This window comes from Syzygium oleosum, unplaced genomic scaffold, assembly GCF_021117445.2.
Source record: "Syzygium oleosum isolate NSW1041296 unplaced genomic scaffold, Sole_v2.1 Sole_v2.03, whole genome shotgun sequence".
Taxonomy (NCBI): Eukaryota; Viridiplantae; Streptophyta; class Magnoliopsida; order Myrtales; family Myrtaceae; genus Syzygium; species Syzygium oleosum.
Window position 1 is genome coordinate 16,711,047 of NW_026607487.1, and position 135,414 is coordinate 16,846,460.

The window sequence follows — 135,414 nt, forward strand, 5'->3', positions numbered from 1 at the left end:
TAGTTCTTAGAGAAATACTAGATATGGTATTCTCATTTAGAGACTTTATTGTATTCCAAATGATTTTTGCCAATAATCATTAGCAACTTTGTGGAGCAAACAATTTCTTAAAGACAGTATATTAACGCCTTGTTTCCAATTATTTTCCAATCACGTACATGTATCCATATATATACTAGCCTATTATCGGATTAAGGGGGGGAGTGGCAGCACAGCAGTGGTCGCCATGGCAATAGCACAAAAGTTCAATAGATTTAGTATTTTTTTTGGTAATTTTCCCGATAAAAACAAAAGACTTGAACATCGATGAGGATGACCTCGCCGGTGATTAGGCAATAGCACCGTCGCACCGCATCACACATCACACAGATAGATGCAAAGACATCACAGATATGTAGGGGCTGAGACACCACGGATGTGATAGAAAGACATCAGACAATTCCTCTCCATGAGTAGGCAAACCTTGTCAAAAGGATTTCTAAAAGAGTGACATCGAGTACCAAAATATAAAAGACTAAGGGCCGTTTGGTAACATGCCAAACAGTGAAAATTTCTGTTCTTTTATTCCCAAAAATGGTTTGGGAATAGAAATGCGTTTGGTAAACTTTTTATTCCCGGGCACATTTTTGCAAAAATTTGTGCCCAGAAACAGTTTTGGAAGAGAAACAATAAGTAAAAAAAAGTTGCTTCTTGTTTCTTGGCACAATTTTGAGAATCGGTTTTTTTTCTTCTTTTTCTTTTCTTCTTTGTGTTGCTCTTTCCTGGGTTGTGGCCGGTCGCCGGCGACCAGCCACAGCCCAGGGCCGGCGGAGGCGAGGGTCCCCCTTGCCGGCGAGGGCGAGGGCGAGGGCTGGACCCTCGCCGCCTGGGCGAGGCGGCTCGCCGTCGGTCATGGCGAGTTTGGCCTCGCCCGATCCGGGCGAGGCCGAACTCGCCATGACCGACGGCAGCCGCTCGCCCGCGGCGAGGGTCCGCCTCGCTCGCCCTCGCGGCAAGGGGGACCCTCGCTCCGCCGGCGGCGGCGAGGGCCGTGACGCCCTCGCCGGCCTCGGGCCGTGGCCGATCGCCGCAATCGGCCATGGCCAAAGAAGAAAATGGGTAGAAAGAAAAAAAAAATTAAACAATTCAAAATATTATTAAAATATTATTAATAAAAGAAATTTTGTGTAGTTACCAAACGCATTTCTATTCTTTTCTACTCTAGGAATAGAAATTTTGGACAGTTTATCAAACGCCTTCAAATGCTCAGAAATTGTTTCTGGGCACAGAATAAAAAAAAATCATTTCTGTTCAGAAATAGTTCCCGGGCACAGAATGGTATTCATGCGCACCCTAAGTTGCCAAGTATTACAAAACCCAAAATGAGTTTCACGAGAATAAGAAAAGTTTTATGACTTTGTCTTCGTCTTTACTTAGTATATTAAATCAATGCAATTACAATCGAGAAATTTTAGAAGTCATATTAGGATTAGGATCCACGAAGAACACATGGTCTCATACAAACTTTCTACCAAAATGAATTCTTATTTACCACATCATCCACGTAACAAGAAACCGGACCAATCAATGATGAAATTCGACTATGAAGAAAGTCAGTCAAATTATATTTTTTTTCTCTTAGGCTGAAAAACAATGGTTGAATTCCTTGTGGTATAACTAGCAAAAAAGACTTGTACATGTACACAATGTGCTAAAGATTGAAGAAGAATAGTCAGTCTTGGTACGTGGAAAATGTCAATAGAAGTGTTCAAAAAAAGCTAGTTATCGTACCTGGTACTGGTAGAAATTGTCTCATATGATCAAATATATACATGTTCTTAAAGTAGAAAAGAGATTGAGAAAACAAGAAACAGTAGAGTGAAAAGAAAGAAAAGCTAACTCCAACTGCTAACTAACTCCCCTTCTCTTCTACTCCACCTTATTGAGTGCATCTTGTCCGTTTGGCTTCAGGCATCATATGAGGACGATCGATCCTTGTTCATCACACGAGAATTAATGTCTTGTTTCATCAGGTTCATTGTCCCCGAACTCCATCACACGAGGACTATGGACCTGATGAACAAGACATTGACTCTCAGGATCGTTCTTGAAGTGGGGCTTGTTCTTTATCTCAGTGGCACGAATCTTGAATATTTGGTCGTTCACACTCGCGATCTCTCACTCTCTATGCGAATTGAGGGTATGGGAATGGATATGTGAAGGTAAAGAGTGAAGGGGGGAACAAGAAATTTATAAGGAAAAGCTGGATTGATTTTTTCAATTGGCGCCAAATCAACTCCGGCAACGAATGACGGAAAATCAAGCATATCAAATGGTGAATCCGGATGCCATCAGTCCAAATAAAACTGGACGACACTACTTTCTTGCAGACTCCGTCTCTACTTGGAGTAGTTTCAATCAGTATAGACGGTTGTTTCATTTGTTCTTCTTCTCCTCACAACAAAAAAGTTCAGACACAGAATCCAGAGAAACAACTGCAGTCACCGCACTGATATAGAAGTAAAACCAGCCATCTTTCTGAGAATCAAAATTTGAGATGGGAAGTTACTATAAGAATAAATGATTGTCTTGATGCATGAAGGTATTTTGATGTATATGCAAGTCTCCATCAACTTGAAGCATATGATATCAATCTACCTCAAGGAGCACAATCCTGCAGCAGATCCCGGGTTCAATATGTACAGGTAAGTTCCGGAAAGGAAAAAGGAAGCAAACCCATCATGTAGCCTCAGAGATTCGATCAAAATTTTATTTCCACAGCAAATACTGTATTGATCCTCATCGCACGCAACGTCGAAAGAATAAAAGATCGAGACGAAAATTGTAACATTCCGACATTAACCAAATAAAAATACGGATTTCAAATCCATGAAGATAGAGATACGTCTCTTGCATCTAGTTCCGCACATAACTCAGGGAGATAGGACACCAAATATCAAGCTTCAAAGTCAATGAGAAGCCACTCCGGCACAACCTCGATACATCACGTGAGTTCTGCAACAAATGAAACAAAAGAACATTTAGTCAGATGCGCCAAAGCAGAAATATACTACAGAAGATGTAAGCGCCTCTCAGCTCCAAAATGATGTATAACGGATGAGAATAGCAAATAATCGGCCAGAGAATGTTCTTACATATTTTGTTGAAAGCAACAATGTCGCAGCTCTGGACATATTCGTTCACCGGTTCAACCGTAAGATGGTCCTCAATGAGAGTATCGACCGAAACCAAATCATCCACAATGGTCATCATAATTTGCAATTTCTTTATTCCATAGCCCACAGGTACGAGCTTGGCTGTGTGACATTAAATATTTATATCAGAGAGACTTCTCATCTAGCAGGTTCTTCAAGGTAGCAGAACCAAACATTCAATAATAAGAGGAAAACATATTTTTTTCACATCCCTAAAATACCTGTGCATTTGAAAGTAACAAGGACATACCAAAATTGTAAATGATGTTTCATAACCATGCAAGAAAAACTCGTGCTATAATGGGCAAAAGGAAAGCTAAGACCTAGTGCAATTAATTAAAGCCGAGACAAACAAAGGGAACAGAACGTACATGCTCCCCAAAGCAACCCTTCCATTTGGACGCTTCTTACTGCTTCCTCAAGCAATTTCATGTCAGTCTCATCATCCCATGGCTTCACATCCAACAGCACAGACGACTTGCCAGCTGAAAATAAGTATTGAACATTAAGATCTCTCTTTATTGTCATTGACTCAATTTTCTAAAGCATAGTAGATTAAGTGAACAGTCCTTAGTGCTTCCGTCAAAAATAGACGATGAATAAGCTTTGGACAGCCTCCATCCAGACAATCGGAAGTATTTCCCGCATAACATGATTTTCTACCGTAACTTAACATCAAAAACAGGTTTTTTCCTGATATTCTACAATGCCATAGCAACTTGACCAATCTAGATGTCAAAGGAAATAAATTATGAGAGAGGGAACTACGAACAAACACTGAGCTTTGAATCATTATCTCCCATGTGTATATAAAAAACTCACATTCTTTCTTCTTTCCAGATGCCTTGACGGCAGCTGCACGTTCCTCAGCAGCCTTCTTCTCCTCTTCAGTCTCTTCACCAAACAAATCTACATCATCATCATCATCCTCTGCAGCTGCAGCCTGCGATAAGCAAAGTTTATATTATGGTAATGTTCTGTGTTTGAGTTTCACAATCACGGTTTAAAGAACATAACCCCATCGAACTTCTGTTTTAAAAGTAAATCTTTCAACAGAAGCACAAAAACAGTAATAAAAAATCTATCAAACCACCCCCCTAAAAAAAAAACAAAAAAGAGAAGCTTGCCTTTGTGTCGGCAACAGGGGGAGTTGCCAGTGCCTCCTCAGTGATTGGAGCAAAACCCTCAACAATAACACCACACCCTTCCGCATCAACACCACTGACATGGGTAAAGTGTTAACTTTAGAAAGGAAGGAAAAAAAAAAAGCCAACTCGTTACTAACAAGTAGATGCTCAATCGTATGCCTTGAGTGCTGAAGCCAAGATGAATAAAACACTTAGGTTGTCACAAGAACTTACGAAATCCTCAACAGAGCCTCAATGTGGTTATACCACCTAGATACATTGACAAATTCAGACGACGGGGGCTTTGGAAGCGCTGCATGCACGGTGATGTCGTCCTTTGAAGCTTGGTACCTAACATAGCAAAGACAGAGGATAAACATCTGCACTCGAACTCATCCATCGTTTTCTTATGCGAAAATAAGACAGGGAAGATCGGACACCAACCCAGTTATGTAGCTACGCGTGAGGAGGTATTCATCGAGCTTCTTCAGCCCCGATGCCGAGCCAAGGTCATAGAACGCAACCGCCATTGCTTTTCCAGGGAAGTAGTGATTCTTTATACAATCTGCAGAGGCAACAAGAGAAGATCATAAGCCGCTAGCCCTGAACGTGAACAAGCTACTTCTTTAAATTCACCACTCCAATGCCCAAATCGTATAAACAAGTGGGACCGAATCATCAACACAGATTTCTCTCTCCCAATAACAATTGCCATGCCACACAAATCGACTCTGCCGACCCAATCCCTTCGAGAACAATAGCACCATCAATCAAGCAGAAGAAAGATGCCCTTTTTCAAATCCAATCCATGCAGACAAAGCCGGCAATCAGATATCGTCTCTCCTGAATGCGCATCAGTCGGCCATCAATCGATTCATATACTCGATAAAGCAACGACCTTTACCGCCGAACAAGACTCGCATCACTGACTTCTGGATATACAGAGCAAGATCGAGAAATCCCAGAAAGAGGAGAAACATCAAGAAAGCAACCTGCGCTTGCAGCGAGATGATTACCTGGGAAAAACAGAGGAGGCTGCTGGGACTTGGTGCGCGGGGTGAGGAAGAAGTGAAGTTCTGTATTAGGGTTTTATATCTAGAGGAACGAGGTAAGGGCAGTATGGTAATTTTCCCTATCCTCACCGAAATTGTTATGGTAATCTTGGTTGGAGATTTGAGCTCCTAATCTGGTCGGATTAGCTGTTTTAGGTTTCCTCTATCTGCAAGAGCACCGGATAATAATGATTTTTTTTATTAGATTTACCATAAATAACTCACACATTCACCGTTAAATATCGGGAAAATTCTAATTGCGAAACTAATTCCAAGCACACGTGTCGCTCGTCTAAAAGTGGATGTGTGGACTCTCTTATTACAACGATGGTCGTAATCATTTTATTTATTAGGATTTTGAAAATTCACCGTTAAGTGTCGGGAAAATTCTAATTGTGAAACTAATTCCAAACACACGTGTCGCTCGTCTAAAAGTGGACGTGTGGACCCTCTTATTACAACGGTGGTCGTAATCATTTTATTTATTAGGATTTTGAAAATTCGCCAATATGGTCCCGAACCTTTTAACGAATTCCCACGTCAGCGGTTTCCAGCAAAAATTGATCAGAATGACTACATTGGCAATCGTTGAAATGTTTAAGACTATATAACAAATCGTCAAAAGGTTTAGGACTAAATCGACACAATTAAAAGGTTTTAAAATTGTATTGGTAAGTTGTCATAAGGTTTGGGACTGAATTAGCAAAAATGTAAAGGCTAAGGATTAAATTAGCCGCCATACAATAGGTTCGAGACATTTTAGACAATTTTCCACATTTCCATGTTCTTTACAACTCTGTTTCTCTCTTCTTGTCCCCAGCTCGGTTGTTTTCCCTTCCTATCTCGAGCTCTTCGCGGATTCTCTCTAAAAATTCTTGGTTAGATGATCCCCCGCCTTCAATTGCCGTGGTCAAAAACGTCCGAATTGATCCTTGCCGTGTCAGAAAACATCCGAATTGATCCTCTTCTACCGTGGTCAAAAACTCCCATCTTGAGATTCAACCGAAGATAGACCTCAAACTCCGCCATTTTATCCTCAAACTTTGGATTATGACCAACCCCCAGGACCCATCAAAATTTCGGTCAAACTTCCTGAATCCTTGGAATTGTAATCTATTTTGTCCCAATTTGGCAATCTTGGAGTCCGGTCCACTTCCAACAATGTTGTTAGATATAATCGGGATATTTTCTATATATTTTGTGATCGTGTGTATATCTGGAAAATTCTACGTATCCTTGATTGCGCTTACTTTAATTGATCGTACTTTATTTGATTGCGCATATATATTTTCTTATCTAATTTGAAACTCCCACAATCTTGGAGCTGTGTCCGATCCCACAATGTCGGAGCTGCAACCGAAATTATATTCGGATGACTTGCAATCTTTGGCCGATGTAAAGGGAAAGGAAAGAATAGCAGACATTTCCATAGAGGCCAGGCCTATGAATTCTAGCTGTCTCGTGTCAGGCCGTCTATCGGATTAATCTAGATGAAATTCGTAGCAGGACCTACGTTTCATTTGGTGCGAACATGCTATTCCTAGATTTAAATGTACAATATCTAAATGTAGTAAGAAATGCGTACGCGGGACTAAGGATTCAAATTCTATCAATATCTATGAGTTCGATCCTAGTTTTCCTATGAAATGAATGTAAAAATTTTCGAGGGAAAATTTAGATGGCAACGGGATATTTATGGCATATGTTATGTGGTGATTTTTTTATTCGCTAAAAGCTTGAATAAGAAGAGCAAAACTATATTGGAAGTCCTGATGTAGAACTTATATAAGGATTAGAAAACGATAACTTCAGATCTTGTTATTCCATTTAGTCGTTGATCTCTCTTTTAACGAAATTGTGTGGAATCGGAATGGATTATATTAAGAAAAAGCTATTTTCGTGGCTCATTTAACTTCGGGCACGGATTTTTTATCTTTTAATATTTTGTACTTTTTTATTATTATTAATTTTTTTTTTTCCTTTCTTATTCCTTTTGCCAATGATCGGCCACTGGTCATAGACGAGGGTCGTTGTCACTTGCCACGGGCAAGGGTGAGCCTCGACCGGGCGAAGGCGACGCCCGGCGAGGTCGACCTCGCCAAATATGGCTTAAGCAAGGCCAAGCCCCGACAAGGGCTCCCCTCCTCAAGGCTGGCCCTCACCTGGGCAAGCCTCGCCTGTGGCTAGCGACGGCAACCTTCACCTGGGCGACGCCAGCTAACCCGGCCATGGTCGGTAGCCAGTCACGGCAAAAGGAAGAAGAAAGGAAGAAGAAAGGAAAAAAATAAAAAAAAATTATTGAAAATTGCTCATGTCAGCGTCAGTAATATCACGTAGGTCAGCCGGCATCCACGTCAGCAATATCCTATCAAAATGAGCCGGAATGATAGAATTGGCACTAGATCAAAATGTTTATGACTGGATTGACAAAATTAGAAAGTTTATGACTAAATCGACATCATTGCAATAAGTTTATGATTTTTTCTTACTCTTTTCTTTGGCTTCAGGCACGGGTTTTTTTCCTCTTTTTAAGTGATAAAAGTGACCTTGAACCTTAAGTTAAGAGATTGCTTCAACTCTTCTGTCCTCCTCCTCTCACTACAGTGCTTTCCTTCACGATTCCTAGCACCATCTTCATCATATTCCCACTTGACGTCGTGTGCCTCATTGTCATTGATGGCGAGAAATGGTATCAACCCCATTAAAACTTCGAACCAAATTAGCCATGGATTAACAAATAAAGCGAAAGAAAAAACAAGTTAAAGCAACTGACCATTACATAAGGAAAATTGCAGTTGGTTATTCTCATAAATTAGTCTGGTGATCCCAACAAGAAAGTCACAAGACTCTTTAAAGTTACAATAAAGTACCCGGGAAATCGCATTCCCAAGCAGTTTTATTCCGAATTAAAATCCTAGAAGATACATTGTCAAGAAACAAATCAGGCATATGAACAGTGAAGAAGTACAAAGCCTCTGATGAGATCGTCGAGTTGGCTAGAGTTTTCAATACGAAGGAGGAGGAAAGAGCAGAGAAGCGAAGTTGCCATGTCGTCCGACCATCTGCAACTGTAGGGGCTCGACAGACCTGGTACATCAGCGATGGAAGTGGTTGACTTGACGGTCGCCATTGGACTCTCGTTGAACGTGGGGGAGTAGGAAACTACACAAGATGCAGGGAGCTGGCAAGAGGGTCGTTGCAAAATATTGTTTTTTTTTTAAAGGGAATTAGACCCCTTTATTGGTATTGAATCCCCTGCTATACCTACTATTAGCGACGCGGTAAAAGGAAACGACTGCTTGCACACACAGACATGGATGCAACCCCGCATCAAAAGATCAGGAAGGAGGAGGAAAGAACGGAGCATTGAAGTAACGGCGGGGGCCTGGCAAAACCTCGTACATCACCGCCGGGGGCACAATACGGGGGAGCATGACAGATTTAGGCTGCGAATGATAACCATTCTATTTCAGAAATCAATTTCTGGCCATAAATTGATTTTTCTATTTCTGTTTCTGGACGAGTTTCTGAGCAAAAAAGCACGTATGATAATTATACAAAATTTTATGTTCTTGAAATAAAAATAAGTTCGACAAAGGCACAAAATTTCTCCCTCTCGAGTGGCCGATAAGTGGACGGTAGATAGATGGTTGCGGCGGACAGTGGTGGCGAACAGCGGGTGGCGGACAGTGAGGGGAGGCGATGGAGCACGGCGACGCGGCCAGTGCGGAGGACAACGGGCAACAGGAGGAGGGCGGCTAGCGGCGGGAGACGGTGGCCGGTGGATGGCGGTGGGAGGAGGGCGCGAGACGGCAAATGGTGGGAGGCGACGGGAGGAAGGAGGCCGGCGACGAGAGACGATGGCCGGTGGCGGGAGGAGGGCGATCGGTGGTGGGAGACGGTGGCCGGCGGCGGGAGGTGGACGGTGGCAAAAGACAATGGCCAGCGGCGGGGGCGGCAAGAGATGGTGGCTAGTGGCAGGCAGTGGCGGGAGGAGGGCGGCCGGCGGCGGAAGGAGGGCGGCCGATGGTGGGAGACGGCGAATGGCAGAAGGCGGCGATGGGCGGCAGGTGGGCGACCGACTAGTAGCGAGGGCGAGCGATGAGAAGAATTTTAACTTCTCATTTCTGTTCCAGAAATAGAAAAATACAAAATTGTAAACTTCTGATTTCTGTTCCAACCTATTTTTGGAACAAAAATTTGATTTAGAAATAGAAAATGAAGTTGCGTTACCAAACGAATTTTTGTTCAAAAACCTATTTCTGGAATAGAAATAGAGAAACAGAATGGTTATTATTCGCAGCTTCACTGGGAGTGCGCAGGAGATCGCCAAAAGGGAGGCTAAGGGTGCGCATGAATACCATTCTGTGCCCGGGAGCTATTTCTGAACAGAAATGATTTTTTTTTGATTCTGTGCCCGGAAACAATTTCTGAGTATTTGAAGGCGTTTGATAAAGCTGTCCAAAATTTCTATTCCTATAATAGAAAAGAAGAGAATGCGTTTAGTAACTACACAAAATTTCTGTTCCCAAATAATATTTTAATAATATTTTGAATTGTTTAAATTTTTTTTTTACCCATTTTCTTCTTTGGCCATGGCCGGTCGCCGGCGACCGGCCACAGCCCAGGGCCGGCGAGGGCGTCACGGCCCTCGCCGCCTGGGCGAGGCGGCCTCTCCCGAGACGGCGAGGCTCGGCCTCGCCGTCGCGACCCACTGGCGAGGTCGGCCGCCGTGGGTCGCGACGGCGAGGCTCGGCCTCGCCGGATCCGGGCGAGGCCGACCTCGCCGTCGCGACCACGGCGAGGCTCGGCCTCGCTCGATCTGGGCGAGGCCGCCTCGCCCGGGCGGTGAGGTCCGGCCCTCGCCCTCGCCGGCGAGGGCCGTGACGCCTCGCCGGCCACAGGGCGTGGTCGGTCGCTGGCCGCCGGCGACCGGCGGCCGGCTCAGCCAGGGAAGAACAACACAAAAATAAGAAACGAAAAAAAAAAAAAAAGCGATTCTCAAAATTGTCTTAGAAACAAGAAGCAACTTTTTACTTCTTGTTTCTCTTCCAAAACTGTTTCTCGGCACAAATTTTTGTAAAAATGTGCCCAGGAACAAACAGTTTACCAAACGCATTTCTGTTCCCAAACTATTTCTGGGAACAAAAGAACAGAAATTTTCACTATTTGGCACGTTACCAAACGGGCCCTAAGTCCACTCGCCAAGAGAGAAATTAAGTCCGAGCAGGCGAGCCTAAGTCCGAGCCTGTTAACATATCTAATTCAACCTACCTTCACTCAAAAGCACAAATTAGTGAGTTATGGGCCAACTGAGATATATTAATTGCTCTACACCATATTAATTTTTCGATGCGGGATTTTCTTAACACAACCCACACGTACATCATAACACTTATAGAGGACAATGGAGAGGCTTGATGATAAGAAGAGCATCGTTACTCGTTACCCCAGTCGCGATCGGTGTGGCAAAGGCCGGGTGAGGGCCTCCTTGGTGAGGGGAGTGAAACGCTTTTTTAAAGCGCACAATTTGAAGATAGCCGTAGTAGCACGATACGACGACGACGGAAGGATTCGATCGTGGAAATCCGAAAAGTTCGAGATAAAAAGGTCGGACGATTTTGGATTTTGGATTTTGGATTTCTCTGTTTTTCCTTTTTCACTTTTTCGGCGACGAGAACGAGTTTGTTGGGAGGAAGACCGAAAAAGAAAAAGGAAAAAGTAAAAAAAAAGCGGAAAAAATAGAAGAAAGAACAGAAGTGTCGATAGCGACCCCAACGCGGGGGAGCGCGGCCAGAAACGACCCCCAGGAGAGAGCGAAGCGGTCAAAGGAACACAAAAAAAAAGAAAAAAACACGCCAGAGGCGCGCACGCCGTGACGCGAGGTGACGGCGAGCGCGAAAGGACGGAAACACCCCTTCCCCCCTTCCCCCCCCCCCCCCGCGTCGAAATTCAATTGGAGCCGTTGGAGTTGGACGGAGCTGGACGGACGTCACCGAACGCGTAACGCTTTTCTGTAAATTTTTTGACGGAGGGGACTCCCCTCCGTCTCCTTCCCAAAAAAGCTCCGTCTCTCTCTCTCTCTCATCCTCTAAATTTCCGCAGCAATTCAACCTCTCTCTCTCTCTCTAAGAAGAAGAAAAGCGCGTCCCATTCACCACCACCTGCTCCTCGGGGGCAAGAAAAAATCTACTTTTTCTTCTGCGGCCGGAGCGAAGCAAACCACCGCCACCGTCCATCCATCCGTCCGCCCACCGATCTCCGCGCGGTAAGGGGGCTTCCGATCCTCTCTCTCTCTCCCTCCTTTTTCCGTTTTCGTACCGTACGGAATCCCGGAGGCTAGATCGATCGCCTGCTCTTCCCCCCGGCGATCTCCTGGTTTTCGATCCGCCTCCCTTTTTGGCCTCGGTTAGAGTTTTCCTTTAATTAGGTTTTCAGTTTTTTTTGCCACTCTTCTTCTTCTTCTTCCTTTCGGTGTAGTTTGATTTTATTTTTTTTTGGGGCGGGGGGGGAGGAAGATGAGCGATCACGTGGTGCTGTCCGTGGACCGGCTGGTGCGGCTGGCGCCGGCGAGGGACGAGGCCGAGGCTTCGGCTGCCTCCTCCTCCTCGCCGCCGCCGCCGCCGACGAGCGGCGGGGGCGGCGGCGAGGCGGCGGCGGAGGTGGAGGGGAATGAGGAGGAGGAGGAGCCTCTGATTCAGATGGCCGAGTGTCGCATTTGCCAGGACGAGGACGGCGTGAGCAACCTGGAGTCCCCCTGCGCCTGCAGCGGCAGCCTCAAGGTACGGTTGCTCGTGGTGGTTTACGATTGCTCGTTGTTGTTGTTGTTCCGGAGGTCTCTTTGTTTGGGAGGCGTGTATGTTGTTGGTTTTCCGTCATTCCGCGGGAGGCGTGCATCGTGCTGCTTTTCTCTTTGCTCTCTCTACGGTTCACTTGCGAGTTTGTGGAGTTTTTCTCCGCCGTTTCCTATCGCTTTTTAAAAACTGAAACGAAAAGGATTGCAGCATTTTTTGGCCCTCAAAGGGAATGGGGTTGTCTCAATTTTCCGCCTTGATTTGAGCAGGGAAAGTTGGAGGTGATCAGCTGATGTGGAAAGCTTGGGCTGTGTTGGGCTGTGTTTGGTTTGCACAAGTTTTTCATCTTCTTTTTCTCTGTACTCATTCTCATTTTTGAGAATGAAAAATAGCTTCCTATTGCAATCCTGCATAGTTCTCAAATTCTGTCAGTTAATTTTTAAAAGCAAAAGTTATGAGCTGAAAACCACCTTGCGATGTTCTCATTCTATTCATGTCGATGGGAATAGGGAGGTTTGGAATGTCGAAAGAAAAACATCTTTTGCAAATTGTGCTGGATCTCAAACATTATTTTTATTATTAAAGGATGTGATTTCACTTATGTAAAGTCATTTGTGTCGTGTAATATTTTTTAGTAACAGTGTATGTGCTTTCCAGTATGCTCATAGGAAGTGTGTCCAGCACTGGTGCAATGAGAAAGGCGACATAACATGTGAGATTTGTCATCAGGTACGCATCTGGTCCACACTGCTTTTTGTCTTGCTATGAATTTTGCGAAATTTATGCTATTATCTGCACAGCTAATGTCCCACCAAAGGACGTCATACATCAGTTTGTGGTGCATTCAACTGGAAGGTTTTATTTCTACAAATTGGGCAGTGTAAGCTGTCATCTTGTTATTCAGGAAGATCGGATAGAACAGATTCACCTGCCGTCCCATGATTTTCTGTGTTCAAAGAACTTGTTAATAATATTTATTATCCCAACCTAGAGATAAGATAAAAACTGCTCAAGTTTTGCTTTTGTCTGTCAATGTCATCATAGATGGAACATAATCCCTTTTTTATATCTGTTAAACAGCAATTTCAGCCTAATTATACTGCCCCACCTCGTCCACCTGAAGACACCACAATCGATATTGGGTAAGCTAGAGTTATTTTGTATTTTTCTTCGCAAACGCAATTGGAGCTAGATTCCTATTCTTTAAACTTGTGAAAAAGCAACAAACAAAATGTTTATCTTCAAAACTTAAAAAATGAAATTATTTAGCGCAACGAAGGATTTTTTTAAGCTAATGCAGACCATTCTCTTAGAAATTTACTTCTTTCACTTCTGCCAGTCCTCTTTTTATTTGACTATCTGTTCTTTTCAGTCAAAGCTGGACAATATCTGGAACTCCACTGGACCTGCGAGATCCTCGTCTCCTAGCACTTGCAGAGGCAGAGCGTCACTTTTTGGAAGCTGATTATGATGAGTATGCTGCCTCAAATGCCAGTGGAGCTGCATTCTGTCGCTCAGCTGCTTTAATTGTAAGAACTTAAATTTTTGAACCATGTAGTCTATATTTTTGCCTCTTCAGTTTTTTGTCCTGTACAACTGTATTACTGATATTTTGGGAAGAACATAAGCCTTATTATTGTGCTTACTCAAAAATCTGTCATAATTTTGTGACTCTGTGGTTCTTGGCAGTTAATGGCCCTTCTGCTTCTGCGGCATGCATTGACCATTCCTGATGATGATGGTGGAGATGACGATGCATCTACTTATTTCTCCGTAAGCTAATCTTAAACACTCTTATACCTTCTTGAATATCTTGTGGTTATAGCCACAATTTGATTTCTGGTTCAACCAATTCATCCTTTTCAGCTCTTCTTGCTCCGGGCTGCTGGGTTTCTTTTGCCCTGCTACATAATGGCTTGGGCTATCAGTATCTTGCAGCGCCGCAGGCAGAGACAGGCAAGTCTCTTCTTTATCCTCTTGTTTTGTTGGTATTTTCTCTAGGATTTACCTCTCCTTAACTAATAAATACGTTGTCACCTGGGTGTATAGTTAAACAGAAAAAATGATCCAGTAAATACTTAAAATGATGGTTATTGCGGGGTAGACATGGCAGACTGTAGTAAAACTTGGCAATGTCCAAAGATGCAACTAGTTCGTGTTGAGCTAGTTTTTTATAGTGCATTGTTGTATTCTGTTGTGAAGCAGGAGGCGGCAGCATTGGCAGCAAGGCAAGTTGCTTTTGTACTCCAATCCGGTCAACACGGGGGACTGCAGTTCACAATAGCACCAGTAACCCCTGTAGCTGCTCACGATGAACCCGTATGATCTGTAATGTGAATTGTGGTACTATTCGCTACCAATTTACGTGCAGTGAAGAATGTAAAAGAGCTTATCCGGCCAACCAAATATGTATGCATGTGTTTGTCCCTAATTTCTGGAAGTGATTATATACTGGGAAAGCCCTATTAGATACGATGCCTCTCTTGGTTTTGCCGCCTTGTAATTATAGTTTCTCATTTTGCATTATTTGGCATCAGCCTTTAATGGCTTATGGAAAACTTCTCAGGTTGTGTACCAAAATCTGATTTTCCTATTACGAGCTATTCCTTTCTTTAGGAAGTTATGTTGGCAGATTTGATTGTGGCTCATTTCTATTTTAAGTGGTTTCTTTGAAAGTTTGGGGGCCTATTTCTGGATTGACGAAAGTCTTGGTTCTTGATCCGACTCTAAATCTGATACTGGAAGAAAGAATTGGAGTTTTTGGAGTTACTTTTTCGTTATATTTTCTGCTCTAAACTAGCCCTCTATCTTAAAGAAGGGGCTTCTGAATAATTTTGGTTCGTAGAGAGCCAAGGCTCAGGTTTTTTTTTTGGTCGAAAGCAAAATCTGGTGACGAGACTCGGTCACACGTCCTACTACGTGCGAACGTCAGCTAGACGTGGGCGGGGCGTCTTACGAAGAGCAACTATAAGTACTTCGTCGAATCAATCGGAGAAAGGCTCTGAGGCAGGAATTGTGCACGGCTTCCCTCAGAGAGATTTGAGGGGGAGAAGGGATTTTGCCGTGAAGATCTTCATGTTGTGTCTCCCTTTGCATTTGTAGGTTATCTAGACCAATGTGTTTGAAGTTATAAGACGAAAAAACTTGAACTAAGCCTCGGATGAACAAACTGGAAATGTGATTTATTAAGGAAATAGTACAAAAAAAGTATCAAACCTATTGAATTGATATCGATTCATTTATAAACCTTTTAAGTTGATCAATTTAATCCTCAATCTTTTGGCGATTTGCCAATGTAATCTGTCCGGCCAAAATTGGTCGGAAATTGTTAATATGGACGTCGGCCGTTCTATGTGGCATAGCCGGCGCTGACATTAGTAATTTTTAAGAACTTTTTTCTGATTTTTTTTTTTAAACTTTTTTTGTTTTTTCCTTTTTCTTTTCTTTCCTTCCCTTTTTTTCTCAACTCTTGGGCCGGCGAGGTCGTCAACCGACCATCACTGGTCACTAGCGAGGGCCAGCGACCCTTGCCGGCAAGGGCTGTGACGCCCTCGCTTGGTCTGGGCAAGGGCTCGATGCCCTTGCCAGCCAGAGTTGTAAAAGGAAAGATAAAATAAAAGAAAAGAATAGAAAAAAATGGTTAATACCACAAAAAATCCCAAACTGGTACACTTACAATAAATTTACCTCAAATTAATTTTTTGACCACCAAAAACCCCAAATTGATACACATATGACAAATTTACCAAAAACTAATTTTTTGACCACAAAAAACCCAAAACTGATACTTTGCGACAAATTTACCCATTGTTAAATTGGATTAATACAAAAAAAATCACAAACTAGTACACCTATGACAAACGAATGGTGAAACCCCAAACTAGTACATTCGTCAACTGTCACGTGTTATTTCACTCAGCAATTTGACAGTAAAATTTAACGGAAACTAATAGAGGGTAAATTTGTCACAGGTGTATCAGTTTGGGGTTTTTCATGGTATTAACCCTAGAAAAAAATTAAAAAATTGCAACATTTGTCCACGTCAGCGCTAGTTAGTCATGGCCACGGTTCAGGAACCGCCGGTTTCGGTTCACGGCCATGTATGAACCGGAACCGCAAGGGGGCGGTTCCGGGCCAGTTCCGGTTCCGGTTCCTGTTCCGGCCGGTTCCGGTTCGTAATTTAAAAATTAATAAAATAAATTATAAAATAAAAATTGCAGGCCTGGTCCTCCGTCGGTCATCGCTCGGGCTTCACGGCCTTAGCCACGGTGGCGGAGGTGGGGTTCAAGGCGACGAGGAGATGAAGTGGGAGACGGGGGCGGCGACGAGGGGGAGTAGGAAGGGGCCGGGAGGGGGACGGGGACGGGGACAGGGACGAGGAGCGGGGGGTCCTCCTCCTCCGGGGTCGGGAGGAGGGGAGGAGGAGGGGGTGTCGGCGTCGGTAGCTGCGGCAATGGGCGGCGGCGGCGGGGGTCAGATCTGGGGAGACGGGGGGTGGGCGGATCCGGCGGAGGAGAAAAGGGGAAGAGGTGCAGGGTAGCTAGGGGGAAGGAGGAGGGGGCGTCAGCATCGGCGGTTGCGGCCATGGGCTGGGGCGACGGCGGCGGGGGTCAGATCTGGGAAGACAGGGGGCGGGCGGAGGAGAAGAAGAAGATGCAGAGCGCGTGAGAGAGAGAGATATATATATATATCAATGTACCAGCAGTTTTTTTTTTTTTTTGGAACCGGGCCCGGAACCGCCGGTTCCAAAATTATTGGAACCGGAACCGGGCCCGTAGGCCACGGGCCGGTTCCGGTTCCGAACCGCGGGCCCGGTCAAAGGGCCGGTCCCGGGTTTGACCCGGGCCGGTTCCGGGCCAAAATCGGCCCATGGCCATGTCTAGCGCCAGTCATGTCTTATAGGATGCCCGTTATACATGTCAACAAAATTTTTGGCAAAATTGGTCGGATGGACTACATTGGCAAATCGTCAAAATGTTTATGGCTCAATTGGTCCAATTGAAAAGTTTATGACTAAATTGGTACCAATGCAATAGGTTTAAGACTTTTTCGGTACTTTTCCCGACCTATTAACATGAGCACGTGAATTATCAACATTCTGACCCAAAGAAAAAAAACCATGACTATCAACATGCGAACATGACTTGTCATCCTCACCTTTTAACCCAACGAGCGCACCAAGTTTGAACTCCATCAGCATTCGGACTTCGAAAGAGGGCGTTCAAGGATGGGGATGCGACAACCGACTCAGATCGACTCTCTGTTTATTTTTATAGCTTTGTGACACTTCCCATCGTTTTCCTCTTTCCGCAAATTCGGTCATTGGCATTGCAGGTAAAGACTGTCTTGGGCGGACCAACTCAAATCAATAAGCTCTAGAAAAGGCCCCTTCTTTAGGACCAACCTCGAGAATCTACAAATGCTACAGCATTCCCCCTTTTCGTTTCTCATTTTGGCATTCCTGTAGAGCCGATCAAAATAAATCGAAATACCCAGATAGAACCAGACGGGTACTCTCAAATTCTGACTGTGAGTGGCCTTCAACGGAAGACGAGAGGAGTATTGGACAGTGTAGCTTGTTCCGACTTGACAAGGTTTAGTAAGGACATCTTGTTCCATGGATTAGTTGGGGCGCGATAATTCGCAGGTTGTAGCAGGTTAAGAGTCGCATGAAGTCCATTTCAACTTCTTGGATTACATTTGTCGGCGGCATTTGCTTCTAGTTGAACTAGCGGTAGCACGAGGAGGTGAAGTTTAAGTCTCGTTAGACTTCTATGAGTTGATATTCTAGTACCATTCGAAAAATAAAAAATAAAAAAATTCAAACCACACAAGGGTGCAACGGTGGAACCTAGCTGCAGGATAGTTAGCCGGCCCTCGTCCTACCATCATATGCATTGCGGAAAGATCTAAAAAATTTTCCCCTAATCAAGTTAGCGACGTGCAGTTCATTGGGCATTGCTAGTTTATGGAACTCTTAGGGCTGAATGACTTCAGGCCCCAAACAAAAGAGAATCACAAGATATGAGTCGAACAGAAAAAATTCTTATTCCCCAATTTGGAGAGATCACCACAGCCACTTAAAACACTAACATGTTGAGATTTGTGATGGGATTTTGATACATAAACTATTGAAAAGGAGAAAAGGGAACCTTGTGAAAGAGGTGACATATTGGAGAGAAACAAGTCACTTGGACTCTTTCTGTGTCAATTGGTGAAGAAAAAGCAAAGAGAATCAGAACAAAAGAGACCCATTTAAGAAGTGCTCGTGTTGCTTGGACCAGAACTACTCACCTTTCACCTTCGCCTTGCATGAACTCCTGCAACCCACATTCAGGAAAAGTGGGCTACTTATGCTTTCGAATGTTCCCGATTGCATGTGAGACAGCATATTATATTCAAAGTATTGCCCACAGTACAGAAAGAACATTAAAAGAGACTGTATCCATCATTAAAGTGTAAACAAGAAGAGAACCAGGGGAAACAGGGTTGGAATTTTGGCCTGCTATATATCCAAGCAGTCCAGAAACGAAAGCATAAAGAATTTTTTGCTTCTTTTCACTGCTGTTCAGTCTCCCTACACCATCTCATTTGATTCTCAATAATGTGTCTTACTTGACACTGTAGCACGACCCCACTTCATCAAAGGTAAACATAACACACTACCCTTCCTTGATAATAAGATATTTCAATCACCAGAATACATTCACAGTAACCTATGAAAACTGATCCAAGGTATGACTCTATGTCGGCTAATATCAACCTCAGTGTTAACAACACACATGCTCTTGATCCTAAGAAAAACATCCAAGATGTAAGTCTGTCAGCAAATATCAACCCGAGTGTTCGTTAAGACATCCTTTTTTTAAAAGGGAAAAGGAACCTTTAGATACAGATTTTAAGCAGATTTGAGTTCCCTCTTTATAAAAATCCCCTGCGCACCTACCTATGTGGCAAGGTGAGTGTTGTCCAAGAGGCATTTGGCCCCTGCCAAAAGATCAAATCAGAAAAATGACAGATAGATTAGGATATATTGAAGAAAGATGCTTGGCTTCTCAACGGTAATGTTCCAAGAACTTTATTCATACTTACCGGATTCCCCATATAGCACCGTTAATATGCTTATTTGCTTCGATTGCAGGCAGGCTAAAGATTTTTAAGTGATCTGAATTCCCTCTAGCTGTTAGGGGCCCCTCCGTACTTTATGCTATTAAGTGCAATAACAAATCCACTACTGATAGATCAAAGGCTTATATTTGCGGGAGTTGGAACAGAAAGAAGAGGACGAAGGTCTCCAAATCACCTACACTCCTGATATTACAGTAAACAGAGGGAGTTTTCGTGCTGCTCTTTCTTGTCCTTCCGCAAACCACAGTCATGGGCTTCATCTTAAACAGAGCCCTTATACTGCTCGTATGCATCTTCTTCTTAGCGTCGGACCTCGATAACATCCGCGGTGTAATAAGTGTAGAGCTCGTTTTCAGGAGGGAGCAAGAAGATCAGGGAAAAGCACCCCAGAGTCGACGCAGTTTGAAGACTATTGGCACAGTGGGCATGAACACAAAGATGTCTTCAAGTGTGACAAAGACATTCGATCCTAACACATCGAGCAAAAGACAAGTCCAAAGAGGAGCGGATCCCATCCACAACAGGTCCTAAATCTATTCAAGTGTGGTTCCTTCGACTAAAAGAAAAGGTCGAGCAAGCTAATTAGACAGACTGGAAGGAGGAGTTTCCTCGGAGATGTGAAGGCTAGCATTTAAAGTTATCCCGCCTTCAACGGGAGGCTGTGTGAAGGTTGATTTGTTTCTCTGAGTATTGTGTTTTGTCAGCTATTGTCATAAAGCAACTTGTACAGGCAAAGCTAAGCTATTGTAGGATTTGTATTGAGAGTAAGACCATCACATCTCAGTTCTTGCAAGCAAGCATCATAGACCCGAGAGAGGGTCCAGCTTAGATGACGGCGCAAATTCTTCTTCCTACTTCTTCTCTAAGCATGGGACGGTGCGAGATAGACAAAGGGATTATTGCAAACTCGGTTCCTTTATATGTTTCGAGCCTGGGGAGTAAAAAACTTTCTGCCGAATTAGCAGTTCCTCTCAACAGGAGTCCCTTCAAGAGCCTAGCTGAGCTTTAATTTTAACTTGGGTTGTATGTCATCCGAGAGGAGTACATCTAGGCAATTATACAGCATAAAATTTGAACTTCCTCTTTTCATCTCAGTCAACGATCTGAGTCCCTTCAAAATTAACTGTCCCAGGCTCATGCGACGGGTAAACATATTCTAAAATTTACAACTGTTCAAGTTTACTCCTTCACCTCATAAACTTGGTAATTTGGCTTCGCTCTTCGCTTTTGTTCGATTATAAGAAATAACCACTTTGCTGGCGATTTATTGCGTCACTCAAATAAATACGGAATGAGATCGTCGAAACATGAGCTTGTGAAGGTGAAAATCACAAGACGAGGTCAATGAGAAAAGACCAGGGCGTCTGCTAAAACAGCTCATATCATCAATAAGTAAACCATCTCTCCACCAATCGAAGTCACATGTTACAAGGTAGTATACTTTTCCCCCTTGCATCATGCTTGTTATTTGCAGTTTATCAGCAATGTGCAAAAAAAGAAACAGGAAATGCCGCAGCTAATATTTTTAGCCAGATATAGTATAAAATTGGATTTGCCTACTTTCTTTCGGCCACTTGCTGTGCGTTTGGTAACTTGTTAAATATTGACTGATTTTATTCTTTTGTTCCAGAGAACAAAAAAAGAATAAAAATCCGTTTGGTAGATTTTTTGTTTCCGGGCATAAATTCGCATAAATTTATTCCCTGAATCAGTTTTTAAACAGAATCAAGAAGTAAAAAAAAGTTACTTCTTGATTCTAGGAACAAAAATAAAAAATGAAAAAGAAATTTTTTTTCTTCTTCTTCTTCTTGGTTTTCTTCTTTGTTTTCTTCCTAGCCTGTGGCCGGTCGCTGGCGCTAGAGACTTGGCCATGGGCCAAGGAAGAGGAAGAAGAAGAAAAAAAAAAGGAAAAAAAAAAGAGAAAGAAATATTAAAATATTTAAAATATTATTAATAAAAAAAATTTGTGCAGTTACCAAACACATTTCTGTTCTTTTTCTATTTCAAGAATAGAAATTTTGGGCAATTACCAAACGTCTTCAAATGCTTAGAAATTGTTTTCGGGAATGGAATGAAGAAGAATCATTTCTAAACAGAATTGTTTTCGGAAACAGAATGGTTACCAAATGCACCCTTGTTAATACCACAAGTTCTTGGTCCAGCTTAAACCAGGCCTTTTGCACTTCACACTACATTCATCTTATGGAAGATTGGAAAGGAGCAGAACGCCTGAGAGCTCGTGGTACAAAACCTACGCACAAAATGTCCCATAAACAGTATACTATTCACTTTGTAAACAGAGTAGCCAGGCTGCAATCAACTCTTGAGACATATGAGACAGCAAATTTTATATATCTTATATATTCAGACTAGAAAGGTTAATCACATCGTCCGCATCATCTTCTTGAGTCTCATCACTACAGAACTCGCAAGATAATTTAGGAGGGGTTAAATGCAGGCAGTGTTCTATTCTATTTTCCATCCAGGCTAATCTCCTCTCAAAATTCATAACACCCATGTGCATACATCTAATCTCAACCTGAGCTACTCTAGCACAAGCATGAAGCAATATGTAATAATCAGCATGGGCAACATAAGCTAATGCACCGTGATCCCTCTTCCTAACATAATGAAGATAATCAAGTCTCTTGACCTTTACCCTTGGAGGAATGTAGAAGAACCTATTCTCTTCCATGTCTAATTTCAGCTGTCTAATGGCTCTGTCTTGGTAACTTTCTGAAGATGGGCGATTGCTAGGTTTCATGTTATCATCTGCTAATGAACCCTGCGAAGAAGCATCATCATCTGTGCTGTCCAAAAGGCTTCCATTTGCATCAGGAGTTCCACTATTAAGCCTTTTGTTGCCTATAAATGAATTCTTCGAACATCCATTAACATTATCTCTAGCCCTCTTTTGATTAAAAGCACCATCAAAGTGAAGCCCCAGCCTTTCCGTTTGTTCACCATCCTGACATCAATCACAAATCCCGTTGGATAAGAATAAAGGTAAGAGCATCAAATACCAGGACAGGCTTCTATCAAAGATCTGTAAAAATTAACTTCACAGTCCAAGTAAGAATTGATGATGGAATTATATCATATGTTACCTTGTGCTTCTGATAAAAATCCCATAGCCGATCTATAGCTCTTTCTTCCTCAAAGTCCTCCAAAGATGGTTCTATACCAGCAAAAACAACATCTTTGCAATACTGGAGATAGGTGGGCAAGTCTTTGCAGTACTCTGTCCACACAAAAAGATGTAACACAAAACTACACTGATTATTCATTCATCACATCAAGCCCAAAAAACCTTTCAAAGCATGTTGTGATAGATAAAACATTTTAAACAATTATGTTAAATTATCAAATGCAATTAGGTACCATATGAGTCATGGAAGTCATTGTCTCTAGCATTGAGGTTTCGTAGAAGCTCCTTAGCATCAAAGTCAGACTTATCACCATCTGAGGCTTCTGCTTCCAATCTTGTATCTAAATCATCCCCAGCACCAGAATAAAAACCAGAACCATTTTCAACATCTTCCCTCATTCTGGAACCCCCTGTATTTTCAGATCCAACTTGATCACTTGATGTTGAAGACATATCTTGGTGATCAGTCAAGCTCTTCTCCCATGCTCCGAAACCATGTATATTATAAAGAATTCTTATTGCTACCATGAGTATTGACATAACACAGACACGAGTTGGAAGCCTCAACTCATTTGCTGACAACCATAAATCAGGAGGCATTGACCATTCCTGTAATCGGCATGCATGTGGAAAAATTTTCTCCGCTGGTAGGCATAACTGATTGAGATAGCGGCAACAAATTGCATAGAAGTTCACAGGCGGCACATCCAAACCTATGGACAGAGCAATGGAAGCTGCCATAGCTTCTAACTTCTGTGATGGAACTTCTTGAGAAGGCCTAAACATAAGATTGGAACTCAAAGGACAAGCAGCTGATGGTGGACCAATGCTCTTTTCGATGTCACGGAAAGCAGCAAAATATGGAAGCTTCCCTTCAACTGACCACTTGATTATGTCAGTCGGGAGGATCGGTTCCCTAGCAACATGACAAGCCAGGAAACAAATAGCTAAAGAACAAGATAATGGTATCTTTTTTCTCAAGGTCCTATACCATATCATCACTGCTCGTTTACCATGCATATTGTGTGGTTCTGCTCTGAACTTAGCACGAGGCCTAAAATCTTTTGGTTCTCCTGCGACCAAATACACAGAGATTACAATGCAGAATCAATTTAAGAAAACAGGGTGATTGAAACATGAGAAGCGAAAGGTTGGTTAAGCATGCACACATATCATCTGTAGACAAACAGCAGAAAACAAAACTTATACAAACATCTTCTAACTCAAATGCACACATATCATCTGTAGACACTCTCTCTCTCTCTCTCTCTCTCTCTCTCTCTCTCTCTCTCTCTCTCTCTCTCTCTCTCTCTCTCACACACACACACACACACACAATTAAGAATGCCCTGAATAGCTGCAGATGAAGGTGTTTCCTCCAAACTTTTCATGCTAAAATTACAGAGCCACGAAAGATTACAATGCAATGTTAAAGCTACAAGTCATTGATCACAGCTTGGAAGGCACAAGTTCTTCAGAGCATGGTTAAATTACAGAGACATGGAATCAGCGCACCTTGTGTCTGCATCTCGGACTCGTGAAAGGTCTCATCCGCCCACTCGTCCGAGAAAACCCGAGTGCCCGCGACGAACCTCAGCCAAATCGGCCCGGCAATCCCACAAATCAGCGGCGTTGCGCCGAACTCCCTCACGAGAGCCTCGCACTGGAGCTGCACCATCGTCTGCAGCCCCATCACATACCTGATCCTCACCTCATTGTAGTAATCCTCGTAGCCAATCGCCCTCCGCCTGGCCGAGCCCGGATTCCCAAAGTCCTCGGGCTCCGTCGGCCCGATTCCATCATGATCGACGCCTTCCTCCTTTTTGGGCGTCTTGAGCTGCGGAGTTAGGGTTAGCTGGTCCCACATCTGGGGTTGGGAGTGGTATGGCTCGGGCTTGGCGGCGGGGAGGTGGTGGCGGCGGCGGCGGTGGCTGGCCAGGTAGAGGGCGCCGCGGCCGTCGTGGTCGTCGCCGCCGCCCTTGTCGACGAAGTCCTCGTCGGCGACGCCGGTGTCGACGATGTCATCGGCCTGGGTGCCGCAGTGGACGCAGTAGAAGAAGCCGTCGGAGCCGTCGGCGAAGCCGATGCCGCCGCAACGGGGGCACATGAAGTCGAGCGCCTCGCCTTCTTCATCGTCTTCCATGGGAAGAGGACTCCGGCGCGACCGCCCGGCGACCGAGCGCGGGAAGGAGTCGAGAATTTCTTCCAACCGCGGCGGGGCGAGGGCGGCGGGGGCGAAGGCGGCGGGAACCAACGAGAAAAGAAGGGACGAAGGAGGCATGGCTGACTTTTTTAGGTTTTTATTAAGGTTAATTGCACGAAAAATCCAAACTGATATAAATTCATCTCAAATTAATTTTTTTAATTATCAAAAATTTTAAATTAGTACATTTGTCGAGAAATTTATCCTCCGTTAATTTCTGTTAAATTAAATTAATACTACGAAAAAGTACACCTGTGACAAAGGGAGAGTAAAACTCCAAATTGGTACGCCCATCAACTACCACGGGTGATCTAACTCAACAATTTAATGGTAAAATTTAATGGAAATTAACGTAAGGTAAGTTTGTCGCAAATATACCATTTTGGGATTTTTCATGATATTAACCATTTTGGGTCTTTGCATAATGTGCTTTTATTTTTTAGAGTTAATATAACTATAAAAGGTTAATACCACGAAAAACTTCAAACTGTTGTGACAAATATACCCTGAACTAATTTTTTGATCACCAAAAACTCCAAATTGATACATTTTTGACAAATTTACTCTCCGTTAAATTGAATTAATACAAAAAAAAAATCGCAAGCTAATACACCTAGGATAAACGGAGGGTAAAACCCCAAACTGGTATATTTGTCAACAGCCACGTGTCAGTAAACTAAATAATTTGACAGTAAAATTTAACGGAAACTAACAGAAAGTAAATTTATACCATTTTGAGGTTTTTGAAGTAAATTTATGATGAGATTTTTCATGATAATAACCCTAAATATAAATACTAACATGGCATTCTTTTTTTCTTTTTTTTAAACATGGCATTGGGTTGTCCTTTTTGGGCTCAGATAATACAAGCCGGAAATAGAGCTCAGAACCTGAACAAGCCCGACCTAAAAATTTCGGACTTGTTTGGTTTGGACCAGGCTGAGCTCGGAATCTTAAATTTTTTTTAAAAATATTTAATAAGTAATTTTTTTCACTTGAAAAGTTCCCTGCTTTCAAGAATAACATAATATCAATTCAATAGTATAACAAAACAAATAATTCACTCGTGAGTTCTTCCTTTTTTTCACTTAGGATAAAAAGTATTAATGAGATATAATTATAAGTATTAGAAATTGTACGAAAACCCGCAGGGTTTGGGCCGGGCCAGACTTATGAATTTTCATCTTAATCCCTCCCCGCATTTTGAAAAGTTACATATTACTTCCCCAAGACTTTGACATCGTTGTACATTAATCCCGAACTTTTAAAAAGTTACCGATTGCCCTCCTGAACTTTAAATTTTTGTATACCCAAGCGATTTCACCCCTTTGATCTCTTTCCACCAAATCAACGAGAGTCCCACAGCACTCAAATATAGAAAGCGGGCCCCCAAAGATATAAAAGCTAATCAAACCAAGAAAAGAATTCTCTATATCATGGGTGTGAAAGCCGAACCGGAAAACCGAACCGAAATCGAAACCGAGCCGAACCGAAATTTCGTGAATTTTCGGTTCGGTTTTCAGTTCGGATAATGGAAAAAATAACCATTCTTTTTTTTTTTTTCTAATTTGGGTAGTTTGGTTCGGTTCGAACCAAAATTCTCAACAAAAATTAAACGCCCAACTTGAAAATCTCTTTTCTTAGTTCGGTTCATGCTCAGTTCATGCTCAATTCGGGGCGTGAAGGAAAACCAAAAACCCAACCGATTCGATCCAGGTTTTTGATTTGGTTCATACTCAGTTCGGGGTGCGGTTCAGTTCAGTTTAGCTGCTCACCCTATCGGTTCGGTTCGGTTCGGTACGGAAAATCCGAACCGGACCAAGCCGTTGACACCCCTACTAGTCTATAGCTTCCGCCAATTGACTTTGCCAAAATTAAAGTGGCGACTTCCTTATTACTGTAGTACTCGGGAAATTCCTAATTAACATCCGGATTCCGTAGTGGGCTCAAACTCGAGACATAACATTAACAATTTTCGATTAAACAAACATTCCAATCTATTTCAAATTAAGTGGGACCTTGGAGCAAATTCGAGATGGAAAAAGTCAGAATAGATCGAGACGGAGTTCGAGCGTTGTCGAGCTCCGCGGAAACTACACAGGCCGAACGGCGTCCAGATCGATTGGGCGAAACGGTTCCGATCGACACGACCCGATCAGACCACGACAAGAGACACCACGCTTTCCTCGCACGTTGAGGAAGAAGAATCGGGACACGAGCTAAAGTCGATCCTTCCAATCCGAACCGCATCCCGCGCACTCGCACGATCCCCCAAGTGTGGACCGCGAGGCCGACCCCAAGTTTTGGTTCCCTCAAAAACGTGTGAGCCCAGAAAAGGCAACGCGCGGGGTGGGGGTGTTGAAGTTGACCAGCCCGTCGTCGACGTAAACCCGAGGGAATCGTCCTTTCCGTCCAGGAAATCGAAGCGCCCGCAACGTGTTTGTCATTATGCCTCACTCAAGCTTCCAAAAAACAAAAGAGGGAGGACATCGTCAACGGGGGAATATGTCCTACCTATCTTTCCGTCATTTATTTTACTCACGTCACGCCACGAAGCCCGTCGAAAAAGCCTTGCCTTCCTCTTAGACATAGTCCCGGTCGTCGTCTCTCCCTTCTTCTTCCCCCCCCCCCACCCGCCGCTCGTCACGGCACGATCCTGGCCGACCGCGAGAGCGATGCGCTTGGGACATCTAATCAGATTCTTGGCTAAAGGAGAAAGCTTGACGTATCGATGCGATGCTGCGTAGTCAATCAAAAAGATCGCATAAATCCAAACGGCTTCTGACATCGGTTCTCGTCTGGTTTCGTAGCGCGGTTCCATTTCGAAGCCCTTACGTTAAGGTGAATTGTGCGATTCTGCGAAAGACAAATTGACACGAAAGGCTCGTGCCTTTGCCCGTCGCGAGGTCGAAAAGGAGAAGATCGAAGTCGGAAGAAATATCTGGGGGTTCTTCGGACGACGAATCGTAGAACTGAGATCGCCAACTAACATAGAAACTCGGTGTCATCGATCAAGTCGAAGTCCATTGTGCTCCTGAACTTGAACTCGATCTCCATCGCGGAAGCACAAGAAAGGAAAAGAGCTCAAGAGCTGCTCGAGATCATGAAGATTCGTGCGATCGAAGAACCGATAGTGAAGAAATGAATAAAATTTCCAGATAGGTCTCGACACATAAAAGACATAAGAGAAAATGGGATAGATTTACCGCGGGTGTCTTTATTTGAGATTTTTCGTACACGAAATTAGTTTATGATAAATAGGGCACGGCTGCTCTAGATTGAAATATTTTGCGATACGAAAATTAGTTCGAGATAAATACACCACGAATACATCGGTTCAGAATTTCTGGCCATATTAATCCATTGGACCTAGCCATTTCATGTCCTTATGCAGCGTGAACGATCCATTACAAGGAAGATCATAGCGGGACAAGCGAAATCTAGCGATGGATTAGGTGTTTTTCCATTTTGTGGTGGAAACATATGCTAAATGTCATTACTATCATCGCTTTCAATTTTTTCCATCATTAATTAGGGACAATTCACAGCCGCCCAATCTTTCAATCTCAATGTGATGGCATATCACATCTGGGTTTTTAGCACGCACCATGATTTCTTGATCTTGATTTCAGAGCCCTTCTTGGTGGCCTTAAAAATGACTTGCGCCAACAAATATAGACATAAGAGCCGATCCTTTCGAGGCTGAATCATGACCCTTAATAAAGAATGGTCCGTACCACGAAAAATCCTAAATCGATACATCTGTGATAAATTTACTTTAAATTAATTTTTTGATCACTAAAAACTCCAAACTGATTCACTTGTTACAAATTCATCTTCCGTTAAATTGAATTAATATCGTGAAAAATCACAACTAGATAAATCTGTGATAAACGGAGGGGTAAAATCCCAAACTTGTACACCCATCAAATGCCACGTGCCATCCAACTCGGCAATTTGACTGTAAAATTTAACGAAAACTAACAGGGGGTAAATTTGTCACAAGTATACCAGTTTGAAGTTTTTTGTGGTCAAAAAATTAATTTATGGTAAATTTGTCACAAATATATCAGTTTGAGATTTTTCGTGGTATTAACTTAATAAAGAAAAAAAAAATTTGAACAGATGAGCCTGAACAACCCCATTGTTTTTCTTGATGCTCCAAATCAGACCATTAGGTGGAGGCTCTCTCGCATGATCCATGACGTGTGTTCAATCATGAATAAAGGGGACTAAAGAACCCCTTCACACATGCAAGTGCACAGAGTCTTCTTCTAAACAATATGAGTTGGCCATTACAAATTAATTTTAAGTACACGAGCAAGTACGTATGTTGGTTTAAGTATGGTTAGGTGGGTGAAGGGCACATAGGCTACCATTGCCAAAAGGACGATGGTCCAAGCGATTCAGTGGGGATATGGACGGGAGAGTCCCATAAACAATGTCAACTCCATTTGCATCAAGCTCTTCTTTCCAGCTCGCGATTCGTATCGAATCTAAACGAATCGGATATTTCGTCTAATCAATTTTCCCAAGTCAGACTAAGTCTATCCCTTTGATCCAGTCAAAGACAGATCGTCCACATTTGAAAAAGAGATTCAGAGAGAGCTACTTCATATAGCGACACAACCTTAATGAGATTGAGCCGAGCACGAACAGAATTCGAGATCTCAAGATGACAAAGGTACGAGGTCCCGATCGTTTTCTTGCTCGGCTAAATTCCATCTACGATAACTCACTTCTTAGAAGTTTTGTCCGCATTATGCATTCACACAGGTAACATTTACTCACTTTTGGACCCTAAAAATCTACTATGTAAAGATCTTGAACAGTCTACCTCTCGTCACTAGTGGGGTTCAACCGTCATTTTGCCCGCCAAAAAAAAAACCTAAACCAACAACGGGGGGTTGACCCTTTCCATCAAGACCAGAAGACTCGGTGGTTCTGCCACTAATTTAGTTTGGTCTGTGACGGCATCGCACACTCTCCGTCTGTAGAGATAAACATACATCATAGACACAATTCAATCGGTACATTAAAAAGCACGAAGAAAAAACCTGCAACTAGGGTACTCTTTGAATCCTTGGCGGTCACAGGTTTCCTCGCCAAAGAGCAGAAGCCGAAGCTTTGACTGAAGCCGCCTCGCCTGTCCAGGTATATGTATCTGGCGAGTTAACAGTATTGCCTGCACACCCAGTTCCTCTAATTCCTCATGAATCTTTTTTTTTTCCAAGGAAAAGGGGATACCGTCCTTGTGTTTAACGTCCGAGAGATGTCTAAATCCAAACATGGCCTCAGACGAAGCAGCTTAACCTCTTAATAGAGGAAGAGACGCAATTCAATCAGTAATTTAAAAAGGACGAAGAACAAACACCGACCAGGTCACGAGGAAAGGGCACACTGCCTTAACTCTCAACCAAACACAGTGCAACTTCAGCTGATATTTTCTTCTGACGCTCCATCGTCCCCGTCACCGAAACGTGTCGCTTCCAATCGAGTCTTTCCAACCCACAAAATCCCATATTCTTTCTTCTTTTAACTCCGACAGGAACGTTAAAAGAAAAAGGAAAAACGAGAAATTGGAACTTGAGGTAAGATCGTCTCTTGGAAATGCAAAGCGACCCGAAGGAGAAAGAGAAAGGCGCAGGGAGGGAGTCCGCGTTTATTTAATCTTGTTCCTGTGAACGGGTTGGGAGCCGAAAGTTCTCCTCTTCCTCTCGCACAGTCTCTCGTGGCGGCCTGAAATTCTCTCCATAAATTTCGCTGTCTGCAAGTGGAGAGTCCACTTCGTTCCGGGGAATAAGTAAATGAATTGTAATGGAGAAAGAAACAAGGGGCTTGCGAGTCACTCTTAACTTTGCTTGCGATCGAGAAAAAAATGAGAAAAAGAACAGACGCAGAGGTTGATTGAATTGATGGGTACCCGAGAGTTGTCTTTCTTGAAAGCCCATCTGAATTTGGCTGGCAGAGGATTGCCGAACCGGTTCCTGCACGGAAACATGTCCGGGTTCGTGGCCTCGTTCTGGATTTTGCTCTGCAACTTCTTGTTCTTCGTCTTTGGATCAGTGGGCAGATACATCTCCAGGTTTGCTATGAAAAGAAGTCGGTTCGTTTTTTTGGTGAATTCTTGAAGTAAGTAATGGTTGAGATAATTTGTGTTAAATTTTGGCCCTTTTTTTTTTGTAGATTTCAAGCAGCTGAAAAATTTGAGAAGAACGAAGAAAGTTCCTGTTTTGCTGGTTCACATGAAGACGATGGGATGTATTCGGAGGGCAGAGAGATTGAAAACAGAGAACAAAACGAAGATGTTGCTGGAAGTGATGGAGACGAAGAGGGCTCTGTTTTTGTGGAAACTGCGTCGAGCAAGTATGAGTTCTGCACTGGGAGAGACATCAGCGGATTTGTGGAGCAACCAAAAATCATGAGCTTCACTGTCCAAGAGGTGTTTCTGGGTTCAAGCGATGATTACACGATCCATAGTAAAGATCTTGATGTTGGGCATTATGTCGGCAAAGAGTTCGGTGAAGAGGAGACTGAAGCACAAGAGCAAATAGAGGAGGATTCTCACGAGAAAGATGGCTCTGTTCAAAGCATCGCAATGGATGAAGTCCTTGATAACAAGGTAAGGGAGCAATTGATGGATCAGCAGCTTAGTGAAAAGGCAGAGGTTCTGGAATCAGAAGATGAATTTTTGGATGATGATGCTTTTCTTGATGAAGAGGAAATGATTTTGGATGATCTCTTGTCTCAAGCTGATCAAGTTGATCCAGAGTTAGAATCGGTTTGCTCAGATGATGGAATTGTTTTTGGGTCTGATTCAGCCAATACTTTCGATGCCCATAAACAACAGCACCTGGAAAATTGCACAGTCGACGCTGCCGTAGATTTGAACGGCGACGAAAGAATTCCAAGTTCTGAAGAAGATGAAATGCTCAGTGAAACTACGTTAGACCCAGAAGCAGCCTTCTCTGCACATCAATTTAGTGATAGTGAATCGGAATCTGACGAGGACTACATAGAAGTTGAATTGCAGAAAACGAATTTCTCCACTTCAAATTGGTCGTCCTGCAAAAATTCAGTCGAGGACGATGGGGAAGGGGAAAATCCGTCATCCAACGACATGGAACCGATGACGGCTAATTCAGAAAATTCCCCGGAACTCGTGCATTTTCAAGATAATTCACCAGCATCGGATTCTGATGATAATTGGGACTGGGAGCATGATGACATAATAGAGCAGCTAAAGATGGAGCTTAAAAATGTGAGAACCGGAGGACTTCCCACGATCTTAGAAGAATCCGAAACAGACTCTCCAATGATGGTGGGCGACGCCGATCTCAAGTTGAAGCCGCTGAAGCTCGACCAGAAGCTCGAGCACAAAGATCTGCTTCAGGAGATTCAGAAAGTGTACAAGAGCTATGCAGAGAAAATGCGGAAATTGGACATCTTGAACTACCAGACTCTACATGCTATCGGTAAGTTTTACTCGCCAAAATCTTGATCCTTTCACTTTCGTTTTGCTACAATTCTCATTCACATAGCAAACAGAACGGGACAGAGCAAATCTTAGCAGAAGTCACTTTGATTAACCGGTGAATAATTTGGAAGAATGTTGATCCTTTCACTCTGATTTTATTACAATTTGTCATTGACGCAGTAGATACATACACAGCAGAAGTAAATTTGATCGACCAGTGCATTATAGGATTGAATTTGATTCCTATGTTTGCAGTTCCCGATTTTCTATTCTTGGGAATCTGTCTGACAATAATGAGGAGCTAATAATGGAACGCTTTTGTCCCTGGTGGGATCTGATAGACTTCTTTTGACTCCGCAATGATCGCCCTTTTTTTTTAATTTGAAGCGTATAAATGGCGACTCTCTTAGCATAAACAAATTCAATTTTGATAAAGTAGGAGCCGCACAGACCAAAGATGTGCAATTCCTGTGAGGAAGATCTTTTAAAAGAAGCATGATGGACGGTGGGTCTCCATCCCCTGTTTTGAAATCTTTATTCCATTTTCGAGTTCTTTCAAATCAACTGGTGCTCGTGTAAAGCAGCCCAATTTGCTGTCCACTCCTTGTACCACAAAAGCCACCAATTTCTTTAAAAGTCCTTGTCACTCTGTTTCAAAAATTTATGTTCTCTTCTTTCTCCTCCATTAATTTTTCATGTGAATAGGACAGGTAACTGGTGCACCTAAAATTTTGCGACAGTTTCTCTACCTACCCACTCGATGCACTTGAGTTTCTCTGCATAATGATGCACCAAACTCGTATGGTGACTTTAATTTTATTGACAGACATCTCGCTCCTAATTGGTATTTGCTTGGCTGCAAACTTGACAAAAGGTTTCTGGATTTAGCTAGACTGTGTCATGATCATCTGCAGGGCTGCTCCAACTGAGAGAACCGCTTAACTCGAATAGGAACCGTAAAGTTCTCCTCTCGCAGAGCTGGACAAACAGATTGAGGAGGCCCAAGATTGACTCCATGGCGGAGTCCATGGTCGCGCTACATGGTGACCTCGAAATGGTTTATGTAGGACATGCTTGCCTCTCGTGGGAGATTCTTCAGTGGCAGTACGGGAAAGCCCGGGAGATGAGAGAGTTTGATCATGGAGGGTTTCGCCGTTACAATCAAGTAGCTGGCGAGTTCCAACTGCTCCGAGTGCTTCTCCAGAGATTTATAGAGGACGAGCCATTTCAAGGGCCGAGGATCGAGTATTACGTCAAGAACAGATGCGTCCTGCGTGGCCTCCTCCAGGTGCCGGCCATAAGAGGTAAATTAGAGGATGCATTCCAAACATGACCGAGCTATTGAATTCGATGTGTGAATGCTGAGCTGAAATCCTATCGTGGGCTTGGTTAGATTTGTCGAATTGAGAGGACAACAAATTGGAGCAAAATCAAGTTCAAAAACTGACTAAAACCAATTAGATCTCATTCCATTTGGTTCAGAAGGGGTCTCAGTTTCAATGCCGACATGTTACAGACCGAAATAAGTTCAAAAGCCCATTCGAGTAATACGCAAAAAACGAAAATTGCATGTAAATCAACAGATTGCTAGATAAGTAACTATCAAACTATTGCAATATGCAGACGACAGCTCCAGGAATAACAAGGGAAAAGCGGCCGAGGAGGATGCTATCTCAATCGAGACTTTGGTAGAGATCATAGAGGAATCAATGCGAGTTTTTTGGGATTTTATCCGTGCTGATAGACACGAACCCGACGGAGGTTTAAAGCAAAGTCAGCTCAACGAACAAGACTCGGCAGATTTGGTACTTCTGACAGCTCTCAGGGCTCAACTTCAAAAGGTTTGTTGTGTTCTGCACACATGGGCATTCCATATTATACTTCACTTACTTTTCAAAATATCAGCTCAGCTAATCGAATCCCTCTTGCTTGCAGAAGGAAAGAAGGCTCAAGGACATAGTGAGGAGCGGAAACTGCATAGTGAAGAGGTTCCAAAAGCCTCGTGACCGGCTGGATCCCGCGATTCTGTTCGCTCAGGTCGAGCTGAGATTGGTCTCGAGAGTTCTGAGCATGCGGAAGGTCGCGAGAGATCAGTTAGCATGGTGTCGCGATAAGTTGGACCGGATCAACATCGTTAGTAGGAAGATCTGCGTGGAACCGTCTTTCTTGCTCATCCCCTGTTGAGATCGGAGGGCGAGGCTTTTGCCGCGGAGTTTTTGCTCGCCGACGGCAACATTTTACAGAAAAACAGGATTAGGAATATAGGGTGAGACTGGATTGCTGTGGCGCTGGTAGCGATATTGTTTACCGTCAGGATGTGTACTTTGCATGGTCCCTGCGGTGCACACATGCATCTTTCTCACGGTCTCTGTAATAGTTGTGATGTATATAGACATAAAAAATAAGATGCCAAATCCTTGTGCAAAGCTGGAAGAGAGAGGGTGCTGCTGTTATGAGACACTTTCCTTTTCTCCTCTGCATTTTCGCGTCGTGGTCGAGTCGTCTTCTCGTGCCGTGTTTAGAATTGTCATCCGTTGCCGTGCCTCGGGAAGAAAAAGATGAAATGAGAATGGAAGAAGCAGTAGTAGCAAGCAACTCTTTTCTCCTCGCAACTCACACTCTTGGTGAGAAGGGATTCAGTCAAGAGGGAATTTCTCAGGATGAGCTAATTAAGGTTTATTTACTAGTAAAACCAGTTTCGACCTATTCCCGAGAGATTGCTTGAGTGGTCAAACGTTTGTTTCGGATGCGACAGATTCCATGTTCAAATCACATTTTCTTCATTCAGAGTAATCTTAGGATTGCGTGGGCTGGCCTGAATTCCATGTGCATTCTAGGCGAGTCGAACATTTCATTGACCCGAGATTTACCTATTCCGGTCGAGCGCTTAGCATAAACCTGTGAACATTGTTATGCATGTTAAAAATAGCTCACAATTTAGTATAATAATGAACGCAATGAACTGTACGTTCCTGAATAAGTGTATGTCGACGCTGATTCCAAAATGGGTTGGAATCTAAGTCGAACATTCTTGAAAGGATTTTCTCCTTCCGGTCGATAATAAGGGCGATTTCGTCATCCGATACAGTTCTACCCTTTTGACCTAGTCAATGTATAATAAGTCTATTTCTTAATAGTTCTTTGACATAATCGAGATCAGGTTCCGAAGAGATATCCTCGACCGAAAAGGGGTTTTGATCGGGAACCAGCGGCGGGGCCTCTTGCGAGGGCAGTGGATTTGGAACCTGCGGTAACACCTCTTGTACAGTGTTCAAAAAAGGCGCAACGACCTCCAATTTAGTATAATAATTAACGCAATGAACTGTACATGAATGTCGAACATGGCAATTCTCTAGAAGCTCTGACATTTGATACATAGAAGTCATCACACATGTATCGTTGCATCAAATGGGTCTCTCTCACCCAAAAAAACTAGCTCGAAAACTTACCTAAGTCCTTCTACAACCAATGTCGAATAAGGCTCAACAATCTTCCCCTCACACATTGGGCCCTTGGTCGGAGCAACAACAACCCATATCTCCTGTATGAATATTGGATCCAGATTTGTTGGTAAACTGAGTTATGATATCAATGTTGAGTGATGTTGGACCTCATTTACCCTAAAAGGTATTTTTTTTTTTGGATAATAACACAAGTAGTCCCTAAACTTTGGCCCAACATGTAATTTGGTCCATGAATTTTTAATTTATTCAATGTGGTCCTTGAACTTTAGCATAATGTGCAATATGGTCCCTAAACTTTTAATTTGTTCAATTTGGTCCCTGGACTTTTGGTACATGTTCAATTTAGTCACTGAACTATATGAAAATCTTCAATGTAGTCCCTAAACCCCAACCGTAGGAGCCACCTCATTCAATGCTATATGTGATCCGGATGTAGCTAAGGCTTCTTTTTCTTGTTTCGGGCTATGGCCAATCGGGATTTCCCCAATGGCATGCCGACACGTGGGCGGGTGAAGGCTACAAGTGAGAAAAGTAGGTAGAAAGCAGGCTGTGCGGGCTGTGAGAATAGGGACCATCCATGCTTTGCCCACACATGATTTTATCGTTTATTTGTTGTTTAATCCGTAATCTTTTTCGGCATTTTGACAACCACCTATAAATTTTGATTGAAATTAGCGAAAGAAAATAAGCTGATTCAATGTAAGTGCATTTTACTAATACCACTGGCCTTTATTGTGCAACTTCATATTTTTTTTCTTTTTTTTTTTGCAAATTAAGGCACGACCAACAAACAATTTAAGCTCGATACGGGTTGGAATTTTGTAAAGAGATTTTTTTTTATAAATCAATGTTCCATTTTTATAAAAAAAATTTTTAGTGGATTGACCCAACACATGGTTTACTTACATTTCCAATTCAATTTATGTGCTTTTACATTAATTAGGAATTTTAAGATTCGTTTATTAATCTCATTCCTAATTTAATTTGAACACATTTTCTTTTTCATTTTAAATGATTTAACAGCGCATAAGCGATATAGGATGCATAGAAGTCCATGAAATGGGCCGGGCTCAGCTCAGGCCCATGTCATCTCCCCAACGCATTGCCGTCGGATCGAAAGACGAAGAGCTCGTTCGCAGCCGTCGGATCTAGGGCGTCCATCCGTCGTCGCCAAGCGAGAGGCTCCCCCTCCTATATCTGCAAACCCTAGCGCACACCGCGACTCCCCCCTTCTCTGCTGCGACTGGAAGCCGAGCTCTCTGCAAAAAAAGACCCTAGAGGCAATAAAGGAGGGAGGAAAAAGAAGTAGAAAAAAAAGAAATGGTGCAGCGTCTCACGTATCGGAAGCGGCACAGCTACGCCACCAAGTCGAACCAGCACCGGGTCGTCAAAACCCCGGGTAATCTCCTTCGTTTCCTCCTTCCTTCCTTCCTTCCTTGTTGCTTCGTTCTTGCGTGTCGAATGTTCTTGGGCGCTGAGAGGTCTGATTCGTTCTGGGGGCTGCGAGTTTGAATCGAGCTGCGCTTGTGGGTTTTTTTTTGGGGGAATGCAGGCGGGAAGCTAGTGTACCAGACCACCAAGAAGAGAGCCAGTGGCCCCAAATGTCCCGTCACTGGCAAGAGGATTCAAGGGGTACGCTCTCTCTCCCCCCGCCCTGTTCTCCATTTTTTGCCCGATGACCCGATTGGTTGATTGTTGAAATTAGCCGCGAAACGGCGTGTGCGTGTGTGTGTGTGTGGAGAGAGATCTCGTGTTTTGGTGCTATGATGTGGATGGTTGTTCCGGATGATTGCGGTGCGCTTGCTGTCACTGTTGGATCGAATCGATGCTCTCGCGGAGGTGTTTCTTCTCGCACGTATTGGGTCTCGACTTTGGGACACTGTTATTGCTGTTCGGGAGTATTTGTGATGTCTAGAAGTTTGTTTCGACGTTGGGTTTTTCTCGGTTTGGTGCTGGGATTATCGAGACTGTGTAGACAATGAGAGAAATGCACGCTGTTGCCTTCTCTCCAAGCTGGTATTGCCGGGCAAGAGCTTTATGCTCTGGAAATGATTGGCGATGTTATACCCGATACCATTGTTCGTGGGTTGTGCTTGATCTAGATTCTTGTTCGATGAGAGTGCAGCCGATGCTCTTAGAAATTCATTCCTTCGATTCGCATCTGTCGTAGTCTAATTTCTTGCTTGCTTTTCATGTGTTGGGGTCCCTTGTGTCGCATTCATGATAGGCCTTGATCATATGTGCAGATTCCTCATTTGAGACCAGCTGAATACAAGAGGTCGAGATTATCGAGAAATCGCCGTACTGTGAACCGTGCCTACGGTGGTGTATTGTCAGGAGGAGCTGTTCGTGAGAGGTCTTTATTCTAACCCTATATCTGCGGATCTTTTTTTTTTTTTGAAATTATCTTCCATGCTATGCTTAGGAATGCTCATCCTGAAATTGAGCGGTTTTTTCAGGATTATCCGGGCCTTTCTGGTGGAGGAGCAAAAGATTGTGAAGAAGGTGTTGAAGATTCAGAAGGCTAAGGAAAAGCTAGCCTCCAAGAGCTGAGATTTGTAAAACCACAGTGAGTTTGGCGCTTTGAGAGTAATTTTGGCTTTGAATTCTTGGTAGTAATATGAGTTGCTGGGTTCGAATTTGCTTCTTGGGCTTCTTGGAACATCATATGTAGCGCTCCTTTCATCACTTTGTCGACAAGTCAACTACTTAAATTTTGTCTTTTCCATTGGAATGCTTGCTGATGGTACTGAAAACATCATTTATGATATTCATGATGTAATATTAGATCCACGATTTGACATATTGGCTCCGTTTGAGCTTGGATGTCTTGGATGTCGCTGAGGGCATCTTTCAGGTCACTTGTGCAACCAGTTCATAGTCTATTGTCAGCTAAGGAGAATCCATAGCCTTATTCTAAAGTCTGTTAAAACTTGGGTTATTTTCACCGTTATACAGAATCTTTTTATTAGTTCAGCTTTCTGTTCTTAGACTCAATTTGTACTTGAGAGAACCCTCAATCATATAGCAAAGTAAAACTATGTTGCATGATTTATGTTCTTTGAAGTAATGGAGTGCTTTACATCAGAGGAAAGCTGATTGTTATGCATTTCCTGGCCGAAAGAAAGAAGATCTTCACTAGTTTCATGTTTCAACACAATGTCATTTGGTTGTATGGATTAGTGAAAGAGCGGCAATCATGTGATAGATTTCGCGCGAACAATTTGTGGAAATTTAGAAACTGTCTTAGGAAAATAATCCACATGCCTGAAGCATAAAAGAAAGAGGAAGGTTTGTGATGATCTGGAAATCTTACTGCTAGGAAATGGTTGCATTTGCAGAAGATGCAGAGGTAGATCTCACGAAAGAAGGTGCAATCGTACGAGTGATGTGTGTATTATTCAACTATTTTACAATATATAGCACAATGCCCGGCTAATTGCGATGGCCACGATGTATCATTACTACCTGTGAGAAACAATACAAATCATACGGCGACCTTTGGAGTTTGGAAGAACTTGGCCTTCATTTTGGCTACCAGCTTGTCATGAGGTGGGAGATTCTCTCTCATCAAAGGGTGTGCCTTCAATTCATCCACCCATGAGAAGAACAATTCATTCCTCTGTGGGTCTGTGATCTTACCAATGGCCTCTTCAAAGGCTTGGTAGTGGCAAGCATTTGTACCGATCACTACGCCCAAAAAGCTCAGGTTCTCACCATTGAAGAATGGAGATTTTGTAGGAAAGTCCCTCTGAATGCCCTCCTCAAACACCCTCAGCACCTCAGCGAGGTCTTCTCGAGCCTTATCTTGATCCTTCCCTTTGGTCTTGAGGACGAGGTAGGACGCTAGCCTGACCTTTGACACCAAAGCATCGAACTGTTAGGACTCAAGCTAAAAGTGATCGCTTGCCTGTTCCTACTTCTCACATAAATCATGGTTATTGTGCTCGTGAGTCGTGATGAGAGAGTGAAATTTCCAGTACTTGTAAGTTAGAATCATTAGAGCTTGTGTTTTCTGCTGGCAATTGCACGAGACTCTGGTCAGTACCTTCTGATCGTAAAAGTCCGCCCAAAAGCGGATTTGCGACCTAGTGTAAGGATCCTCGGGGAGGAGTTTGGGGGCATGGCTCCAGTACTCATCGATGTATTCGAGGATGAGAAGCGACTCGCAGATCGGATGGCCATTGTGCAGGAGAACTGGCACTTTCCGGTGGACAGGGTTGGAGCGGAGCAGCAAGTCGCTCTTGTTTGTCAAGTCTTCCTCCACGTACGCGTAAGGAATGCCCTTAAGTTTAAGGGCGAGCTCGACCCTCTTGCAGTAGGAACTACCAAACGTACCCAGCAATACAACCTCACTACTCTCACCCATCTCTCTCTCTCTCTGTTATGCCCAATGGCTAATGCAAATGCAGCAATTTATAGTCTGCGCGAACTCTTACTTTCCAACACCAGGTGATCCAGATTTGATTCGGTCAAAAGCTCAATAGTGATGGTGCGATATGATAAAGACTGTTCAGTTAAAAAAATGTGAATGGTTAGATCTTGAACAGAGTTTCTCAAGTCAGAAGACTTTTTATATTCGATTGGTAAAGGATTTGATTGAAGATAATAATATATATTGTGGCTTGGAGAGCACGTTTGAGGACCAAAGACTTTGCTGGTCATGGTCAGGTGATTGGACTGAAGGAGATTGCCTCACAAAGAAAACTTACACCTACCCCCTGGCTCCTTAAATAATGAAGGGAGGGTTGGCGAGCTTTCGTATGCTCTGTGTTCACCTGCACGTGGGACTTAGTCTTAAACGAGTACAGAGACGCAACACAAAATCTCCAAACTTGCTGGGGATCTGTCAGTGACAGAAAAAACCACGGATGGATGCCGCAGCATCATGGTTGCAGCCGACCGCGGCAATCCGACTGCAGCGCAACCTTTCCCTTAACGATCGCATAGGTGATGTGGAATGCAACATACCCTTGAAGAAAGTACAATAAGTGAATGACGCTATTGAGAGATCACGTGGTTGACTAACAACTACAAAGCTACCTTTGCAGAATCAGTTTGCAACTTGGTTTTCCATCGTCAGTTCGATAAATAAAAATAAATAAAAATCAGCCATGGTTTTGATGCGGATTTTGGACTCCTAACACTATGTGCTGTCGAGAAACCTCTCAGGCGCACCTACTAAAGAAATTACTCCAAGCCGACGTGAAGCAACGTTCCATCAGAAGCGAGCTCGACGACGCCCGCCAACTGTCGACACTTGAGCTCTTCTGCACTGCCATCTCTCCTCCATTCGCTCCGACCCTTTGCGCAGGCTCTGATTGTAGATTGACAAACGAGAAGGCACAATCTCCGAACACCGACGAAGGGACGTTGAACATGGTGGAAGCGAGGTCAAGTGTTCCTTCCCCGGGTGCCGATGGTGATGCTGACGAATGCGTTTCGCTGGAAGAACACGTCAACTTGTCTTTCAGAGATGGGCTGGGAATGTGGTGATCGTGATGATGGTCTGTGGGTGGTGTCGTTGCTGTCATCGGAGAGAGGCAGAGTGAATGAGAGAGGGCTTTTTGAGTAGTGGACTTGGGTTTCTTGAATATCCTGCATATGGCCCATGAATCCTGCAAAGGTCCAAAACAAATTTAATTAACGAAAACTGCGATTATGGCCCTAATTCTTTGGCCACTAATGAAAACTGACCTGAGTTTGCCAACTTCATCTGCTAATATATAGAACGCTCGCGTTGGATTGGATTTTTTTTGGCCACCTTACTTCTTTCTTCGAAAACTTGAATTAATAAAAAAAAAACTATTCCATAGTGTTGATTTTTTTTTTAATTCGAAATTTACTCTTTTGAATAATTTCAAGTCTTATGGTCAAAGTGCATGAAACGGCAAGATTTGAAAGTAATAAAAGTCACTGTGAAAATAAATCGCGACAAGGTACTCGAAAACATGCTCAAACTTGAGATTGATACAAGAGTAGAGTGTATCACATTATCCGTTTTTTCCTTTTTCGATTTCTAAGAGCGAATCCCATTATTCATTGGGTTATGTATTATTGGTTTTTTTTCTCGTTTAATCATTTTCCGATGTGCATGTGAAACTGTGTACATTTATCTATCAAAGATGATACTAATACATATGAAAAAGTTCTCAGAAATAATCATGACAATACTGTACCACATTCTTGCATGTGGGGGAAAAAATAAAAAATAAAATAAAATAGTTTCCATGAAAATTTCTCAGAAAAGGAGAGAAGACAATGAACACCACAATAAAACCTCAAAGGTAAAGAATACTTACATGGGTGGGGAGGCTCTTCTTTGATGGAAGTGGGGATGCAACTAAATCAGAGAGAGAAGGCAGCCGAAACTCATGCATCATCCAGTCAGTCTTCACCCCTTTCCCAGCTCTGCCTCTGTAGAACACGAGAGATTTCTTCAACCCTATTATGTTATTGCCACACTTGATGCTGTTGATGCTGACATCGTTATTGAGTTGATGAGATGGGGAATAGATGGGTCGATCAGTGCCTGTGGCTTTCCAAAAGCCACCTCTGGTCACTCTGTTGGGCCTCGCACTGTTTCTGTATTTCCTGTCCCTCGGGCAGTAGAAGTACCACTCCCTTTCCCCAAGAGTCGTCGCCAACTCTATATGAATCACATGAAAAGTGCAAAAAGAATCAGTTTCCAATCTAGTCATATCAAAGTGAAGAATGGCATCGAGTCTTGAGATGCAAACAGTGACTCCTCAACAAGTTCAGGAAAGAGTAAACGAAAATTTCTTCAAAGTAGAAACTAGAGATTATGAGCATATGAACCAAACAAAAGCACCCCCATGTCTTTTTATCATATCTTCTCTATTGAATCCAAGCATTCGCACATGCATGCAAATGATCAAATTCGTCTTACTTGGGAGATCCCATGGATCATATTTGTAAATATCAAGTTGCTTGATGACCTCCACACAGATGGCTTGCTTCTGAATCTTCCTCTTCAAGTAAAACCCCACAAGCTCCTCATCTGTGGGATGGAACCTGAACCCTGGCAATATCAACTCCTCCATTGTGTCAGCTCCATCTCTCTCCTCCATCTCTCTCTCTCTCTCTCTCTCTCTCTCTCTCTCTCTCTCTCTCTCTCTCTCTCTCTCTCTCTCTCTCTCTCTCTCTCTCTCTCTCTCTCTCTCTCTCTCTCTCTCTAACTAGCTCTTAAGAAGATATAAAAGCAGATGCAAGGACTTCAAGCTGCTGTTTTCGGAAACCCTAGAAGTTATGTGCACAAAATGCTGAACACTAACCAGTAGGTCAAGTTTTAAGGAGTGAAGCTTCACCAATATAAAGTACAAAATCTGGACAAGTAAGTTTAACCCCCATTATTTTGTTCAATGACCGAGGACCGAAGGATGAGCCGCCAATCATGGTGGGGTGTGTGACTTTGAGAAGCAACTTGTTTTTGCGAGGAACGTGGTGGATCCTCCGATTCCGTGAAGCTCTCAAGCAAAGCAAGTGAACAGGGAACTACTACCAAGAAAATTACTGTCTTGTAAAACAATCTGAATTTTCCTTTTTTTTTCCTCTTTGGTGAGTAATTGATGCATCAATAAACATTTAATCTTCTCATAGTTTGATTGAAGACCATCTCATATGGCTATTTTCTAGATGCACATTTCTCAGAAGCCCTGTCCTTGAAAAGGAAAATATGTCTTTATAAACTCTTAAGGCATGTTAGCTTAACAAGTCTTTCGAGGGTGTAACCTTGTTGATTTTGTCCCTTCAAAAGAAAATAAATAATTGGTTATAGCATCACCTGACATTGAGGTTTTGAGGAGAACACAAATTCAATGTCGTTTTTGAATTTGAACTTGACCAAGTAAATTGGATTGGCAATTTTCGGCCCAAAAAGACTAGAAAAACATTTTCATCTTGCAATATGAAATTGTGACTTCTCTTATAATAAATTTACTAGGAGCTGATACGATTCTACATTTTAAATTAAATGGGGGCTAGGAAATGAAGAAGACCATTAATTGTTGCCTTCCTCTTAATTAATTCATCAGGCAAGGGCTTGTCTGGTCTGGTCCAAATTGAGGAATCTCAAGAACTTCAACATCAATGTGTTACGGGGATAAGGAAACAAAAGCTTGGAAAAAAAAGCATGGCGTTCGAGACCAGTACTACTCATTGATTATTTTAAGGTTTTCGGGTCGTGGGAATCAGGAAACGCAGTTTCTATTCCATTCCTCCAAGCTTCTATTCCACTGAACTTGTCAGGTTTGAAAATGCATTTAAAATTGTCGGAAGATACCCTCAAATTGAGAGACCGTGCATGATAGCTTGCTTGTGTTGGACTTTACTGCAAAGATTCGTTGACCTTAATGAATAGCATTAATAATTGCAACGAAGCTCATCTTGGGTTTCTCAAAGAGAGCAAAACCAGTCGGGCTGCATCATTTAAATTTGTCGTTTTTCCGTTTCTTTTTTCACGAGGAACATAAAAAAATGATAATTTATGCAGAAGAGTAGGTTCCAAATGTGCAGATAGTCAATGCCATTACATGGTAGTCGAGAAGAAGAGCCCGTGTAATAAAGTTGCCAAACAGGCCAAGCGAGGATAAAGTGACATTGAGTTTACATCCATATTCCGTTGCCACTCTCAAATCTTTGGGAAATTTGAGGAAAGAATCCAAGGCTGCATTTTGGCTTTAGCTACGGATAAATTTCCCAACTTTCGACGGTTTGTTATTGTGCAAGTCGATTTTGTAAATCGATGTGAGCATTCCCGGCATTTCTGAATTCACGTTAGATGCTTTTACTTGAAGAGTGAGAACCATACTCTAACTTGGTTGTCACCCTCAACTTGGCCAAGAGATGAAGTTCAAAAGAGAAGGTATGAAGGAAATTTCAAGAAAGGCTAGTACATTTTCTACATAATTCGGGTTGCTAAGTTGAGTTATGCCAAGTAAATCTAATAGAATTAAGTACGTATGTTATGCACTTGCCGGTTGCCACCAGTATGAACAGGCAAAAGATCCATAGGGATTTGTTTCATGTATGATAAAATCATTATAATCCGACCATGTTTTCTAAATTTTTGCCACAGAATTAGGCAAATGCTCTCCCTTGTAATCGTAAAATGCAGTTTTAGTTTTGCTAAATTGAATCCGAGCTTCTAATTCACTGAATTCACCTTCTGAATTTCCTCATTTACTTCGAGTTTTAGACGTCTTGATAAAAAGGACTCGTTATTTGCATCAAAATAACGTCACATGTGAATGTTACTTGACATATATTTACCAAAAAGGGATGGGAAGATAACATGTAAGAGACCATGCATTATATCTCGCTTGTGTTCAACTTGATTGCAAAGAGTACATGTACTGTCCCGGTGAGAAATAGTAGTGATAGACATGGTTTTCGTCTTTGTTGCCCGCGAGTATCGCCGGCAAGTAGAGCACATATAATCACGTCATGATCTCACTGGCTGTTACAGGGCACATAAATCAGCTCAATTATACAACACCAGATATGATATCTACCTAAAACACCTGAATGGCCTAAGCGCTTTCCTGCCGAGGAAACATCAAAACATACTTTTTAGCTCTTTGCATAAACTGCCAAGTCCTTTTTTCACGGCTAACCTGCTCTGCATTAGTTGGCTACAACATCGCCTTGTTCCACACATCCACTTAGTTTTTTCACAGAAAGAAGAAAAGAACAGAAGTTACCGATGGTGCACTTGGAGGAAATGAAGAAAAGAAATTTTATGGCTTCACGGTCTAACGAAGAAAACTCTATCAACTCGACTGCAACAATTCCTTTATATCGTATCCTTGCAGCTATAGAAGAAGAATGAGCCAGGAAAACAGTTTTAGCATGTTGAAGAAGATGGAACAAGCCAGTTAGAACATCAGAGCCACAGCAAGCATATATGTGCAGTACAAACATAAATGTGCTACCTGAAGGAAGGTAAGAAGTATAATGACTCCTGAATTCCAGAGAGAATGGATCGTGATGGGTGTGATGAGGTTTCGAGTCTGAGCATAGGAAAATCCTAAAGCCGCCCCTGCCACACCATGAAGTACATAACTTAAGAGAGCAAGATAAGGAAACAGAGAAAAGTGATACTGATCATATTTGAGCACCCATGGTATCATTTCTTGACAATAGCATAGAATATCGAATCACTACCTAGAACAAAGAGTTGAGGAAACTCTCCAGGAGTGAGGTGTGCAAGCGCAAACACAGCAGCACTTATAAGGACAGCAACTGGAGTAGGAACCCTGTGGAAAGCGAGGGCAGCCCCAAAGTTAAAATTACTTCCACAACAAAAAGAATGAATATTTAGTTTGATTAATGTTGCACCTGAAAAAACAAGCATAAGAAACGATCGTGAACTAGTAAGTAATCAAGCATCTTTATATAAAACCAGCAGAAGACATGGCCTTTTCCACTTTTGACACATGAGCAAGCATTATTGAGATTTTAATCACGTGAATGATGAGAAGTTTTAGAGATGACAGGACCGTAAAAAAAGGCAAGCTCTATATTCTATAATCTAACAAATTACATGCAAACGGTATACATACTTTTGCATGGGTACATACCTAACAGAAAACTAATAAGATATGGCCCAACAAACTTTCCAAGGTACTTCACCAGCCACAGTAAAACTTGTTAGGACCATAATGCATATGGCATTACTGTTAGCCAAATACGACACGCGTCTCTCCACTAGACTGGGAAAAACCCACCTCAATCTTTTTTGGAATGTGTTAATGAGCATCTTTAGCTGCAGATCTCACACTCATTCTGCCTTTGCTGTTATAGACGGTTAAGTTCCCACAATAGCAGTATGAAGCTTTACAAATGATTTTCTGCATGGCCCTCTACAATGATATATAAAGTGGCGTCTTTCAATTTATAGGAGTTCTTTGCGCTGAACCTTTTTTTCAAGGGAAATAAAATTGAAATATGATGATGACAGGGAAACACACAAAAAATCCAACAATCCAAGTCCAACACCTTAAGTAAATAAAAAAAGAAATAGGTTGTATATTTCTCCTTCTCTGCTTCATGATGGTCTCACAACACATGATCTCTCATGAAACTCAAAGAGAATTGAGAAATGAATCCAGAACATAGAACAATTTATGGAATTGCAAAACCAAATACAGCGCTTTTGAAAAAATTGAGAAGCCGTACCATTTTGTTAGGGACACCATAAAAAATCCTCGGAATATAGTCTCTTCAAGAAATGGAGCAAGGACGCCCGTGATGCCCAACAGGCAAGCGGTGCTACACAATGGAATGAAATAAGCAAATTCCCAAAGAGCATTGAGGAATCTACCAGTTCATTCTGAAAGTACCTGACACTTGATGAACCAATCAATGGAAGCAAGCGAACCAGAGCATCTGTCTGAAACCAAGTAAACATGGTTGCACCAACTATCAAATTTAAGAGGAACGTGACTGGAAGGAGAGACAAAGAACTTATGAAGAAGGTCAACCAACTTTTTTCATATTAATGATCCTTAAGATAACAGGATTCTTTCGATTAAGTTATCTAATGAAGGAAATGAAGCTAATTTATCCACATTCTAGCATGGTATACTTAAACTTGATCTGCGAGTATATTGTCCTCTGCATCTTGATACAAAATAGTTTCACAAAAGAAAAAAAGCTTTATTCAGATTCTAACCTCTCTTTGAGGGGTCTCTCCACTAAAAAAGGACATAGCATAACCTGTCACTGCTATAGCTAGTAGGGCACCAATAAGACCAATTCCAGCCCACAAGAGCCAACCTCTCTGTAAATTAAAAGGCTCCTTCAAATCTGAAGCAGCAACATAAAATCCCAGTCAGTATTCACCTCCAAGGACATATATTAGAGACTCAGAAAAAGTACTAAAGCTCCAAAAAATATATCCACTGTACAGGCGGTCAGGCATTTCTGTTTGTTTAATCGGTGTATTTAAGCTTCGTAACATAAGATAATAGCTTATCATGATGGATGCCAGTAGTGTATCTTGGAACAATACCATAGCGGAAAAGATCTTCAGGAACTGGTTGAAAGGTCCGAGTGATGCCATAAAGAACTGCAAGTACTGCTGCAGTTGTAATACTGCCAAACAACAATATTCAAAAGTAAACCTCTAAACCACATTTATAAACAGCAATTATTTTTCGCTCATGTTTGTCTCGCCCCTCTTATGCAACAGAAGAGCATGGAACGGATACATTGACAAGCAAGACTAAACGAAAGTAACTTTCTCTCGTGTTTTTGGAAATAGAATGGTGGCTCATGCGAATATATCAGTCAGTGGGCTCGATTATTTCCATGAATTCTTCTCCCCCTTTATCATACAGACAATCGCGAGCATGATCGCCAGAGCGCCACAAACATGCAGAGATCGTGAATATTCACCCCAAGATTTGTTTTTTCCTTATACCCTTTAATCATCTCAGCAACAGTTAGCAGAAACAAGAGGATCGCAAAGAACGAATCAGTACCCTTGATCAAGAAAGAGGAGTTCTGCTTTCTCATCTAAGCTCAGCTCCTCGAGTCGAAGTCCGAGGTATGGTATCGCCGCGGTCTCCACCAATCCTGTCAAAACAAAACTGCCTGGGGAAAAAGATCAAATTCATTTTCCTTACCAGCTCCTGCAACATTTTATCAACTGTATCATAGAACAGAAAATGTTTGCTCTCTAGAGCAAATTTCTATTGACCACATGAACCAGTGAAAAATAGAGTTTTGTTATTAATGATACCTCTACCAGAATCACAAAAAGAAAGAAAACAGAGCAGACACCTTACTCCACAGGCGAGCGAGGTGAGAGAAACAGTCTGCCATTGCCACGGCACGTCCCACCGCTTAAGTATTGGCCAGCCCGAACCACTTCCCTGCGGCACAAACCCAAAAACATGAGAATTTTCGCCGGCTGTCGCCGCAAATCGGAACGCAACCGGAGAGTTTCAACTCCGCGGTCTCGTCACCTCTTCACCAAAACCGCCTCCGGATTCGTCTCTGGCGTCCTGGGAGCGAACCGGAGAGACCCTCTTGCGGTCCGAGAGTCCGCTCCGGCGGCGGCGGGGAGAGAGGGAGAGGCGAGAGCTGGCGAGGAACGAGCGGGTCCGGCTGAGCGGAGGTAGCTCCGGAGAGTTGGAGAAGAAACGGAGCGGAGATCGAGCCACTGGGTAGAGGATAACCATCGAGGCCATTGCGAGATGGAGCTCTTCCTGGGCGCGTCGCGGGACGCGGAGACTTGAGGATAAGGCTTTGAGTTGCAGAAGAAGCAGAAGAGGAAGAAGAAGAAGAAGATGAAGACGAAGATGAAGAAGAAGAAGCAGGGGGCGTCGGTTTCGGGCCTCCGTTTATCATGGGCCGGGCCGGACCCAAAGTTGGGGCCCGATTAGATTACCATTAAACTTCAATTTTATTTGCGTTAATATCACGAAAAATTCCAAACTGGTATACTTGTGACAAATTTACCCAAAATAATTTTTTGACCGCAAAAATTCCCAAACTGGTAACTCTGTGACAAATATACCCAAAACTAATTTTTTGACCACCTAAAACTCCAAACCGGTACATTTGTGACAAATTTACCCTCCGTTAGTTTCCGTTAAACTGGATTAATACCTCAAAAAATCACAAACCGGTATATCTGTGATAAATGGAGGAGAAAACCCAAAATTGGTATATCCATCAATTGCCGCGTGTCATTTAACAAAGCAATTTAACAGTAAAATTTAATATAAACTAACAGAGGGTAAATTTGTCGCAGGTGTACCGATTTGGAGTTTTTTTGGGTCAAAAAATTAGTTTTTGGTAAATTTATCATAGGTATACCAATTTGAGATTTTTTGTGGTATTAACCCATTTTCTTTTGCTCTCGAATTTCGTCTTTTAAACTAATGGATCTATGCAATCAAGTCCTTCTTGTGCCATAATTTTGGAGGGAGAGGGAAAGTAGAGATGAAGGCGATCGGAGTAGCAGTTGCACACAACGTAAGCGTCGAAGGCCACCCTTGTCGATGGTGGATTCAACCGCCGCCTTGCGGAGTGGAATTCTTTCATCTATCAACCTTTCATTTCATTACAATTAGAAACTATGTCGAGGCTTATTGAATTTTCTATGAGAAATGTAGACTACTCGATTCACTGCCTTGTTTACCAACAAGTGCAAGAGAGTAATTATTATCGGAATCCTTACAACTATTATAACTGTCTCGAGAGAAGTTTTCATCGGTCACAACTTCGCTCAATTTGGATAAGGGCATTTTCCAAAACAAGAAAACCTCTCTCATTGTTATTATTCAGTTTCATGAGCAGACTCGATCGCGGATCTAGCTAGATGCGAACTTTCGCGGATTAGAAAGAGCTCGAAAGTCGACTTTTCTATAGATGGGAGAAAGTGCTATCAATGATAAAGTCGTGAAAGCCCGACGAGAACCAACTGGGCACAAACCAAGTTCGCTCGACCAAAAGAAAGTTGCTTATGACATTAATGGACGGACCCTGACAAATTAGGCTCGACACAATGCAGGCTTGGCTCGAGCCCCGTCAACGACCCTCTTGGTTCATTGGACATTCAATTACCAAACGACCCATGATGACCATGATTTAGCTCTAGAAAATGTCATCTTTGTCCGCGGATTTCTAGGCTTTGGGAGCGATGCTGCAAGCCCAAGAAAACAACGTGCCGCCATTGGGAAAGCAAGAACCCAGCCGCGCCAACCCTCGCCCGTCTTTTCAAATCAAGCACCTCTCTTTCGCTAACTGGCTTTGACTGTCGATTCATCTCTCTAAATATAAAATGAATTTTAATTTGTTTTCGGGGAAATTAAGGACGCTAATTAAAAGAATTTGTCATTTTTAGGTTCCATTTAATTCGCGAGAAAACGAATAATTGGAAGAATTAGGCTATTAAAGCTGCGAATGATAACCATTTTTTTTTTATTTTTCTGTTCCAGAAACAGGTTTGAAACAGAAATCCGTTTGGTAACGCAATTTCATAATCAAAATAAGTTTGGAATAGAAATAAGAAGTTAAAATTTTCTACTTTTCTATTTTTGGAACATAAATGAGAAGTTAAAATTCTTCTCATCATTCGCCCTTGCTACTAACCGGTCGCCTACCCGCCACGTATCGCCGCCCACATGTCGACCGCCACCTCCCGCCATTCGCGGTCTCCTGCTGTGAGCCGCCGTCCGCTGTCCACCGGCCACCGTCTCCCACCGCCGATGACACTCCTCCCGCCTCCGGCCGCTGCCGCCCGCCGTCCACTGCTCCCACCTTCGGCCGCCCTCCTCCAGCCATCGCCCGCCTCCCTCCGCCGCCCGCCGTCCATTGTCTCCCGCCACCGGTTACCCTCCTCCCGTCACCGACCGCCGTCCTCTGCGCTAGCCGCGTCGCCGTCCGCCACTGCCTCCCCCCGCCACCCGCCGTTTGCTGCCACTATTCATCGCCTGCCATCCACCGCCACCATCTGCCCGCCATCCACTCGCCGGCCACCCGAGAAGGAAAAATTTTATGCCGTTATCAAATAAATTTTTATTTCAAGAACGAAAATTTCATGTCGTTATCAAATGTGTTTTTTGGCTCAGAAATTCGTCCAGGAATAGAAATAGAAATATCAATTTCTGGTTAGAAATTAATTTCTAAAATAAAATGATTGTCATTCGTAGCCTAAGTTTTTATCGTGGAAAACACTTTCTAATAAATACCAGTTAAGCATATGGTTATAAAAAGGGTTGAAAAAGATTTGTCCGTCCTCCAAAGCTACAGTCTGTACCGCTCTGCATTGCACTGCGGACACTCTCCTCTTCAAAACCCAAAACCTCATTTGTCCCGAAAAGCCTACGTTCTCCGCCGCCGCCGGAGACCTGTCCTAACGTCGAAGCAAAACCCAACTCCCCAAGCTCATTTCCCTTTATATCCTCTCCCCTCTCAAGTAAAAAAGAGACCTTGAAAGATCTCCGGAAGCTATACTCGGACACACATTCACAATGGCGGCGCTCACTCGCATCGCCCACAAAACCCACCTCCCGTTCCCCGCCGCCGCGCCCAACGGCGGCGGCAGGCCGCACGCCGCCAGAGTCCGCATGTCCCTCCAGGAGAACGGCCCCTCCCTCGCCGTCGTCGGCGTCACCGGCGCCGTCGGCCAGGAGTTCCTCTCCGTCCTCTCTGACCGCGACTTCCCCTACTGCTCCATCAAGATGCTCGCCTCCAAGCGCTCCGCCGGCAGGCGCATGACCTTCGAGGGCCGGCACTACGTCGTCGAGGAGCTCAAAGCCGATAGCTTTGAGGGCGTCGACATCGCTCTGTTCAGTGCGGGCGGGTCGATAAGCAAGGAGTTCGGGCCCATCGCCGTCGAGAAGGGGACGGTCGTGGTGGACAACAGCTCGGCCTTCAGGATGGTCGAGGGCGTGCCTTTGGTCATACCCGAGGTGAATCCTGAAGCCATGGAGGGTGTTAGGCTCGGGACGGGAAAGGGGGCTCTCATTGCGAACCCCAATTGCTCGACCATCATCTGCTTGATGGCTACCACACCGCTGCATCGGCACGCCAAGGTGAGGCAAAAGTCTTTTTGAATGTGATTGTGGCGTGTGTTTGTGTATTTGATGGGACGTGTCACCTGAAAGTTTTGATCTTCTGCATTGTTTTTGAGTTCTGGGTGTCAAGGAAGTTGTGGTATGCATTGTGAGGGTACTACATTGGGTGTCTTGATACATTTTTTTTAGCCGTAAGGCAGAGTACATGTGTGAGAATGCCCTTGTGTCTTCATAGACAGGAATGGAGGAGCTTTGAGTGAGGAAATCAATAGCTTTCTGAAAGCTGTATTTGATGTGACCGAGTTGTTTTTAGTCTTGTTAGAATCGAAAATTTTAAATGGCTGTTTAATAGTTAAGTCGAAGCATTGATAAAATCTGGTCTTCGTGTGCTAATGTCCTCTTTACAAATTGAAGGGTACATGGCATAAGTACTATATTTCTGCTCATACCTTAAGTTTTGTATAGCAGTATTTCCCTACATATCAGGTTATGCCTAGAAGTGGAATAAGACTTGACACTGTTTGTGGCCTGTTTCAGGTGCTTCGCATGGTTGTTAGTACGTACCAAGCAGCTAGTGGTGCTGGAGCTGCTGCAATGGAAGAGCTTGAGCTTCAGACTCGTGAGGTCGTCTGTTTTTATTGGAACCGCTCTCTTTTGTTGCAGTGCATTAAATTTACCCATGTCCTCTGGGAATTTAGCTTCTCTTGTTCTGTCATCAGGTTCTTGAAGGGAAGCCACCAACTTGTAAAATCTTTAGCCAACAGGTTTATTTATAACGTGTTTTCTATTATTGGAATTTCTTTGTGCTCTATTGGGTTGCTGGGATCATTTCGTTAAGAGCTGTTTCTCAATTTTGTAGTATGCCTTCAATTTGTTCTCTCACAATGCTCCTGTTCTCTCGAATGGGTACAATGAAGAGGAAATGAAACTAGTGAAGGAAACTAGGAAAATCTGGGTAAGTGCTTGACCCAATGCTTTCGTAGTTATTTCATTTGATAAAAATAATTATGTTACTCTTCATTGTAGTCCACATTAGAAAATGCCATCGAGTATGGCATTCACTTGATTCTAACATAAATTTTCTTCCCACCAATTACCTTGTAGAATGACACAAATGTCAAAGTGACTGCTACTTGCATACGAGTTCCTGTCATGCGTGCTCACGCTGAGAGCGTTAATCTCCAGTTTGAGAATCCACTAGATGAGGTAAGTTTCATATTCAGAGTAGTGCTGTGGCGTTCTGTTTAACCACTGAGTCCCATGTATAGTGTCCATATTAGGAACAATGCAGAATGAGATTGGCTTTACAAGGCTGGACTTGTTATATTGGTAATCTCTATATTATGATTAAAAGTTCTTGTCACCTATTCTATTGATAGAAGCTATTAAAGAAAATTAACTGTTGGACAGTTAACTTCTTATGAAGCACCTTGTCTGCGTGTACAAACTTTGGCATGGAGTTATGTGTGTGTGCATTATTTAGATTATTTGAAGTGAAGAAGAGGAGGTGATAACTCCTAATAAGTTAACATACATGTGCATTTGTCTTCTTCTTTTACTCTACATGACAGTGTCTTGCTTTTTTACATTTGATATTGGGGCCAGAGATTTGATTCAAGATGTCTGATTAAGCCGAATAAACAAAATTACTTCTATCTTCACTCCCATTTTTACGTCATCTAGAAGTTACGAAAATCTGGTCGTTAAGAATATGCAGTTTGTGACCTGAGGAATTTCTACTCAAGCGGAATATATTAGTATTAACAAAAACCCCCATAAGTTAGCATATTAATATTTCTAGATTGCAGGGCTTTCAATACTAGTTATGTATATTCTTCAAAATATGCTACTTTTAGATTTTTCTTTCCAATTGAGAGGTTTCCTTACATATTTATGTATAATACTTTCAAGTCAGGATTTTGCTACCTTAGTTAATCTACATACATTTGCTGTACTTGAGAACGTTTTGGGTGAGTTTTGTCACACATGGCAGTAATTCAGCATTTTCTACTCTGACAGATACACACTAAGATTTAAAATACTCTTTGTAACAATGTTGGACTTGTAATACAAAGCAATTTTTGTAACGGCTTGGTAACTAAGACCAATTTGCAATTTCAATTGTCTCCTTGAGTCTCCTAAAGCTGAACTCTGCACATTCTCTTCGTCCTTTGGTCATAAACATATCAGATAAGCATATATCGTGTGTTAATGGCTTCTCCCTGTGAAAAGGGGAGCTAGATTTCAAGCTTGAATCAGGAGTTTCTATGACATTGAAACTCATTCTAGCAAACTAGGTATGCAGAAATAGGACAAGAACCTCTTCCATAGTTTGTGGGGAGTTTCTTGAGTTGACTTAGCCTTTCATGGTTCATACTCTCGTCTATTTCTTACACAGGAGACTGCGAAGGATATACTCAAGAATGCTCCTGGTGTTGTGGTTATCGATGATCGGACAGCCAATCACTTCCCTACACCATTGGAGGTGTCGAATAAAGATGATGTCGCGGTTGGGAGGATACGTCGTGATGTTTCACAAGATGGGAATTATGGGTGAGTTTTGCATCAGTCACTCTTTTGCACATTCATCTCATTTTTGTTGTTATCACGACTTTCTTAGAGTTGATTCAACTGTGGAACTGTGTACAGGTTGGATATCTTTGTCTGCGGTGATCAAATACGCAAGGGAGCAGCACTCAATGCTGTTCAGATTGCTGAGATGCTCTTATAATTTGGAATTTCTTCATGATAGTGAGGCTTTAGATCTTCTACTATTTCTAGTACTCAGGTGGAGATTTTTCCCTGTGATATGTCACCGTTGTGAGAGTGCTGTTCATTCTTAGTGTGGAGTAGAATAAGCTGGAGAAGGAGTTTGAGGCTCATTAGATCATATTTAAAAGCTCCCTTTGGGAATTTTTGCTATGACTGGCCTGATTGTTTGTTTGGGATTCTTGTTAACCTTGAGTTCTAAATGCTATATTGTGCCATTCACATGTCGGCTGCGTATTCTCAACAAAGCAGCCTCCTTCTTAACAATCAACGTCCTTCTTGTTCCTCGTTTTGTCCTCTTTTAGCCCCTAGCTAGTTGTCATCTGGAGTGTTCATACATTGACAAGCATTCGTGGGTACGTCTTGCCCTGGTATTACGAATCTTTGTACTTTTCAGGCAATTTATGCTACTGTATGGATTTCAAGGTTACTTATTTGCCATCAGTGACAATGATACAGTCACAAGAGACCTGAAGAACTTACGAGGAGTCCCCCCAAGTGAGATAATTTTCCCTCATCAGCTGATTCGTGGATAGGGTTGACTATTTAGGACTCAAGGTTAAACATGATCGCATACGATTCAATGGTTTCGGACACAACGTAAAAAACAATCATATGTGATTCAAGCACAAGACAATTTACCGAGATAAATATGATTCCAGCGAGATAGGAATAGGTGATGAATCTTCTACGGAGAAATGCCATAAGTATTTTAATTTACCTGCATAATGACACGATCACAGCTAAACCAAACGACCTCTTCCACTCAAAACAGCAAGATATGGGTACGATCTGCATCTTCATCACCTGTCATTTGATCTGTGAAGCTAAATACCTCGGTAGATAAAAGGACGTTCCGGATCTCGATTTCTTGGAGAGGTTGCCAGTTTTGCAAGAAAGCTTCGAATGGGAGAGATACAGGCTCTGGTGTGCAGAGTCCCACGTGCTCCTTCTATCCCTTGAAATGGAAATCGCTAGTTATATACCTTCCCCTTAGACATGTCTCCAATGTCCATTCTTCTTTCGGCACAAGAGTAGGTTAAGAGAAGATTAGAGAAATAGATACAAATTGAGAGAGAGAGAGAGAGAGAGAGAGAGAGGGAGGGAGGGAGGGAGGGAGTCATAATGGTACCAATTGGGCAGCCCATTCTTTTTACTTAACCCACGTAGAACTTAGGACAACCAAGGCAAGGGATCTCAAGGTTTCCAGAATATTTCCATTATCCAAAAAAAAATCATACAGCAGTAGAACAGTGAGACCGAAGATACAGCTCACAACAGTATATATACACCAACTATATCAGAAAAGTGGCACCAAAGGGGAAAACATGAAACAACTCGTTACAAAACAAAGCGCTCAGATAAGGAAAATTCAATCGTCCTTGTACTCCTTAGTCGGCCGTGCCTCAAAGCCGCCACCTTTCCTCTTCTCTAATGAGTATGGCATATAGGTGCCGAGAATTCTATCCCACATGACGAAAAATGGCTGCGAGAAGTTGTACTTGCTACCGTACAGTTGGTGGTGGACATCATGATAAGCTGTGTTGTTCTTGAAGAAAACATGAAATAGATTCCCAGGAAGCCACAAACCACAGTGGTCGTCAACAGTTTTTATGGTGGCGAAAGAGAAGAAGAAAATGGATGCTCGAGGGGTCATCCCAGAAAAGAGGAAAGACAACGCACCCCCGACTGTGTCCAGAAGAAGCCCCTCCAGGGGATGGTTGTAGAGAGCTCCAAAGGCATAGGGCACCACGAGCCGGTGATGTTGAGAATGGATGTGCTTATAGAGAAACTTGTTGTGGTGCATATATCTATGCATGAAGTATTGCCAAGTATCCAATACCACCATTGCAGTGACAAATTGCCTTGCTAATACAATCACGGAATTGTTCGAACCTTCAGAAGCCCCAGCATCATCTCCAGTAACCTACACCGTCTCCAAACGACAAGACAATCAAAAACTATCCAAATACGGACATGGTTTTGCAAAGAGGTAAACATCTTATAAACCATAAACAGATCAAATAAACCGAGCACAGAACTGGGAGAACAAACTACACAACTCGTGTCGGAACTAACATGTTTCCATTCCATCTTAGAATCAGAATTCAATTCACACGGGAAATTGAGAATAGCCAATTAAGTGATATCTCTGCAGAAAGGGGATATAGTCCCTTTTCCACGCAACATGTTATACTCCAATAACCAGAAACAACCTATTAAATGGCATGAGCCCTGCCATTCAGGGCAATGACAAGGGCATGAGATTTGCACTACACTAGTCAGGCATAAATGCATGATTAATCTGTTATCTGCAGCAACAAGCCGTACTTTTTACAGCTTTCTTGTTGATGGAAATCTGACGGCCATTTATACAAGTAAGTTTCTTTCTCGATCACGTTAAAAGAAACAAAGTCTCAGACCATTCTTTATGTTCACATGCACGGAGGTCAAGAGGAAGTAGAAAGAACAAGACAATTCGCCGTGGATTCTTATTATCGGTATCAAGCACGATCTAAACAAATTACCGCAGAAACAAGAGCCGTCGTTTCCCATCATCTTGAGTTCGTTAAAGCTACCAGATTTTTCTTATAGGCGACGAAGCATACGGCAACCATTCACAACCCAATAAGGCGAATGAAGAACGTATGATTATCAGCTCGCAGAGGAAAGGACAATCTCCAAGTAAAAATATAATCCACCAGATTTGAGCAAAACCAATACTTCCCAAGCCTGACAAGCCTCTGGCAGATTACTAAATAAAGAGATTCACAAGGTGACAGGCAAAACATATGCACATGCCGACAGGAAATCAAGAAGGGAACAAGCAGGGGACACGACCAGAATCATCCACGACAATTCTCTAGCAAGACACCCCGAGCTGAATAAAAACTCACGATCCATCAAATTAACCAATCGCAGGCGACAAGCAACGAATTCACCGAATGACAAGAATCTCTTCTTGCTCTTAATTTCCTCGCAAAAAACAACACATACCGTGAACAGGAGGATGGCAACGACAGCCTGAACCGCCTGCTGGAGGAGAACCCCCTTGACCACCGTCCCCTTGGACACCAAGTTCTTGTCGTCCTCGTCCTTCTTCGAGTGCAGCCGGTAATTCTCGAACGATCCCAGCAGGATGTACACCCCGGAGTACACCCAATACACTATGATCGGAACAAACGTCCCCAGCATCTCATCCGACATCCCCAAGCCCATGTTTATGTTTTTTTTCTCCTTAACACCCCCCGAGAAGACAAATCGCGAGCTAAACGCGGAATCACGGAGATCGCATGAGACACGAAACCCGGCCCTTCGAAAACAACAACGGACGACGACGGCGGCCTCCTCCTCCTCCTCCTCCTCCTCCTCCCCGTCGAATCTCCTCCGACCTAATAATTAAATCGAACGCAGCAGAGAGGGAGAAAGAGAGGGAGAGAGAGAGAGAGAAACGATTAGGTCAAACAGAGGAAATTAGGGTTCGCGAGGACGAAGATTCGTCGCAATCGCAGAGAGAGAGAGAGATGGAGAGGGATTGGGGTAGGGACGTGGTTGACGAAAGGGACGCAGAAATATCAAACTACCCCCTCTTTCGCCCGAGCTCGGAGAAGGCCGGAACCCCCTGCGGGCGAGTCCACGCTCCCTCTCACGTGTTCTCGCCACGTGGGCTCCTCCGATCGGCTCGATCCGCGGGGGCAGTTCTCAGCGGACGGCCGGAGATTTCGCGAGGGGGGAGGGGGGGGGAGGGGGAGCGCCGGCTCGGGTTGACCTGTCGTTGGGTGGGGGTCGTCGGCGGGGCTCGCGCTGGGGGGCGATGGGGCGCTCGCAGGAAATATCGCCAGTCGCGTCGCGGTTTTGCGCCGCGCTGTCGTGTGGTTTGTCCGCTTGGACGGGGTCAAAAACGACGCCCGGCCCCGCGCGTGGGGGCGGGGCGGGGCGGGGGGTGGCGGGGCCTGGAGATTCTTGACACGCCGAGGAAAGGCGCTGTCGTTAGCCAAGTCGTCGAGCGTGCGTGGAGGCGCTTTCACCGTTTCACGGCGCCGGAGGATTTCCCCCCTTCTCTCTCTCTCTCTCTCTCTCTCTCTCTCTCCTCTGACGACCCGCGAAGAATTATCGAGCCACGTTGACGGATCAAAATTTAGCCACCCCCGCATTGAACTCGTGGCGTTTTCTTTATTTTTGCACTGAAAAATCATTTACTTTCAGTATTTTCTATGCCAGAATTACAGTGTTTGATAAGAACGTGTGTAATTGATCTCACTCTCCTCGATTAGAGATTCTTCATTCTGTGATTAATCTGTGTTGTTGTGGTAATTTCACTTATGAGCAGTTTGCCTATTTCCCATGGATGACGATATGAGGTAACTAGTCTCATAAATCCAAAACGATTGCACTACCCGGTGTTTTCCCATCCCTCAATCCCTTCATGACATGCCATGAGAAGCATTGTGGATTCAAGAAACCCGGGGGAGATGTAGGAGTCAGATCGAGGCGAGCAGTTCTAATCATAGTAGACGGGGTGGTCGGACGCCTCCTTTTCCGGGGTGCCTGTAGAAAGATCTTCTGGACAGAATGTTTTAACATGCTAGAGGATAGATGTCCCGTAGAGAAAGGAATAAATAAGCTTAATGAATTTAATTAACAAAGAAAAAGGAAGTGCTGAAATTTTTCTATCTTTATACAACACTTTATAATTCATCGAGCAAACTATGATTTTTCTGTATGATGAACCACTTTTGAATTGAGAACCTTCCGTTTGCCAGAGTTTCATAGGCGGTCGTTCCAGCTCACGCAACTGATAATTTTAGCATTACTGGCAGAGTCGTTGACAAAAGTCCAGAAAGTGCTTGTACGAACCTCATGACGCCTCCAGCTCTTGGGCTTCAGGGACCTTTTTGACGAAGTTGATTTGCGCTTGCTTGGTCCGCTTGCATGAAACTAGGAAGAAAATTAGGGATGATCAGATAAGACAGCCTAACGGTTTCTGGGGTTTAGGGGAAGGGGAAGCTCAAAGATAATTCGTTAAACCTTTGCTCTTTTCGTTAGATGTAAGGACAGAGGATTTCCACTGCTCGTAGTCCCGCTTCTCCATCTTCTTGCGCTTCTTGTAGCATGAAGACTGAACATAAGGCGTACATAAAGTCAGCAAACTCGAGTATGAGCTCAGCTTCATATATGCATTTTGGAATGCACCGATTAGCTTAATTCCAGAGTAAGACATCAAGCATTGAACTCTGAAATGCGTATTGGAAGATTTCGCTTCAGCCACTTTCTTCCTATGGAAGTAGGGATTTCTGTAAACCAACACCCACAGGGTACTTAGAAGTTCCACTTTTTTATTGCAACAGTTGATTCACTTTCGTTTGAATCAAAACCAGATGAGCACAATATGTGAACAACGGCAAGTATTAGCAAATAACGGAGGTTCATCTCATGTAAAATCGGTGGTTTCGACGTGGCTCAGCAAATGTCAGACAGGTGTAAAGCTGGTTGTGGATGTTTCATGTCCCTAAGATACATAAACGAGTCCTACGTGCCAAAGCTTCAATATAAACATGAAAATGGCCTGGTAAGCCATAATCCTAAAAACATAGTTCACGCAACTCCTCTAAATTTAACATGACAGACATGGATTAATAAAAAGTGACTCCATCATTTGAAGTCCATAGGCCGAAATATACTGACTGGAAAGCCGCATGCGCTGACAGATTTTAAGAACTGGTAGTTGCTATGGTGAACCTCTCTCCTCGCACATATTAGCTTTGCATGTGGACAATACTAGTGCATAATTTTGTGCAAGCGAAATAAACAACCCTCGAGTGACATGACTTTTCTATGCAGCCTTGAGATTGAAATGATATAGAAGTCAGTCCATCAAACAAATAAACGATTGTTTTGGATGAGGTATTTCTTTTGGCCTGAATAAGATGAGGTTAACTACCGACGCAACAAAGAGTAGATCAGATTGAGCATAAAGGAGCAATGGCTGAAACAGTCATAATCCATGCACACTCATCTGAACTCTAAAACTGTAAAGAAATCTTCCAGGAAACAAATAGAAAAGGTATGCCAATATCGTACCTCCGGTCCCTCATCAGATAGATACCCACCATCCTCCACTTGCCTCTTTTCAGGTACTACGTCAAGCAGATCTAGATGCCAAATGATAGTTGATCAGGAAAAGCTCCCGAATTATGATACAGTGAAAAACTAATCATCAAGAACATTGTGGTTCTTCAGACCAAGTAGTTAATATAGGAAGAACTGGAGATGGGTACAAAAAAATGGAGTGTTCTAAGAATGTTGAGCCATCATATTATTCACCTCGGTTCCCTTTGACCTCTCGTGGATCTTTCTTTTCCTTTGAGACACCAAAAGTGTCGTGGCATAGATCCTTCATTGAATTGGCCACCTGAAAGAGCAGTTGAGCGTCACCATATATCATAACAGCATAACACAGGTTTCATTAGATTGCTCTAAAGGGCAAGGCATAGCAAGATGCGGCTATCTTACAGAAGCAAACTCAGTTTCGGATGTCCCGCAAAGTTCAATTAACTTGATCTTGTCTACCTTGAGCTGCAAAATCAATTTAATGTTTCACTGGAATGTGTAAGATGTACTTAGCCCATTGCACAACAAAAGGTAGTAGGTATATATAGAAGAACATGAACACAAATACCTTTTGTTTCTTCGCACATAAGTAGAATGCCACAGCAAGAAATACAGGTCGAGTGAAATCAGCAGTTGCCCTTCGCGAAGCAGGCAATGATGTGAGGAACCTGTCCTTGTAGCTGGTAAAGACGGACATCATGATTACATCTCAAGTCGCAAAACATCATTCGAGGCCAAAGAAATTGACAACCCTACTAAAGCAAAGTTGAGGCTCATTAAAAAACGACAACTCGTGATTGTTGAGCACTGGAGAAATCGCACAGTGAATCTTTCTACATCATCTGTAATCAGCGTAATGCCGAGTGCAAAATGAACAAGGATGGCTATTGTGCGGCAATGCGTGCATAAACCTCTCACGGGCAATCGAGCAGACATTTGGCTATGAAAAATTCAACCAATCTCCAAATCCAATCATAAGCAATGACAAGACGACCGAGCCTTACAGAGATAGGCCCTTCTTCACGAACGGAATCAGCCTGACGCAACCGAACTGAATCGCGAGCTCTCTTATATCCAGCGTATTCCTACAACACCGCGCATCGTGCTCGTTAAAATATCGAACAAATCACGCTAGGCAAAATCAGCTCCTAAAGAGAAGGAAGCGCATAACCCACTTGAGGCCCATTCCGTTCTGCATCGAAATGAACGATCTATTGTACGCTTTCTCCGACATTCCGCTCATCTTCACCGCGGCCTGCCTATCGAATATGACCTGCAATCTACAGAATTCCACAACACCCGATCAACACCGCCGATAAGCTCCCCACAATCGAAGATTGACCAAACAAGGGATAGTCCGACCAACCTGTTCGCCGCGATCTCCAAGCAGATTACGGCCTTGCAGACCTCTCCCTGCGAGAAACGAAGCATCGAGCCTCAGAAAATCGACCGCGAAAACGAACGCCCTCCAAACTCCAGCAGCCGCGCGAAAAAAGGAAGGGGGGAAGAAAAGAAAAGAGGAGGAGGGGAAGGGAAGATACCACGCCGATGATGGAGGAATCGAACTGGACGTCGCAGAGGCGGCGGAGCTCCGCCGCCTTGCGGAGGAGGTGCTTGGGTTCCGACAGGCCGAGCTTCCTGGCGATCTCGGAGAGGTCCATTCCGGCGACGGCGGTTTCGTCCGAGCGAGAGGGAGAGGGAGAGAGGCTGCGTCGAGAAGTCGCGATTTGGAGAGGCGGAGCGAGATTAAGTTGCCCGTGAAAATGGCGGGAACGAAAGTCGGTAAATTTTGAGTTCGCGCTGTTCCTGCTCTCTCTCTCTCTCTCTCTTCTTTTTTTTCCCTTTTTTTAATTTTTAATTTTTTTTTTTTAACGATTGGCGCGTTGAAGAACTTTTTTTTCCCGGGGGAACTAAAACTGGAGTGGCGCCAGGGAAATGAAATTTGTGACGGCCCAAAAAGGGGAGGAGGGAAAAAAAGGAAATTATTTTATTGAAATTCTTCCTTTTTCTGTATTTTCCGGTAAACAATGACCGTTCACGAAAATTATTGGGATAATGACAAGGAGCGACCGGTGAAAGCTTGGGGTTCGTATTTGATTAACGAAAAATCACGATTTTTTGAATTCTTAAATTGTATAGCTATTGGAATAGGGAAAGATAATGGTACGCCCGTTCAAATCGGATGAGTTATGTCATTCGCAAACTTTGACTTTTTCTCATAAGAAAAAACTTTCGAAACTCTCAAGCCAATCAAATATGGGCACGTAGTATCACTTATAGTTACTTTTGTAATTTTTGAAATTCGAATGCTATTTTTAAGTTTTGACTAGAAAGTATAAAAAAGTACTTTCTTACATTTTCCGTGATTTGAACAAATGTGTCCATTATGAGAAAAATTTCATGATAAAAGAAAATGTTTTTCCATTTTTTCAGGTCATGGGATTTATTTTACTGACTTTAAGCGTGCATGTTTTCTTTGATAGTAAATAGTTCTTCGTTGACTGATCGTTTCCAACAAACCAAACGCGTGAAAATCTAGAAAACTAATTCTCGGAAAATTCTTTCGCTCAAATAAGCATGTCCTGAGTGTCCATTCGAAAAAGATGTCGAAAGAGTATTGAATATAGGTGGAGAAGTGGGAGCGACAAATTTGTTCGGGGTAGATGTGGCTGTGTTGTGCTTTGATGTGGTATTGCCATAAGATGTCGTAGCTTGTATGTGTTCGGCGGTGCATGTTTTAAAGTTCCAGCACCTAGAAATGTGAAACGAGGCGATATTCCGAGAAATTCTATGGGTTATTGCAACTTTGGAGGCACTGTAGCCGCAGCGAGTTCATCAAACACGTTACAAAAGTCACCACCTCTTTTTCAAAGCTATGGTCGTTCGTTACAACAAAACCGTACCAAACAAAGCTTTTAATTGCTGTGAAAGCTACTGCTGCTATCTTACAGCTCTGGTTTCAACGTGGCCGCAAAGGTCATCTAACCATTTTTGGAGCTGAATTGTTGGGCTATGTATTGGTGGTTTGCAATTATGCTTAGGCGATATGTTTTACACGTCCCCTCGAACTGAAGTTGGTTTGCAAAGCTCATCGGATAGATGGGTGCCACGACACCTTGGAAAGCCAGTACTGTTTGAAATTAGCTTTGTGAGTAGGTGACATCGAGATGCAATGACACTGTCACAGAAAAGCAAACGAGGCTCGCTTCCGATCATCTCTCCCTGTATTGATAAGATAAAAGGTAGATACAGCATGCGGCAAGGCCCTTTGTGAAGGACCTTATCGGCGTTTAGGGGAAGAAAGCGATTCCACGACAGTAAATGTATGTGTGTGAACGGGCGTGTGCACCTGGTGCACCAGAGGACAATTCTATTTGGAAACACCTTGCTTCGATACCAGTTAAAAATATGGAGATAAAGATAAAATATCTCGATTGCTTAACTTCGATATTACAATCCATGGCCTAAAGATGGCCGTGTCATTACTCATATTTCATGTAGGATTTGGGGAGTGACATTTGTTGGTATTAGAGCGGAACCCCTCCAGTTGGTGCGTGATTCGGAGACAAACCATATGAAAGCTTGTGGGCCTATAACGACCAGATCTGACGAGAGCGAGGGGTGATCATTGGGGCCAGGGGTTCAAACAGTAAGCGGATCGTAACAAGTTTCTAGGATGGTAAGAGAGCAAGAATGAATTGAGTTGCACGCCAAACATAAGGAGAGCGTGCCTGGGATATATGTATGTACTGAGACACCTTTTGACATAATGGCAAGCTTTAAGCATGCTTAGACTAAAATACTACTAGATGGGTGACCTCTTGAAAAAGTATCTATCTGCACATCAAAGGACAAACCGTAAAACTCAATATGAGATGGGCCAAAGTAAACAATACCTCGAGGGAGTCAATCGAAGGATGTCACAATATTCTCTATCTCCGTATTTTTAACTACGATATTACAATCCATGGCCTATTTATAGGTCTCAAATCTAACATACCGTAAGGGATTTTTTGTTTCTCTTTAGGGTTCAAATCACATTTATGCCAAAGTACATTACCACATTTGCGAAAGAGGAAAAATCTGTACATAGCTAGATGCTCGCCCTTTTTCATTATCATCTACTTGAAACCTCTTCTAGCAAGACTCGTGAGTCAGGATTCGAGCATCTTCTTGAACTACCAATCATATTACGATGGAATACAAGTTGCAGAACTTCAGGCACCACAAGAGCAGCCCTAGTAAGAGTTTCAAGTCCGAGTTCAGCAGCCGGTGTAAATCGGCCTCTCACCTCTCATTTTTAGGAGGTAAGCAAACAAAGACAGAAACATCATCGCAAGGCTCATTTTGAGTTGTGGGCCATAGGCTTGCGCAGCTTAGGCAGAAGGTGAGGAAGGCCTCCTTTTGGGGCTAAAGCCAAGGAGCGAGTGACCGCAAACTCCGCTTAAGCGCTTGACGCACAATTAACTTAAAACATGTTCATCATCTGGCCGAGCCAAACACACCCGTGCGAAGCAGCCTAATGTCGCAGACCAAATTCTCTCATGCCCTTGTGAGCTAAGACTGGAGTTTTGTGGTATCAGAGTGAAGAAAGACCGATGTAGACGGGATGATACAACTGGTTTATAGGAGTGGCGTCGGGATATTTGTGTTAAGAGCCCTTGAGTAGAATGAATATCATTTTAGAGGATCTTTGAAGGCGAGGTTAGCCTCTGTTCACAAACTAGTTATGAGCTGATGCTGCTTTCCTAATGAGATCGTAGCATGACGAGACAAGTAATTGTACTAAAGTGTTATGTATGTCTTGCTCGAGGGACTGCATGCCCGAGCTAAACGGGGCATAGTAAAATTCGATACAAGAATGCTATTAATAATCTTTAGAAGGAAGGTCGGCTTGGTATACTTGGTTCATCAACTGCCGCATGGGCTATTCCGCAGCCAATGCCCGTGATAAGTGGTATTAGAATAGGACTCCTCTTATAGGTGGGTGATTAGGGGAAAGCCTGTGTACCTGGACCAACGAGGGCAGGAGTGATCGCCGGGCTAAAAGGGTTCGGACATCACCGAATATGAAAAACATTCTTGGATCAATGGGTGAATCTCACGAGGATGTCCGTTACCACGTTTCCAACAAGGAAAGAAACCTCAATCTGCTGAGATTGCGAGAAGCCTTCTAGGCGAAAGAAGGTGCTGCCAAGAAAGTGCGGTTGGTTTAGGACGCCACACTTGTCAGGGAGAGCACAAGTGATTGGAGATTCACGAACATATTTGATCAAGGGAAGCTAGCGATGGAGCATGCTGGCTTGTTATGTTGGGAGAGCGTTTGCCATTCACGCAAGTCTTGAGGGAGTGGAATTGGTGGTTGCGGAAGGCAAGGAAGCAATAGAGCAGTCCGTAACGAGAGCATTGTGAAATTGAATAGGGGAGAATATCACGGACCAAATTCTCACGTACCCCTGTGAGCTAAAAAGTTGAGCTTTGTGACATCGGGGTGTAAATTAACTGATGCAACAGAGATGATACAACTGGTATGTAGGAGTGGCGTTAGAGGATCTCTAAAGAAGAGATAGGCATCCCGCACACAAACTGGTCTAGAGTTAATGTCGCTCTGCTTATAAGGTCATGGCAGATCGAAATCAGTGATTGTACCGAAGTATTTTGTATGTCCCGCTTGAAATACTAGATGCCCAAACTAAACTGAGAGTGGTACGATTTGCCCGAATTAAATTAGAAGTGATAAGATTTGATATAATGGTGCGATTTGTGATATTATTTTTGGGAGTAATTTTTAGAAGGAAGGCTGGCCTGACGTGTCAGCTTATCATGCGCCACGCGGCCTATTTCGCGGTCAAGGAGTTGTCGATCCGTAAGATCACTTTAGATGGGGAGCGCAATGGAAGACTCACGATCGTGCATGACCCACGCGTCCTTGGGAAGGTGGAAGGAAAGGGTGCTCGCTAGGAACGCTTTTCATGTTGCGGAACGCTAAAAAGGTTGCTCAGATTTGAACACTTCCCCACATCAGTTGCCAGAAACGGCAAAGGAGGAAACCCACCGAGAGAAGAACGAAATCCATAAGCAAAAGAGGAAAAGGAAATCGAACCATTTCGGATCCAAATCGCTTTTCCCGCCCCGGAACGCCCGGCTCGCGAGATCTATCGAGCTCCGGCGATCCTCGTCGCCGGCGACCGGGAATCGCACGATCGGCTCGGATGCTGTCGATTTCGCGCTCGTCATCTGCATTTGCGCGAGTCGGCCGGGCAAAAGAAGCTCGACTCCCACGCGCTCGGCGATTTGAGCTAAGAATCGAGGTGCGCGGAGGCCGGAAACGGTGAATCCCAAGGGCTGACGCCCGTTGCTGAATTCTGATGGGGGACGCGACGGCTTGCGAGCGGGATTCGGCAGGTTAGGGACAATGGCTGCGAACGGAGACGGCGATGAGCTAGCCGTTAGCCGAACGGAGGAGGAGTTGCGATTTGCTGAAACCGCGAGGGAGAAAGAGATAGGTTCGGTGTCGTGATTGGGGGAGAGGGTTTGCGAAAATGGGTCTGGATAAGCACGGTGATGAGATGTTTATCGAGAGAAGGGGCGTGATTGGGGCGTTCCTGCGTTCGTTGAGGCGAGGCAGGGATGGGCTTCGAGCCGCCCGTCGAGGGAGGAGGACTTACAAGCAGAGATTCTCGCGCTTGGCGTTCCTGCTGGCCGCTATCTTCCTGTTTTGCTTGGTGGCTTTCGGCCTGAACATGTTCCTGCACGGTGAGACATTTGCACCGGAGTTTCTGATGATGTAACTCTGTTTCATTCGTTGAATCTATGTTGGCGACAGATTGGTTTGATTGTAGTTGGTTTAGCTTCAAGCTTTGTTATTTTGCGAGCACCAATCTACGCATAAGAACGCTTGTGCTCATGGCATTTGTCAGTGCATAGAACACCTAGCATGCTCGTTCTTTCTTTTTGTTCCTTTTGATGTTGGGTTTTCCTTTTTCTCTTGGGGGAGGAGTGGATTTAGTAATCGGCAACAAGGGGTTCATGCACATTGTAATTCATATATTCTCGTTTTCCAACTCATGTGCTTTCCATCGTATTCATACCGAAGTGCCAATGTTTCTTCTCCAATCAGTGGGCTAACCTTGCGATTTACCTTGGAGAGACTTTTCATGGTTGATGTGTTTCGAAAAGTAGTTTCATGAGGCAGCTTTGTCTGTAACTATGAAACTCCTCTTGTAGTTACTGTAGGTACTTTAAAATTGTCTTCCATAGTCGCTATTGTTCCCATTGCTATGCTTGTAGAGTTTGCAAGAGAACTCATCTTTATCAACTTCATTCTTCACTATTGCTGAATAAGATCCTCTCTCCCCTATAGTCATAATCCGCCAGCATTTGATTAGACAACGTATACACTTCCTGGTCAAAGAGGGGGGTGGGTGATAGGTGTTGCTTTTCTTGTTTTCTTGTCCATATTACTTCCTTGACTTTAGTACGGCACGCAATGCAGGAAAGATGGAAGGCAGAACTTCATCTGCTTATGAAGTAAAAGTAGCAGACGCAGTAAAAGAAGCAGACGCGGTAAAAGAAGCAGACGCAGTAAAAGAAGCAAACATAGGGTCTGATGTTGGAAAAAAACCAACAACCAAGCATCGCAAGCGGCGTAAGTAAATTGCTCGCATTGCTTAATCCTCTATTTCAGGCCTTACTTCGGCCTTTACATGATTAGGTAACGGACGCGATGCGTCGTCTTGTGTTAGCAGACATATTAAACTAAACTGTGCCCTTGCTTGTTCTAAGTAAAGCAGAAGATACTCAAACAAATACCTTTTGATATCTATGGATTCACTCTCAGCAGCTTTGGAAGTTTTGCACTTTTATTGACATCATGGATTGAGTCTTGTAAACTTTTCAAGCTTAAGTTTGATTTGATGCTTGTTAGCTGCCTTCATTTAAATGTTGCACTGTATTTGAACCTGTGCAAAGACGAACATTGCTTCTTCATTTTCCTGTCACATGCTTATTCTGTGTACTTTGTTTTTATACCTTCATCTTTTCTATGTTGATATTTCAGATCTTCCTTGTGAAATAACTTTATCAGACTCAGTCGACAATATAGTTGAACCCAGCAGTTTCATGAATTTCACGCAGTTTTCACTGCATTACATTGAAAAGGAGGAAAATAGTTTTTCCATCCCTAGATTTGGCGGACATCAGACCCTTGGTGAAAGAGAGACATCCTTTCATGCAAGAAGCCAAAAACTTCATTGTGGTTTTGTCAAGGGGCCAGCAAGATTCCCGAGCACTGGATTTGATTTGGATGAAAAGGACAAGATATATATGAATACATGTAAAGTTGTAGTGTCTTCTTGCATTTTTGGAAGTTCTGATTTTCTGAGGCGGCCAACAAGCAAGCGGGTACATATACTTGATCGATTCTCTATTGCCACATACTAGAAAGCAAAACTTATTTACGACTTTAGTTAAGACATTCTGTTGTAATTAGTGGTTCTTTAAGTTTGGAGTTAATATCTAAATCTGCAAAATTTAAATGATCAGTGGTGTTCTTTCAAGTTTACCTTTAAGTAAATGTCAACATTGATTGAATGAGGCATAGGCAGGATTCCTCATCCAATATTTTCAGTTTATGTAATGTCCTACCTGATGTGGAAGTTCTTGCGTTTCAGACAAATTTGACAATATTACTTGGGATCTTTTCCCATGAAACATTTGCATTCTAGTTGCTATCTCCTGTTCTGGCAAATTCAGTCATAGCACAATGTTGAGGTCTCAATCTACGAATGGAAGCTGTTCGCCAGAAATTGTGAAATATATTCAGGTCTAGGGCCTGAGTTGTGCAAACTTTGGATCTCTAAGGCAAATAGATACTTGCACGCTTAACAATAATTCCATTTGGCATCGCCAATATATTTTAACTATCTGAGATTTTTAAAGAAAGTATCTAGGCAAATCTAAGATGCTTGCTATCTACCGAGTGATCTTATGTACCGCACACATATACTGCAGATCACTGAGTATTCCAAGAAAAATGTCTGCTTTGTTATGTTTGTGGATAAGGAGACACTATCAACTCTGTCATCAGAAGGTAATATTCCTGATGATAGAGGTCATATTGGGCTATGGAAAATAATTGTCGTCAAGAACTTACCATACAAAGACATGCGTCGAACTGGAAAAGTGCCCAAACTCCTTCCTCATCGGCTTTTCCCTTCTTCCAGGTAATATAGTTTATATATTCAAGCGCTCTCAGCTGGAGGCATCTATGGGTTCTTCTAAATCGCGACCTTGTAATTTCTTCTTTCTTTTCACTAGGTATTCGATATGGCTTGACAGCAAAATGCGTCTGAATACTGATCCAATGCTTATCATCGAGTACTTTTTGTGGCGGACAAAGTCAGAGTATGCCATTTCAAACCACTATGATCGTCACTGTGTCTGGGAGGAGGTATTCCAAAACAAACGCCTAAACAAGTACAATCACACAGCCATTGATGAGCAGTTTCTGTTTTACCAGTCTGATGGCCTCACCAAGTTTGATCCCACTGACCCAAATACTCCTCTTCCTAGTTGTGCGTGCAATTGCAGTTTTCCCTTTTGGACATTTGCATCCACCATTTCCCTTGATTCTAACGATAATTACATCTTTGTTTTACAGATGTGCCTGAAGGCTCCTTCATTGTGCGGGCCCATACACCAATGTCAAACTTATTTTCATGTCTTTGGTTCAATGAGGTCGATCGATTCACGTCACGTGATCAACTAAGCTTTGCATACACTTACCTCAAATTGAGAAGATTAAATCCCGACAGACAGTTCTATTTACGTATGTTCAAGGTGATGCATGTCTTCTCTTATTCCTGTGCACTTATCTGAGTTGCCATTATGTACTTGGAAGTAGTATATGGCTAGCAATTCGAGATTATACCTTTCTCTTCTTTTTTTCAAGCATATATTTTGATACGATTGTTTCAGTGCATCCTCTCCCCTAACACTAGTGATTGGAGCTTAAAATCCCTTCTTTATCAGATGAATGGTGTCTTGTGATACACATGATTAACAGCAATGCTTCTGTTCATTACTGTTGGAAAACATTGCAAGCTGAAATGAGGCTACTTCCGAGATCTCCCACTGACTTGAGGAAATAATAAGTCATGGCTCTATTGTCCTTAAATGACACTTATATCCAGAATTGTAGATACGCAGCTTCTTGACCCTCTGTGGGAGCTGTAGAGCACCTTGGTATTTCCTGGGGCTGTGAAACTTTTTGAGCCTGGCAATTTGGTAGAGACTAAATTCATTTTAATGCCGATAGTGACTTCCTAAATCCGTCTTAATCCTACTAGGGCACCCTCATACAACATTGAGTTGATGTAACCAGTACACTGGTTCCAGCGACTGTTCTTGGTTCTGCTTCACACATGAAGTGACAAAAAGCTATATGGCGATATACAGCGTGTCTGTGTGTAGGGCTTCCTTTTCTCTTGATTTTTTTTTTTGGTGGAATTTCTCTTGATCTATAATTGCATCAATGAGCAGACAGTGTTTAGGGGTCAATGGTAGGTACAGGATGGTGAGGAATTTTGTGGAACATAGTTGTCCTGTTTAATGGCATAATCAGCCCAAAGTTCCACCACATGTCGACTATTGTATCAATTGGAACTCATGCACATAATAAATTGGACTAGTTTAATATTATTACTAAATATCTTTTCTACAGGATTGTGAGCGCAGAGCGATAGTAAAGCTATTCCATCACAGGGAGCTTCCTGTTCCAGCATCACCTTGAGTTTCCCTGGTGTTTCTACCTGGTAAGGTAGATCTGACTAATGCAAACCTGATATTGTTGTCCTTCCACCTTCAGAGTATATGACTTTGTTAAGGTCCCAGAATTTCATTGAAATTAAAATGTTCATGGATCTATGCATGCACCCTAGCACTCTGTTGGAATTGCAATAGAAAATTAGTTGTCAAATTTGCGTTAATAAACATTGGAGTCGGACCAATGTTAGTATACTTTCTTATAATAGAGCTGTTCTGGGTTTTAAAAGTAAATCTGTCTGGTTTGTAATGGCAGGTTCCACCAAATGATATCCGGCTCATCGCCCTATTTTGAATTTGTGGTTGGATGAAGATAAACTCATCATTCTAGAGTGAATCATCAATTGGGAATGGATTTCAAAGTCAATATGTTGGTTCACCAAGGGATCTCCAAATTCTTGTCTGGTGAGTTGAGTATATGATTTTATGGTAATTGTTCATTAAGTTCCTGGATCTGCATTAGCTTTGGCTTTTTTTAGCCCCTGGTCGATTTGCTGCCTAGTCAATTGTGTAATTCAGAAATCATCTTTCTTTCACCAATCAAATGCTAAAACTGGTTCATTTCCTGTATAGCTGGCAATTCTTTCAAACAATTAATCTCTGTCAACTTTGTAAAAAAGTAGCAAGGACATCCAATGAAATGACAGAAATTGAAGGAGTTAAAAAAAGGGTAGAATGGGGTTGCGGAAGCAAAGATTCCTAGCAAAGTTTACTTGATCTGTTCTTGCCTGCAGGTGGTGATGCTTGAACAGTTTCTGCAGGAAATTAGATCCTTGTAGTCAGATCTACGTGAAGTGCTCTCGGTTGATCTTCAGACAGGAGGAAATAAGTGGACCTCGTTCACTTGCTCAGCTCAAATGTATTGATTGCTGTATGTAAGCTGTTGAGAGTGAGCAAGGCTAGGTGACTCGAGAGTGAATCTCCCGTTCAAGGAGGGTTTAGTTATGAACCATCATAAGACTCGGTTCGCTGATTAGATGAAATGCCTGCACTTTGAAGTGAACAGGATGACTTTTTACTTTTTCTTCTATTTACTGGAGAGGGAAAGCTCATTTTAATTCAGCTTCTTGTCTCTCCCTCGGCAAGTAGAAGACTAAACTGTCTCGATAAGGTTGCCTTTCTATTGTCGAATTTTGTCATTCTTTTTTGGTGTTAAGGCAGAGAGACAAGGTTTGTGCCTATATTCTGTGGAGCAGTGAACTTCAGCCGGCATATGAAATTTTATCCTTTAGTTTTGATCCCTGGCTCTTGATTCGCAGTTCTTTCGACCTTATGAGTAAGAAGGATCTTCCTTTGGTTTAGCCACTTTTATACCATACAATTAGAAGCATATTTTTTTTTGGCCCAAACGGCTAGAAGAAATTGCTATAGAAAGAAAAGATGTCGTCATATTGGAAGAGGAAAATCTCGATGAAAATAGGGAGAACTGCTCGATCCAGGTGAAAAATCATGGTCAAAGAGTCGAGAGAAGAGGCTTAAGAAAGTGTAATGCGGATCGGCTATCAAATGGTTTGATCACTTGGGGCAAGCGGAATTCGGAAATTCACTTTTGTTTTTCACACCTGACGACAAATTTGCACCAGAGTCGTCACCAAGGGTGCGCCGGCAAAGCAGATGAGCATGCTTCTCAAAGGCCTCTGCCGGGTACATGCATTTGTTTTCAAATTCTAGATCTTCAATAGGATCTAGATTGATCTACTTCCGACAGAAATAGAATGAATGGAACAAGATGTAACGAGTAACATCCAGTTGACTGACAAAAAAAAGTCAACGTGGATATATACCAAGGAGATGCTACAATGAAATTGTCAAAAATGATCATACATGAGAGATGAAGGTAATTACGCGCGCTTTTCTGATCCGATTTCTCTTGATCCGGCTTCCACGCTTTCATCCAAGTGGAAAATTTCTTTTCAGAACCATAACAGGATTATTACGTGCGCCAGTGGCAAGAATGTTTCCACAGTGCTCTTACAAAATATCCATGAGAGAGTCGTGCATGCAAAACAGGGGTGAGCATGATTCTAGGTTCTACCTTGGAATCTGAAAATCTAATCAGTGGGAACTTGTAGGTTCCAGATTCTAAGGTATACAGAGTATGTTGCAAGTTTCAAAAATTGGAGAACATGTTTTGACGAGTAGATTCTAAGTAAGTGAAATTTGGAACCTCGAACTTGTAACCTGAAACATAAATAAGTTTTTTGTGTTTTTTTTTTTTGTCTATATCTTTGCGTGATCCTATTGTGTTTCATGGTGTTAGATGATGAATATATAATCTAAAACCACTAGTCTGAGCTCTTATTTTATGACTTGTTAATATTTCATATTCTTCGTGTGTCTAAATATAAGTTGTGGTTAGTTAATCATAGCAATAAGTGATGATCATTAAAGGTGATTATCCATTACAATTGTTCAATTAATAATACAGGTGAAACCTGAATAGAGCCAGTTAATCATAACAATAAGTGATGGTCATTAAAAGTGATTATCCATTACAATTATTCAATTAATAATACAGGTGGAACCTGAGTAGACTCTGAAATCGACCCTCTAACCTTGATAGGATAGGTTTCAAATTCCAAAAAATGAGGAACCTATACGGAACATGAAATTGCTCACCCCTAGTATTGATTTACGTAATGACTTCTCATTTTAGCTATATTTATTTGAACTGTAATGTTATAAATACTAGTCTTTTTTGTATTCTCTTTGATGAATGACAAATTTATTCAATATTGTTGCGTTCATTTTCGATTTGATGAAATAAAAAAAATAAAAAACTTATTATACCCTAAAACCTACTTTGGAACCTGTGACAGGATAGGTTTCAGGTTCCAGCTTCTGACAGGTAGGTTCCAGGTTTCAAAAAATGAGGAACCTATACCCGATGATAGGTTCCAAGTTTCATATGGAACCTGTAAGGAACCTAAAACTGCTCACCCCTAATGCAAAACATCGATATTGAATCTTTGCTTTAACTAAATCTTTAGAGATTGCTTCCTCTAATATCGAAGATTCAGCATGCTCACCCAACTTCTACTGCATTTTGGGACGTTTGTCATCCGATATTAGTGTAGACGACGAACAGAATAGCCCCAGAGATACCTTCGCAACATCCAAACTCGAACACTACAAACATGTCGCAGGCTGACCTGATATTACATGCCAAACAAGGAAAATGATGTTCTCACTACCATCAGCAACCATTTAAATGGAAACACAAAATTGTCAAGACTTGTTGAAAAAGTGATGAAAGGAGCGGTAGATATATGTTTCAACCAGCCTAAGAAAAGGCAAATTCAAGTCCAACAACTCATTACTGTCACGAATTCAAACGCCAAAATTACTCTCAAAGTGCCAAAAGCACTGTGGTATAACAATCTCAGCTCTTAGAGGCTAGCTTTTCCTTCGCCTTCTGAATCTTCAAAACCTTCTTCACGATCTTTTGCTCTTCCACCAAAAAGGCACGAATGATCCTACGTAACAAATTATAATCAGTATGTGCTTACCTAAGCATAGCATGGAAAAAAAATCGACCATAATATCCACTAGACATGGTGAAAAAGACAGACCTCTCACGCACAGCTCCTCCAGACAATACTCCACCATATGCACGGTTCACAGTTCGGCGATTTCTTGAGAGTCTTGACCTCTTGTATTCAGCAGGTCTCAAATGAGGAATCTGCACATAAAACAGGATGTATCATGCTGATGCACTTCATAATGTACTTCACAAGTAAATGAAGACTACTGCACAACCATCTACATCATTTACCAACATAAGACTTTAAAGTTCAAAGCGAGCGAGCGAGAAGTTAAGACTCTGACAGATGCGAGTAAAGTGAAGAGAATTGAATATCTTGGATATCATCCTTCACACTCCCTCAATTTGTACCACCCCTTCAGCTGAGGGTAAAAAAAACAAAAAATCCTCCAACAACTTAAAAGAAGCCTTCGTGAGGCCAGCTAGATGACAACAGCACACATTTCAAGTGGTCAGGAAGTTAACAAATGACATCTAGACCACATTACTAATATGACAAATAGGACTGTCTCAGAAAACCTATTTACTGTTCTCCCTCGAACCAACCCTATTTATTACTGGCAATCCGACATAGGAAACCGGTCAATGGACCTACAAGAGAGATCAAAATTTAGGTTCACTTAACAGTAGATCACTTCCAACTCCCAAGAGTTTGGTCAGACATGCAAGTCATCCTTAACTAGCAATTCGATTAAAGTTGGACTTGGCCATTTAAGTGAGAAAGGAAAAGCAATACTATTGTAACAAACCGATGGATACTACAATCAGCAAAAACACAAAATACTCGTGGCTGCAAATTATTTCCAGCAATGTTACTTTCCCTAAAGGTACCAAATTGATATATATTGCACCAGAATTCTTAGCTGGGGGATCAGAAAACACTTCGCATATCGGCACTGAAATCTTCTCAAATCGTTCTAGCTCAACTTATTTAATCACCCACGGAACTCACGATCGATCGGTAAACAATCACCAGACAACATGCCACAGCGAGCAATGTCGAGTGCGTATAATCAGCACGCTTGACGCTTCATCCCATTACATACAATTCTCTCAATATCAAACCCCATTAGCAATCAAATACAGCTTCAAGAAGAAATTTCTCCCATTCGCCATCAATCAATGGCCTCAAGCAGCAACGATATCGTCGCCGTAACTCTTGCGCGCCTCGGCAAAAGTAGAGAAAGAAACACCTCGCGAAAGCACGAACTCGATTCAACAGTGACTGCAGGCGGACCCAATTATCCAATAGCATCATGCACGTAAAAGCACAACAACACCACATCTCCACATCACATAGATGCCCGCTAATCTCAACAAAACCCGAATCAATCAGAAAGCGTACCCCTTGAATCCTCTTGCCAGTGACGGGACATTTGGGGCCGCTGGCTCTCTTCTTGGTGGTCTGGTACACTAGCTTCCCGCCTGCAGCACCAGAAACCAAAACCCACACAAACTCAAACTCAAACCCACGCTCCGAACACCAAAAATCCTCCACTAACGAATCAAATCTCAGCACGACAACAAGAAGAAGAAGAAGAAGAAAGAAGGGATGGAGGAAGAAATACCGGGGGTTTTGACGACCCGGTGCTGGTTGGACTTGGTGGCGTAGCTGTGCCGCTTCCTGTACGTGAGACGCTGCACCATTGCTCCCCGCTTCTCTCTCTCTCTCTCTCTCCCCCTTGTCTCTCTAGGGTTTTCCTCTCGTTCGCCGAGCTCGGCTTCCTCCTTTTAGCGCAGAGAGAGAGAGAAGAGGATAGCCTCCTAGGGTTTGGGTTTTTGGGTTTGGAGAGAGACGGGGCGGACGGGGGGCGTTTCGCGGCGATTTAGATCCGACGGCTGAAAAATGAGTTCGAGATCGAATGGGTCGGGCCCGTGTCACGAGCTTTGTAACAGGGTAACGATATGGGCCGAAGCCCACCGCCATTGGCCCGTACTGGACGGGCCTCCTCACATTTGCGATTTAACCCAACCCCGATCTCACTATCAAGTGAGGGTGATCAATTCCTGGGCGGTCCGGTTCCCACCTTGGAAATAGGAACTGGATAAGGAGGACCGGTTCCCTATTTTTTGGAACTGAGAATCGGACCACCTAGTCTTGGGACTGGTCCGGTCAGATTCTCGATTGGTCTAATGAAACCGGTGGATTCATAACTAATTACCAGCCCTTGTCGTCGCCGATTGAGGATCCGTGCCATGAGTCCATCCAAGGACAACAGCGACAACAAGCTACTCCATTCTATGCACCGATGTGATTCGTAGCCCCTCGATGATGTCGCTGTTGTTACTTGAGCCTTGCATCGACACCTCCAGCTCTGCTCCTACAAGCCCCAATAGTGGCAATTGAATTTTTTTCGATCTGTCTTGTAGGCTGACTAGCATATCAACGCATACTCGAGTTGCTGTCCGGGCGCATCTAGCAAATCCGAGAGTCCCATTGGCAAAACCATGCCATCACCCAGAAGCTCGAGGAGCCGCTGAGAGCTTATCGGCCACTCGAGTCGCTCCGACCGACTCATCACCGCGTCGCGCCATTGTGATTAGGGTTTTAGGATTATCATTCCGCGATTAGGGTTTGTGATTTGCTAAAGAGGTGCAAAGAGTCGAGAGGGAAAGAGCGAGCGTGAGAGAGGGAACAGCCGAATAAGGGAAGAGGGCAAGCGAGCTTTTAAGGTTTATGTTAAGATTTTTAAGGAAAAAAAAAAAAAATCTTTCCCGTAAAAATCTTAACATGAACTACGAGAGAGAGAGAGAGAGAGAGAGAGAAGCATGGAAGCTCGCTTGGCGAAGTTCACCGGATCCAACCTCCTCCACTTCACCGCTCGGCGCAGCCTCGCTCTCCGTCGCTCCGGGCGGCGCGTCCGCTTCCCTTCCGCGCTCCTCCATTCAGGTCCCGGTCCTCTCGATCTCCGCTTCCGTCGGTCGCGATTCCGATCTCGATCGCCCCCCGCGCTTGATTCCATCTTTTCCCCTCCTTCGCGATTTCACGCGGCTTGTTTTGGACGCAGGGACCGGAAGGGATGCGGGGAGAGCGTACGACGCGCTGCTGCTCGACGCCGGCGGCACTCTGCTCCAGCTGGCGAAGCCGGTGGAGGAGACGTACGCCTCCATCGGAGCCAAATACGGTCGGTTTCCTCTCGGCTTCGTCGTCCTCGCCGGCTCGCGCTCTCGTCTTTTCCTTTCCCTCGCTGATGATTACGTGCGTGGCTTGCCGCGGGCGCGCGCGTTCGTGTGCTGAATTTCCGATAATGTCCGGCGAAATGTTTCTCTCGGGTTTTTAGGAATGTCGGCAGATTGTGCTTAATTGTAGTCTTCAGTTTTTAGGTAAGAATGCGTATGATTATGTTCGCTTCGCAGGTCTTACTGCGACGCCTGCCGATATCAAACGAGGATTCAAGAGGGCGTTTTCCGCTCCCTGGCCGGAGAAGCTTCGTTACCAGGTGTACATGTAGTTATGTTTTCCGATGAGCTGTGCATTTGAATTTGTTTTCTCCTTTTGCCCAGGTTCTCTAACATGCTCTTGCTCCAAGAGAACCCTTCTTCGTACTTGTGTGTATATATACATTCTCACTTACTGATTTTGTTCTGTTTGTCAGGGAGATGGGAGGCCCTTCTGGAGACTTGTCGTGTCGGAAGCTACCGGTTGTGCAGATCACGACTATTTTGAAGAAGTTTACCAGGTAAAGTTTTTAGAGACAAGAATGTCCGGCATGTTTTCTTTTTTCTTTCCCTTCTTTCTTAGCATCTGCAATAGATATTAGAAAGACAAACGATGGAGCCCACCCACGCCACATTGTATTTGTTTTGAGCAAGAAAGGGTTGGCTTACTCTCAAATTATGTTGCCGGCAACAACCGGTTGACTCACTTTTGAAAGGAATACCAGAAAGATTTCTACGTAGATTAAATAGCTTTCACCTTGTGTGCGAATTACCTTCTTTTGCATATTGAAGTTTGGTCCTTGTGGGCGAGTTATCTAAATGAACTTGCTTCGCAGTACTATGCAGACGGTAATGCATGGCGCCTTCCTGCTGGAGCTTATGAGACAATGAGTATTCTGAAAGATGCCGGAGGTCATATTCATCAAGTATTCTTCTCCATCTTCTGCTAAGATAAGAACCGTTAGCCAGGATTTGTTGCAGCCTCTTTCACTAATGTGGTCAGTGGAATTACAGTTAAGTTGGCTGTTGTGTCCAACTTTGACATCCGGCTGAGGAAGCTATTGAAGGACTTAAACATTGTGGATCTGTGAGCAATTGCTTATTTAACATTGTTCATCTCCTGATTTTGCAGCCACTTATTTAACCAGGGTGGTCCTTAAGACTAGGTTATGCACTGCTGTAAGCATTTATTTGGTTGATGATGCTTCAGGTTCGATGCTGTAATTGTATCCTCAGAAGTTGGATATGAGAAGCCAGATCCTGGAATATTCAAAGCTGCTCTAGGTATGTATCTAGTTGGAGTGTTTTCATTCTGAAATTTCTAGTGAAATTATGAAAGCAACAATTCATAATCTCGAGTAACAGTTACTTAATCTTCTGTTTCCCTCTTTATTGTTGACCTTTAAACAGCACACACAAGTCTTAGCTGGACAGTTTCAGTAATCTACTTTGCAGTATGACCTTTTCTTGCCATCACATTACGTCTTAGTTCAGCATAGTTATTATCTAAAATGAGATTAAAGCAATTGAATATGTTATTGAACAGCAGGGAAATCTTTACTTTTGTTTTGCTTTTGGCCTTATAAAGTGACATTGTGAATATCAGTTCAGCATGAATTGCATAGAGTCCCCGCTCCATTGGCAGTACTATGCCAGCGCGACAGTATTGAGTATGATGATTCTGCTCGTACTCTTAGTTTTGTTTGGGTTCTTTGCCTTTTGGTTTCAGACTACTGCTTGGCATGATATTATTCCGAAAGAAAAAAGTCTAAATTGAAAATTGAATCATGTGATGTTATCTTCTCGAGGATGTCAAGGATTGCCATATTCTGGTGTGGATGGACGGGGGGGTCTATTCTTCTTCGTTTCTGTAGGACTCATACAAGCATTAAATCTATGCTACAGACCTTTTTTTGGGTATGAATGTCCTGGTTTTTTTTGCTAATCTAGAAAGGCGGGGAGGGACAAGTGGTAGTGGCGACCCCTTTTGGGCGTAGGGATATATGAAAACTTGCATGTACTAAAAGCAGTATAGATTTAAAGATTGAAATTTTGTTACTGTCATTTAATCAACTGTACTTACTCCATACTACATGTGTGTTCTGCAACTTTCTGTATGAATCTCTTGGAAGTTAGGCTTTCATGAAACTCGTAGGCATTGTATATGCTCGAATAATTCTGTCTTACGACGGTATCAGAAGGTGTGCATCTGGAATCCTTATAATGCCCGATGATCTTTCAGATCAACTTCGAGTGGAACCTAATAGAGCGGTACATATTGGGGATGATGAAAAGGCTGACAAACACGGTGCTGCTGTTGTGGGGATCGACTGCTGGTGAGCCTTCTGTTACTTAATACAAGATTATGTCACCCATCGTTCTCTAACATTTTCTATCCCTTTGTTAGCAGTTTTATTTTATGTACCGATGAAATAAATGCTTATGGATTAGCGAATTCATCAATTGTTTTCTTGATCAGGTTGTGGGGCAGAGACGTGGAGACATTCTCAGATATACTAAACCGCATACTCATTCACGTCTAAACGATTTCAAGGAATTAATCATTCATCAACATCGTTCGAGTCCTACCAATCTTTTCTGTGCTTTTGCCTGCGGAAATGTTCCCATGATGGAGATGGCCATCTTGTCATTCGAAAATTGAAATATTTAGGAGCACAGGTGACAGAAGCATGGGAAGCTTGAGATTTTGTGGAATGACTTGTTATAAATTATATGGCTTTCTGTCACTCCCGACTACCAATGGCTCTTTAACATTTTCTGCAATGGTGTCCTCTTTATTATAGGTGATTATGAATAAAATGGCCTTCGGGTTTGTGTACCGTGTTATATATGCATTCCAACTTTGAATGTTTAAAAAACGTACCGATATGCAAATGGTTTCTTTACCTTTTGGTTTTGATACAGCTCAAACATTTTACTAGCTTGTTAGGAATCTTTGATACTGTTAGACGCAGCGAACCTAAAGTCAAGACTGCACCGTGTGCCATGAGGAAGGCCAAACTATGGAGTTACTTTAACAGGATCTGATTCATTTCTGCTCGAATTACAGCTCTTGTTCAGTCAATATACGAATGATTCTGACCAAAAAAAAAAAAACTTATACTAATGATGGTTTTCATCTCATGGCAACTATCTCGCAAAGCCGACTATTATCAGCCGACAGTCACGACTGTGAAGACATTCAGCATTATCCTCAACTTCGGACATAGTTTTACCCTCTGTTACTGACTACCTCGCGACCATGTCGCCAGCTCTACGGAGCACAAAGCCTGGAGTCGAGTATTTAGCAGCAGATAATACTCCATATTGCTGTGATCAGAGACTCGGTTGCCATTATTAGTACGAATGGCAGAACATGGGAACGATTTCATATCAGCTCTTTTAGTTTATCTTAGCTAAAGACTATACGGACCTGCATTAGGGCAAGCAGTGTGGAGGCTAACTAAGAAAGTTGGTAGGGTATTAGGGACCGGGTGGCCCAAGATCATGCTCCTTGGGAACAAGGATATCAACCGTAAGTAATCTCCGGGCAATTCCATGGAGAAGGGATGGCCAGTGCAGATACGGCAGCAATTAACACAAATGAGCACTGCTAGAACCCACCTGAACCGATCAATAGTCCGCCGAGATGCAGAACTCAAATTTGGCAAAAGAGGAACAGATGGAGAACTCAAATCTCTTGACGGAATATCAGATTCTCGTTGTTCTTCTCCTTCAGACCTGGGTTCAAATAATTGAATGACAATTCAAAGCAAAAAAGCAAAACTAGGCATCCATCAATAAACTTATCCTCTTAGATGGGGCTGAAACCTGCTTTAGATGTCACAGGAAGTAAAGTATTGAAATGAAAATGCATTCTCCTAAGCACTTCTTTCTTTTCTACTGCCGGAGGAGAGAGTGGGGGGGGGGGGGGGGGGGCTAAAGTAGTCCAACCAAATTGAGCAATTCAAATTTTGAAACTAAATGGAACGAACCTCTTGAAGTTTAAAATAATTTTTCCACTGAGCAATACTCAATAGAGTACAAACCATTTGCAATTCCAGCATTCCCACAAGCGAAAAAGTAATCTGCTCAAACCATTTCATCTAAGCCAAGTAGCGGTACAGCTTCCTATCCACATTATCTCTCTCCAAGAAATCACGCTCGATGAGAGACTCGATCCGCTTCTTTATCTCTGTGGGATTGGCCAAAAACCTCGACTGCAGCTGCTTCGTTACCTCTGTTATTATATTATTATGATCCAACACCTTCCTTGATTTCATGATTCTCACTATTGCAGCCTCAATTTGGGGCTTCCGGTCCTCCTCCACTCTTTGTCGGGTTTCCTGTTTCTCGGGTTCTGACTCTTTCTGTGCAACAACAGTTCCTATCTTCACCTTGTAAAACTTACTTGTAAACTTGTCATTGACGAAGAACGCATCATCCTCACCGATATCTTTACTCATAGGCTCCTTTCTTAGAACATTCTTTCCCTTGACGCATGCCAAAGATTGCAGGCACCGCTTTAAGTCTGAAGCAGGGATCTCTGTAGCTTGTTCGATCTCTTTATAGCTCAGTCGGTCAGAATTGTTGAATAACATCAGCACGCACATCTGGTATGTGGATACGTTCAATTCATGCTTCTGCCCTTTCCCAAAAGTAGCTTTTATGTCTGCAGTTCCCATATTTGTTTGCCAAGACAATCTCCGACCAGTGTGTGTCCCAAGGTAATATGAGCGAAACTTCTCACATAGAGCCGACATCTCAGCTGGCAAGTTACACGTCACACTAGGTTGTGTAGGCCACGAGCCTGTTGTTAGAACCTGAACGGTTAATGTCGGGCCCTCTCCTAGCTCGGGGTGGCTTGCGTAGAACCCCTGCATCGTATCTTGGGAGGTTTTCATATCAGTGAACATGCCTTCTAGCTTTGAAGTGAATTGATATCCACATTCAGTCTTGAGCTTAACAATGAGACTCCTTTCTGCATCATCAGAAACAGTTTTTCCAGACAGAAGCCTTTTCGCCAGATGCTGTTTATAATACTTCTCAAACACATCCTTTTCTTGCAAGTAGCGGAACAACATCATCACCTTATCAAGAATAACCTCCACATCCTCCTCACTGACGCCCTTCAAGCCTTTGCGTAATTTATCATCAACAAACAACGAAATGAATTCGGGAGAACGAGCATTCAAGTTGATGAAATATTCAAAGGACGAATTCAAAGCATTCTGAAACGTCTTATCGTTGTTAAATGCAGAGCTTATGATCTTATCATACTTATCCTTTTCATCCAATAGCCGCTGAACAAATTCAACAGGGTCCTTCAACCTCTCGGGATCAGTAACTAACTGCTTGCCAATCTCCCTTATATGAGAAGTCATCACGTCTCGAACAGTTGAGAGACCACTGGAGACCCGACGAAACAAGTTGTACATCCTTCCTAAGTCTTCATACTTATCGTCGAGAAGCATGTTCACCAAGCCCGAATTCTCCATGTGCACCAATGCCAGCATGTGATTTGCGATCATCTCCTTCTCCACGACATTTGTGATCTTAGCTTCACTCTTGGCGTCCAAGTAGTGCGTTACTCTCTCCATTTCTTCATTAAGACGCCTCTCCGCTTTCTTCAGATACTCACCACAATCACAACACTCGATAAACTTCTGGGATTCGCCTTTGTAAAACTCGGCTGAAACCTCCAGAAATGGCTGTTCGAATTCTTCTTGATAAACTGAAGAACCCAAATCCATCAGCATTTTAATTATGTTCCTCATCAACCCCCGATTGATGACCTCGCCCGTCCGTTCTCTAAGTACTAGTTCTAGCAATGTATCTAGAAGCCTAGTGCGGATCTTGCTGGAGTAGATAACATTATCCCTCCAAAGAATCAACCCAAGCTCATGAACTGGGGTTTTGCGGGCACTTTGGATGAAAGTTCTATCCATGTACATGAGGATGTCCCTGATCATTTGCAGTGCTTTATTATGATCGTTCCATTTCCTGTTTAGTTCCTCCAGAAACAAACCTCCTTGGGCATCTTCGATGGATTTCGATATTTCCTTAAGGTGAGCAGTCATGGTCGTCACCAATCCAGTGTACAGTTTCTCACCAAACTTGTGCAGAACCATGTTGTAGGCGTTCCTATATAAGAAGGCACATCAAAAAAATATTACGATCTCACAACTTTACGGCCGTCGCCCACAGACAATGCAACTCAATACCGACGCATAATAAATGAGGAAGAGCGCGGATGCATCGTCACCTCGATGCTGTTTACCAGAACAACACCAAACCAATTGGCATCGGACCAATACACAAAAGGGAGTTTCATAATCCAGTCTAAAGGCCGCAACCCGTAGGGGAAGGCGGAACAAAGAGTCGGACAGCGACTGCCAATTTCATCGCTCATCGTACTCAATTAAGGATAACACTACCAAGTCTATATCTCCTTTCAAAGTGCAAATTAGTAGATCATAAACCAAAGAAGTACTCCCGCAACAGTACAGCTAAAACAACCACAGGTCAAACAAACCGAGGCGAAATACCTAATGTAAAGAGACGGGGGCGCATCGCGCGAAAAACGAGCAGAATCAAAGTCAATATTGCACCGACGAGTAAACAGAGACTCATCAAACCGTAATACGCGTCAAGCTCGAGCTGGCTAATTAGGGAATTCCCACCTCAAAGAAAGACAAACCAGGATTAGCCTAAATCGCTCAATCAACCCATACGCACATCCGATTGACGAGCCTCGAGGCGCGAACCGAACATCACCAGATGCGGAGACGCGGAGACGGCACACGGCGTGTATCTCATCATCCGCCGCGCCAACCGACGCAAGAAACACGATCGCAACAACAGAACCACCAGAATGGACAGCCGCGAGAGAGAGAGAGAGAGAGGGAAACGTCAAGAAAGAAAAAGAAAAGAAAGAGAGAGTAGAACCTGTAGAGCTCTTCGAAGCTGAGGCCGCTGGCGTTATGATTGTAAATCTCGTGGATGGCGTGCTCCAGGATCTTCCACGTCTTGTCGGCGTACTTGGGATCCACCACCACCTTGTGCTTGAACGCCTCTATCTGGAAGTTCCTCTTCTTCTGCGGATTGCTCATCCTTCTTCCCCCACACCCTCTCTCTCTCTCCCCACTACTCCGCCGGACTACCGGACCGGACGTCGAAGCCGCCGCCGCCGCCTCCTCCGCCGCGCGCGCGCTCTCGCTCGCTAGCGCTAGCTAAATCCCCACCCAGCCGAGCCGAGCGAGAACGAGGGGGAGGATGGGAAGACCGCCGGGATTTAATCGGGAGATTGGACGGCGGAGCCCTAAAATCGGAAGGAACACAGTCCCCCAATTGGAACGCGCGATTCGATTGAAGAGCTGCAAGAGAAGGGAGACGAAGGAGAAGGGTTGGTGGATTTCCTGGGGAGTGATGAAGAAGAAGAAGAAGATGAAGAAGATGAAGATGGAAGATGGAAGATGGAAGAAGAAGAATAAAAATTGGGAGGATTTTTTGGGGGGTCTTTGATCGAGAGAGGCGGAAGAGAAGAATAAGGGGAAAGAGGGCCGAGGCGAAGGAAGGACAGAGAAGGGCAAGGAAAGAAATGGAAAAATGGATTTCCTTTTTATTTATTCTATTTTATTTTTTGCTCTTTTTTGTTTTTAATTTTTATTTTTGGAGATAGCAATTTTGGGGAGTGTGGAAAGCGGAAACGGAGACGGCGACGGCGTCGGCCTCGGCCTCCTCCCTCGTTTTATGGTTCTTTCGTAGTGGCGGGATTGGGTCGTTGGCCGGATTCTCCGTTCCCCGACCGGAATCTGAACTCCGGAATGGGAGTTTTTTAGCTGATCGGTCGGAGCGTGAGTCCTTCGCGAATCGCCCCCTAGTGTCGATGGGGACGACCTGCGCTCGATCGAAGCTCGGGAGAGCGGTGATTTTTCGGATGGACGGAGTGGAGAAGGGAGAGAGGAACGAGAGCCGGGAGCGAAGGCCGCGTGAAGAAAGGAAAATGGATGTTTATCGGGTTGTTTTTTTTTTTTTTTTCTGTGAGATAGAGATTTCGAGGCCGCGAAAAATAGAATGCAAAGTTGCTTGTAGTTCGTAACAACATAACTCGTTCCCCCTGTGATTTTTCATTGAACACGTCGAGACCCTTCTCATCTGCCGTAGTTGAGCGTGGTATCGAATTTAGCGAATTGGTCGAAATGTAACTTACATCCACGAGGACGTCTTGTATCCGATTGAGAAGTTTGATTTATATCCAAAAGCAGGAAAATCAATTTCTTCCCCTTTATGTTATGCGTTTTCGACTGGACGCCATTAATGACAAGTGTATCGCGATGTCGCGAGTATTTCAAAAAGTTTTACATGTTTGTATTAATTAAACCACCTCTTTATTCACCTGCTTTTATGTATCTTACGATGAAATTTAACATCCGAAAAACAATTGAATTTCAGAGTGTTCCTCGTAAGATACTCTCCACCTCGCAATACTATAAAGGGGGAAATTACCAAAATAGTCTTGAATCTATTGCAATTGTGCCAATTCAGTCCTGAATTTTTTTTTTTTTGCCGGGCGGTGCTGATGTGGATGCCAGCCGACTGGCCAACGATGATGTGGCAATTTTTTCACTTTAATTTTTTTTTTTCTTTTTCTGACCTTGTCGGCCCTTGACTCTAACCGGTTGGCGACTGGTTAGAGGTTGAAGATGAAGGGAGGAAAAGAAAAAAAAAGGGAAAGAAAAGAAAAGAAATATTTTAAAAATTGCAACGTTAACATTGGCTGGCCGGCGTCCACGATAGCAACAGCCGCCGACCGGCCAAAATTAGGCGGATAGACTAAATTGGCACAAAAAAATGTTTATGACTAAATTGGCACAATTGCAATAGATTTATGATTATTTTGATAATTTTCCCTACTGTAAAAAGCACGTTGTAGTGTTAAGGTGTGTTTGAACAATATTTTGTTAACACGATAAAAGTCAGGATAGATCCCATGTTTGATTGCTTTTAAAGATGAAATAAGGCCAGATTAAGAGGAATATAACATGAATAAAAATACTTTGTATGAATGCGGGATAAAGATGGATATAATCTTTTTATGTCCATAGTACTGAAGCTTTTTTTTTTAATTTTATGAAAAAACTTATCCTCTCCTCCTCCTCCTTTGTAACCTCGAAATTCCATGGCTCCTCCGTAATTCTTTGGTTTCATTCCGAAATTTCACGAAAGTAAAGAGAAAGTCGAAACTTTTTCTCCTTTGCAACAATTTGGTTCACATGGAAGCTTTACAAAAGCAGCAAGAGATTCAAAACTTTTTCTCATCCATAGTTCCCTAGCTCGAATTGAAATTTCACAAAAGCAGCCAGACAATCGAAACACTATGTTTTCAAAATCATTGCGCTTTCTCTCTCTTGCTAGATCTATCATTCATTCATCTATTAATCTCGTTGATATCGTTGTAACCCGTTTATATTTTTTTGTCATAGTCGACTCTAGAATGCTATGAAAGCTCTAGATATTATCCTAATTATGAATTGATTATTGGAGGTTGTCTCTATTTGTGTAATTTAAGTTTTTTTTTTTGTAGAGAATCGTTATAAATTATTACCGTTTCTAGTTCTGCAATTTACGCCGATATGATTGTTTCCACCAAACAATGGGCATGATAGCATACAAAAATATTCAGTCCTATTAATACGATTCACCAAATAGTGTATAAGATATAACAAAATTCCTAAATTTCACATCTTATTTATCCAGTTCTAGTTTTGTCACCAATCTTTCAATTCGCCACAAAGTCACGTGGATAATGGAATTGGATTCCTTCTTCCTTTTTTATTGTCTTTTGGTATGCAATATGGTAATTGTACAATGGCGATACCACACGACAGTAACGCGCGAAAAAAGTCGATTAATGAGAGACGAAAATTTCAAAATTCAAACACTCGGATGCATATTCCTTCCTACGACACTGTCCAAGCCAATCTACTCGATATAAAACTAGTATTTCAATAAATTTCGTCCCACAACTATTCCAATTTCACTTCCTACCCTGCCACAATCATTTCTTTTTGGGCTGAAAACATGGCCTCCGACGCACAGTTTAAATTTTAGCCAAAAAAACAAAAGACCCACGGTTTAAAGAGGCACCCTTTACACCGGCCCAAATGCAAACCTAAGCCCTAAAACTTTTATCAAAGAGTACAATCAAGTTTTAAATTTTAAGTTCCTAACATTTATTGAGAAAACGCGATCGGATCCCGAACCCACCTCGTAAAAGTGAAATTTTAAGACCGTCACTTAAGTAGATTTTCGGTGCCCCGTAGAAAAACTTTTAATATCATTTGCCTAAAAAGATTTGATTGCACTTTTTCTAAACATATTAGGGATTTGATAGTACCAATCAAAAAATGTGGGAATCCGTTACATTATGTATATGAGTTTTAGGAACACCAATATACTTTCTTGCTCGATCAAAATAGGAGCACGATTTCAAAATGATATGGTACTCGTCAGTATGCAGCATGGAAGAAGGACCGAATGATTAAATATTTTAGTTATATAGATAAAATTAAGGAGTAAAGGAAGCAACAAATCAGAGTGGCGCAGCGGAAGCGTGGTGGGCCCATAACCCACAGGTCCCAGGATCGAAACCTGGCTCTGATAAACGCTTTCAGAAGTGGCTTCCACACTCTCTCTTTTTGTTTTTATTTTTTTATTCCATTCATTCATTCATTTTTTCTTTCGAGAAACTGCCGAGATTGCCCTCGTCCTCCTCTAGGAATTTACGAAGATGACCCGGGTTCCCATTTTGCCGTCGATAGGGAAATCGAGTTCAGCGTCTTCATCAAGCGGACGCGCGCGCGGCGCCTATAAAGAAGAAACCGCGAACGCTTCAGAAGCTTCGATTTCGCCATCTTCTCTCGCGCTCTCTCGCTCGCTCGCTCTCAATCTGCAGCAGGTTCAGTTCAGGTACGGTTTGGATTCCCGTGTCAATCTAGCGCGCGATTCGCATTCTCATCTCTACGTATTATTCACCTGCGATGCTGCGATGCTGGTAGCTTCTTGTTTTAGCTTCGCTCGCGCCTTTAGTCGCTCGGCGGCGATATTGGCTGTGGTGTGGTTCAGGCCTCTGCGCTTCCCCCGGCGGCGCGATCTCGTTGGCGGTCCGAAAATGCCGTTGGAGTCGTGCTCGGAACGGCCGTTGTTTGGGGGCGCAATCGGTAGCAGATTTCCTAACAGATTCGAGGTCTCTCGTTTCCTCCAATCGTCTGCGCTTTCGAATTTTATTTTATACTTAGTATTTGATTGCGGAATGAAATGCCCCTTTTGCTGATGTATGTAGGATGTGAGCAACATCAGGCAAGTCCCTGACCACCAGGTTCGGATTTACTCCGTGCATGTCGTTGTCTTACTGGTTCGGTTTAGGCTCGCCGTCGATAAGGTTGCCGATTGATTTTTGTGTTGTGGTGGATGCGGTTTTTTGAAGGAGGTGTTTGTGGACCCTTCGAGGGATGAGAGCTTGATTTTCGAGCTCTTGGATTTCAAGCATGAAGTGGGAGATAGCGGGAGTGCGGCGTGGTTTCTGCAAGACCTTGCCACCGAACAAGATGCGGAACAAGGCATGGTATTAGGCTTCTTCCTGTGCTTAATTTTTGTTGTATTGTTGCCCGCCTGTGCACTTGGTTTGATTATATATTGGGATCATAATGCGCTGCGAGTAACGACTTTCTGTTTGTCTCTCTTTTTCCCACTGCCACTCGATCACAGTTCTCGGTCTTACAGTCGTATACTTTATTCACGTCATAATCATTTGTCAGATGTTAGAGAGAGTGCATGATACTTTTGGTTCGTATGGATCTTAGCATGAAGTTTCTTGGACTTTTTGTGCGAGAGTGTGCGCGTGTGTGGTGTTAATGTGCTCTATGCCTGGAAAATTCAAGTTGAAATTTCTTTTCATGGTCGTGTTACTTGTTTATATTAATTCAGACCAGTGAGTCGTTATCTTCCATCCATGGCATGCTAGTGCATTTAGTAGTCATAATGCAGGACATTCTCCTTTAACTGCAGTTTTTCCACTTCAATGTTCATCAGGTGATCGAACAGTCGGCAGTGGTTGAGGCCCCTGGATTGACTTATAGAAACACACCCGCTGTCGTTACCACCGCAGTTGGACAGATGGTATGGTTGTAGAGCTCTATTTTGTTTCTTATAACTCACTTTCTTCGTAGTCAAACTTGATAAGGGCCTAATATGTATTGAATATCACAAGTTCCCATCGAAGCATCTCCTCTCTTCTGCATGTTTTTTTGCTAGTAAATTTTTTGTGGAAGTATTTCTGCATGAATTGTCAAGTTTTTGAATCACAATTATTCAATTGTTTGCCGTAGTACTTGTTTTCTTTTCTTTCAATCATTTGTTGAGCAAACATTAAGGCCTTGATGTTTTCTGCTTTTGTCTATATTAGGTGGCTTTTCCTTTTGTCTAAGAATTGTTTCATCTTGCTTTTGTCCTCTAATTTGTGAAAATTCGTGCAGGCTATCTCCAAGGGAAGGCAGGGAAGGGAAGCACAAAATATAGTGAGGGTCAGTCACTTATCTTCCTTATCCTTGTATGATGTTGTTTAGGTCCCCCAGAGGGGGTTGCATTGATGTGATGTTTTTTATACAGGTCTATCTGGCCAATTTGCGTCTGAAGGAAGTTGGGACAGATGTACTAATTGCTGCATATGAGCCTATATTAATAAAGTACGTATTAGAAAAGACTGCTATCAGTATGATCATTCTCCTGATATTTTTGTTGAGACGATGTAGTTCAAAGCACTAACATCTAATACATTATGTACCCAGGAAACTTGCCATTCACTGCTTCTAAATTAAGCATCCTTTACTGTGGATGTTCTGTGCATCTCAATTAGTTTTGTTGATGCTATAGGTTAAGAGAAAACTGTAGGACGATATTTAGTGGACCGAATGAATAAGCATAGACAGTGTCCCACCTGCTTATTATAATAGATAGTTTTGTTGATATGGACGTTTTAAGATCCTCAGCCAGAAAGGCAGGAATGAAAGAAACTGGGTTGGAACGGAAGGCTGTAGAGATCTTGCTTGAGGATTGATTCCAACCTAGGATTTGGTGGATCTATAACTTGAGGGTGATCAGGTTCTTTTGATTGTTTTTCTACGGACGTGGTTTGCCGAACCAACTGCTAGAGAGATGACCTCTGAGTTTGCTTGCTGGCTCTTTTTGTAGCTGGAAATCTATCACTATGCTGACGGGAAGGCATTGTGACCTTGAGCTGTCTCTTTACCTTCTCAGATCTTGGATGTCCAGATAAATCCCTGAAAATGGTTTTGGGTGGTGGTCTTCTACTCCATGTATATTTCAAAATTTTTGTTTGAAGAGTGGCTGTGTCTGGTAAATAGTAAAGTGAGACAGGAATAATCTCACTTTGCAATTTACTATATAATTGTTCCCTAGATCTCCTTTTCCTTAATTCTCCTATCTGAACTTACCTATTGCTTAACACGAGTCTGTAGTTGCATAGTCTAGGAGATATCGGACTTAGATGGGTATGTTTGCTCCTTCTCCGGTGAATTTCTTCCACCCCAGCAGTGGCATGACAGACCTTTTGGCTTTCTTCCTTGGAAGTTGGCAAGAGGGAGCTCGACTGCCCTTCAGAAGTGTTTGGTGAGAGAAGCTGTGAGAATGGATGAAAACGTAAAATTGCTTCAGCTCAGTTTTCCTTGGAAAACTTCTGCCGATGCACTAGCATTAGCAGTAAGAATACCTAAAGCTGGCTGAATCCTTTCATTAATGGATCATTCTGTGCTTGTGCTGGTTGATTGTGTGTGTACTTTTTCCCCTTATTTCTTGCTGTGGGTTTGTTGTTTGGAATATCTGAACCGTCATCCCACCCACCCACATTTTGGGGCCAAGTGCCTAATGCATCTGCGCATGCATGAATAAATAATACTCAATTTATTTGTTTAAAGTTATCCTGGTTCACCCAAAAACTCATTTTGCTTGCAGCCCTTTGAGCGAAAGTGCAAGAACAGTTGGTGCTGGATTAACTGCCCCTGCATCTCAATCTGGATACATGCCCATGGCTGATGTCTTTAAATTAGCAGTCTCCAGCTTCAAAGTCAATGATTGGAGCCTGTTTGGTTCTTCTGCTTGAATTCATATCTATTCATAGTTTGTATCAAATCTGCATTTCTGGAAATAAGGGAGATAAATTGCAGGGCCCAGTACTTCTTGGGAGTCTCCTGACTTAATGGCTAGTTTTTGTCAGGAATGTGTGTCCATCAACTTATGGCTAGAATCTCTCGAATGGGTCCATGAGAAGGGTTTGCAAAAAGCATTGTTAGATGATTTTCTTGCCGAGGCTAGTTGGCCTTGTTGGTTTTTCTTTCATCTGGTCGAGTTCTGTTACGCGGCATGCAATTCTGGTCAATATGTGTCGAAGGACAGCTGAACCTTGCATGCTGAACATAACACTATATCTTTGAGTCGCATTCTGGCGGCGGTGAACAATTAGTTTATTATGTGAATTGTCGAGCTTAAGACGGTGAACATTGCTTGAGGACCCATATTTTGATAGAAGGGATAATGACAAATAGTCTTTGAACATTAGCCCAATGTGCAATGTGGTTCCCGAACTTTCAATTGTTTAGTGTGATCTTTGCGCTTTAGTCCAATGTGCAATGTGGTTGATGAACTTTTAATTTGTTCAATGTATTCCCTGAATTTTTAGTAAATGTTCAAACTAGTCCCTATAACTAATGTTATCATTTCATTAATTTAAGTTTAGGACAATATTAAACATTTTCATATGATCCAGGAACTAGTGTGAACATGTATCAAAAGTTTAAGAACCGAATTGAACAAATTTAAAGTTCATGGACCACATTGTACATTCGGCTAAAGTCTAGGGACCACATTGAACAAATTAAAAGTTAAGGGACCTTATTACACATTAAGTCATAGTTCAATGGTCATTTATGTCATTTTCCCTTGAAAGGATAACTAAAAAGCTAATCCTCTCGGCATTTGAAGTGGTCGAACCTTGAAGAATATAGGGATCCATCCTTTCTCAGAAGGCTTCGAACTAAAAACGAGGGATCTTAGCCTAACCTCATAATACGATGGGAAAGTAGTGCATCTCCTTGTTATCGGAGAACTATATATGTCAACTGAATTGGTAATAGTTTTACAGAAAGCGGGAGGACGCTTTTTGAAGTATAACCGATTCTTGGTTCCTCTCGAGAGAGACCTAACAGTTCATATAAATTATCATGATGTCTGCTGCACGATCCATACTTAACAAAAACCAAAAATCTTTTCCTTCGGTGAAAGATCTTTCATTCGAGACTACTCTGGGCGAAACAGTGATGTATCCTAATTTCACGCATTGTCTATTATAGTTCGAATCCAAGAGGAAGTGGAAGATCCTAAGCTGTACGACGACGACCTATTCTTGACCCTATGGAGATGGTGGGGTCATGAAGATGCTGCTGATTCTTCATGTACGATGGCATGAATTCTTGGGTTTTTTTTTTTTCTCTTTTCTATCTTAAATGGTAAGAGGAAGTTGTCCTAAAGGTTTCGATTTATCTTTACACAAAAACAATCATGCGTTTCATTGTCAATCCCATCGTTCCCGAATTGAGCTTTGATATTATTGTTGTTGTTTTGCTATCGGTTCATAGTTGTAGTGTCGGGGCTGTCATGATCTAAGCTACTCTCTTGGCTGTTGCTCCGAGATCAAACATGGATATCCATGGAGCTTTGATATGGCAAAACCTATGTTAAATCAGAGGTGGCGGCGAAGAGTGCCAACACAGTTTGAAGATTCAGATGCACATGTCCTCCAACATTTAAAGACATGCACTGGTTGTTTTTTTTTTTTTTTTGGCTACGTGGAATCGTTTTTGGCTAGCTAATCAATAGTAGGCCTATGTACGTGTATTTGTCAAGTCTTTTTAGGACTAGCGGATCAATCCTGCTCTTGTACAAGAGACGCTTCTTCATGTTATGTTTGGGAACTATCAAGCAACAATTTTTTGCATCATGCTAAGTTTTGTTTTCTGATTCGATCGAAGAGTGTCTATCCATATAAGAAAATCAGTAAAATTGTCCAATTAATTTTATATCTATTGGATGTATGTCAATTCAATCATAATTTTTTTAATTTTATCAATTTACCCCAAAATATTTGCGCAAAATTTTAATATAATCATTTCGATCAATTTTCGGCGGAAATCACTGATATGGCAATGTGCCACGTTAGACGGGCGGTAATGACTAGATTGAAAAAGGAATCTCTCTCTCACATTCCCAACTAAACCAATCTACAGAGCCCCACTGACTCTCTTTGAATTTCAGAGTGTTCCTCGTAAGATACTCTCCACCTCGCGATACTATAAAGGGGAAAATTACCAAAATAGTCTTAAACCTATTGCAGTTGTGCCAATTCAGTCCTGAACTTTTTTTTTTTTGTGTCAATTCAGTCCATCTGACCAATTTTGGCCGGCCGGTGCTGACGTGGATGCCAGCCGACTGGCCAACGATGATGTGGCAATTTTTTCACTTTAATTTTTTTTTTTCTTTTTCTGACCTTGTCGGCCCTTGACTCTAACCGGTTGGCGACTGGTTAGAGGTTGAAGATGAAGGGAGGAAAAGAAAAAAAAGGGAAAGACAAGAAAAAAAATATTTTAAAAATTGCAACGTTAGCATTGACTGGCCGGCGTCCACGATAGCAACAGCTGCCGATCGGCCAAAATTAGGCGGATAGACTAAATTGGCACAAAAAAATGTTTATGACTAAATTGGCACAATTGCAATAGGTTTATGACTGTTTTGATAATTTTCCCTACTGCAAAAGCACGTTGTAGTGTTAAGGTGTGTTTCAACAATATTTTGTTAATACGATAAAAGTCAGGATAGATCCCATGTTTGATTGCTTTTAAAGATGAAATAAGGCCAGATTAAGAGGAATATAACATGAATAAAAATACTTTGTATGAATGCGGGATAAAGATGGATATAATCTTTTTATGTCCATAGTACTGAAGCTTTTTTTTTTAATTTTATGAAAAAACTTATCCTCTCCTCCTCCTCCTTTGTAACCTCGAAATTCCATGGCTCCTCCGTAATTCTTTGGTTTCATTCCGAAATTTCACGAAAGTAAAGAGAAAGTCGAAACTTTTTCTCCTTTGCAACAATTTGGTTCACATGGAAGCTTTACAAAAGCAGCAAGAGATTCAAAACTTTTTCTCATCCATAGTTCCCTGGCTCGAATTGAAATTTCACAAAAGCAGCCAAAGCAGCCAGACAATAGAAACACTATGTTTTCAAAATCATTGCGCTTTCTCTCTCTTGCTAGATCTATCATTCATTCATCTATTAATCTCGTTGATATCGTTGTAACCCGTTTATATTTTTTTGTCATAGTCGACTCTAGAATGCTATGAAAGCTCTAGATATTATCCTAATTATGAATTGATTATTGGAGGTTGTCTCTATTTGTGTAATTTCAGTTTTTTTTTGTAGAGAATCGTTATAAATTATTACCGTTTCTAGTTGTGCAATTTACGCCGATATGATTGTTTCCACCAAACAATGGGCATGATAGCATACAAAAATATTCAGTCCTATTAATACGATTCACCAAACAGTGCATAAGATATAACAAAATTCCTAAATTTCACATCTTATTTATCCAGTTCTAGTTTTGTCACCAATCTTTCAATTCGCCACAAAGTCACGTGGATAATGGAATTGGATTCCTTCTTCCTTTTTTATTGTCTTCTGGTATGCAATATGGTAATTGTACAATGGCGATACCACACGACAGTAACGCGCGAAAAAAGTCGATTAATGAGAGACGAAAATTTCAAAATTTCAACCACCCGCCTGGTGGGGCTACTGGAAAGGACACTCTTCCTCTCGCAAAAGGTTGGGTGTTCAAATCCTGAGCGCCACAGAGTGACTTAACTGGTGCACGTCTATGGTGGCTAGCATGTGTCGCCCCCAGGGTTTACCTCCCGGCTGTCGGCCGTGCGGGGGTTCCTTGGGTTACCAAAAAAAAAAAAAAATTTTTCAAAATTCAAACACTCGGATGCATATTCCTTCCTACGACACTGTCCAAGCCAATCTACTCGATATAAAACTAGTATTTCAATAAATTTCGTCCCACAACTGTTCCAATTTCACTTCCTACCCTGCCACAACCATTTCTTTTTGGGCTGAAAACATGGCCTCCGACGCACAGTTTAAATTTTAGCCAAAAAAACAAAAGACCCACGGTTTAAAGAGGCACCCTTTACACCGGCCCAAATGCAAACCTAAGCCCTAAAACTTTTATCAAAGAGTAGAATCAAGTTTTAAATTTATCAATCGATGCAATTAAGTTCCTAACATTTATTGAGAAAACGCGATCGGATCCCGAATCCACCTCGTAAAAGTGAAATTTTAAGACCGTCACTTCAGTAGATTTTCGGTGCCACGTAGAAAAACTTTTAATATTATTCGCCGAAAAAGATTTGATTGCACTTTTTCTAAACATATTAGGGATTTGATAGTACCAATCGAAAAACGTGGGAATCCGTTACGTTATGTATATGAGTTTTAGGAACACCAATATACTTTCTTGCTCGATCAAAATAGGAGCACGATTTCAAAATGATATGGTACTCGTCAGTATGCAGAATGGAAGAAGGACCGAATGACTAAATATTTTAGTTATATAGATAAAATTGAGGAGTAAAAGAAGCAACAAATCAGAGTGGCGCAGCGGAAGCGTGGTGGGCCCATAACCCACAGGTCCCAGGATCGAAACCTGGCTCTGATAAACGCTTTCAGAAGTGGCTTCCACACTCTCTCTTTTTGTTTTTATTTTTTTATTCCATTCATTCATTCATTTTTTCTTTCGAGAAACTGCCGAGATTGCCCTCGTCCTCGTCTAGGAATTTACGAAGATGACCCGGGTTCCCATTTTGCCGTCGATAGGGAAATCGAGTTCAGCGTCTTCATCAAGCGGACGCGCGCGGGGCGCCTATAAAGAAGAAACCGCGAAAGCTTCAGAAGCTTCGATTTCGCCATCTTCTCTCGCGCTCTCTCGCTCGCTCGCTCTCAATCTGCAGCAGGTTCAGTTCAGGTACGGTTTGGATTCCCGTGTCAATCTAGCGCGCGATTCGCATTCTCATCTCTACGTATTATTCACCTGCGATGCTGCCATGCTGGTAGCTTCTTGTTTTAGCTTCGCTCGCGCCTTTAGTCGCTCGGCGGCGATATTGGCTGTGGTGTGGTTCAGGCCTCTGCGCTTCCCCCGGCGGCGCGATCTCGTTGGTGGTCCGAAAATGCCGTTGGAGTCGTGCTCGGAACGGCCGTTGTTTGGGGGCGCAATCGGTAGCAGATTTCCTAACAGATTCGAGGTCTCTCGTTTCCTCCAATCGTCTGCGCTTTCGAATTTTATTTTATACTTAGTATTTGATTGCGGAATGAAATGCCCCTTTTGCTGATGTATGTAGGATGTGAGCAACATCAGGCCAGTCCCTGACCACCAGGTTCGGATTTACTCCGTGCATGTCGTTGTCTTACTGGTTCGGTTTAGGCTCGCCGTCGATAAGGTTGCCGATTGATTTTTGTGTTGTGGTGGATGCGGTTTTTTGAAGGAGGTGTTTGTGGACCCTTCGAGGGATGAGAGCTTGATTTTCGAGCTCTTGGATTTCAAGCATGAAGTGGGAGATAGCGGGAGTGCGGCGTGGTTTCTGCAAGACCTTGCCACCGAACAAGATGCGGAACAAGGCATGGTATTAGGCTTCTTCCTGTGCTTAATTTTTGTTGTATTGTTGCCCGCCTGTGCACTTGGTTTGATTATATATTGGGATCATAATGCGCTGCGAGTAACGACTTTCTGTTTGCCTCTCTTTTTCCCACTGCCACTCGATCACAGTTCTCGGTCTTACAGTCGTATACTTTATTCACGTCATAATCATTTGTCAGATGTTAGAGAGAGTGCACGATACTTTTGGTTCGTATGGATCTTAGCATGAAGTTTCTTGGACATTTTGTGCGAGAGTGTGCGCGTGTGTGGTGTTAATGTGCTCTATGCCTGGAAAATTCGAGTTCAAATTTCTTTTCATGGTCGTGTTACTTGTTTATATTAATTCAGACCAGTGAGTCGTTATCTTCCATCCATGGCATGCTAGTGCATTTAGTAGTCATAATGCAGGACATTCTCCTTTAACTGCAGTTTTTCCACTTCAATGTTCATCAGGTGATCGAACAGTCGGCAGTGGTTGAGGCCCCTGGATTGACTTATAGAAACACGCCCGCTGTCGTTACCACCGCAGTTGGACAGATGGTATGGTTGTAGAGCTCTATTTTGTTTCTTATAACTCACTTTCTTCGTAGTCAAACTTGATAAGGGCCTAATATGTATTGAATATCACAGGTTCCCATCGAAGCATCTCCTCTCTTCTGCATGTTTTTTTGCTAGTAAATTTTTTGTGGAACTACTTCTGCATGAATTGTCAAGTTTTTGAATCACAATTATTCAATTGTTTGCCGTAGTACTTGTTTTCTTTTCTTTCAATCATTTGTTGAGCAAACATTAAGGCCTTGATGTTTTCTGCTTTTGTCTATATTAGGTGGCTTTTCCTTTTGTCTAAGAATTGTTTCATCTTGCTTTTGTCCTCTAATTTGTGAAAATTCGTGCAGGCTATCTCCAAGGGAAGGCAGGGAAGGGAAGCACAAAATATAGTGAGGGTCAGTCACTTATCTTCCTTATCCTTGTATGATGTTGTTTAGGTCCCCCAGAGGGGGTTGCATTGATGTGATGTTTTTTATACAGGTCTATCTGGCCAATTTGCGTCTGAAGGAAGTTGGGACAGATGTACTAATTGCTGCATATGAGCCTATATTAATAAAGTACGTATTAGAAAAGACTGCTATCAGTATGATCATTCTCCTGATATTTTTGTTGAGACGATGTAGTTCAAAGCACTAACATCTAGTACATTATGTACCCAGGAAACTTGCCATTCACTGCTTCTAAATTAAGCATCCTTTACTGTGGATGTTCTGTGCATCTCAATTAGTTTTGTTGATGCTATAGGTTAAGAGAAAACTGTAGGATGATATTTAGTGGACCGAATGAATAAGCATAGACAGTGTCCCACCTGCTTATTATAATAGATAGTTTTGTTGATATGGAGGTTTTAAGATCCTCAGCCAGAAAGGCAGGAATGAAAGAAACTGGGTTGGAACGGAAGGCTGTAGAGATCTTGCTTGAGGATTGATTCCAACCTAGGATTTGGTGGATCTATAACTTGAGGGTGATCAGGTTCTTTTGATTGTTTTTCTATGGACGTGGTTTGCTGAACCAACTGCTAGAGAGATGACCTCTGAGTTTGCTTGCTGGCTCTTTTTGTAGCTGGAAATCTATCACTATGCTGACGGGAAGGCATTGTGACCTTGAGCTGTCTCTTTACCTTCTCAGATCTTGGATGTCCAGATAAATCCCTGAAAATGGTTTTGGGTGGTGGTCTTCTACTCCATGTATATTTCAAAATTTTTGTTTGAAGAGTGGCTATGTCTGGTAAATAGTAAAGTGAGACAGGAATAATCTCACTTTGCAATTTACTATATAATTGTTCCCTAGATCTCCTTTTCCTTAATTCTCCTATCTGAACTTACCTATTGCTTAACACGAGTCTGTAGTTGCATATATCGGACTTAGATGGGTATGTTTGCTCCTTCTCCGGTGAATTTCTTCCACCCCAGCAGTGGCATGACAGACCTTTTGGCTTTCTTCCTTGGAAGTTGGCAAGAGGGAGCTCGACTTCCCTTCAGAAGTGTTTGGTGAGAGAAGCTGTGAGAATGGATGAAAACCTAAAATTGCTTTAGCTCAGTTTTCCTTGGAAAACTTCTGCCGATGCACTAGCATTAGCAGTAAGAATACCTAAAGCTGGCTGAATCCTTTCATTAATGGATCATTCTGTGCTTGTGCTGGTTGATTGTGTGTGTACTTTTTCCCCTTATTTCTTGCTGTGGGTTTGTTGTTTGGAAAATCTGAACCGTCATCCCACCCACCCACATTTTGGGGCCAAGTGCCTAATGCATCTGCGCATGCATGAATAAATAATACTCAATTTATTTGTTTAAAGTTATCCTGGTTCACCCAAAAACTCATTTTGCTTGCAGCCCTTTGAGTGAAAGTGCAAGAACAGTTGGTGCTGGATTAACTGCCCCTGCATCTCAATCTGGATACATGCCCATGGCTGATGTCTTTAAACTAGCAGTCTCCAGCTTCAAAGTCAATGATTGGAGCCTGTTTGGTTCTTCTGCTTGAATTCATATCTATTCATAGTTTGTATCAAATCTGCATTTCTGGAAATAAGGGAGATAAATTGCAGGGCCCAGTACTTCTTGGGAGTCTCCTGACTTAATGGCTAGTTTTTGTCAGGAATGTGTCCATCAACTTATGGCTAGAATCTCTCGAATGGGTCTATGAGAAGGGTTTGCAAAAAGCATTGTTAGATGATTTTCCTGCCGAGGCTAGTTGGCCTTGTTAGTTTTTCTTTCATCTGGTCGAGTTCTGTTATGCGGCATGCAATTCTGGTCAATATGTGTCGAAGGACAGCTGAACCTTGCATGCTGAACATAACACTATATCTTTGAGTCGCATTCTGGCGGCGGTGAACAATTAGTTTATTATGTGAATTGTCGAGCTTAAGACGGTGAACATATCTTGAGGACCCATATTTTGATAGAAGGGATAATGACAAATAGTCTTTGAACATTAGCCCAATGTGCAATGTGGTTCTCGAACTTTCAATTGTTCAGTGTGATCTTTGCGCTTTAGTCCAATGTGCAATGTGGTTCATGAACTTTTAATTTGTTCAATGTATTCCTTGAATTTTTAGTAAATGTTCAAACTAGTCCTTATAACTAATGTTATCATTTCATTAATTTAAGTTTAGGACAATATTAAACATTTTCATATGATCCAGGAACTAGTGTGAACATGTATCAAAAGTTTAAGGACCGAATTGAACAAATTTAAAGTTCAGGGACCACATTGTACATTCGGCTAAAGTCTAGAGACCACATTGAACAAATTAAAAGTTAAGGGACCTCATTACACATTAAGTCATAGTTCAATGGTCATTTATGTCATTTTCCCTTGAAAGGATAACTAAAAAGCTAATCTTCTCGGCATCTGAAGTGGTCGAACCTTGAAGAATATAGGGATCCATCCTTTCTCAAAAGGCTTCGAACTAAAAACGAGGGATCTTAGCCTAACCTCATAATACGATGGGAAAGTAGTGCATCTCCTTGTTATCGGAGAACTATATATGTCAACTGAATTGGTAATAGTTCTACAGAAAGCGGGAGGACGCTTTTTGAAGTATAACCGATTCTTGGTTCCTCTCGAGAGAGACCTGACAGTTCATATAAATTATCATGATGTCTGCTGCACGATCCATACTTCACAAAAACCAAAAATGTTTTCCTTCGGTGAAAGATCTTTCATTCGAGACTACTCTCGGCGAAATAGTGATGTATCCTAATTTCACGCATTGTCTATTATAGTTCGAATCCAAGAGGAAGTGGAAGATCCTAAGCTGTATGACGACGACCTATTCTTGACCCTATGGAGATGGTGGGGTCATGAAGATGCTGCTGATTCTTCATGTACGATGGCATGAATTCTTGGGTTTTTTTTTTTTTTCTCTTTTCTATCTTAAATGGTAAGAGGAAGTTGTCCTAAAGGTTTCGATTTATCTTTACACAAAAACAATCATGCGTTTCATTGTCAATCCCATCGTTCCCGAATTGAGCTTTGATATTATTGTTGTTGTTTTGCTATCGGTTCATAGTTGCAGTGTCGGGGCTGTCATGATCTAAGCTACTCTCTTGGCTGTTCCTCCGAGATCAAACATGGATATCCATGGAGCTTTGATATGGCAAAACCTATGTTAAATCAGAGGTGGCGGCGAAGAGTGCCAACACAGTTTGAAGATTCAGATGCAACATGTCCTCCAACATTTAAAGACATGCAGTGGAAGTAAGAGGCCATGGCTCCTTGGAGTGACTGGTTGTTTTTTTTTTTTTTGCTACGTGGAATCGTTTTTGGCTAGCTAATCAATAGTAGGCCGTATGTACGTGTATTTGTCAAGTCTTTTTAGGACGAGCGGATCAATCCTGCTCTTGTACAAGAGACGCTTCTTCATGTTATGTTTGGGAACTATCAAGCAACAATTTTTTGCATCATGCTAAGTTTTGTTTTCTGATTCGATTGAAGAGTGTCTATCCATATAGGAAAATCAGTAAAATTGTCCAATTAATTCTATATATATTGGATGGATGTCAATTCAGTCATAATTTTGTTAATTTTATCAATTTACCCCAAAATATTTGCGCAAAATTTTAATATAGTCATTTCGATCAATTTTCGGCGGAAATCACTAATATGGCAATGTGCCACGTTAGACGGATGGTAATGACTAGATCGAAAAAGGAATCTCTCTCTCACATACCCAACTAAACCAATCTACAGAGCCCCACTGACTGTCTTTGCAAGCACGACGTTGCCTCCAGCCACCCCACTCTCACATACCCGATTGTCGCACTATCCACCTAGAAGCCGTCGTCACCCCTCTCTCTTCCCCTCTCTTGTCATCTCCATCTCCACACGAACTCCCTCTCTCTGCTCACTAGTCCCATCAACATGCGCAACCACTCCCTCATCACCATCGACCGTTGCGCATCCAGACTCCTCCCTCGTCACTGTCGACCCCTTGCCCGAGTGTTCCAGAGTAGGAGAGAGAGAGAGAGTAGTTGGCCTTGGCAAATCCAAGGACATCCGTCCTTCATCGCGAGATGCTCACCCACGTTTCTTTGGGATAATGACACAAACAGTCTTTGAACTTTGACCCAATGTACAATTTGGTCCATGAACTTATAATTTGTTCAATGCAGTCCCTAAACTTTAGCTTAATATTCAATGTGGTCCATGAACTTTTGATTTGTTTAATGTGGTACCTGGACTTTTGATACATGTTCAATTTAGTCCCTGAATTATATGAAAATATTCAATGTAGTAAAGTTTAGGGATTACATTGAACAAATTATAAGTTCATGGATCAAATTGCACATTAAGCCAAAGTTCAGGGACTGTTTGTGTAATTTTCCCCATTTCTTTCTAAGATTCTTGTCAGGCGTAGCTTTTTTTGTCATCCCCAACTTATGTCATGTGTTTGTGGGATAGACATCTTCAGCAATTAGGGTGAATAGGGTGTGTGGTTACGCTCGAATGACCAACATGTCTCTAAGATATCACTTTCAAATTATTATATATGTTCTTTCTAACGGAACGATTCGTAGAGAGATGATCGCAATTCCATTGCCTCTAAAATCAATCTTTTCTAACTACATCATCATCTGCTTCGTCATTCACAAGGTATTTGAGAAATTACCGTTGGCCAGCAAACTTCTAAATACCCTTTTTATTTATGTAATACTAACCCTACAATGACAGTTGGGTTACATCTTATAATTCTTGTACTTCCGATCGTGAGTTTGCATTAGATACGTCAAAACCCCTCAAGGGTGGGTGCAGTTACCGTCGTCCTCTCCTTCAGTCTCCTTCTTGAGCTTCAATTTCATGCATGCACACGCCCATGTGTGCGTGCCTCTATATATGAGCAAACTTCGATTAACCCAAATGGATGGTGAGCTATATATCGTCATCAATCAAAAGCATACAATAAAAGTATATATGGATATTCATACATGTGTAAATCCTTAGGTGTCAAAGCACGTAATATCTCAGCAAGCAGCAAGAACAGTAAGAAATAACGAGCAAAAGGCGGGTGTCAATTCTTTGATGGCTTTTTTGGTCCATTATTGAGTCTAGGTTGGGGTTGTGGCCAAAAGGCGTGGACGAAGGCTCTCTCTCCTTTCCCATTTCAGTCTCCATTTTAATTAGGGTTTCTGATAGAAGTTGTGTGGGTAGAATTGAGTTGGGACATTGACGTTTGGCATGCGATGCTCATGTTATTTGTGCTTTTGTTTAACTCGGGATGCGAATTTCAAAGATCCATAATACATAAAATTTTCGTAGTTGCTGCATGTACTAATTGTGATAACGGACATGCATGCAATTGTCAATAATTATGACAATTCGATCTCGTACATGCATACAAATCCATTTTTCAATTCATGGAAAAAGTGGAAGGGAAAGGAGAAAACGATATAATTTATTAGAGACAACGTATATTACAAGGATTCGATTTAACAAGCCAAAACTAAGTGAAGTCCATGCTATGATTTCCCATACTTTTAACTTTCATTGTGAAGTGCGTCGTGCATGATTAGTATTTTGAAAATTGATACTTTCATTCTCTAAACAAACAAACGCTTCGAAAAACACACTCGTCAACACATTGTCTTGGGCGAGGGACAGCAGTAGGCGTGAGCTCATTGGCTTCCGTCGAGCCCCTACATTGAAGTGAATTGACATCCACATTCAGTCTTGAGCTTAGCAACGAGACTCCTCTCTGCGCCATCAGAAACAGTTTTTCCGGACAGAAGCCTTTCCGCCAAATGCTGTTCATAATACTTCTCAAACGCATCCTTTTCTCGCAAGTAGCGCAACAACATCACCACCTTATCAAGAATGACCTCCATGTCCTCCTTGCCGACGCCCTCCAAGCCTTTGCGTAGCTTATCGTCAACATACAACGAAATGAATTCGGGAGAACGAGCATTCAAGTTGATGAGGTATTCAAAGGATGAATTCAAAGCATTCTGGAACGTCTGATCGTTGTTAAACGCAGAACTTATGATCTTATCATACTTATCCTTTTCATCCAATAGCCACTGAACAAACTCAACCGGGTCTTTCAACCTCTCGGGATCAGTAATAAACTGCTTGCCAATGTCCCTTATATGAGAAGTCATCACGTCTCGAACAGTCGAGAGACCATTGGGGACCCGACGAAACAAGTTGTACATCCTTCCTAAGTCTTCATACTTATTGTCACAAAGCATGCTCACCAAGCCCGAATTCTCCATGTGCACCAATTTCAGCATGTTATTTGCCATCATCTCCTTCTCCACGGCATTTGTAATCTTAACTTCACTCTTGGCGTCCAATGAGTGTGTTACCCTCTCCATTTCTTCATTTCGACGCCTCTCAGCATCCTTCAGATACTCGCCAGAATCGCAACACTCGATAAACTTCTGGGATTCGCCTTTGTAAAACAAGGCTGAAACCTCCAGAAATGGCACAAACTCAGCTGAAACGTCCGGAAATGGCTGTTCGGATTCTTCTCGACAAACTGAATAACCTAAATCCATCAGCATTTTAGTGATGTTCCTCATCAACCCCCGATTGATGACCACGCCAGTCCGTTCTGTAAGTACTAGTTCTAGTAATGTATCTAGAAGCCTAGTGCGGATCTTGCTGGAGTAGATAACATTATCCCTCCAAAGAATCAACCCAAGCTCATGAACTGGGGCTTTACGGGTACTTGGGACGAAAGTTCTATCCATGTACATGAGAATGTCCATGATTATTTTCAGTGCTTTTATATGATCGTTCCATTTCCTGTTTAGTTCCTCCAGAAACAAACCTCCTTGGGCATCTTCAATGGATTTCGATATTTCCTCAAGGTGAGCAGTCATGGTTTTCGCCAATCCAGAGTACAGCTTCTCACCAAACTTGTGCAGAACCATGTTGAAGGCGTGCCTATATATGAAGAAACATCAAAACATTATGATCTCACAACTCTACGACTGTCACCCACAGAAAACGCAACTCAATACCGACACATAAAAGAGGAAGGGCCGCAGATGAATTAGCACCTTGATGCTTATTACGAAACAACACCAAACCGATCGGCATTGGACCCATACAAAAGGGAGTTTCTTAATCCAATCAGATGGCCGCAGCCTCGACTGAAAATATCTTTGCTAATCGTACTCAATAAAAGATAACACGACGAAATCCATACCTCCTTTCCAAGTGCAACTCAGTGTATCGTAAACCAAAGAAGTACTTCCCCAACAGAACAGCTAAAACAAATGAAGAACATAGCTCTGTTCTAAGAAGCTTATTTTTTACATACGTCTAACCAAGGAAAAAGACACCATGAAGAACAACCAAAGGTCAAATAAACGAGTAAAAACAAAGTCAATATTGCATCAACGAGCAAAAACACTTGTCTACAGTAATAGGACATGAAGGGCTTGAAAATATAAACGAGGACAGCCACGATCGTTCGATCAACCGATGAACTGGTCAGATTAGTTAAGTGTCGGAGTCACAAGACGAACATCAGATACAGAGACGGGACACGGCACAGCATTAGGCGCACAAAAGACAAAAAACACACACACACACACACTCTCATGACAGAACCAGAATGGACAGATACATCAAAAAGGCGAGAGAAATTTCAAGAGAGAAAGAGATAGAGCGAGCCTGTAGAGGTCTTCAAAGCGGATGCTACTGGCATTGTCATTGTAAATCTCGTGGATAGCGTGCTCCAGGATCTTCCACGTCTTGTCGGCGTACTTGGGATCCACCACCTTCTTGTGCTTGAACGCCTCTATCTGGAAGTTCCTCTTCTTCTGCGGATCGCTCATCTTAACCCGCCCGGAAAGTCGACGAAGCCTCCGCGCGCTAATCCCGGCGAAAGCAAGGTGAGAAAACCAGACCCAATTGCGAGATTTGGACGACGACCCCTGAAATGGAGAAAAGTTTCAATTGAAATAGAGGATGGGGATTGCGACAGAAGAGAGAGCGAGAGAGAACGAAGAGAAGCTCTTTGGTGAGTCTGTGCTTCCTGAGAGAGATGATTTCGAACAGGGTCGCGGTATTCCCAGCCTAGTTTTGACTTTGACTTTGACACTTTCAAAAGCGGTGTTTCTTTTACCCTTTTGCCCCTTTAGATCAAAATTTCCTGCCTTATTATTATTATTTGTTAATTTTTTCTTTTCTTACGGGTCCCATGTCCCTCCCTCCTCCTCCTTTCCTTCCTCTTCTTCTTTTCTGCCTTCGTGGGACAAGGAAGCTCTAGCTCTTCTAGCTCCCACTTGCATTCACATTCATTTTCTTCTTTCTCTTCTTCATGCTCAGGAACGGGTCCCGCGTCCCTCCTCCTTCCTTTCCTTTCCTTTTCTTCCTCTGTTCTCTTTATTCTCTGCCCCATCGTCATCGTCTCCGTCCTCGTCCTCATCACGCGCCGCCCGCGCGATCAACTGGCGATCCGGGTAGCTGGCGCGCCTAAGCCCATTCAGCGGTTCAGGTCGCGGGGTCGGTCTCCCGTAGCCGGTGGTGGGCGGAAGAGAAGTTCGCCGGCCGTCAAGGCGTCGTGGGAGAGAGGTTGAGGAGCTGGAGTTTTCCTTGACCGTTATCGTCCAAGGTTCTGCAGAAAAGAAAAGGAAGGAGGAGGAACGTGGGACCAGAAAGAAAAATAAGAAAAAGGAATAAATAATAAAAAAGGGTGGAAAATTTGACCAAAGCACGTAAGACCAATGGGCCAAAATGGTAGAAATATTGTTTTTGGGAGTGTCAAAGTCTATACCGGAGTGGAAATAAGCGCGTTCCTTCGAATGAATGAAGGATTTTCCACGTCTTGACTCGCTTTCTTTCACTCAAATAACTTGCGAGGACAGGTTTTCTGGTTCTTTGGGCCTCTGCGTGCATGAACTCAGTGAAAACCATATCGATTGCTGCCGCCCCCAATCATTTTGAATTGGCCATGTTATCTTTTACGGGTCTCGTTTTAACACAGACATTGGTGCATGTAAACATTGTAAACGCACGGCGTGATATGTCCATTTGAGTGTCAGTAGTTGTGCAACCTGCGATGCCCACATTATTCACTTTTTCTTTTTTTTGGTCAAAGCGATTGCTTTTGTTTCATATTAAGTAGTGTTCTTGGAACAACAAAGACGAGCCCCCCATCAAAGGATAGCCCAAAAGGTTGGGAGTGGGTTAGAAAACCACTTACCAGGAAGGGCTAGGCCCAGTCTGCCAATTGATTGGCCTCGCGGTAATGGTGGACGACTTGGACTTCAAGGAAATGGGGCAGACGTGATTTGCTCTCTTCAAGGGAGAATTCCAAATAAGGATATGAAATGGGGTTGTTTTTTCAAAAGAGAGTTCAGAGCGGATATTATTTCAAATAAGGGTCTGAAGTGGCTAATTAGTTTCAAATAAGGGATCGAACTTGCCGGTCGACCAAATGTTCTTCGCTGGCGAGCAAGTGATATTTTCGGCGACCGGAATAGGGACACTTTTGTCCAAAAAATTTTTTAAATAAAAAATTGCAATTCCTAAGATTTAAAAAAAAGCCCAAATTGCTTTGTCTCTTTTTCTTCCCATCTTCTTTGTTTTCACGGTCAGAGTTGCAATCCAAGAAAAGAGCCACTCTCTTGATATTTCACAAAAACCCAAATTGCTTTGTTTCTGTTTCTTCCCATTCAGGACTCCCATCATAATCATGAATGTTGAGTGAAGGAGTAAATGAATTATCTTTCTTATCATGATATGTCGATGTATGTCGATAACACATTGCATGAGATTATTCCCTCAAATGCAAGTAGATGACATAACATATTATGATGCATGGCTGCCACCAACTATGCACGTGTGAATATATGCATTTATACATACACATAGACGTGCATCATATTTATTATTAGCATATCATTCCATTCCGACTCCCAGGGCATCCCTAACTCCGGAGCATCTCCACATTGAGGTATTGCGAAACACTCCATCACGGGGCATCCCAACTCATGAGGTATCTCGACTCCGAGGTATCGTCGCCACTAATATGTGGGCAGTGGCATTTACTTTTCATAATACTTTCCATATTTAATCGCATAGCAAAAATGCACATGATAATATGATTACCCTTGCACCAACAATGAAATCAACACTCGTTTCAAGAATCAACATCAAATACACACATCTTTTCATGTAAATCATTTCCATCATACGATTACCTTGCCTTTTCAATGATCTCATACTGACATGCGTACCTCCTTTCGTATCTCATGCATGCAATAATAACATACATAGAGAATCAACAACTTGAACATCGGCAACTCAAATAATAGACAACCTAAATATCGACAACTCAAAAAATCGATCACGTAATTAATTGACAATACTTAGCTAGTACATTGGTGAGATGATTAGTAATCCAACACAAAATCATGTGAATATCCTTGTCAAGTCTAAATTTCACGTTTTTACGCTTTTTCATATAGTATACAACCAAACCTTTTGCGAAGTCGATCAAACACTTTATATGCATGACAATATTATAGATTCAACTCAAATAAACACAATTACTCAACATGCTATAATCAAAGCTTGATCACACTCATGATTAACATTCAAACTAAGTTAATAAAAATCAACCAGCCAAGTCAAGAGAACTAAGTAGATCAATCTAACTTAGTCCCTAGAGTTTTCACTTACCACAAATAAAGACTTGGACAACCCAAAGCCTTAACCACCTCGTAATTCTTGAAAGATAGTATTTTTAAGCTTTGACAACATTAGAATGAAATCTTTCTTTTCACTCAAAAGATTGAAAAGTGAAGCTAAAAGAGAAAAGTGATGGAAGATCTTTTTAAGAACAAGTTGGAATTCTTTTTGGAAGCTTAAAGACATGCGGAGGTCTACCAAACCAAAGTTAAAAGTAATGATAACTTTGGTTTAAAATCATTATATCATAGAATAGAAGGGTATGTATTCCAATAGAAATGCTTCAAGTGGACCTAAGTAGGTAGCTATGATATAAGTGGCCTCATAAGATTATTTAGAGAAAGATATTTTGATTCAAATGAATTACGACTTCTTCTTGGTCAAGTAAATGAGTGAGTCATCAATGCATTAATGTGCTAAAGTTATCATGAATGGTATAATGCATGATATCATTACTAAGCTAAGTTCAATGTCTTAATTTAAAAGCATGTGAGTTATTATTTGAGTGACAAATAGAAAGATGAAGATACTTGATTGGAAAGAGAGAAAACAAAACATCACTGAGGATGCATTATTTGAGTTGTAGTCATTCAAGCATTAATGATAGAGATAAAGAAGACATTGACTTGTGTTTCTCATGAGTTAAAAAACAATGAATATTAGTTAGCTAAGGTTAAAAGCCATGATGACATTGGGCTTAATAACACTTGGTAGACAATGAGAGAGATATATACAAATTCCAAGATTACAAGTGACACAATTTGAGTAGATAAATGAAGATAATGATTATAAAGAGCATAAGATCACCCAAATAAATGCATGAATAAGAATCAGTATGTGATTTATAATCATTGAAGCAAAGGGCAAGGTCATGCATAATGTAATTCCATAGGTGAAACTTATTGTTGAAAATGAGAGAGATGTGATACAATGACTGATGACTCTTGGCTTGAAAGCTTAAGGGAGAAGAACAATAGAAGTGCCAAAACTTGTGTATGGCGCTCACTTTAGTGTCAAAAGTTTTTTTTGGATCACTTCAGTGTCAAAATTTTTAAAAACGATAACTTAAGTGCCAACTTCGATTAGTTTGGCCGGAAATTCGACGTGACATTTTTTTTTATTAATTTCTGAAGTTGATGTGGCTCGCCGAAGGTCTAGTTAGCATGTACACATCGAAATGATGTAGTTTAGCATCTACACTTGGATTTTTTAAATATTTTTTCTGATTTTTTTTCCTTCTTTCTTTCTTTTCTTTTCTTTCCTCTTCTTCTACCTCTGATCATCGGAGGCCGGCCACTGGCCAGCCACTTGGCCTCACTTGGACGAGGCCACCGTCGCCTGCCACAGGCAAGGGCCGGCCTCGCCTCGCCTGGGCGAGGGCGGCCGTCGCCCAGGCCATGGCGGCCTCGCCGAGGCTCGCCCTTGCCCAGGCGAGGGCTCCCCTCACCAGATCCGGCGAGGGCACCGTGGCTTGGGCGACAGCTACCCTTTCCGGATCCGGCGAGGCTCGGCCTTGCCCAGGCCCTGGCTAGGCGAGGCAGACCCTCGCCAGATCCGACGAGGTCGGTCGTCACCGGGCATCGCTCGGGGGAAGGCAACGCTCGGTGAGGCGAGGCTGACCCTCGCCGGGGCTCGCCCGCCCGCCCTTGCCCAGACAAGGGTAGGCCGGGCCTTGCCTATGGCGGGCGATGATGGCCTCATTCGGGCGAGGCCAGGCGGCTGGCCGTGGCCGGCCTCCGGTCACTGCCGGTGACCGGAGGTAGAAGAAGAAGAAAGAGAAGAAAAAAAGAAAAGAAGGAAAAAAATTCAGAAAAAAATATTTAAAAAATCCAAATATACATATGGAAATGCCACGTAGACTTATTTTTTTAAATATCCAACTCAGATTAAAATTTTAATTATAAAAGTCACGTATTAATTTGGCTGGAATTTCTCGCCGTTGGCACTTAAGTGATCATTTTTCCTCCGATTTGGCACTTAAGTGAGCTGGCGAAAACTTTTGACACTAAAGTGAGCGCCATACATAATTTTTGACACTTATAGTGTTCTTCTCCCAAAGCTTAAAGAGCAATAATGAACCAAAGATGTGTTCAAACAGAAAAGTTACAAGTGGTATAATCATATGGTTCCAAAGTAAATATTTTGATAAGTTACCAAGATATCTAGTAAATCAATATGTAAACAAAGAAATCAGTGTCCGTGAATTAGAAAAATATTTTGAACCCTTAAAATTATCATTGAAAGATATCAAACATTAGGAAAATCTTAACTCGATAAATTTTAAGACTTGAAAACAAACCAACACGTATTTTTGAGCGTATCGGCCCCCTTCAATAGATACTATGATGGTAAGTTAATTACTGTTGCTCTACATGTACATGTCAATATCTATCAATTTAACTCTAACACATTTAAACAATTTTTTTTTTCTAACACATTGAATTTCGGATGAATACGGTCATTGAAAATGTTCCCAAATATCATTATCAAACATGGAAAATTTGGGATGTCATAGTTTCCTGGTTCCAGGGTGGGAACTGCCCACCTAAACCATACTCACCCCTAGCCCAAACTGGGCAAGGGCCACCTCGCTCACGATCGGCGTGCGACAGCCCGAAGGCCCTCACCAGATTTGGGCTAGGGCTTTTGCGACTCGAGGCCTGCGAGGCCACCATGACCTTTACCAATAATCGGTAGGGCCATGGTGGCCTCGCCGTTGGCGAGCGAGGGCGCGAAGGCCTTGGCTAGATTGGGTGAGGGCCGTCTCAACCGCGGCTAGCAATGGCCTTGCCCAGGGCCTTTGCGGTTGGTGAGAGTCAGAGCAAGCACATAAAAAAAAGCAAAGAAAAAAAGGAAAAGAAAAACAAAAAAAATGAAAAAAATCCATGTGGATATGAAAATTTAAGTACCAAAAATGACATTAATGATCAATTTTACTTCGATGTGGTACTTCAATAAGCGAAAAAAAGTTATGGCATTCAAGTGAACGCCTTACGAAAATTATGACACTTCTAATAAGTGGAAAAACTATATACTTTATTAGAGACTAGGGGTGTCAACGGGTCGGGGTGGGTTTTCATGACACCAATCCCGATCCGAAACACTACACATGTGTCCTTGACCCGGACTGACCCGATCTGAACAAAAATATAACCCCAACAATCTTGAACAAAATATAACCCCAATAGTCTTGTCGGACCGGTCATGTTTGTTCGGGTCGGGTTCTTGTTTTAGAAGAAAAAACGCAGCATTCATTTGATCAATCCATGCCATTTGCCATGACTTCGCGTGCGATCTCGTTGAATTTTTACATACAACAATACAAAAATCTCAGCCGGTTGTACACAAGAGAGAGAGTCATTTTCAGTACAAATAAAGTTCAAAAGAATTCTCTTTTTTGGCCCCAGGATCGAACTCTCACTGGAACGGTATCGTACCGCTGTCGCCTCTTAGGAACAGGCCGGAATTTGTGCTTCACCATTGATGGAAAGCTGAGACGGACAGGAGCAACACTAACACTGCAGCCATGGCAACAATGGAAGGCCATCGGCAAATTCTTGCTGCAAAACCCATCTTCTTGTCGTGGATCATCAGCAGCGAAACAAAAGCGGATGCGAAGGTGAGCATGATGGACGACGTTAGCGCTCTGAAGGTCGATGAGTCTCGCTTGAGGATCGACGTCGGAACAAGGGTCAGGGAATTGCTGATCGAAAAGGTGACCGTCACAATGAATCTCTTGACGGCGGCTTCACGATGATGATGAGGATCTGAAGACGTGTCAGCATATCACCCAGCGAGGCGTGGCGGGTCGGTTGCCGGCGCCACCGCAAGTCAGAGATCGATAAAGTCCAATGGTGGCAGTTGTGGCTGCTCGAGAGTGCGACTGCGCTGTGCGAGCAAGAGGAGGAAAGGAATCATTCTCGCCTATGGAAGAAAAAGGCGCACTGCCTTCATCCTTCTACAGTACCGAGGTTGAGGGTAGGGTTAATTATTGCTTTTGTGTTTCGGCTCGAGTATAAACATGAGCCCAACAGATCCATAACAATACCCAACCATTTTATTGTTACCCGAAACAAACCGAGGGCCAACCCGATAAAGCTGAAAATTTTCGGCTTGGGCTGGATTGTTTCGGGTCACTTCTTGTGCAGAACCATGTTGTAGGCGTGCCTATATATGAAGAAACATCAAAACATTATGATCCCACAACTCTACGACTGTCACCCACGGAAAATGCAACTCAATACCGACACATAAAAGAGGAAGGGCCGCAGATGCATTAGCACCTTGATGCTTATTACGAAACAACAGCAAACCGATTGGCATTAGACCCATACAAAAGGGAATTCCGTAATCCAATCAGATGGCCGCAGCCTCGACTGAAAATATCTTTGCTAATCGTACTCAATAAAAGATAACACGACGAAATCCATACCTCCTTTCCAAGTGCAACTCAGTGTATCGTAAACCAAAGAAGTACTTCCCCAACAGAACAGCTAAAACAAATGAAGAACATAGCTCTGTTCTAAGAAGCTTATTTTTTACATACGTCTAACCAAGGAAAGAGACACCATGAAGAACAACCAAAGGTCAAATAAACGAGTAAAAACAAAGTCAATATTGCATCAACGAGCAAAAACACTTGTCTACAGTAATAGGACATGAAGGGCTTGAAAATATAAACGAGGACAGCCACGATCGTTCGATCAACCGATGAACTGGTCAGATTAGTTAAGTGTCGGAGTCACAAGACGAACATCAGATACAGAGACGGGACACGGCACAGCATTAGGCGCACAAAAGACAAAACACACACACACACACACACACACACACACACTCATGACAGAACCAGAATGGACAGATATATCAAAAAGGCGAGAGAAACTTCAAGAGAGAAAGAGATAGAGCGAGCCTGTAGAGGTCTTCAAAGCGGATGCTACTGGCATTGTCATTGTAAATCTCGTGGATAGCGTGCTCCAGGATCTTCCACGTCTTGTCGGCGTACTTGGGATCCACCACCTTCTTGTGCTTGAACGCCTCTATCTGGAAGTTCCTCTTCTTCTGCGGATCGCTCATCTTAACCCGCCCGGAAAGTCGACGAAGCCTCCGCGCGCTAATCCCGGCGAAAGCAAGGTGAGAAAACCAGATCCAATTGCGAGATTTGGACGACGACCCCTGAAATGGAGAAAAGTTTCAATTGAAATAGAGGATGGGGATTGCGACAGAAGAGAGAGCGAGAGAGAACGAAGAGAAGCTCTTTGGTGAGTCTGTGCTTCCTGAGAGAGATGATTTCGAACAGGGTCGCGGTATTCCCAGCCTAGTTTTGACTTTGACTTTGACACTTTCAAAAGCGGTGTTTCTTTTACCCTTTTGCCCCTTTAGATCAAAATTTCCTGCCTTATTATTATTATTTGTTAATTTTTTCTTTTCTTACGGGTCCCATGTCCCTCCCTCCTCCTCCTTTCCTTCCTCTTCTTCTTTTCTGCCTTCGTGGGACAAGGAAGCTCTAGCTCTTCTAGCTCCCACTTGCATTCACATTCATTTTCTTCTTTCTCTTCTTCATGCTCAGGAACGGGTCCCGCGTCCCTCCTCCTTCCTTTCCTTTCCTTTTCTTCCTCTGTTCTCTTTATTCTCTGCCCCATCGTCATCGTCTCCGTCCTCGTCCTCATCACGCGCCGCCCGCGCGATCAACTGGCGATCCGGGTAGCTGGCGCGCCTAAGCCCATTGAGCGGTTCAGGTCGCGGGGTCGGTCTCCCGTAGCCGGTGGTGGGCGGAAGAGAAGTTCGCCGGCCGTCAAGGCGTCGTGGGAGAGAGGTTGAGGAGCTGGAGTTTTCCTTGACCGTTATCGTCCAAGGTTCTGCAGAAAAGAAAAGGAAGGAGGAGGAACGTGGGACCAGAAAGAAAAATAAGAAAAAGGAATAAATAATAAAAAAGGGTGGAAAATTTGACCAAAGCACGTAAGACCAATGGGCAAAATGGTAGAAATATTGTTTTTGGGAGTGTCAAAGTCTATACCGGAGTGGAAATAAGCGCGTTCCCTCGAATGAATGAAGGATTTTCCGCGTCTTGACTCGCTTTCTTTCACTCAAATAACTTGCGAGGACAGGTTTTCTGGTTCTTTGGGCCTCTGCGTGCATGAACTCAGTGAAAACCATATCGATTGCTGCCGCCCCCAATCATTTTGAATTGGCCATGTTATCTTTTACGGGTCTCGTTTTAACACAGACATTGGTGCATGTAAACATTGTAAACGCACGGCGTGATATGTCCATTTGAGTGTCAGTAGTTGTGCAACCTGCGATGCCCACATTATTTACTTTTTCTTTTTTTTTGGTCAAAGCGATTGCTTTTGTTTCATATTAAGTAGTGTTCTTGGAACAACAAAGACGAGCCTCCCAATCAAAGGATAGCCCAAAAGGTTGGGAGTGGGTTAGAAAACCACTTACCAGGAAGGGCTAGGCCCAGTCTGCCAATTGATTGGCCTCGCGGTAATGGTGGACGACTTGGACTTCAAGGAAATGGGGCAGACGTGATTTGCTCTCTTCAAGGGAGAATTCCAAATAAGGATATGAAATGGGGTTGTTTTTTCAAAAGAGAGTTCAGAGCGGATATTATTTCAAATAAGGGTCTGAAGTGGCTAATTAGTTTCAAATAAGGGATCGAACTTGCCGGTCGACCAAATGTTCTTCGCTGGCGAGCAAGTGATATTTTCGGCGACCGGAATAGGGACACTTTTGTCCAAAAAATTTTTTAAATAAAAAATTGCAATTCCTAAGATTTAAAAAAAAGCCCAAATTGCTTTGTCTCTTTTTCTTCCCATCTTCTTTGTTTTCACGGTCAGAGTTGCAATCCAAGAAAAGAGCCACTCTCTTGATATTTCACAAAAACCCAAATTGCTTTGTTTCTGTTTCTTCCCATTCAGGACTCCCATCATAATCATGAATGTTGAGTGAAGGAGTAAATGAATTATCTTTCTTATCATGATATGTCGATGTATGTCGATAACACATTGCATGAGATTATTCCCTCAAATGCAAGTAGATGACATAACATATTATGATGCATGGCTGCCACCAACTATGCACGTGTGAATATATGCATTTATACATACACATAGACGTGCATCATATTTATTATTAGCATATCATTCCATTCCGACTCCCAGGGCATCCCTAACTCCGGAGCATCTCCACATTGAGGTATTGTGAAACACTCCATCACGGGGCATCCCAACTCATGAGGCATCTCGACTCCGAGGTATCGTCGCCACTAATATGTGGGCAGTGGCATTTACTTTTCATAATACTTTCCATATTTAATCGCATAGCAACAATGCACATGATAAAATGATTACCCTAGCACCAACAATGAAATCAACACTCGTTTCAAGAATCAACATCAAATACACACATCTTTTCATGTAAATCGTTTCCATCATACGATTACCTTGCCTTTTCAATGATCTCATACTGACATGCTTACCTCCTTTCGTATCTCATGCATGCAATAATAACATACATAGAGAATCAACAACTTGAACATCGGCAACTCAAATAATAGACAACCTAAACATCGACAACTCAAAAAATCGATCACGTAATTAATTGACAATACTTAGCTAGTACATTGGTGAGATGATTAGTAATCCAACACATAATCAAAATCATGTGAATATCCTTGTCAAGTCTAAATTTCACATTTTTACGCTTTTTCATATAGTATACAACCAAACCTTTTGCGAAGTCGATCAAACACTTTATATGCATGACAATATTATAGATTCAACTCAAATAAACACAATTACTCAACATGCTATAATCAAAGCTTGATCACACTCATGATTAACATTCAAACTAGGTTAATAAACATCAACCAGCCAAGTCAAGAGAACTAAGTAGATCAATCTAACTTAGTCCCTAGAGTTTTCACTTACCACAAATAAAGACTTGGACAACCCAAAGCCTTAACCACCTCGTAATTCTTGAAAGATAGTATTTTTAAGCTTTGACAACATTAGAATGAAATCTTTCTTTTCACTCAAAAGATTGAAAAGTGAAGCTAAAAGAGAAAAGTGATGGAAGATCTTTTTAAGAACAAGTTGGAATTCTTTTTGGAAGCTTAAAGACATGCGGAGGTCTACCAAACCAAAGTTAAAAGTAATGATAACTTTGGTTTAAAATCATTATATCATAGAATAGAAGGGTATGTATTCCAATAGAAATGCTTCAAGTGGACCTAAGTAGGTAGCTATGATATAAGTGGCCTCATAAGATTATTTAGAGAAAGATATTTTGATTCAAATGAATTACGACTTCTTCTTGGTCAAGTGAATGAGTGAGTCATCAATGCATTAATGTGCTAAAGTTATCATGAATGGTATAATGCATGATATCATTACTAAGCTAAGTTCAATGTCTTAATTTAAAAGCATGTGAGTTATTATTTGAGTGACAAATAGAAAGATGAAGATACTTGATTGGAAAGAGAGAAAACAAAACATCACTGAGGATGCATTATTTGAGTTGTAGTCATTCAAGCATTAATGATAGAGATAAAGAAGACATTGACTTGTGTTTCTCATGAGTTAAAAAACAATGAATATTAGTTAGCTAAGGTTAAAAGCCATGATGACATTGGGCTTAACAACACTTGGTAGACAATGAGAGAGATATATACAAATTCCAAGATTACAAGTGACACAATTTGAGTAGATAAATGAAGATAATGATTAGAAAGAGCATAAGATCACCCAAATAAATGCATGAATAAGAATCAGTATGTGATTTATAATCATTGAAGCAAAGGGCAAGGTCATGCATAATGTAATTCCATAGGTGAAACTTATTGTTGAAAATGAGAGAGATGTGATACAATGACTGATGACTCGTGGCTTGAAAGCTTAAGAGAGAAGAACAACATAAGTGCCAAAACTTGTGTATGGCGCTCACTTTAGTGTCAAAAGTTTTTTTTGGATCACTTCAGTGTCAAAATTTTTAAAAACGATAACTTAAGTACCAATTTTGATTAGTTTGGCCGGAAATTCGACGTGACATTTTTTTTTATTAATTTCTGAAGTTGATGTGGCTCGCCGAAGGTCGAGTTAGCATGTACACATCGAAATGATGTAGTTTAGCATCTACACTTGGATTTTTTAAATATTTTTTCTGATTTTTTTTCCTTCTTTCTTTCTTTTCTTCTCTTTCTTCTTCTTCTACCTCTGATCACCAGAGGTCGGCCACTGGCCAGCCACTTGGCCTCACTTGGACGAGGGCACCGTCGCCTGCCACAGGCAAGGCCCGGCCTCACCTCGCCTAGGCGAGGGCGACCGTCGCCCAGGCCATGGCGGCCTCGCCGAGGCTCGCCCTTGCACAGGCGAGGGCTCCCCTCACCAGATCCGGCGAGGGCACTATGGCTTGGGCGACAGCTACCCTTGCCGGATCTGGCGAGGTTCGGCCTTGCCCAGGCCCTGGCTAGGCGAGGCAGACCCTCGCCAGATCCGACGAGGTCGGTCGTCACCGGGCATCGCTCGGGGGAAGGCAACGCTCGGTGAGGCAAGGCTGACCCTCGCCGGGGCTCGCCCACCCGCCCGCCCTTGCCCAGACAAGGGTCGGCCGGGCCTTGCCTATGGCGAGCGATGATGGCCTCATCCGGGCGAGGCCAGGCGGCTGGCCGTGGCCGGCCTCCGGTCACTGCCGGTGACCGGAGGTAGAAGAAGAAGAAAGAGAAGAAAAAAAGAAAAGAAGGAAAAAAAATCAGAAAAAAATATTTAAAAAATCCAAATATACATATGAAAATGCCACGTAGACTTATTTTTTTAAATATCCAACTCAGATTAAAATTTTAATTATAAAAGTCACGTATTAATTTGTCTGGAATTTCTCGTCGTTGGCACTTAAGGGTGCGCATGGAATGCATCCCGGAATAAAAATTCTGTTCCGGAATGCATTCCGGAACAAAATGGCGTTTGTTAAAAAATTTCCGAAATGCATTCTGGAGCGATTTTTGCATTCTGGAATAAAAATGCGTTTGTTAAAAATACTTGATTCCAGAATGCATTCTTGATTCCGGAATGAGTTTTTGGCAAGAAAAAGCGAAGTTACTTTTTGTAGCTTCTTGATTCCGGAATGCATTCTCCCTATTTTCTCACAATTTTTTTTAGAAAATGCATAAAAATTGAAAAATTCTAGAAAAATTCATAAAAATTTCCAGAAAATAAAAAAAAGTCAGATTTCGGGAAAATATGAAATTTGGTGAATTTTTTTTAAAAAAATAAAAATAAATCAAAAATTTCAAAACTTCACAGAATAGCTTAAAACGCATGTGGCCACCCACTTTGAGTGAAATTTAAATTTTTTGAGGTGCCCAAAAAAAATCAAAATTTCAAAACTTCACAAAATGGCTTAAAATACCTGTGGCCATCTATTTTGAGTGAAATTTAAATTTTTTGAGGTGCAAAAAAAAATAAAAAAAATAAAAAAATAAAAATTTTCAAAACTTCACAAAATGGATTAAAATACCTGTGGCCACCCACTTTGAGTGAAATTTAAATTTTTTGAGGTGCCCAAAAAAATAAAAAAAAAATAAAAAAATTTCAAAACTTCACAGAATGGCTTAGAATATCTGTAGCCACCCACTTTGAGTAAAATTTAAATTTTTTGAGGTGCCCAAAAAAATAAAAAAAATTCAAAACTTCACAAAATGGTTTAGAATACCTGTGGCCACCCACTTTGAGTGAAATTTAAATTTTTTTAGGTGCCCAAAAAAATTAAAAAAAATCAAAAATTTCAAAACTTTACAGAATGACTTATAATACATGTGGCCACCCACTTTGAGTAAAATTTAAATTTTTTTAGGTGCAAAAAAAATCAACAAATCAAAACAAATTTCTGTTCCAGAAATCAATTTCTAGAGCAGAATTAGTCATGTTTTACCAAACAGATTTCTCCTCCAGAAATCAATTTCTGGCAAGAATTCCAGAAATCAATTTCTGGCAAGAATTTGATTTCTGGAGCAGAATGGTTACCATTCGCACCCTAAGTGGTCATTTTTCCTCCGATTTGGCACTTAAGTGAGCTGGCGAAAACTTTTGATACTAAAGTGAGCACCATACATAAGTTTTGACACTTATAGTGTTCTTCTCCCAAAGCTTAAAGAGCAATAATGAACCAAAGATGTGTTCAAACAGAAAAGTTACAAATGGTATAATCATATGGTTCCAAAGTAAATATTTTGATAAGTTACCAAGATATCTAGTAAATCAATATGTAAACAAAGAAATCAGTGTCCGTGAATTAGAAAAATATTTTGAACCCTTAAAATTATCATTGAAAGATATCAAACATTAGGAAAATCTTAACTCGATAAATTTTAAGACTTGAAAACCAACCAACACGTATTTTTGAGCGTATCGGTCCCCTTCAATAGATACTATGATGGTAAGTTAATTACTGTTGCTCTACATGTACATGTCAATATCTATCAATTTAACTCTAACACATTTAAACAAATTTTTTTTTTCTAACACATTGAATTTCGGGTGAGTACGGTCATTGAAAATGTTCCCAAATATCATTATCAAACATGGAAAATTTGGGATGTCATAGTTTCCTGGTTCCAGGGTGGGAACTGCCCACCTAAACCATACTCACCCCTAGTCCAAACTGGGCAAGGGCCACCTCGCTCACGATCGGCGTGCGACAGCCCGAAGGCCCTCGCCAGATTTGGGCTAGGACTTTTGCGGCTCGAGGCCTGCGAGGCCACCATGACCTTTACCAATAATCGGTAGGGCCATGGTGGCCTCGCCGTTGGCGAGCGAGGGCGCGAAGGCCTTGGCTAGATTGGGTGAGGGCCGTCTTGACCGCGGCTAGCAATGGCCTTGCCCAGGGCCTTTGCGGTTGGCGAGAGTCAGAGCGAGCACATAAAAAAAAGCAAAGAAAAAAAGGAAAAGAAAAACAAAAAAAATGAAAAAAATCCATGTGGATATGAAAATTTAAGTACCAAAAATGACATTAATGATCAATTTTACTTCGATGTGGTACTTCAGTAAGCGAAAAAAAGTTATGGCATTCAAGTGAACACCTTACGAAAATTATGACACTTCTAGTAAGTGGGAAAACTATATACTTTATTAGAGACTAGGGGTGTCAACGGGTCGGGGTGGGTTTTCATGACACCAACCCCGATCCGAAACACTACACATGTGTCCTTGACCCGGACTGACCCGATCTGAACAAAAATATAACCTCAACAATCTTGAACAAAATATAACCCCAATAGTCTTGTCGGACTGGTCGTGTTTGTTCGGGTCGGGTTCTTGTTTTAGAAGGAAAAACGCAGCATTCATTTGATCAATCCATGCCATTTGCCATGACTTCGCGTGCGATCTCGTTGAATTTTTACATACAACAATACAAAAATCTCAGCCGGTTGTACACAAGAGAGAGAGTCATTTTCAGTACAAATAAAGTTCAAAAGAATTCTCTTTTTTGGCCCCAGGATCGAACTCTCACTGGAACGGTATCGTACCGCTGTCGCCTCTTAGGAACAGGCCGGAATTTGTGCTTCACCATTGATGGAAAGCTGAGACAGACAGGAGCAACAATAACACTGCAGCCATGGCAACAATGGAAGGCCATCGGCAAATTCTTGCTGCAAAACCCATCTTCTTGTCGTGGATCATCAGCAGCGAAACAAAAGCGTATGCGAAGGTGAGCATGATGGACGACGTTAGCGCTCTGAAGGTCGATGAGTCTCGCTTGAGGATCGACGTCGGAACAAGGGTCAGGGAATTGCTGATCGAAAAGGTGACCGTCACAATGAATCTCTTGACGGCGGCTTCACGATGATGATGAGGATCTGAAGACGTGTCAGCATATCACCCAGCGAGGCGTGGCGGGTCGGTTGCCGGCGCCACCGCAAGTCAGAGATCGATAAAGTCCAAATAGAGGTGGCCACGAGCCGGTTTTGGCCCGGAACCGGCCCGGTCAAACCCGGGCCCGGCCCGTTGACCGGGCCCGTGGTTCGGAACCGGAACCGGCCCGTGGCATATGGTCCCAGTTCCGGTTCCAGAAAAATTTGAACCGGCCCGGAACTGCCGGTTCCGGGCCGGTTCTGCGAAAAAAATAAAAAAAAAAAGCTGCAGCAGCCCGTTGCCAGGCAACGGGCCAACGGCCAAACCCAAAAAAAAAAAAAAAAAATTTTATCCGCAGCAGGGCCTGCAGATGTGCAGGCCCTGCTGCGGGCTTGCACCTTGCGGCCCGTTGGGGCAACGGCTACGCCCCAACGGGCGTTTTTATAAAAAAAAAAAAAACACATAACCGTTGCAATTTTGCAACGATTATGTTTTATTTTTTTTAATTCTAAATTTTCTTCTATTTTTTTCCTATAAATTCTCTCAAATTCTCACAATACACACACAATTCTCTCCAATTCTCTTCTCTCAAGTCTCAAATTTTCTCAATACTCGAAATTCTCTCAAATTCTCTGAAATTCTCTCAATTTTCTCAATCCACGCAATTCTTTCTTAATTCTCCCAATTAATCCGCTTAATTCTCTCAATCCATTCGAAAAATGGCAAGTGGAAGTCGAGTGCCAACTGGCAAAGGTAAGAATATCGCGACGGAATCCCATCATTCTTTTTATCCTCGTGAATATGCAGATTTTCAAGATGATGAAATCAACATTTTTCGCGATGTGGAGCGCGTCGCGACGCAAGAAAGTTTTCATCCTCCTGCTGAAATATCTACAACAAAGGAAGCGGAACGGGAATTTACATCTGACATTTGGAATCACTTCACGAAAATGGAAAGGTTTGATATCGGTCAAAAAATGTATGATATAATTTGTAAATATTGTGGAAAAATATATAAATATACAGGTGGACAAGGATATGGAACATTTAAACGACATCTTATGAGCAAACATCCAACCGAAACAGGAATCGATATCGGGCAACAACAAATTTCCGGGTACGTCAATCCTAACACTTCCCCTTTATTTCGTTTTAATGAAAAAACTTATAAGGAAGAATTAGGCAAATTTATTTCCGTTGAGCATTTAGCATTTAATTTTGGAGAAAGATTTGGTTTTAATGAATTTGTACAAAAAGCATGTGCTCCACAAGCAAAACGTGTTCCTAGAAATTCAATTAAACGAGTAATTAAAGATCTTTACAAAAATGGAAAAAATGATTTACAAAACTCTTTTATGCAATTTAATGGATGCGTGCATATAGGTAGTGATATTTGGAGTGATCATTGGCAAAATCATTCTTACATGGGCATAACATGTCATTGGATAGATGACGAGTGGACTATTCAAAAAAGAGTTATTGCATTTAGAGTTTTCGATCATCATCATACGGCAAATAATATTTATAGAATAATTAGGCAAGTTTTAGAAGAATATTATTTGCTTAACAAAATTTTTTCAATTGGTTTTGATAATGCTGCAGCAAATACCGCTTCAATTGCCGAGTTAGAAAATATTTGTAAACCTGCTTTTGGCGGAAAATTTTTTCACATTAGATGTGCTTATCATATTTTAAATTTATGTGTACAAGATGGTTTGAAAACTCTTGATATTTTTCTTCAACCAATAAAAACGGCGATTCAATTTTTATGGAAACATCCCAAAAAAATGAAAGAATGGGGTAAATTTTGTAGAGATAATGGCAAAAAGCCAAAAAGATTTCCAAGAGATGTTCCAACTCGTTGGAATTCTACTTTCCACTTGCTTAATGAATCTTTAGCATATAAAAATTTATTATGTGCATTCATTTCTAATAATATACCTCAGATTAATTTATACCCACAAGAGTGGCATATTTGCCAAAAAATTTTAGATCTTTTAAAGGTTTTTAATGATGCAACTTATACTTTGTCTGGTGTTTATTATCCTACTACACATTTATTTTTAGTAGAGTGTACTAATATTGTCGGAACTTTTGATGAATATGAAAATGATGTTGAATTACAACATACTATAGTTACAATGAAAATGAAATGGCTTCATTATTATAGTGAAATTCTCATGATTTATTTAGTTGCTTGTGTTTTTTATCTGCGTTGCAAATTGGATGGCTTAAATGATTTTTTGCGTGCGTATTATCAATGTTTACATTATGATGTGACAAATGTTACAACCATAGTACGTGAGATTAAAAACGTAGTAATAGAATTATATAATGAATTTTATACTAAATATAATTTAGGTGATATTAGATCTTCTCAATCTACGGAGATACAAAATGACAATACAGGTAAAATTAGTAGAGGGTACCAACTTTTATTACATAGACAAAAAAAACAAAAGGGAGTAATAGGAAATATTTATGAATTAGAGAGTTATCTAACCATTTTATTTGAGTTTACTGAAGCCGAAGGTGGTACAGATTTTTTTTATTTTGGATTGGTGGAAGAGGCACGCAAGCCAATACCCAATCCTTTCTCTTATTGCAAAACAGATTTTTTCAACCCCTTGTTCCACAGTTGCGGTCGAACAAGCATTCAGTGCCGGAGGTAATATTTTGAACGAACATCGTTCAAGATTAGATCCAGAATCAGTGGAGATGCAATCTTGTGTTGCTGATTGGATGAAGGCTCAATACCGGCAACAAGAGATAGATCGGAATAATGAATCCGAATTCTTTAACGACGGAGATATTACTGCTACCAGTATCGGTACTGGAACGGGTAGTGACGATTGAGGGTAAAAGAACTATTGGAGTTGGCAAGTATTTCGGGAACTCTTGTTTCTCATACCGGGTACGCCCACGTGAGCTTAGGGAAACCGAAATATAATCCGACGATATGTGACCTCTGGTCCCCTGCGCACGGAATGCTTAGGTTTTGAGATAATTTTAGGGTATATATATTGTACTCCTTTTTTTTCAGATCGTTGTAACGAATTGTAATGTGCTTAATGATAATTTATTAAGTTGAAGCCATCTCTTTCTCTCTTGTCTTTTTGTCCCCAAATTTGAGTACAATTTACATTTTAATCACAATTTATATTGAATAATGTTCTATCACAATAATAGTATTTTTAAAATTTTTTTTATTTTCATTTCTGTTTTTCCTTTTTCTCTTTTGTCTTTTTTCCTTGTTTCTGTTTTTTAAAATTATAATTTATATTATAATTTTTTTTTCTTCCTCCGCGGCCGGCCATGGCCGGGCCGCGCGGAGGTCGCCGGCGTCGGGCGAGGGGGCCTCGCCGGCGTCGGGCGAGGGGGCCCTCGCTTGGGTTGGCGAGGCCGGCCTCGCTGACACCGGCGAGGTCGAGCCTCGCCAAAGAATCGGTGAGGCTCGACCTCGCCGGCGTCGGGCGAGGCCGGCCCTCGCCTCGGGCCGGGCGAGGCCGGCCTCGCCCGACGCCAGCAAGGCTCGGCCTCGCTTGCAACCGGGCGAGGCTCGACCTCGCCGGCGTCGGGCGAGGCCGGCCTCGCCCGCCCCAGCGAGGGCCGGCCTCGCCCGACGCCGGCGAGGGCCGCTCGCCCGACGCCGGGCGAGGGCCGCCCGCCGAGGCGGCGACTCCGCGCCGGCCCGGCTATGGCCGGCCGCGGAGGAAGAAAAAAAAAAGAAAAGGAAAAGGAAAAGAAAAAAAACAGAAAAAAAAAATCGGAACCGGCCCGCCGGTTCCGGTTCACACTTGGCCACGAACCGGAACCGGTCGGTTCCGAACCGTGGCCACCTCTAAGTCCAATGGTGGCAGTTGTGGCTGCTCGAGAGTGCGACTGCGCTGTGCGAGCAAGAGGAGGAAAGGAATCATTCTCGCCGATGGAAGAAAAAGGCGCACTGCCTTCATCCTTCTACAGGACCGAGGTTGAGGGTAGGGTTAATTATTGCTTTTGTGTTTCGGCTCGAGTATAAACATGAGCCCAACAGATCCATAACAATACCCAACCATTTTATTGTTACCCGAAACAAACCGAGGGCCAACCCGATAAAGCTGAAAATTTTCGGCTTGGGCTGGATTGTTTCGGGTCACTTCTTATTTAGTTGGGTTCTTTTAACAGCCCTATTAGCCGTAACATATATTACAAGGATTTGATTGACAAGCTAAAACTGAATAAAGTACCGTTAACTTTTCTTGTGAAGTGCATCGTGCATGATTAGTATTTTGAAAATTGATACTTTCGTTCTATAAACAAACAAACACTTCCAAAGCACCCTCGTCAACACATTGTCTTGGGCGAGGGACAGCAGTAGGCGTGACCTCATTGGCTTCCGTCGAGCCCCTACATTGAAGTGAATTGACATCCACATTCAATCTTGAGCTTAGCAATGAGACTCCTCTCTGCGCCATCAGAAACAGTTTTTCCGGACAGAAGCCTTTCCGCCATGCTGTTCATAATACTTCTCAAACACATCATTTTCTCGCAAGTAGCGCAACAACATCACCACCTTATCAAGAATGACCTCCACGTCCTCCTTGCCGACGCCCTCCAAGCCTTTGCGTAGCTTATCGTCAACATACAACGAAATGAATTCGGGAGAACGAGCATTCAAGTTGATGAGGTATTCAAAGGATGAATTCAAAGCATTCTGGAACGTCTGATCGTTGTTAAATGCAGAACTTATGATCTTATCTTACTTATTTTTTTCATCCAATAGCCACTGAACAAACTCAACCGGGTCTTTCAACCTCTCGGGATCAGTAATTAACTGCTTGCCAATCTCCCTTATACGAGAAGTCATCACGTCACGAACAGTCGAGAGACCATTGGGGACCCGACGAAACAAGTTGTACATCCTTCCTAATTCCTCATACTTATCGTCACAAAGCATGCTCACCAAGCACGAATTCTCCATGTGCACCAATGTCAGCATGTTATTTGCCATCGTCTCCTTCTCCACGACATTTGTAATCTTAACTTCACTCTTGGCGTCCAATGAGTGTGTTACCCTCTCCATTTCTTCATTTCGACGCCTCTCAGCTTCCTTCAGATACTCGCCAGAATCACAACACTCGATAAACTTCAGGGATTCGCCTGTGTAAAACAAGGCTGAAACCTCCAGAAATGGCACAAACTCACCTGAAACGTCCGGAATTGGCTGTTCGGATTCTTCTCGACAAACTGAATAACCTAAATCCATCAGCATTTTAGTGATGTTCCTCATCAACCCCGGATTGATGACCACGCCAGTCTGTTCTGTAAGTACTAGTTCTAGTAATGTATCTAGAAGCCTAGTGCGGATCTTGCTGGAGTAGATAACAGTATCCCTCCAAAGAATCAACCCAAGCTCATGAACTGGGGCTTTACGGGTACTTGGGACGAAAGTTCTATCCATGTACATGAGAATGTCCCTGATCATTTTCAGTGCTTTTATATGATCGTTTCATTTCCTGTTTAGTTCCTCCAGAAACAAACCTCCTTGGGCATCTTCAATGGATTTCGATATTTCCTCAAGGTGAGCAGTCATGATTGTCGCCAATCCAGAGTACAGCTTCTCACCAAACTTGTGCAGAACCATGTTGTAGGCGTGCCTATATATGAAGAAACATCAAAACATTATGATCCCACAACTCTACGACTGTCACCCACAGAAAATGCAACTCAATACCGACACATAAAAGAGGAAGGACCGCAGATGCATTAGCACCTTGATGCTTATTACGAAACAACACCAAACCGATTGGCATTAGACCCATACAAAAGGGAGTTCCGTAATCCAATCAGATGGCCACAGCCTCGACTGAAAATATCTTTGCTAACGTACTCAATAAAAGATAACACGACGAAATCTATACCTCCTTTCCAAGTGCAACTCAGTGTATCGTAAACCAAAGAAGTACTTCCCCAACAGAACAGCTAAAACAAATGAAGAACATAGCTCTGTTCTAAGAAGCTTAATTTTTAAATACGTCTAACCAAGGAAAAAGACACCATGAAGAACAACCAAAGGTCAAATAAACGAGTAAAAACAAAGTCAATATTGCATCAACGAGGAAAAACACTTGTCTACAGTAATAGGACATGAAGGGCTTGAAAATATAAACGAGGACAGCCTCGATCGTTCGATCAACCGATGAACTGGTCAGATTTGTTATGTGTCGGAGTCACAAACCGAACATCAGACACAGAGACAGGACAAGACACAGCATTAGGCGCACAAAAGACATAAAACACACACACACACACACACACACACTCATGACAGAACCAAAATGGACAGGTAAATCATAAAGGCGAGAGAAACTTCAAGAGAGAAAGAGAAAGAGAGCGAGGCTGTAGAGGTCTTCAAAGCGGATGCTACTGGCATTGTCATTGTAAATCTCGTGGATAGCGTGCTCCAGGATCTTCCACGTCTTGTCGGCGTACTTGGGATCCACCGCCACCTTGTGCTTGAACGCCTCTATCTGGAAGTTCCTCTTCATCTGCGGATTGCTCATCTCACCCGCCCGGAAACTCGACGATCACGACCTGAAAACGGAAGCCTCTGCGCTGATCCCGGCCAAAGCAAGGAGAAAACCAGACCCAATTGCGAGATTCGGACGACGAGTACAATTGAACAGAGGATTCGATTGGGGAATGCCGCAGAAGAGAGAGCGAGAGAAGGAACGAAAGAGAAGCTTTTTGGTGAGTTCGTGTTTCCTGAGAGAGATGATTTCAAACAGGGTCGCGTTATTCCCACCTCGGTTTGACTTAGACACTTTCGAAAGCAGTGTTTTTACCGTTTTGCCCCCTCCATCTTCCTCTGATCAGATTTTCCTGCCTTGTTTTTAATTATTATTTATTCATTTTTCCTGTCCTTACGGGTCCCATCCCATGCATGCTCCTCCTCCTCCTTCTTCCTCTTCTTTTCTGCCTTCACGGACAAAGGAAGCTAGCTAGCTTTGTAGCTCTCCCACTTGCATTCACATTCATTTTCTTCTTCTCCTGTTCATGCTCAGGAACGGGTCCCGCGTCCCTTCTCCTTTCCTTTCCTTTCCTTTCCTTTCTCTGTTCTCTTTATTCTCTTCCTCATCGTCATCGTCTCCATCCTCGTCCTCGTCACGTGCGGGAGGGACGTCCTCGTCACGCACCGCCTGCACGATCAACTGGCGATCCGGGTGGCTGGCGCCTAAGCTCATCGAGCGGTTCAGGCAACTTGCGGAGTTGGTTTCCCGTAGCTGGTGGTGTAGGGAAAATGGTAGAAATGTTGTTTTTGGGAGTGTCAAAGCCTAAACTTGAGTGGGAATAGAGCGGCCTTCGAATAAATGAAGGATTCTCGGCATCTTGACTCGCTTTCTTTCGATCAAATAACTTGCAAGGAAAGGCATTGGTGCACGTAAACATTGTAAATGCACGGCGTGATATGTCCATTTGAGTGTCATTAGATGTGCAACCTGCGATGCCCATATTATTCACTTTTTCTTTTCTTGGTCAAAACGATTGCTTTTGTTTCATATTAAGTAGTGTTCTTGGGACAACAAAGTTGAGCCTATGAACAAAGGATAGCCCAAAAGGTTGGGAGTGGATTAGAAAACCAGTTACCAGGAAAGGCGTTAGATCTCTGGGCCTTGACGGCCCAATCTGCCAACCGATTGGGCTCGCGGTAATGATGGATGACTTGAACTTCAAGGAAATGGGGCAGATGCGATGTGCACTCTTCAAGGGGAAATTTCAAATAAAGATCTGAAATAGTGTCATTTTCTCAAAAGAGGGTCCAGAGCGGACATTATTTCAAAAGAAGGGCCTAAAATGGCCAATCGGTCTCAAATAAGGGCTTGAGCTTGCCAGCTTGCCAAATGTTCCCCGGCCGGCAAGCAAGTGATATTTCCGGTGACCCGAATAGGGACACTTTTGTCCAAAAAAAATTAAATAAAAAATTATAATTCCTAAAAATTAAAAAAAAAACCCAAATTACTTCATTTCCTTTTCTTCCCATTTTCTTTGTTTTCACTAAGGGTATGCAAAATGGACGGTTCGAACTGGGAACCGCTCGGACCAGATCGGCAGGTTTGGTTCGGTTCCCAGGATTGTCAGTCCGGTTCCCAGTTCCCCTTATCGTTGCACAATAATGACTCTTCATTTATTGTCGTTTCCATCAATATGTTGAGATTTGTGATCCTCTCATTGTGGTGGGAAAAAAAATAAAAAAAAAGTTACCGATTCCATTGGATCGAACTAGACCATCGGTCGGTCTGTTCCCGGTCCTAGGACCAACCGATATGATCTCCAATTCCCAAAATTGGGAACCTGTCCTCCCGGTCCGGTTTCCGGTTCCACCTTAAAATCGGACCCGACCAACCGGAAACCGGACCAGGAACCAATCACCCTTAGTTTTCACATTCAGAGTTTTCTATGCTGATTTGATGGGATTTCTCCTCTAAAATAGGAAAACTTAGTTCCTTCTCGAAACTTATCAAACCCACCGAAATAAATAACTAAATAAATAAGATCTCAAGGGGGAGAAACAGAAACAGAGAGGCTGATCAGAGCATTTTTAAAGTCTCTCCTTTTCTGGGCTTTGTGAAGAAGAAGAAGAAGATAGTTTGAGATCACGATAAAAAGGTACCTCTCGACTCCACAGCTCAAAACGGCAGCGTCTCCGTTGACTCGGGTCACGCCCCGTTTGCATGAGCTCGGCTACAAGCAGGAGCTCAAGCGCGAACTCTCGTAACACTCTCGTTCTTGTGTATCTTCGTACTTTCTTCTGGGTTTTGGCATGGATTGGGTCTTTCACTAGGTGTTTGAAAGAGTATGAATCTGAATTTGATCGCATACTCATTGGTGTGGAGATTTGTATTATATTTATAGTATGTACATGAGTGGGAGAATCACAATTGAAAATATTTTACAAAAGATAAGAATCTACAATATTAGTACAGATTGTAAAAGATTTGCTCTATCAATGAGATTGGCACAAATTGTAGAAGATTGACGTTATCAATGTGATTGGCACAGATTACGGAATATTGCTCTATCATGGGAGATTTGCTCTATCACACCCCCTCCAGTGAAACGGTGGCGGAGTCACAGTGAGCTTGTCGCGTAAAATAAGAAATCGGGATATGAATAACGGTTTTGTCATGACATCAGCCGTTTGCACCTAAGTAGGAATGAAGCGAACTTCCAACTGCTTCTTGTTGATTAAATCACGAACAAAATGATAGTCAATTTCCACGTGCTTGGTTCGTGCATGGAAGATGGGATTTACGGCCAGATAGATTGCCCCTACATTATCACAAAGAACAAGAGGTGACCGATGGAGAGTGAATCGAAGATCTTGGAGGAGTTGTAATAGCCATAATAATTCAGAGACTGCATTAGCCACCCCTTTGTATTCTCATTCAGTGCTAGACCAAGCAACAATTGGTTGCTTTTTAGAACTCCAGGAAACCAAGTTGGGACCAAAATAAATGCAATAGCCACTAGTAGACTTTCGGTCGTCAGGGTAGCCAGTCCAGTCAGCATCTGTAAACGCAGTGAAGGTTAGTTGGCGCATAGGCCGTAAGGTAATCCCATGATGAATAGCAGCTTTGAGATAGCGCAAAATTCATTTGACAGCTGACCAATGATCGATAGTTGGACAATGCATAAATTGACACACTTTATTAACAGCAAATGATAGATCTGGCCTGGTAAGGGTGAGCTGTTGCAATACCCCAACTGTGCTCCGATATGTGGAGGCAGCGGTCAGTGGTTCACCACTTTGCTTCGACAACTTAGAAGCTAAGGGAGCCATAGGTGATGAGCCAGGTTTTGCATTGGCCATGCCTGTGCGAGTGAGAAGAGCAGTGGCATACTTGGATTGAGTGAGGGGCAGCCCAGTAGAGGATCTATGGGCTTCAATGCCAAGAAAGTATGATAGATTTCCCAAATCAGTGATTACAAACTCAGTGCCAAGTTGAGTGATTAATTCGGTGATGGAGGAGGTAGAGCTCCCGGTAATAATAATATCGTCAACATAAATGAGAAGAAGTAGAATGTGGTTAGATTTATGTTGAATGAATAATGAAGGGTCAGTAGTGGAGGCCACAAATCTGATAGATAATAAATATGAGTTTAGTCGAGAAAACCAGGCCCTTGGAGCTTGTTTTAGCCCATATAGAGCTTTTCGAAGACGAAATACATGGCCAGGATAACGTGAATCAACAAATCCTTAGGGCTGCTTCATGTAGACTTCTTCTTTAATGGTGCGATGGAGAAATGCATTCTTGATATCCAATTGGCATAGAGACCAGTTATATGTAACAGCTAACGAGAGAACAACTCGAATCGTTGTCGGTTTGATAACTGGACTGAAAGTTTCATCATAATCCAAGCTAGACTGTTGAGTAAAGCCCTTCGCAACGAGTCGTGCTTTGTATCTATCAATGGAGCCATCAGCCTTGGTTTTTAGGCAATAAATCCACTTGTAGTTGACCATATTCATGGAAGGGTGATGAGGAATCAGTTCCCAAGTGCCATTTTAAATGAGAGCATTCAATTCACTAGCCATAGCTTGTTACCAGTTAGGGTCTTTGTTTGCAACGGAAAAACAAGTGGGTTCACGTGGTGTCAAGCTTGAGTGAAAACAAGAATGCGGTGGGTGCTTAGTGGAGAGAAAAGTCTTTGGTTTACGGATGTTATTTTTTAGACAAGTGGCCATTGGATGGGTAGAAGTTGGTGGTTGAGTATGAGAAGATGGTAAGGGTGGAGCTTCTGGAGAAGATGATTCACATTGAATTGTGGAAGTGGATGATTGTTGAAGTTGTGATGAGGAGTTGCCCATAATATTCGACGAACTCAATAGAATTGATGTAGTAGTGGACATCCCCTGAAGTTGTGGGGCTTAATAGAGGAATGACCAATGCAAACAAGGGCACTTGGCGATGGTGAGGACAATTGACCAGAGTATGATTTAGCAAATGGGAACAAGTGCTCCTGGAAAACCACATGGCGAGAGATATATATTTGGCCAGTGCTACGATGCAACAACGATAGCGACGGTGATGAGGAGAATAACCAATGAAGATACATTGCATTGTTCTGTCATCAAGTTTATGGCGAGTATAAGGGCACTTTCAAGGATAGCATGCACATCCAAAAACACGCAATTGTAGATAATCAGATTTTTGGCCAAATAATTTTTCATAAGGAGACAATCCACCCAACACTGTTGTAGGCATGCGGTTAATTAGAAAGACCGCAGTGAGGAAATCATCAGTCCAATATAGACGAGGAACATAAGTTCGGGTAAGCAATGTGATGCCAGTTTCAACAACGTGACAGTGTTTGCGCTCAGCCCGTCCATTTGTTCTGGCGTGTGCGGGCATGAGAGACGGTGTAGGATGCCATGAAGACGAAGATAACGATTAAATTTCTTAAACTCACAACCTCCATCGGTTTGAAGGGTCTTGATTTTATAGTTGAAATATTTTTTCACTTGGAATTTAAAATGCACAAAAGTTGAGAGAGCATCAGATTTCACAGTAAGTGAAAAAAGCCATGTGTATCCACCGTAAGCATCAATAAAAATGATGTAATAACGAAAACCATTAATTGACGTAACGGGAGATGGTCCCCATAGATCAGAATAAAGCATTTTCAAAGGAGCATTACAAGTGGTTAATGATCTAGTAAAGGGAAGACGACGTGACTTACCCAAGTGACATGATTCACAAAATCTAGATGAGGAAGAAGCAAATATCCGCAGGCCATGCTTTGAAATAATTGAAGAAGTGATGCGAGCAATCAGATGACCCAAGCGCTCATGCCAAATAGAAGCAGAAACTCGTTCACCAATGAAGCAGGATGAAGCTGGCGATGATTTATTTGACTGCAGAGAATCCTTATTGGTGGTACATGCATTATTAAGACAATAGAGTCCATTCTTATTTTGGCCTTTGAGCAGGAGGTTCCCCGAGGATCGATCCTTGACACAACAGAAAGTAGGATGAAATTCAAATACCACATCATTGTCCTTGGTAAATTGAGAAACAGATAATAGATTCTTCTTGACAGATGGAACATGCTAAACAATTCGTAGATTAAAAGAACAGGTAGGAGAATGTAAGATGGAAGAACCAATATGTCATATTTGCAAACCTGACCCATTTGTCGTGCGGATTTGATCGGTGCCAGAATAGTCATTCCGAATGTTCAAATTTGCCATATCAGCCGTAAGATGATGAGTGGCACCAAAGTCTGGGTGCCAATATGGATCAAACGACTCACCAGTTGAAGAGGCATACATCGCAGATGGAGAGTTGGTATTGGCTTTATAGCCAGGATTAAATCGCTGGCAGCATTGGAGAGCCAAGTGACCTATACAACTACGCACCTGATAGATGATGCGAGAATGAGAATAAGCTCCAAAATTGCAATCACAACCTTGGCCACGACCTCGTCCTCGACCATTGGAGGGAGTGTTCAAG

At 42.4% G+C, this 135,414-nt stretch overlaps 17 protein-coding genes, 1 long non-coding RNA gene, 2 other non-coding genes and 2 pseudogenes across 27 annotated transcripts; 11 read left to right on the forward strand and 11 right to left on the reverse strand.

Moving 5' to 3' along the window:
* Window positions 1–2,723: 2,723 nt before the first annotated feature.
* Window positions 2,724–5,488, reverse strand: LOC115666128 (elongation factor 1-delta). The gene is made up of 8 exons (XM_030587910.2): window positions 5,338–5,488; window positions 4,766–4,886; window positions 4,556–4,672; window positions 4,322–4,415; window positions 4,017–4,137; window positions 3,566–3,679; window positions 3,135–3,296; window positions 2,724–2,994 (listed from the first exon to the last, which is right to left on the reverse strand). Coding segments are annotated over exons 2-8 (696 nt in total). The 5' UTR covers window positions 4,852–4,886; window positions 5,338–5,488; the 3' UTR covers window positions 2,724–2,992.
* A 5,990-nt stretch (window positions 5,489–11,478) lies between these two features.
* LOC115672089 (uncharacterized) lies at window positions 11,479–14,796 on the forward strand. 2 transcript variants are annotated; one of them, XM_056310208.1, is made up of 8 exons: window positions 11,479–11,641; window positions 11,888–12,155; window positions 12,825–12,896; window positions 13,248–13,309; window positions 13,540–13,696; window positions 13,857–13,940; window positions 14,034–14,123; window positions 14,370–14,796. In XM_056310208.1, exons 2-8 carry the CDS (start codon window positions 11,892–11,894, stop codon window positions 14,490–14,492), a joined length of 852 nt encoding a protein of 283 aa, XP_056166183.1. In that variant the 5' UTR covers window positions 11,479–11,641; window positions 11,888–11,891; the 3' UTR covers window positions 14,493–14,796. The 2 variants fall into 2 exon arrangements, with proteins under 2 accessions (XP_056166183.1, XP_056166184.1); XM_056310209.1 differs by having other exon boundaries at window positions 11,481–11,641; window positions 14,373–14,796.
* Window positions 14,797–18,493: 3,697 nt separating this feature from the next.
* LOC115671999 (uncharacterized) lies at window positions 18,494–20,088 on the forward strand. Its single transcript, XR_008816220.1, has 2 exons — window positions 18,494–19,508; window positions 19,652–20,088. It is a non-coding gene; the product is annotated as an uncharacterized LOC115671999 (long non-coding RNA).
* Window positions 20,089–21,626: 1,538 nt separating this feature from the next.
* On the reverse strand, window positions 21,627–24,744 carry LOC115671998 (TATA box-binding protein-associated factor RNA polymerase I subunit B). Its single transcript, XM_030593727.2, has 4 exons — window positions 23,959–24,744; window positions 22,677–23,516; window positions 22,403–22,536; window positions 21,627–22,263 (listed from the first exon to the last, which is right to left on the reverse strand). Exons 1-4 carry the CDS (start codon window positions 24,722–24,724, stop codon window positions 21,652–21,654), a joined length of 2,352 nt encoding a protein of 783 aa, XP_030449587.1. The 5' UTR covers window positions 24,725–24,744; the 3' UTR covers window positions 21,627–21,651.
* A 5,110-nt stretch (window positions 24,745–29,854) lies between these two features.
* Window positions 29,855–34,549, forward strand: LOC115671904 (uncharacterized). The gene is made up of 5 exons (XM_030593584.2): window positions 29,855–30,731; window positions 30,833–32,121; window positions 33,038–33,427; window positions 33,747–33,964; window positions 34,059–34,549. Exons 1-5 carry the CDS (start codon window positions 30,562–30,564, stop codon window positions 34,305–34,307), a joined length of 2,316 nt encoding a protein of 771 aa, XP_030449444.1. The 5' UTR covers window positions 29,855–30,561; the 3' UTR covers window positions 34,308–34,549.
* A 2,251-nt stretch (window positions 34,550–36,800) lies between these two features.
* Window positions 36,801–38,390, forward strand: LOC115672023 (60S ribosomal protein L34). The gene is made up of 4 exons (XM_030593763.2): window positions 36,801–36,986; window positions 37,140–37,219; window positions 37,834–37,943; window positions 38,047–38,390. The coding sequence occupies exons 1-4, from the start codon at window positions 36,908–36,910 to the stop codon at window positions 38,138–38,140; spliced, it is 363 nt and encodes a 120-aa protein (XP_030449623.1). The 5' UTR covers window positions 36,801–36,907; the 3' UTR covers window positions 38,141–38,390.
* A 222-nt stretch (window positions 38,391–38,612) lies between these two features.
* Window positions 38,613–39,989, reverse strand: LOC115672022 (glutathione S-transferase U9-like). Its single transcript, XM_030593762.2, has 2 exons — window positions 39,636–39,989; window positions 38,613–39,443 (listed from the first exon to the last, which is right to left on the reverse strand). Exons 1-2 carry the CDS (start codon window positions 39,954–39,956, stop codon window positions 39,075–39,077), a joined length of 690 nt encoding a protein of 229 aa, XP_030449622.1. The 5' UTR covers window positions 39,957–39,989; the 3' UTR covers window positions 38,613–39,074.
* Window positions 39,990–40,130: 141 nt separating this feature from the next.
* Window positions 40,131–42,678, reverse strand: LOC115672021 (protein FEZ-like; annotated as a pseudogene).
* Window positions 42,679–44,896: 2,218 nt separating this feature from the next.
* Window positions 44,897–48,901, reverse strand: LOC115672096 (uncharacterized). Its single transcript, XM_030593863.2, has 10 exons — window positions 48,580–48,901; window positions 48,395–48,486; window positions 48,094–48,201; window positions 47,622–47,704; window positions 47,283–47,416; window positions 46,951–47,000; window positions 46,787–46,879; window positions 45,773–45,864; window positions 45,541–45,647; window positions 44,897–45,420 (listed from the first exon to the last, which is right to left on the reverse strand). The coding sequence occupies exons 1-10, from the start codon at window positions 48,802–48,804 to the stop codon at window positions 45,379–45,381; spliced, it is 1,026 nt and encodes a 341-aa protein (XP_030449723.1). The 5' UTR covers window positions 48,805–48,901; the 3' UTR covers window positions 44,897–45,378.
* Window positions 48,902–51,433: 2,532 nt separating this feature from the next.
* LOC115672082 (uncharacterized) lies at window positions 51,434–55,133 on the forward strand. The gene is made up of 7 exons (XM_030593844.2): window positions 51,434–52,158; window positions 52,678–52,764; window positions 52,860–52,904; window positions 53,000–53,095; window positions 53,245–53,346; window positions 54,539–54,693; window positions 54,790–55,133. Exons 1-7 carry the CDS (start codon window positions 51,595–51,597, stop codon window positions 54,869–54,871), a joined length of 1,131 nt encoding a protein of 376 aa, XP_030449704.1. The 5' UTR covers window positions 51,434–51,594; the 3' UTR covers window positions 54,872–55,133.
* Window positions 55,134–56,035: 902 nt separating this feature from the next.
* On the reverse strand, window positions 56,036–58,298 carry LOC115671903 (sphinganine C4-monooxygenase 1). The gene is made up of 2 exons (XM_030593583.2): window positions 57,907–58,298; window positions 56,036–56,836 (listed from the first exon to the last, which is right to left on the reverse strand). The coding sequence occupies exons 1-2, from the start codon at window positions 58,126–58,128 to the stop codon at window positions 56,282–56,284; spliced, it is 777 nt and encodes a 258-aa protein (XP_030449443.1). The 5' UTR covers window positions 58,129–58,298; the 3' UTR covers window positions 56,036–56,281.
* A 1,227-nt stretch (window positions 58,299–59,525) lies between these two features.
* Window positions 59,526–62,814, reverse strand: LOC115671900 (origin of replication complex subunit 6). Its single transcript, XM_030593579.2, has 10 exons — window positions 62,562–62,814; window positions 62,387–62,433; window positions 62,196–62,300; window positions 62,025–62,105; window positions 61,589–61,700; window positions 61,423–61,485; window positions 61,234–61,321; window positions 60,991–61,061; window positions 59,938–60,028; window positions 59,526–59,847 (listed from the first exon to the last, which is right to left on the reverse strand). The coding sequence occupies exons 1-10, from the start codon at window positions 62,679–62,681 to the stop codon at window positions 59,768–59,770; spliced, it is 858 nt and encodes a 285-aa protein (XP_030449439.1). The 5' UTR covers window positions 62,682–62,814; the 3' UTR covers window positions 59,526–59,767.
* Window positions 62,815–67,043: 4,229 nt separating this feature from the next.
* LOC115671897 (probable hexosyltransferase MUCI70) lies at window positions 67,044–73,082 on the forward strand. 4 transcript variants are annotated; one of them, XR_008816202.1, is made up of 9 exons: window positions 67,044–67,776; window positions 68,516–68,668; window positions 69,080–69,423; window positions 70,033–70,244; window positions 70,339–70,595; window positions 70,682–70,860; window positions 71,744–71,839; window positions 72,101–72,249; window positions 72,579–73,082. XR_008816202.1 is itself a non-coding variant. In XM_056309963.1 (8 exons), exons 1-7 carry the CDS (start codon window positions 67,563–67,565, stop codon window positions 71,810–71,812), a joined length of 1,428 nt encoding a protein of 475 aa, XP_056165938.1. In that variant the 5' UTR covers window positions 67,044–67,562; the 3' UTR covers window positions 71,813–71,834; window positions 72,579–73,082. The 4 variants fall into 4 exon arrangements, 1 of the variants encoding a protein (XP_056165938.1); XR_008816201.1 differs by having other exon boundaries at window positions 71,744–71,834; XR_008816203.1 differs by having other exon boundaries at window positions 71,744–71,834; window positions 72,158–72,249.
* Window positions 73,083–75,091: 2,009 nt separating this feature from the next.
* LOC115671902 (60S ribosomal protein L34) lies at window positions 75,092–77,156 on the reverse strand. Its single transcript, XM_030593582.2, has 4 exons — window positions 76,957–77,156; window positions 76,734–76,813; window positions 75,417–75,526; window positions 75,092–75,320 (listed from the first exon to the last, which is right to left on the reverse strand). The coding sequence occupies exons 1-4, from the start codon at window positions 77,033–77,035 to the stop codon at window positions 75,227–75,229; spliced, it is 363 nt and encodes a 120-aa protein (XP_030449442.1). The 5' UTR covers window positions 77,036–77,156; the 3' UTR covers window positions 75,092–75,226.
* Window positions 77,157–78,127: 971 nt separating this feature from the next.
* On the forward strand, window positions 78,128–81,471 carry LOC115671901 (uncharacterized). Its single transcript, XM_030593581.2, has 9 exons — window positions 78,128–78,278; window positions 78,397–78,513; window positions 78,746–78,828; window positions 78,985–79,068; window positions 79,384–79,459; window positions 79,562–79,634; window positions 79,758–79,831; window positions 80,790–80,883; window positions 81,027–81,471. Exons 1-9 carry the CDS (start codon window positions 78,158–78,160, stop codon window positions 81,088–81,090), a joined length of 786 nt encoding a protein of 261 aa, XP_030449441.1. The 5' UTR covers window positions 78,128–78,157; the 3' UTR covers window positions 81,091–81,471.
* A 1,074-nt stretch (window positions 81,472–82,545) lies between these two features.
* LOC115671896 (cullin-3A) lies at window positions 82,546–85,721 on the reverse strand. The gene is made up of 2 exons (XM_030593574.2): window positions 85,496–85,721; window positions 82,546–84,691 (listed from the first exon to the last, which is right to left on the reverse strand). The coding sequence occupies exons 1-2, from the start codon at window positions 85,657–85,659 to the stop codon at window positions 82,654–82,656; spliced, it is 2,202 nt and encodes a 733-aa protein (XP_030449434.1). The 5' UTR covers window positions 85,660–85,721; the 3' UTR covers window positions 82,546–82,653.
* Window positions 85,722–89,140: 3,419 nt separating this feature from the next.
* TRNAM-CAU (transfer RNA methionine (anticodon CAU)) lies at window positions 89,141–89,212 on the forward strand. Its single transcript has one exon. It is a non-coding gene; the product is annotated as a tRNA-Met (tRNA).
* Window positions 89,213–89,390: 178 nt separating this feature from the next.
* LOC130134509 (uncharacterized) lies at window positions 89,391–92,920 on the forward strand. 3 transcript variants are annotated; one of them, XM_056309091.1, is made up of 8 exons: window positions 89,391–89,518; window positions 89,608–89,795; window positions 89,892–89,927; window positions 90,036–90,173; window positions 90,641–90,727; window positions 91,084–91,131; window positions 91,217–91,293; window positions 92,579–92,920. In XM_056309091.1, exons 2-8 carry the CDS (start codon window positions 89,721–89,723, stop codon window positions 92,724–92,726), a joined length of 609 nt encoding a protein of 202 aa, XP_056165066.1. In that variant the 5' UTR covers window positions 89,391–89,518; window positions 89,608–89,720; the 3' UTR covers window positions 92,727–92,920. The 3 variants fall into 3 exon arrangements, with proteins under 3 accessions (XP_056165066.1, XP_056165067.1, XP_056165065.1); XM_056309092.1 differs by having other exon boundaries at window positions 89,404–89,518; window positions 89,621–89,795; XM_056309090.1 differs by lacking the exon at window positions 89,391–89,518 and having other exon boundaries at window positions 89,525–89,795.
* Window positions 92,921–97,328: 4,408 nt separating this feature from the next.
* On the forward strand, window positions 97,329–97,400 carry TRNAM-CAU (transfer RNA methionine (anticodon CAU)). Its single transcript has one exon. It is a non-coding gene; the product is annotated as a tRNA-Met (tRNA).
* A 143-nt stretch (window positions 97,401–97,543) lies between these two features.
* LOC115666329 (uncharacterized) lies at window positions 97,544–101,017 on the forward strand. 2 transcript variants are annotated; one of them, XM_056309212.1, is made up of 8 exons: window positions 97,544–97,706; window positions 97,809–97,983; window positions 98,080–98,115; window positions 98,224–98,361; window positions 98,829–98,915; window positions 99,272–99,319; window positions 99,405–99,481; window positions 100,757–101,017. In XM_056309212.1, the coding sequence occupies exons 2-8, from the start codon at window positions 97,909–97,911 to the stop codon at window positions 100,902–100,904; spliced, it is 609 nt and encodes a 202-aa protein (XP_056165187.1). In that variant the 5' UTR covers window positions 97,544–97,706; window positions 97,809–97,908; the 3' UTR covers window positions 100,905–101,017. The 2 variants fall into 2 exon arrangements, with proteins under 2 accessions (XP_056165187.1, XP_030443932.2); XM_030588072.2 differs by having other exon boundaries at window positions 97,545–97,706; window positions 97,796–97,983.
* Window positions 101,018–104,822: 3,805 nt separating this feature from the next.
* LOC115671899 (cullin-3A-like) lies at window positions 104,823–107,228 on the reverse strand. The gene is made up of 2 exons (XM_056309279.1): window positions 106,195–107,228; window positions 104,823–105,828 (listed from the first exon to the last, which is right to left on the reverse strand). The coding sequence occupies exons 1-2, from the start codon at window positions 106,295–106,297 to the stop codon at window positions 105,059–105,061; spliced, it is 873 nt and encodes a 290-aa protein (XP_056165254.1). The 5' UTR covers window positions 106,298–107,228; the 3' UTR covers window positions 104,823–105,058.
* A 19,978-nt stretch (window positions 107,229–127,206) lies between these two features.
* Window positions 127,207–128,546, reverse strand: LOC130137785 (cullin-3A-like; annotated as a pseudogene).
* Between the last annotated feature and the right edge of the window lie 6,868 nt (window positions 128,547–135,414).

What these genes read in the sequence shown, in the direction of transcription:
- LOC115672082 (XM_030593844.2), top strand. Translation starts at nt 51,595, where the DNA reads ATGGCGGCGCTCACTCGCATCGCCCACAAAACCCACCTCCCGTTCCCC. An exon ending in CGCTGCATCGGCACGCCAAG is followed by an intron (nt 52,159 to 52,677) that starts GTGAGGCAAAAG and finishes GGCCTGTTTCAG; the next exon opens with GTGCTTCGCATGGTTGTTAG. An exon ending in TTGAGAATCCACTAGATGAG is followed by an intron (nt 53,347 to 54,538) that starts GTAAGTTTCATA and finishes TTTCTTACACAG; the next exon opens with GAGACTGCGAAGGATATACT.
- LOC115671897 (XM_056309963.1), top strand. Translation starts at nt 67,563, where the DNA reads ATGGGTCTGGATAAGCACGGTGATGAGATGTTTATCGAGAGAAGGGGC. An exon ending in CGGCTTTTCCCTTCTTCCAG is followed by an intron (nt 70,245 to 70,338) that starts GTAATATAGTTT and finishes TCTTTTCACTAG; the next exon opens with GTATTCGATATGGCTTGACA. An exon ending in AAATACTCCTCTTCCTAGTT is followed by an intron (nt 70,596 to 70,681) that starts GTGCGTGCAATT and finishes TTTGTTTTACAG; the next exon opens with ATGTGCCTGAAGGCTCCTTC.
- LOC115671896 (XM_030593574.2), bottom strand. Translation starts at nt 85,659, where the DNA reads ATGAGCAATCCGCAGAAGAAGAGGAACTTCCAGATAGAGGCGTTCAAG. An exon ending in AGCTTCGAAGAGCTCTACAG is followed by an intron (nt 84,692 to 85,495) that starts GTTCTACTCTCT and finishes CTTCTTATATAG; the next exon opens with GAACGCCTACAACATGGTTC.
- LOC115672023 (XM_030593763.2), top strand. Translation starts at nt 36,908, where the DNA reads ATGGTGCAGCGTCTCACGTATCGGAAGCGGCACAGCTACGCCACCAAG. An exon ending in CTGGCAAGAGGATTCAAGGG is followed by an intron (nt 37,220 to 37,833) that starts GTACGCTCTCTC and finishes TCATATGTGCAG; the next exon opens with ATTCCTCATTTGAGACCAGC. An exon ending in GGAGGAGCTGTTCGTGAGAG is followed by an intron (nt 37,944 to 38,046) that starts GTCTTTATTCTA and finishes CGGTTTTTTCAG; the next exon opens with GATTATCCGGGCCTTTCTGG.
- LOC115672096 (XM_030593863.2), bottom strand. Translation starts at nt 48,804, where the DNA reads ATGGCCTCGATGGTTATCCTCTACCCAGTGGCTCGATCTCCGCTCCGT. An exon ending in CTCCTCTTTCTTGATCAAGG is followed by an intron (nt 47,705 to 48,093) that starts GTACTGATTCGT and finishes GTTGTTTGGCAG; the next exon opens with TATTACAACTGCAGCAGTAC. An exon ending in TGAAGATCTTTTCCGCTATG is followed by an intron (nt 47,417 to 47,621) that starts GTATTGTTCCAA and finishes TTGCTGCTTCAG; the next exon opens with ATTTGAAGGAGCCTTTTAAT.
- LOC115671904 (XM_030593584.2), top strand. Translation starts at nt 30,562, where the DNA reads ATGGGTACCCGAGAGTTGTCTTTCTTGAAAGCCCATCTGAATTTGGCT. An exon ending in CCAGACTCTACATGCTATCG is followed by an intron (nt 32,122 to 33,037) that starts GTAAGTTTTACT and finishes GATCATCTGCAG; the next exon opens with GGCTGCTCCAACTGAGAGAA. An exon ending in CCAGGTGCCGGCCATAAGAG is followed by an intron (nt 33,428 to 33,746) that starts GTAAATTAGAGG and finishes TGCAATATGCAG; the next exon opens with ACGACAGCTCCAGGAATAAC.
- LOC115671900 (XM_030593579.2), bottom strand. Translation starts at nt 62,681, where the DNA reads ATGGACCTCTCCGAGATCGCCAGGAAGCTCGGCCTGTCGGAACCCAAG. An exon ending in TATCTGATGAGGGACCGGAG is followed by an intron (nt 60,029 to 60,990) that starts GTACGATATTGG and finishes CCTTATGTTCAG; the next exon opens with TCTTCATGCTACAAGAAGCG. An exon ending in ATCTAACGAAAAGAGCAAAG is followed by an intron (nt 59,848 to 59,937) that starts GTTTAACGAATT and finishes TTTTCTTCCTAG; the next exon opens with TTTCATGCAAGCGGACCAAG.
- LOC115671899 (XM_056309279.1), bottom strand. Translation starts at nt 106,297, where the DNA reads ATGGTTCTGCACAAGTTTGGTGAGAAGCTGTACTCTGGATTGGCGAAA. An exon ending in CATTGAAGATGCCCAAGGAG is followed by an intron (nt 105,829 to 106,194) that starts GTTTGTTTCTGG and finishes TGGAGGTTTCAG; the next exon opens with CCTTGTTTTACAAAGGCGAA.
- LOC130134509 (XM_056309090.1), top strand. Translation starts at nt 89,598, where the DNA reads ATGCTGGTAGCTTCTTGTTTTAGCTTCGCTCGCGCCTTTAGTCGCTCG. An exon ending in CCACCGCAGTTGGACAGATG is followed by an intron (nt 90,728 to 91,083) that starts GTATGGTTGTAG and finishes AAATTCGTGCAG; the next exon opens with GCTATCTCCAAGGGAAGGCA. An exon ending in AAGCACAAAATATAGTGAGG is followed by an intron (nt 91,132 to 91,216) that starts GTCAGTCACTTA and finishes TTTTTTATACAG; the next exon opens with GTCTATCTGGCCAATTTGCG.
- LOC115671998 (XM_030593727.2), bottom strand. Translation starts at nt 24,724, where the DNA reads ATGCCTCCTTCGTCCCTTCTTTTCTCGTTGGTTCCCGCCGCCTTCGCC. An exon ending in TGACTTCCATGACTCATATG is followed by an intron (nt 22,537 to 22,676) that starts GTACCTAATTGC and finishes TTGTGTGGACAG; the next exon opens with AGTACTGCAAAGACTTGCCC. An exon ending in ATTTTTATCAGAAGCACAAG is followed by an intron (nt 22,264 to 22,402) that starts GTAACATATGAT and finishes GATTGATGTCAG; the next exon opens with GATGGTGAACAAACGGAAAG.
- LOC115666128 (XM_030587910.2), bottom strand. Translation starts at nt 4,851, where the DNA reads ATGGCGGTTGCGTTCTATGACCTTGGCTCGGCATCGGGGCTGAAGAAG. An exon ending in GAGGCTCTGTTGAGGATTTC is followed by an intron (nt 4,416 to 4,555) that starts GTAAGTTCTTGT and finishes TACCCATGTCAG; the next exon opens with TGGTGTTGATGCGGAAGGGT. An exon ending in ATCTGGAAAGAAGAAAGAAT is followed by an intron (nt 3,680 to 4,016) that starts GTGAGTTTTTTA and finishes ACTTATTTTCAG; the next exon opens with CTGGCAAGTCGTCTGTGCTG.
- LOC115671903 (XM_030593583.2), bottom strand. Translation starts at nt 58,128, where the DNA reads ATGGGCTTGGGGATGTCGGATGAGATGCTGGGGACGTTTGTTCCGATC. An exon ending in TTGCCATCCTCCTGTTCACG is followed by an intron (nt 56,837 to 57,906) that starts GTATGTGTTGTT and finishes GAGACGGTGTAG; the next exon opens with GTTACTGGAGATGATGCTGG.
- LOC115666329 (XM_056309212.1), top strand. Translation starts at nt 97,909, where the DNA reads ATGCCGTTGGAGTCGTGCTCGGAACGGCCGTTGTTTGGGGGCGCAATC. An exon ending in AAGATGCGGAACAAGGCATG is followed by an intron (nt 98,362 to 98,828) that starts GTATTAGGCTTC and finishes AATGTTCATCAG; the next exon opens with GTGATCGAACAGTCGGCAGT. An exon ending in CCACCGCAGTTGGACAGATG is followed by an intron (nt 98,916 to 99,271) that starts GTATGGTTGTAG and finishes AAATTCGTGCAG; the next exon opens with GCTATCTCCAAGGGAAGGCA.
- LOC115671902 (XM_030593582.2), bottom strand. Translation starts at nt 77,035, where the DNA reads ATGGTGCAGCGTCTCACGTACAGGAAGCGGCACAGCTACGCCACCAAG. An exon ending in CTGGCAAGAGGATTCAAGGG is followed by an intron (nt 75,527 to 76,733) that starts GTACGCTTTCTG and finishes TTTTATGTGCAG; the next exon opens with ATTCCTCATTTGAGACCTGC. An exon ending in GGAGGAGCTGTGCGTGAGAG is followed by an intron (nt 75,321 to 75,416) that starts GTCTGTCTTTTT and finishes TTTGTTACGTAG; the next exon opens with GATCATTCGTGCCTTTTTGG.
- LOC115672022 (XM_030593762.2), bottom strand. Translation starts at nt 39,956, where the DNA reads ATGGGTGAGAGTAGTGAGGTTGTATTGCTGGGTACGTTTGGTAGTTCC. An exon ending in CGGACTTTTACGATCAGAAG is followed by an intron (nt 39,444 to 39,635) that starts GTACTGACCAGA and finishes TTGGTGTCAAAG; the next exon opens with GTCAGGCTAGCGTCCTACCT.
- LOC115671901 (XM_030593581.2), top strand. Translation starts at nt 78,158, where the DNA reads ATGGAAGCTCGCTTGGCGAAGTTCACCGGATCCAACCTCCTCCACTTC. An exon ending in ATTTTGAAGAAGTTTACCAG is followed by an intron (nt 79,069 to 79,383) that starts GTAAAGTTTTTA and finishes CTTGCTTCGCAG; the next exon opens with TACTATGCAGACGGTAATGC. An exon ending in GACTTAAACATTGTGGATCT is followed by an intron (nt 79,635 to 79,757) that starts GTGAGCAATTGC and finishes ATGATGCTTCAG; the next exon opens with GTTCGATGCTGTAATTGTAT.
- LOC115672089 (XM_056310208.1), top strand. Translation starts at nt 11,892, where the DNA reads ATGAGCGATCACGTGGTGCTGTCCGTGGACCGGCTGGTGCGGCTGGCG. An exon ending in GTCGCTCAGCTGCTTTAATT is followed by an intron (nt 13,697 to 13,856) that starts GTAAGAACTTAA and finishes GGTTCTTGGCAG; the next exon opens with TTAATGGCCCTTCTGCTTCT. An exon ending in ATGCATCTACTTATTTCTCC is followed by an intron (nt 13,941 to 14,033) that starts GTAAGCTAATCT and finishes CATCCTTTTCAG; the next exon opens with CTCTTCTTGCTCCGGGCTGC.